The sequence below is a fragment of the Dermochelys coriacea genome, chromosome 1 (assembly GCF_009764565.3).
Source record: "Dermochelys coriacea isolate rDerCor1 chromosome 1, rDerCor1.pri.v4, whole genome shotgun sequence".
NCBI lineage: Eukaryota > Metazoa > Chordata > Testudines > Dermochelyidae > Dermochelys > Dermochelys coriacea.
The window spans coordinates 254049172-254171067 of NC_050068.2; the positions used below are offsets into that span (position 1 = coordinate 254049172).

Consider the following 121896-nt stretch of genomic DNA (forward strand, 5'->3'; position numbering starts at 1 on the left):
AAATGTTATGCCCATCACAATAAGGGGAATCCAGATGAGCTGAGGAGAACTCCTGGGTGAACCCAGAAAGGAAAGAAACAAAATAATCACTCGGTGCTGTAGATCCTCTGTGGAAAGAGGCTCCCGGAGCCTTGCTAAATAAAAAACAGCAAAGTTCAGTCCCGCAGGTCTGGAGTTATTAGATGGATGACCACCGATTCTGATTCTTGTAATTATAATGATTCCTTTTCCCACTGGGAGGGGTTAACAGGCCATTAGAGCTTTGCAACTGGTAGAAGATGATGACTTTACAGAAGAGGGATGAATCTAGCAAAATATTTTTCTGGTTCACCGCTCAAAGTGTACTCTAGAAATTCAAGAATATCCAAATAGCCTATCCAAGCCTGGCTCTTTGGTACGCCTCTACCCCTGTTTTGCTATAAATAATGGCAGCAATCATAAGGCCTGTGTCAAACAAATAATATCCCCAAGTAATTCACTCACACATTCAGCCCAGAAATTGCCTCTACTTTCTTCCCTATAGGCACCCTGAAATTTCAGCCTGGTCCACACTAACAAGTTAGCTTGATCCAGCTACTTCGCTCAGGAATGTGAAAAATCCACACCCCTGAGCAACATAGTTAAACTGACCGAAACAAAGCTAGGTTGATAGAAGAATTCTTGTGTCTCTCGGAGAGGTGGATTAGCTATGCTGATGGGAGAACCCCTCCAGTGGGGGAAAGTAGTATCTAGACTGAAGCGCTACAGCAGGGCAGCTGTGCTGCTGTTGTGTTACAAGCATACACAAGCCCATGCATAGATTAAACAGACTGTGACACTTATGCCACTGCCCTCATGGGGAATGAGGAGCATTGGGGAAGTTATGCCTCAAGCAGACACAATCTCTTTGGGGGCTCTGCTTGGTGCAGTGAGGTGAGCAGTTCCACTGCAGTGAGGTGAGTCATGAGGTGAACCTTCCTCCAGCCACTGCAGAAAGGGCGGGGGCTGTGCTATATCATCTCCTGTCCTCCCCATCCTTCCCTGCTCCTCTCGCCTCTCTCCCAGTGTCTTGCATCCCAGGGGGAGCAGAAGTGAGCAGTGCCTGTGCTCCCCAGTGTACAGAGGCGGCTGTTGTGCAGAGCTTCTTGCACATTCTGAGCACCCTCAGAAAGGCCACTTGGAATGTGACCTATAGGGTGCCAGATTTTGATCTCAGTCACACCTGTGTAAAACTAGAATAAGTCCATGGATGACAATAGAGTTACCCTAGAATCAGATTGGTCTTAAACTCAATGAATCTATTTCACCTGTGTGATACTGAGCCCAATCTGGCCCAAAGAAACCCCACTGTCAGATGCAGCTAACATTTCATTCTTATAAATTCCCAACTGCTCATAGATTCAGACAATTGAAAGCCAGAAAGGGACCTTAGATCATCTAGTCTGACCTCTTGTATATCACGGGCCATAGAATTTCACCCAGTTTCCCTTAAGCCCATCTTCCAGAAGGGCAACCAATCTTGATCTGAAGACATCAAGAGATGGAGAATCTATCCTTTCCCTCAGTAATTTGTTCCAATGGTTATTGTTCAAAATGTGTGCCACGTTTTCCATTTGAATTTGTCTGACTTTAATCTAGTGGAGAAAGGCATAATAAGAATCAATAGCTGGAAATTAAAGAGCCATTTAGTACCTGCTGTTTTCTTCCCGTGAAGTACTTACACACTGTAATCAAGTCACCTATTGCTATTCTTTTTGATAAGCTAAGCAGGTCGAGCATCTTCAGTCTCTCCCCATAAGGCATATTTTCCACTTTTAAATCATGTTTGTGGCTCTTTTATGCACTCTCTCCATTTTTTTCCAATATCCTTTTTAAAATGTGGACATCAGAACTGGACACAATGGTCCGGCATCCTGCTCTCAGGAAAGGTGACGACTGGAGAAGATGAAGTGTCATCTTGAGGGGCCAATAAGATCCATGGCTCCCTTGCTGAATTTGGTTGGATCTTGGCATAACAAGGATCCAAGAGCAGAATTTGGACCATAAAGAGTAACTATATACTCCTAGTGCAACTGCATAGTAATTACATGCTTCTGCCGAGTACGGGTACTTAGTAATTACACACAGCAGGCCCAAAAATATCATTTAACATGTATGCAGGTTTTTAAGTCAAAAATAATGACGAATTTACTTGGTGATTATATGGTACTTACCACATACATATTGTGCCAATGCATGATACTCACCATGTCATTAAATGGTCAATAGTTGTTCTGGAAGTAAAGAATACTTGTAAAATTGTTTCCTGTAAAATAAAGCATCAGTAAAAAATCATTAACATCTTCCCCATGACATTTTTCCTAGGGATAAATATGCAAGTCTTCTAGTTTGACTTTAGGCAGCCAACCTTCTGCTGGAGAAATGTTTTGTTTTTATTGTTCCAAGAGGAAGCATATCAAGATGTTGCTTTCAAACTCTCTATCTTAGCTTTCTGTGATACTTCATTCCATTCCTTCCCCTCTCAGCCTCTTATTCCCCACCACCACCCTAAAAATATAAAATAGAGACTGATTGTAAGTTTTAGCCAAACCTGGAAACAATGACCCTGCTTCAGTTGCACGCAATGGACATGGCAAAGATTCCATTGACTTCAGTGGGCAAATTCTGCCAAGTTAAACCTGTGTAAACATGGAGTAAGTCCACTGAAATTAATAGAGTGGCTGGATATGTGTGAGTGTAAATGGCAGCTGAATATGGTCATAGCGGCAGCAGGATCTGCTCCTATTTTTTAAGCCAAGGCATATACCAAAAAAGAGTGGGATTCATAATCTATGAGGTTTCTCTTTAGCTTTGCTGACAGGTTATGTGATCTGATTGGACTGCCGAGCTATTAAGAAATAAGGGGGTGGGGAGGTTACAAAGAGGGGATGCTAGGAACAATACAAATTCTTCATATGATGTGACTCTTCCAGTGCTTAGCCTTTGCCAGGGCTTGTCACCTTAGGCTTGGCTGTTCATAGCCCTGGCACCTCTAAGCTTGCTGCGTCAGTTATGAATGTAAAAGAATTGCTTGAACCCCAGCACCTCTTTCATGACAAATTAAGCACTGGACTCTTCTCGTGATTTCTCAGATGGCCAAATTCGGTTCTCACTTACATTGATGTCCGTCTGGATTAATTCCACTGAAGTCAGTGGACCATAAGAATTAAGGAAGAAGCTCCATCAGTTGCCATTGCTAGGAATGACTATCAAGGCTTGTGGTATGATATATAGATGTTTAAGTTGAAGTACAGGACATTTATGGCTCTAAATGTTTAGCTCTTCTTTTGTTTTGTTTTGTTTTGTTTTGTGGTTCGTTTGGCATTTTGGAAGTAGACTGACAAGTAACACTGAAAAAAGAGATTCATGCTCATGTGGCACAAATTAAGCTACAAGAGTGGAAATGACCCATCTTCAGAGGAGCTGCAGAAGGCCCATGCATCACTTAAGTCCTCAAAATAGGGCTTTGTACTGGTCTCCTGCACAGGGTTGTATTTCACCCTAATTCTTTTATATATCAAGGCCCCATCATGGGAATATCGAGGACAAAATATAACCAACATTAAACTATTAATGGTCTGATCCAACCTCCATTGTAGTCAGTGGAAAGACACTGACTTCAATGGGCGTTAGATCAGGTCCAAGAGTATAAATGAAACCTGTCAGTTTGAGATGGCTTCTTCTGTATCCTATTCTAAAGTCCAAGTAAGAAGATGAATGGCCTTTGAAAAGTGCAGAGTGCTCGATGAACAGTATGGGAGGAAAAAGAAGATGCAAACACAGCACCTTCAACCACAGGATTACTTGCTGATTGGCAGGTGCAACAAGTATTTTAATAGCTACAGGGCTGAACCACATGAAATATTTCAAGCAACAAATGCCAGACCTCAAAATATTTTGTGGATTGCATTCTTTCTTTAATAATAATAAGGCTTGCCTCCTTTGAAAGCCACACATTTTCATTAGCCATGGCTCTAAGGAAAACCACCCTTTTTCAGATGTTTCTCAGCTGACGGATTGCTTTGGGGCATGTCTTCTGAGGATCCAAGGGACATGGATTCATCTTCCTTGCATGTCTCATTAGGCTATGCATACCTGTGTCCGAAGATGAATTCAAGAAATCCATCATTTAAAGTAGCCGTGTCTGTAAAAATACATCTTGATTGTAAGACAATGAACGTAGTTCAGGGATTTGAATACAATCATTCTTCACAGGATTTTTTGTTCCAGTGGATGTAATACAATAAACTATCTTCCTTGGAACTCCTATTTTTGTATCTACATGACACATGCAGTTTTTCTGGAGCCAAATAAGGTTGCAGAATTACTGCTTACTTGTATTCTGTTATCCAGCTGAGGAAAACCTCGTCTTTCAGGCCTGCTGTACTTTTAATAGCACTAGTACCTAAAAATATTCTGCTGACTTGTTAGTTTAAGATGAATTCCCTATCATAACATCCCGGATCTTTCTGCTCTCCTGAAGAGATCAAAGGCTACCCATTTTAAAATTATAAACAGGCCAAAAAGGAACAACTGGAATCTAGGTGCAAGCAAGGGAGGCAGGTCTGCTCTAAAAACAGGAGCAGCAAGAGAGATGGATGGTGACTCCTCAAGGCTTGATTCTGCTCTCAGTTATACTGCGTAAATCAAGAGTAATTCCCTTGAGCTGGTAATGTTACCACCATTTTAAAATGGTGCTCCTTCTGGATCAGTTCAAGGCCTTGTCTGCACGGTGCATTAGTCATCAAAAGAAGTATGGAAATTCTAACATGCTCTAGAGTGTCGCACACTAACTGGCCTGTGTGGACCGTGCTGGTTTGTGCTAAAAGTTCCCTAATGCACATCAATGCAGTCCTGTATGAAATGGGACTGCATTCATGCACACTAGGGAACTTTTAGTGTGCACCACAAGCCAGTTGCCAAACAACACCCTAGTACACACTTGAATTTAAACCCCTCTAGTGTAGACTAATGCACAGTGTAGATTAGCCCTAGACTAACCAATGTGGGATCAATATGATTCAGTCATGACAATGGATTAGTTTTTCATCTGGTGTAAATCAGATTTAAAACAGGTGGGGATCTGGCCCAGTATATAGAAAGAGAATTGATAGAGAACAACAATACAAACAAGTTGGGATTTAGTTTGGGGATAAAGGGAGAGTAATGAATTATAGTTCTGTGGCACACAGTACATACTATATATTGGCTGCAAAAATTAAGAAACACTGAGCACTAGAGTTGGTTGACTACTTTTCTGTAAAAATGGGTGGTTGTTGTCAACAATTTTTTTGTGGAAAATCTTTAATGAAAATAAGTATTTTTTAGTTTGCAACAAAAATTTTCATTGGGGGGAAAAATTGTTTCCCAATCTTTTCCTCCTGAGTGCTCTCAGTTCCCAGTGCACAGGAACTGACTCACTAGAGTCTTTAGGGTCTTCCGGGACTGAGCCCTGGAAAGGAGAGAGATTGCTTGAAAATCACACAAGGAGCCTTGGCAACAGAACTCTCCTTAGTGGAAATCTTTAAAAGGGTCTAAACAATGTGCAAATTGTTGGGATCTTTGCTCTAGTTAAAACAGTATAAAGGCCATAGGAGATATTCTGCTGACTCTGTACTGTACTTTGTTCTGGCTAGACCCCCCACTTAGAATATTGGGCCACCTCATTGCAAAGCAGAGGTGTGATCGGACATCACTTATTGTCCACTGAGGAGTGGAAATGAAAACAGTTTAACATCTGCTACTCCTCACAGCAACAGACCAACTCAAGTGTGCAACTCAACTATCTAGCTTTTATGCAAACAAAATATCACACCAGCATTTGCAATATTATAAATCAAGGTTACAACCCCGAATCATGTTAGTCACACTATAAATAAAGATAGGTAAATCAGAAAAAAAATCTAAGCTAAAAAACCCCCATGTCTATTGAAAGTTATGTTGCTGCTAAAACAAAAGGGATGGGATTCAATGGGAACAGATGTTCCTTGCATGCTGTTGCCTCCACCCATGGATTTCAAACAATATTCAGATTAAACTGAGCATTTAGAATGATATTTTTTTACCTAATGCTTTTGTAAGGTCTGGCTCTTTCCCCCATGCCCCCATTCCCTGACATTTTTATCTCCCAACTGCTAATTTCATAGATGCTTCAGACTGTAGCATTCACAGGCGGTCTAAAGTCTTGACTCCCCTTTTGGATTCTGTAGACATTAAAGCTGATACGGCTGATGCCTAGCTGGTTGGTTGTACTCTGTCTTGAAAATTAGTTCTTTAAACAGGCCGAGCTGGACTGTGCCTTTTGAGAACAGAGTTAAGCAATAGCTGAGTCCAGAAGTTTCAATACTGCCCCCCTACACACACACACACACACACACACACACACACACACAGAGTGGCCCCGGAAGGCACTGTGGCTCAGACACACAATTCAGTGATTCTCAGGCATAATTCCCTCTCTGCTTCTGTCTTGCTCCTTGGTGTATGTGTGCAGTAATTTGCTGCCAGCAGAAAATTAGGACACACACCCGACAGCTGCATTGGCTAGTGCATTGGGGGGCCAGAGCCAATATTCCACCCACTCCCTGTGCTTTGGGGTTGGGAGGAGCATTCCCCCACTTACTCCTACATTCCTGGACCAGAGGCATGGGTAACTCATGCAGGGATGCAAGGGATGGTCCTACTACTGCTGACTCCACTGTTTGGCTGTGCAGTCCAAGACACAGTACAGCCCTTAGAGAATATCACAACAAGTAAGAAGGAGGACACACAGGGTTTCATAGGCCAAAAGCAGTATAAAGAGGCCTTGGGATAAAAGACAATCAGGCCTCATTTGCATAATAACTTTCATTACCACAGTTCTTTTATACACAGGTTCTTATACTATCCTCATCATTGTAATAGCTAAACACCTTCCAACAGGGTAGTCAGCAACATACTAACAAAGTGGGGATTTAAGGCAATAGGAACACCCTATTCTATACAGTTTCTTTTGCTGCACTAGTCACCATAGTGCAGAGGCCCCAAACTGTGGAGCATGCCCCCATAGGGCAGGCACAGAGGAACATTTGGGCAGCCCATTGGGGCCAGGGGGCAGGGAGGAAGCACCACCAAGCCCCGCTCTGCTCCCAGCTCTATGGTCACCCCTCCAGCTCCAAGCCCCATGCCCAGCCCTACCCCCAGCCTCAGCCCCCAACCAGGGACCAGCCATGGCTCCACACCCAGCTCCGCTCCCGGCACTGGCCCCACCCCCAGCCTCAGCACCTGGCCACAGCTCCATTCCCAGACCTGCCCACAGCCGTGGCCCCAGCCTCAATCCCATTAACCCTGTCTGCGGGGGGTGGGGTGCGCAGACCTAAAAAGTTTGGAGGCCACTACCATAGTATCTTAGCACCTTCCAGTAATTCATTAAGCAACATGACTAACATCTGCCACGAGTTTGTCCTAGGAAAAAATATTTTGACTTTTTAAAATGTGTTTTAAAATAAAAATACAGATGTTTTCTAAGGTGTAGACTCAAAAGGAAATATGTGAATACATCTGGTTAGATGGCATAGTTACCAAGGGACCACATTTTGTGTAGCATTTATATCCTGACAACCCCGTTACCTGCAACGCAGATGCACGTGTGAAACTGAGTGCAGAATTCGGGGGTGCATGGGTGTAACTGTGGGGAGAATTTGCCCGAGTGATTTCCTCTGAACTTCATTGTTCACTGCTTAACTGCACTTGCCACTGACTTCTCCTTCATTTTGAACTACCCCAAATAGCTACAGACATCAGCATGGGACTAGGCACCTGACAAATGTTGATATGTTTGGGGAATTTTTTTAAACTTCCTTTTTAAGAAGACAAAAGAATGTAGCAAGGGTTTGAATTGGGTTGGGTTTTTTAGATCTAATTACGCACCAAGGTCTGTAAAGTGCTCAGTATCTCCTGGGTTGTGCTGTGCAGCCTCCACTTCCATCCACTTCTGTGGGATTGAGGCCTCTCTCTGCTCCTTGTAGGATGTGCTCAGAACCTAGAGGCTAGGGGCCTATGGTTTTGATTCAGGAAACCATTTAAGCATATACTTAAACTGTAAGAATATCAAGTAATCCCATCCCTATTCAGCAAAGCTTTTAAATGCTTGCTTAACTTGAAGGATGTTCTTAAGTCCCATTGATTTCAATGAGACGTAAGCATATACTTAAGCCCTTTGTTTAATCAAAGCCTATATGGTTAAACAATCCTAAATGTAAAATATTTTTTCTTTATTTTACATTTCCAATACCCCGTTCTAGTAACACAATTTGCCAGACATTTGTTTGGACTTGTTATTTTCAAGGCACAATTCTGTGCACTTTTTCCTCTGTCATGTAAGCAACAAGCCAAGCAAATAAATAAACAGCAATAGTTCTAGTGTTCTATACAGATTCTATACAGTGGTGCAGCTGGAGTGAAATTCTTTTTTGTTGTTCACCGTGTCAGTGAATTGTTCTTCTCCAGGTGTTTTTTTCTCATAACTAGTGCTCCAAAAGATTCATTGTGGCATTTAAAGCTGGAGCAGGGAGAGGAGGCAGTTTTGTTGTGTGTAACAGAAGGAGTTTCGTGAACTAAGTTCGGTTTCAGTTTTCCCAGATAAACACTAATCTTACGATTTAACTGTGGTCCTCATCCTACAGTGCTGTATTCCTTTTTAACTTAAATAGCCCACTGAAGTCTGTGGGACTAATTGACTAAGAAAAGGTTGCACAGTTGGGCACTATATATGTAACCTGTATAAAAAGCTGTTTATGAAAATCCAAGCAAAAATCAAAACATGCTCTTGAAGAGTCCAATCCTGCACCCTTGAAGTCAATAGAAGATTTACCACATAAGAATAGTCATACTGGGTCAGACCAATGGTCCATCTAGCCAGTATCTTGTTTTCTTACACTGGCCAGTGCTAGACGTTCCAGAAGAAAAGAACAGAACAGGGCAATGGTGAGTGCTCCATCCCCTGTCGTGCAGTCCCAGCTTCTGACAGTGGGCGGTTTAGGGACACCTGGAGCATGGGGTTGCATCCCTGACCATCTTGACTAATAGCCATTCATGTACCTATCCTCCATAAATTTATCTAATTCTTTTTTTTTTAACCGTGTTACACTTTTTGCCATCACAACATCCCCTAGCAATAACTATCATGGGTTGACTGTGCATTGTGTGAAGTATTTCCTGTTGTTTGTTTTAAACCTGCTGGCTGTTAATTTCATCAGGTGACCCCTGGTTCTTGTGTTCTGTGAAGGGATAAATAACACTTCCCTCTTCCCTTTCTCCACACCCGTCATGATTTTATAGACCTCTCTCACAACCTTCCCCTAAGTTACCTTTTTTCAAAGCTGAACAGTCCCAGACTCTTCAATCTGTCCTCATACGGAAGCTTTCCATCCCCCTCATCATTTTCATTGCCTTTCTCTGTACCTTTTCCAATTCCAATATATCATTTTTGAGGTGGGGCAACCAGATTTGCACACATTATTCAAGGTGTGGACATACCATGGATTTTCAAAGTGGCATTCTGATATTTTCTGCTTTATTATCTATCCCATTCTATAAGCATTTTTGACTGCCATTGCACACTGAGGGGATGTTTTCAGAAAACTATTCACAATGACTCTCTCTTTCTTGAGTGATAACAGCTAATTTGGACCCCATCATTTTATACGTATAGTTAGGATTATTTTTCCATTGTGCATTACTATTTCATCTGCCACTTTGTTACCCTGTTTTGTCAGATCCCTTTGTAATTCTTCACAGTCATTTTTGGACTTAACTATGTAGAGTAATTTTGTATCATCGCAAATTTTGCCACCTTACTCTTCACACTCTTTTTCAGATTATTTATGAATGTGTTGAACAGCACAGGTCTCAGTACAGATCCTTGTGAGGGGAGCTATTTAAGTCTCCATTGTGAAAACTGACCATTTATTCCTACCCTTTGCTTCCTATCTTTTAACCAGTTACTGAGGAAGGAGAGGACTTTCCCTCTTATCCCATGACTATGTAGTTTGCTTAAGAGCCTTTGATGAAGGACCTTGTCAAAGGCTTTCTGAAAGTCCAAGTATACTATATTGACTGCTTGTTGACTTGCTCAAAGAATTCTAATAGATTGGTGAGGCTTGATTTCCCTTTACAAAAGCCATGTTGACTCTTCCTCAACAGACTGTGTTCATCTATGTATTTGATAAGTTTGTTGTTTACTATAGTTTCAACCTATTTGCCTGGTTCTGAAGTTAGGCTTGCTGGCCTGCAGTTGCCAGGATTGCCTCTAGGAACTTTTTAAAAAATAGGCATTATATCAGCTACCCTCCAGTCATCTGGTACTGAGGCTGATTGAAGCAGTAGGTTACATAGTTAGTAGTTCTGCAATAGGTTACACAGTTAGTAGTTCTGCAATTTCATATTTGAGTCCCTTCAGAACTCTTGGGTGAATCCCATCTGGTCCTGATGACTTATTACTGTTTAACTGATGAGTTAGTTCCAAAACCTCCTCTACTGACACCTCAATCTGGGACAGTTCCTCAGATTTGTCACCTAAAAATAATGGCTCAGGTGTGGGGCTCTCCACCATATCCTTGAAGACCAATACAAAGAAATAATTTCGCTCCCCCACAATTACCTTGTTTTCCTTGACTGCTGCTTTAGCACCTTGATTATACAATAGCTCCACTGACTGTTTGCCAGGCTTCCTACTTCTGACGTACTTAAAAAAAAATTTGCTTTTCATTTTTGTGTCCTTAGCTAGGTGTTCTTCAAATTTTTTCTTGGCCTGCCTTATTATATGTTTATCCTTGACTTGCCAGAGTTTATGCTCCTTTCTATTTTCCTCAGTAGGATTTGATTTCCAATTTTCAAATGATGCTTTTTTTAACCTCTAGCCACCTCTTTTACTAGGGCTTTTTATCCAGGATTACATTTTTTTGGTTATCTTGCTGGTTTTTTATTATTATTTGGGTTATACATTTAATTTGAACCTTTATTGTGGTGTTTTTAATTAGTTTCTGTGAAGTTCGTAGGCATTTCATCCCTGTGACCATTCCTTTTAATTTCTGTTTAACTCATTTCCTCATTTTTGTATAGTTCCCCTTTTTGAAGTTAAATGCTACTATGGTGGGTTTCTCTGGCATTTCCCTCCACACAAATATACATCCCACATGGATGCAAAATTTCATTGCATTATGGTCACTATTACCAAGCCATTCAGCTACATTCACCTGTTGGACCAGATCCTGTGCTCCACTTAGGACTAAATCAAGAATTGCCTCTCCCCTTGTGGGTTCCAGGACCAGCTGCTCCAAGGAGCAGTCATTAATGGTGTCTAGAAATTTTATCTCTGCATCCTGTCTTGAGGTGACATATACCCAGTCAAATATGAAGATGGTTGAAATCCCCCATTATTATTGTGTATCTTGCCTTTGTAGCCTCTCTAATCTTCCTAAACATTTCACAATCACTGTCACCATCCTGGTCAAGTGGTCAGTAAGTATATTCCTATTGCTATATTTTTATTGTTCAAGCATGGAATTTCTTTCCATAGCATCTGTCAAGGTTCCTTCCCCACTCTGAACTCTAGGATACAGATGTGGGGATCTGCATGAAAGACCCCTAAGCTTATTCTTACCAGCTTAGGTTAAACACTGCCACCAACAAAGTGTTACATAAAGAATAGGGGAAGTGCCCACTTGGAAATGTCTCCCCCCCAAAATATCCCCCCAAGCACTACATCCCCTTTCCTGGGGAAGGCTTGATAAAAATCCTCATCAATCTGCATAGGTGAACACAGACCCAAATCCTTGGATGTTAAGAACAATGAAAAAGCAATCAGGTTCTTAAAAGAGAATTTTAATTAAAGAAAAAGTAAAAGAATCACCTCTGTAAAATCAGGTGATTACAGGGTAATCAGATTCATAACATAGAGAATCCCTCTAGGCAAAACCTTAAGTTACAAAAAGACACAAAAACAGGAATATACATTCCATTCAGCACAACTTTAAACAAAACAGAATCTAACGTGTATCTAACTAGATTGCTTACTAACTCTTTACAGAAGTTCTGACCTGCATTCCTGCTCTGGTCCCGGCAAAAGCATCACACAGACAGAGAAAGTCTTTGTCCCCCGCCCCTGCCTCCAGCTTTGAATGTATCTTGTCTCCTCATTGGTCATTTTGGTCAGGTGCCAGTGAGGTTCTCTTAGCTTCTTAACCCTTTACAGGTGAAAGGGTTTTTCCTCTGGTGAGGAGGGATTTAAAAGTGTTTACCCTTCCCTTTATATTTATGACAGCATCCATCCATGGTACAGTTTGATTTAAGATTTTTATTTTATTTAACTATGTTTTCTTTCACTTATAGTGCCACTCCTCCACCAGCACAATCTAATCTATCATTCCTATATATTATGGGTACCCCGATATTATCATGACCCATTGATTATCCTCATTCCATCAAGTTTCAGCAATGCCTATTATATCAATGTCCTCAGACACTCTAGTTCACCCATCTTAGTATTTAGACTTCTAAAATTTGGATATAAGCACTTGTGTATATTGTCAATATTCCATTGTTTGCCTTCATGTGTTATATTTAAATGGGATTTTTTTACATTAGACTATTCCTCACTAGCTCCAAGCTGTACTTTACCAACTCCTTTCCTATTCTCTTTACTAGGACCTAGAGTTCTCCCTTTAATAAATTAATCCCTAAGGGATGTCTCCACTTGAACTGGGTGCTCCTCCACACCTGTTGGTTTCTCCCCAGCCCTAAGTTTAAAAACTCCTCTCCAACCTTTTTAATTATAAATGCCAGCAAGCTGGTTCCATTTTGGTTTAGGGGGAGCCCATCCTTCCTTTATAGGCTCTTCTTTTCCCAAAAGATTCCCCAGTTCCCAATAAGCCTATAGCCCTCCTCTCTACACAATTGTCTCATCCATGCCTTGATACCCAGCAGTTCTGCCTGTCTAACTGTCCCTGCATGTGGAACTGGAAGCATTTCAGAGAATGACTCTATGGAGGTCATGGCCTTTAATCTCTTACCCAACAGCCTAAATTTGGCCACCAGGACTTCTCTCATACTTTCCCTATGTCATTGGTACCTATATGTACCATAACCACTGGCTCTTCCCAGACCTCCAATCATCTGGCAGGCAATTTACCATGTAGTTCTCCCAGCCATCACAAACCCAATTGTCTATATTTCTGTTAATCAAATCCCCCATTACTATTATCTGGCTTTTCCTAGTAATTAGGGTTCTCTCCCCAGAAGGGTTATCCTCAATGCAAGGATATCATCTGGAAGGAAGATCCCAAGTATGGGATTCTTTCCCTCTGCTCCAGCTTGATGCTCTCCTTTCCTGAGACTTTCAGCCTCCTTAACAGCAGAGAGGCTGTCAGACTGGGAGTGGGACCTGCTCTATTGTGTCCCTGAAAGTCTCCTCTGTGTACCTCTCTGTCTCCCTTAGCTCCTCCAGTTCAGTCATTCTGGCCTCAACTCATGGCCTGAACCATGTCTCTGAGGGCCAAGAACTGCTTGCACTGCATGCACACATATGCCACTTGCCCACAAATCAGGTAATTGTACATGCTGCATTGAGTGTCATAAAGTGGATAGCCCCTACTCTGCTGCCGGGACTTTTGTCTGCATTATTTTTACTCTTGAAGGTTTGTTTGTTTGCTTGTTTTGTGGGGATGGGTTTATTGGCCTAAGTTTACAGTATGCTTATTAGGTGTATCTGCCTCTTATACTCCGTCTCTAAACTCCTTTGAAAAACTCCCCTATTCATAGAATCATAGAACCATAGACTTTAAGGTCAGAAGGGACCACTATGATCGTCTAGTCTGACCTCCTTCACAAAGCAGGCCACAGAATCTCACCCACCCACTCCTATAACAAACCCCTAACCTATGTCTGAGCTATTGAAGTCCTCAAATCATGGTTTAAAGACTTCAAGGTGCAGAGAATCGTTCAGCAAGTGACCCGTGCCCCATGCTGCAGAGGAAGGCGAAAACCCCCCAGGGCTTCTGCCAATCTGACCTGGAGGAAAATTCCTTCCCGACCCCAAATATGGTGATCAGCTGAACCCTGAGCATGTGGACAAGACTCAACAGCCAGACACCCAGGAAAGAATTCTTTGTAGTAACTCAGATCCCACCCCATCACAGGCCATTGGGCATATTGGGTAGATCCTCTGGTCACTTAGGAGCTAACTTTTTAAAGCCCTGAATTCCCTGAGTTAGCCCTGCCCCCTTGTCAATGTAAGCAAAATCAGGACCTAAATAAGACAGCAAAATGCTTGAGTGCTGTGCTGTCCACTGTGTGCAGCATATAACTTCAACAAACAGTAAGATTGCTTTGCTCAGAGCTTCTTTGTAGAGAAGAAATGAGCGAGGGCAAGCAATTTACAAAACTGGGTACTCTGGAATCCCATTAATAAAACCAGGCAGCTGTGCAGGAATCTTAATCTGATTGCCCTATTCGATGGAAAGCCCAAACATAAGAAACAGTATAATTAAAGCCAACTTCAGAGGTCTGATATTTAGACATTCCAGCATTCTTGTTGCTCTGTATCATCATTACAATCAGCCTCAGTTGGGAAAAGGTTACAGAGAGACTGAATGATATGTTGGCCCATTCTGACTCTGAGTATGTTTCAACCTCTGTAATTCCTGGCAAGTGGCAATACTGAATGAGGCAGGGCTTTATGCTTGGTTCCAATGCAACTCCAGCATTTTCTTCTACCAAAAAAAAAAGAAAAGGAAAGAAAAGAAAAGAAAAGAAAAATCATAAAATTTCAGTTGGCCTAAATAAAATGAAATGAAAGCTAGAGAAGGCTGTTATTGCCTAGCTTTGAAGAAATTAATACACTAGCACCCGAAAAACACAGGGAAGAACTTTAGGTTCAACTCATAAAACAAGTTTTGGGCGACAGAATTCTTGCACTGCGGAAAGCGTACAGATGTCCAGCTTATTCACCAGTTCTGTATGTAAGCATTTCATTAGCCCTGTCCTTATTAATCCTCTGTTGTCTGTGCCCCTTTAGTAGAAACAACCTTATATGCAGAGTTAGCCACGTAAAAAAGGCGGGAAATGCATCCTAATTTCTCATTCATAAAAATGAATGGCTCCATTTATAAGAATGTAGGATGATGTCGAAATTACAGGGAAACCAGGGTACCATGACAAGCTGAGTGAGTTCAGAACTTACGGTGCTTACTCCTTTGTCTCTTGTGAGCAGAGCAATGTCATGAATAATAGGCAGTTATTAAAGTCCTGGTACTGAGAGTTTTAAAGGGGGGGAGGGGTGCCTCATCAGAAGTGCAAGCTTAAGAGAAGATGAGAGCATTCTGAAGAATAAAGGCCAGAGAAGAGAGAAAGATGCACCAGGAACAAGAAACATTAAACCATGTTTGGACTACAGAAATTTCGTCCACCACAAGAATGAAAATGAAACGGATTTAGGCTTGGTGATCTTGAGGCAGTGGGATCTATTTGTACAGAAGAATACAGGAAAACACACGTAGCTTACCACCAGGTGCTTCTTCCAGGAGTACCTCTTGGGAGAGAGCACTCAGATACCTTAGAAATCAGCACATTATAAATGGATGGATGTGGATAGAGAGAGATCAGACAGAAGAGAAGAGTTTCCTTTTGGCTTGAGAGGATTTCTCTCTCTCTCTCTCTCTCTCTCTCTCTCTCTCCATGTAGTTGGTCAGCAACACAAAGCAACCTCTACAAGAGGAAGGATAGGCTTGTGGTTAGGCACTGGGTTTGGACTCAGGAGATCTGGATTCCATTCCTGGCTTGGCCACAGACTTCCTTGGATAAAACAATCTTTTTTTGTTCAAAACAATGTGCCTAAGATCCCTATCTATATAACAGGGATAGTTCTTTTTTCTCCACTCTTTCTCTGTCTTGTCTATTTTGACTGTGAACTCTCCAGGGTACAAGCACTGTCTCTCTCTTTCTCTGTGTGTTATATATATATGGATAGCACCTCCCAGATCTCAGGTAGGGGATCTCCAGCTGCGCCTGCTCCTGCAGTATAAATAACAATACTGTCTCTGAAGTCAATGAGAATTTTGCTCTTGGCTTGGGTGGGAGCAGGACCAGACACCAGTTATATTTATGATAATACAAGTCATATCATTTAGAGCAAAATTTTCAAAGGGCCTCTAGGATTTGCTTGCAGTATTTGAAAGCTTGTCTGTTGCCACAAAAACACTCACACTTGCCCACCCTGCACAACAGATTATTATGCAGGACAGGTATTATGTTGCAAACAAGTGCAGCTGCAAATATTGAGGACACTTTACCAGACACCTCAACCAACCTGTGTTTGTTTAGAGGCACTTTGAAAATGTGGAACTTGAAATACCTTTAGCGATGCCTCACTGTGTAATTCACATTCATTATTAGGAGTCAGGTTTCAGAGTAGCAGCCGTGTTAGTCTGTATTCGCAAAAAGAAAAGGAGTACTTGTGGCACCTTAGAGACTAACAAATTTATTAAAGCATAAGCTTTAGTCTCTAAGGTGCCACAAGTACTCCTTTTCTTTTTGCATTATTAGGAGTGTGCTACTATTTTTTGAACATATTAAAATCTGACATCATGTCCATGAGGAGTCCATGGAATTCATTTTAAACAATAGCAAAAAAAGAGCTGAAAACTTCAAATCATGAGTGAAAGTGGATGCCAGATTTTTTGCATGCCAAACATACAGAAAATGCCAATTCACTATTTTCATAGCCATGGGTTTTTCTGAGTGGAATTTCCATGCAAACAGTTATTCCAAATTATACTCCAGGCATTTTTTACAGAAAGATCCACTTTTCTTGCAGTCATCTCTTGTTAACACCAAACTCAACCACAAAGAAGACCATCCATCCCCACAGCCTAAACTAGCTGAGTTTAATATTTATTTAATAAGCTGAAATCTGCTAAGCCACTTCCCCCAGTCAACCTCACCTGCTACAGGTGTGCTTCATTCCTTTAACTGCTGATGTAACTACACAATGAGTTTTGTTGTGTGGGGGGGTTTGACTTTTAAAACAAGAACAAAAATGCAGCTTCTAAAATCAATCAGCATGTATATGGAAAGCTTAAGAATGAGATTTTAATATTTCCAGACAGTTAACACAGATATGTTAACCAGTTTTTCCTCTTACTAAAAACAAAGTTCCAGCATTTTTTTACTCACTACTTTGTGGGGGGTGGGGAGAGGAAATCCTTCAGTTCCATGTGTTTTCACAAATTATACATATTAACCCGTCCCTGCCTTCCAGGATGGGTGGGAGAGACTGGTGTGCGAACAGCTCACTTTTCAAGTGCACTGTAGTGTTGATACACTATTCAGCAGAGTTGTATAGTGATCTGATCCCAGACCTGGGAGCCAAGCACTCCTGCATATTAACCCCAGCTCTGCCACTTACTTCCTTTGTTGCCTTAATGAGTCACTTGCAGGGCCTAATTTTTCAGAAATGCTGAACACCCCAAATCCCATTGAAGTGTGTGGGAGCAGTTGGTGCTCCGCACCTCCAAAAGTTAAGCACCTTAACTTTTCTGTCATATCTGTAAAATGTGGCTGATGATACTTCCCTGCTTCACAGGATTGTTGTGACTGGATTACTTAGTGCTCATGAAGTGTGAGGTAAAGCCCTAAGTAGTAGTGTTACTATTAACAGAGGACAGTTTTTATGAGATACCAGTCCCAAGGCAAAGCACATTAATGTCTGCAAATAAGTCACTCCAACACGTGTGGGCCTGAAATATACTGATGGTTTACACAGGACTGTGCTGGCACTTGACAGAACTTCAGTGTGCATCGGAGACACAACTATAAATAAACCTCCATATCATACTACAGAACAGCTTTCATTCTCACCTCGGTCCTTCTGAGGACCCAGGAGTAACAAGCTTTTGGGATTGTACTTCTACATCCGAGTCACTTTCTACTGCAGTTGGCAGTTCCATTTCACCTCTGGTGAGCTGGGAACATCCTTAACTGTGCACCAAACCTTGCGGCGGTTGTTAGCACGTCTCCTGTTTTAATAATCCACATTCAATAGCCTGACATTCTGCACAGTTTACAGCATGTCTCAGAAGCAGCTGACTTCCTTAAGTACTGAAGCAGGGTACCTTACCCTACCCTTGGTGAAGGAAACACCAACATTTTCCCCTCACAGCCTTTTGTTTTCGGTGCTAATCTAGGAAACACACGTCCTTTCTATTTACTTAGAAATAATTAATAATAACCTCGTTGTGCCTGGATCCCACTGCACCTCGCTATTAAAATGGAAACTCTTGTGCTGCAGACATGGCTAGGCTGCTAGAGCACTTAAGCAACACACTGTGAGTTGCAACCATTTACTACGTGCAATTGTTTCTATGAGACCTAATAGTTCTACCATTGTTATTATAACACTGTGCACTAATATAAATGAGCCTGTAAATGGGGGGCCAGCTAAACAAAAACCATTATAATCACAGCCTTGGGTTGTAAATCACAGGCTAGTGTGTTCTGCTGTGGTTTGACTGAGAGCCAGGCAATAGTCAAATAATCAAACTGCAGATGTTGGGATAGCAAATTTAAACAGTGGCAAAGAGCCAAGCAAGGGGGTGCGGGGGGGGCTTTGCACAATGCAGGAATTTCCCCTTCCCCCTTTGTTGTTAACTAGGGTCTATGAATAACCAGACATGCTAATCGATAATAGCATTGTTCCTTGGAAGCATGTGTGCCAGCATAGGCTCTGGGCTCAGCCAACCCCATTCAGAGCAACACTAATATCTGCAATAGTACTAATAATTAGCATTGGTTCCTGGCTTCTGAAGTTCCCCTCTCCCTTCCTTCCGCAAATGGTGAGTTAGAGCTTCGGCCCTGAGTAAGAGGAATCCAGGTGTTTCAAAGATTTTGAAAATGCCGGCCAAATTCTGTGACCTTAATGTTGGTGTACATCAAAGGAACTTCACGGATTTCGGTGCAGTCACCCTCAAATTTATGCTTGTGTCACTGACACAGAATCAGGCCCTTGCATTGAACAAACACTCTCTTGTGTGTTCTAACCTTCTTGCTCTGATTCCCCTTTTGCCCCATTGCTTATTTCTGTCTCCGTGCTCTTATTAATGACCACAGCAACCCTGAGTAATCTAGAGTCTCTAACCACGTAGCCCGGAACACAGCTACAATTCAGTGCCTTAGGCTACCCACTAATAGCCTTGTGACAATTAATTAGTGCCTTATGCTGAGGCTGGTGCCAAGCTGCACGGTCCCACTCCCCTCCACTCTTTGCACCCTGCCCCCAACAAGCATCGGGGGCACTGTACCTCAGAAAGCCCTATGTTCTACCGGCTCTTTTTGGGGTGGCAATTAGCAGAGAGAAACCCCTGAGTCTGTGAGCGCTCAGAGGCTGCACTTGTATTTGGTTCCTGAGCAGTTGACACCAAGGAGGGAAGGTTCCTTGCACCCACATTCTCACAGCTGGCACATTTCTGTGCAGAAGCCAGCTATAATCTGGTCTGAATTGGGTTGTCCATTGAGAGAATAGTGATTGTTGTTGCATTGGTGTGGGGTTGGGCAGTTAGAACTCTGAGGGAAAGGAAGTGAAGGTCCAGGAGTGGCATTGTAGGAATTATGAGCTGCATGTTCAGACAGTAAATATGTTTAGCTGAGGACACCAGAGGGAAATTCACCCTGTGCAAAGAACCAGCACAAGGCCTATGCACAATTTAAGCCCAGCAGGCCTTGTGCTGGAACCTCTGTACAGTAAATATCACTTTATCTTTTTTTTCCCTTAACCTGGCAAACCCGAGAACTCACACACTACGTGAACCAGCCATTACCCTCAGTAACGGTCTCAGAAGGTAAACAGGGATGAGGATTCCAAAAAAACAAACAAACAGAAGCTGAGACGACCAGCAGCATGAATGAAATCCATAACAAGGAGGGACCAGACTGGTACTAAAGAAGGAAAAGTAGGCTAGAAAGACATGGCAGGGGAGCTATCTCCTTAGCTGGTGTCAATGGTCTAAGCACCACTAAAAGTTAATGCATTTGAGCTGAGAATTCTTGATATGATTGTGACTGTCGTAACAATGACAGGTCACTTCTGAATGCTTGGGCTGTGTTTACTGTTTCCACAGTTGTGAGAGAAGCAATGTGGTTGCTTTTCACTTCCAGTCAGGAGCCAGACTCTGTATCAGTAGTATATAAACAAAGGAAGTATGTTTTCATTTGGCGAATATACAAGTCCAAGCCACTGCCCCATGACATTTGAAGTGATATTATAAGCTTCTTTTAGGAAAGTACATTTCCATTTGTTTCTCTGACAACCCAAGGCAAACAAAATGGCTGGATTTCAGTTTTCTATTTTATACACATCAGCACGCTGTCATGCGAGGTGACAGGAGGGTGGTAAAATATGAGAGCCTCCTTCATGTGACTTAAAAATGACCATGGAGGAATTTTTTTAACTGTTTTGGTTTTTTTCAAATGTAACATTTAAAGGCTGTCAGCGAATGGTAAGAGCAGTCGCTCATCAGGCACCAGGGAAACGTTTTGCTAAAGCAAGTAGCGGGCACTATCGTATGGGGGATAAAAGAGTGGCCTGGCTGGAGATGGTTATGCCCTGAGTTTGCCAGCTGTAGACGAAGATTTGATAGATGACAAATTGGTTTATAATTATATTCTAGAACTCTCTCCTTCCCCAGCCCATGATGCTGACACAGCAGCAGTGAATAGTACTGTCATTTCCCTGAAATCCCGAGACAAGGAAGTTAAAAGATCATCCAGAAAAGAGAAGAGAGAATGGACAGAAAATAAAGCAAGGGAATCTGAGAAGATGTACAAGAGAGAGGAATTCCAAAAAGCTCTTTCAAGTATCTAAACAGCTGACATCACAATTCTCAAGCTGTTGTGGCATTATGAAGGCTCAGGATGGTACAGTTTTAACCACAGAGGAAGGACAGAAAGCCCCATTGGACAGAACATTTTCAGGTGGGGCTCAGCCAGACAGAACTCTAACACACACTGAGAGATGTGAAGTGTTGGCTGACTTTATCCCTAGAAGTAATAGCCTTTGTTGAAGTAGCTAAGACCATAAACCAACTGAAGAATGGAAAAGCAGCAGGCTATGATAAGATAGATGCTGAAATGGTAAAAGCTGGAGAGGAAGTGATGGTCAATTACATAGGCAGGTTGTACAGGTTGGCTGGTGGAAAGGAGAGCTGTCCTAAAGATTGGAGAAGTTGTATTATCTGCAAAATTCCAAAAAAGAGGAGCCAGCTTTTCTCTGATAGCTGGATAAGGGTGACACTTCTATCTGTACCTGGAATAGGGTTTTGCACTATCATTTTGATTAGGATGAAAACTGCTGTTGATAAAGGACTCAGGGAAGAACAGGCTGAATAGGTCACGTTCAGACAAGATTTTCACCCTGAGAAGACTTATTGTGAGAGGCTCAAAATACACACTGAAAATGGTTTCTAACTTGCTTGATTTTATTAAAGCATTTGATAGCATCCACAGAGAAGCCTCCTGGAAGCTCCTGGGACACTATGGAATTCCAGCAAAGACTGCTAGTTTGATAAAAATGTGTATGATGAGTCTGCATGCTGCATCAGGACAGAGAGTGGAGAGGCAGAGTGGTTTAAGATTTAAGATACCGGTGCAAGGCAATGTTGCTATCTACTATGTACTATCCCCACTTCTCTTCCACGTTGTCATAGGCTTCCTAATGAGAAGAGTGATGGTTGTCAACGACAATGGCTCTGTGTGGGCTGCAAGACTTAGATTTTTCAGATGATATAGTCGTATTGGCAACGAGCTTGGATGGAATGAAAAAACTCTTTATAAGCATAAAAGCAGAAGCTGCTAAAGTGGAACTTTGTATTAGTACATAGAAGACCAAGACCAGGGAGGTAGGAGAGAAGGCTGTCCACCCAGGTAGACGTGTGAGTGATGGAGAAAAGCACAAAAGAGTTGATGACTTCATCTATCTTGGAAGTACAATATCTGCTAGTGGTCAGCTCACTAATGAAGTGAAGGCAAGAATCAGTAAAGCCAGTGGATCATTTTCCCATTTGTCAAACATCTGGAAGAGTAAGAAGAGGCATCTACACACTAAAATGAGTGTGTTCAACACTATTGTCCACCCCACTCTACTGTATGACTCAGAAATGTTGCAGATAGTGACCGTATACAACAGGAAGTGGAAGGCATTCAACCGGTGCTCATTAAGAAGAATATTGGGAATTCATTGGACAGAATGTAGAACCAATGTGGAAGCACTGTATCGCATGTGTCAGCAGACTGGACTCAGTAATTAGACAGAGATGGCTACCGTGGTCTGGCCATGTCATCAGACTACCTTGTGGCAGAAGCACAAGGTACATCTTAATGTACTCACTGTGGGGTGAGTGCAGGTTGGGTTCACTTTCCAACGCCCCACACGCTGTGGCCTCCCCTCCATACCAGGCCTGGATAGAGAGAGCAACCCCGCACATACCCTGGGGAGTAGGGCCTGACACCCCCAAAGAGTGAGCTCTTCCCACACACACACAGGGGTGGGGACATACCCACACTCTGTGCACCTAGCACCCACAAAGATTATTTTCCCCAGCCGCCTCGGGTGAGGGATACTAGTAAGGTGTTGTTTTAAAAAACTCATTAGCAGATTGAAACCCCTTTCCCTATTGCTCTCACCATATGCGGAGGCTGAAAGCCTCCGCCGTTCTGCCCTTTCTCCTTCTTCCTTTCTTTAAAAAAACGTGTCATCTCTGAGACAGAGAGCTGCTTCCATCTGAAACTCCTACTAGAGCAAATACAATGTAAAAGCAGGAAACTGTGCCACTCAAAGCACTTCCTGTAATTGACGACTTTGATTTACACTGACTATAGATCCTCTCTCCTGGATTCCAAATTCCATGGGCCTTTCCTGCCTTTTCAGTCCAGCGTACCATTTTTAAAGCTGCCATTCTTTTGACCTCAGTCTTACAGTAAACCAGTGTCGCTCAGAGGAGACTTGTAGAGAAAATTCTACGTCCTCTGATGCATTCCTGCGTCACTTACTTGGTGAATAGAACTGTTCTGGTATGTGAGTAAGCCCAGCTTCCTCTGGTTGTCATCCAAAAGATAAAAACAACGCAGTCTTGCATCGCTGGTACATTGTGCTATGTGTGGTGTGAAAGACCTATTATTCTTTTGCTACCTATAGGTGCTTTACTGCGATGTACATAGATTAAACCAATTTTGAAGGTCACAAGGAACATTAAAAAATCATTGAAGAAATCGCAAGGTTGTAACAAGCAGCTTGGTGAGTAATCGGACTATCCCGCTCGGAATGCTGATGACTGGACATAAAGGAAATTTCACCGTTTGGCTTATAAATTTCATTGACTAAATTAAGCACAAAAATACTAGACAGTCTCGGCTTCACTTTCCACTGTGTCACTCCAGTTTACTCCCATGTAAACGCAATAGAGTTATGCCAGCAGAAAAGTGGGGTAGCGCACTGGTAAATCGGGTCCCTGTTGTTTTTCAAGGCTCAAGACTTGTTGCCATTGACTTCAGTGAGAACAAGGATAAGGTTGTATGTATACCCACCATTGCCATACTCTAGCTGTGCAAAATGTTGATATGGTAGGTCATGCACCTTGAAAAATTACACGCTTGCATTTCTGGTACACAAGTTGCACCCACTCAGATTGAGTGATTGTCCAGAGATGAACTGGAATAAAAGTCCAATATTGGTTTTGTGTGTGGCAGTGCAGTGATTTCAAGCCCATATATATAGGGAAACTCCTCTTATTAGTTCAATTATTCTGTGAAAAGAGTGACTTCATTGCAAGAGAGGTCCTCTGTACTTGCTGCTATTAAAGCTGAGCTCTGAAGCTTCTGCAATAAAAATATCATTGAAAAGACTGTTTAAGATCCCATGCTATTGACAGTACCATAGACATTAGAGAAGGAAATGACCTGTTAGGTTATCTGTCCCATCACCCTGTTGATGCAGGGTTCCTCTCTGTGGTGTATTGTTGTGGGTATTGTCTAGTCTACTGCTGAACAGGGTGTCTACCAATTTCCTTGGGAAATTATTCTGTGGTTTGATAGACCTCCCCAGGATTCTTTTCCTAACATCCAGCCTAAATTTTCCTTTACTCAGCTTCATCCTAAACCACTCCTCTCCCTCCTTGGTGTGAGTTGCATCCTTCAATACTGCTAGACAGTTATCATACCCCTCCCCCCCCAAACACACACACACTTCAATTGTCATTTAGCCAAGTTAAACATAATCAGCTCTTTCATCTTTTTTCATAAATCCAATTTGCTTTCTTGAAATCTAATCCCCTTCCATTTCAATTTGCTATCCATCCATTGCTAGGAAAGAAGAAGTCAAATACCTTGTGGTTAATTCCACCAGCTATCCCCACTACTGACATGAAGGTATCATTGTGAGGTTGGGAAGCAGATCTGGGATAGCTTCTATTCTGGTTGAATCCTCTGCTCTCTGGATCATGCCCATGGCCTCGATGACCATCAAATTTTGGAATCTTTTTGAAGGTTAAAGTTATTGGGAATTTCTGCAGCTGAAACCTTATGCATCACTTTGCAAACTAACCCATTAGGGTAACAAATTAGCCATTTTAATTCTTATTGTGTGAAATATAATAATAATATCTAGTTCTTAAATAGCACTTTTCATCCGCGGATGTCAAAGCACTTTACAAACGAGGTTGGTGTCATTATCTCCACTTTACAGATGGGGAAACTGAGGCACTGGGCGGGACAGTGACTTGCCCAAAGTCACCCAGCAGACCAGTGGCAGAGCCAGGAATGGAGTTCAGATCTCTTGAGTCCCAGTCCAGTGCTCTGTTTACTAGGACACATTGTCTCAAAGACAGCAGTGTAACCAACATAGGGTACACGTGAATGTTTTTTCACTTGCCTGCTGTGAAGGTATGCTAACATATAGGGTAAAAGTTGACTTTCAAATGGGACTAGGATCCAAAATGACTTAGGAGCTTATGAAAATGTTACCTACATTGTGATTGGATTTCAATGAGTGACACATGTACCAATGTGGGACAGAACTTGTTCACACGGCTGCAGGAACATTTGTTATGCTTTCCCAGCACCAAATTTCTTATGGCTTAAGGGCAGGCCTGTGTAAATAAGAAGAAAACATCCACTCCTGTGTGTTCTCAGCCACATGGGGTCGGGGTTTGTTAAACTAGATTTTTGCACCAAGCTCAGAGATCGTGTCAAGGAACATCCCTTTACTTATCCAATCATTGTTCAGAGAGTTAACATATGTCACCAGCTCATCAGATGGCGTAAACTGGGAGAGGAAGGATGGTCTGATGGTTAGGGCACTAGCCTAAGACTTGAGAGACCTGAGTGCAAGTATCTGATCTTCTACAAACTCCCTGTGTAACTTTGGGCAAGTCATTTAGCCTCTCAGAGACTCAGGTGGAGATAACACTCCCCTACCTCACAGGGATAATGTTTGGATAAATATACAAAGGCACAGTACACTGAGACACTTGGATATTGGGGCTAAAATAGGTAAGTACCTAAAATAGACAAATAAACTGGTGTAATGCTATTGACATCAGTCAATAGGAGCTGGCCCATGACCTTTATGTAGATCACTGGGGGATACTAGAACCGGAGGTGGTAGAGAAGTTATCCCAACCCTGCCACTGACTTATTGGTAAGATCTTGGGCAAGTCACTTAACTCCCTCTGTGCTTGGCTTTCCATGTGTAGGAAGGCACAGTGATGCTTTCCTGCCTCTGTAAAGCATTTTGGGATTCTCAGATGAGCGATGCGGTATAAATCCAACTATTTTAATCACTGAACCTGTTTGTAAATTTCTCCTCAAGCCACAACAACTTTAGGGTACCGATAATGCTTTCCACCTCAGACCTGTTCCATAGGAGCTTTATTGAACAGATAAGGGAACACATTTAGGCAGAGATTTTCAAAACTGCCTAAGGGATTTGGATGCTCAATCTTCAAGGTGTCTCTGACTGGCTCAGCTTTGTATATTAGTGATATACCATTGAAACAACTTACTAAACGATGTGGTGGAGTCGCCGTCCATTGGAAGCTTTAAATCCAGATCTGATGACTTTGTAAAAGAGTTGCTGGAGCTCAACCAAAAGTTATGGGCTTCATGCAGGAATCACTTGGTAAAATTCTATGGTTTGTGTTAGACAGGAAGGACAGATTAGAGGTTCTTCCTTTCTGCCCTTAGAAGTATTTTAATAACTCACAATAATGGGGTTTACAAACCCCTCACTAAGTCTGAGGCAGGGGACGTGCGGGAGCAGGACTGAGCCAGGAAAGTTCTGCCCTTCAGGCACTGCTGAGCATGTTCCTGGGGCAAGCAGCTATATTAAAAGAGCACCAACCACCCGGGCAGGGGGAGGAGAGAAGACATTTCCAGGAGGAGCACTGCCCTGAGACAGAAGGAGAAGAAGGAGCTCTTATCAAGGCTGTGAGTCTTTCCTCTGCTCCTTTGAGACATCACCCCAGAGGGAGGGAGAACCACATGTGAATCACCAGAAGGTCACCTGCATCAGTCCTGACATTCTGGGAGTTTGAAGCAAAGGACTATAATCAAACAGCAGCCACTCCCCAAACTGAGACATTGGGTGGGGTAGGAGGTGGGTCAAGCACAGGTCAGCTCATGCTGTCACATTGTCAGAGCCCTGAGCCTGGACTCCTACCCACCCCAGATTCCCCTCACCTAGCCCTGGAATGGGCAGGATGAGCGGGTTCCCAGCTGACCCAGCTGCACCCTGTTGAAGGGATCCATGACATACTGAACTGAAAGAGAGTCTAGAGCAGCAGCCCCTGACCAGTAAGCCTGCTGACTGAACAACCTTGCTGCCTGCACCCTCTTATATAATTGTATGTGGACAGTTTTCATATATTTTACATTGAGCATTGGCCTCATTCAAGTGCAACACCTAAGATAAAAAGGTCTAGAGAAGAACCAGGCTAGTGAGACTAGCTCTTGGGGAAAGCTGCAAATAGCGATGGAAAATTCCCAGTGCACGTGATCTGAGTCATGGGTGGAGGCATTCTCAAGTGTATGCCTTGTCCCATTTTTATTCCCTTGGGCAAGCATGTTTTGTTCATCTCGTCTTTATTGACATGTTGCTGAATCTCCATCTAACTGCCGTTGCAGAGCGAGTGATCAGGAGAGCTGGTTGAAGGCTTTTGAAATTTTAGACGACATTTTTTCATGAAATTTTTTTTTTAAAACTGTGAAAAACATTCTCCATTTTTCAACCAGCTCTGGTGATTGTATTGTTTTAATGGCATGTTTGACAAGGATGGGGCAAATGCCTCATGTTGATCCATTCTTTTCTTTTTCCAAATGCACTGATAGTGAAGGTATTCCAAGCTGCTAGTATTGGGTTCGTACACAAACGACATGGGAAGTCAGGTGATTCCATGGTGACCCATCATGTTCTATCTACCAAGTACTGTGGCTGGTCTGTGAGTATTCATAGTCAACTAGACAGGCATTCCTATTGTGAGGGCCTCCAGCAGGTTACTTGGCTTAGAACACAATGAGCTCATAAGAATATGTGTGTGCAGCTGTTTGGGGTAAGATCACAGTCCCGAGTTAATGGAAATACAATGGAGAGGGAACAGTCTCTCTATCTATCACAGTCCCAAATACCTCAAACAGCTGGGGGAAACAAAATTCTATCAGATTTCTTTCCTATGAGATTTGGCCTACACTGTGCCCTCTAGTCACCAAGAAAGGGAAGAGAAACCTACAAGTTCTCAGGAGAAGTCTGGAGTAGGGACTGGTGACTTCAGTCAGAGTTGTGCTTGGGGACTGCAGAGTTTGCCTCGTTATTATTTAAACAGTTTCATAAATGTGAATGATGTTTCACAACCAAGCACAATATCAGGTCACTACTCCAAGGAGTCTAAAATCTATATTATATTTTACATAGTCGGTGACAAGCAAACTCAGACAACGTGGTGTAGATTAAATGACTATAAGGGGGGTGCACAATTGGTTGTAAAAATGTACCTGAAGAGTAGTTATGAATGGTTCGCTGTCAAACTGGGAGGGCAGATCTAGTGGGGTCATGCAGGGGTCAGTTGTGAGACTGGTACTATTCAATATTTTCATTAATAACTAGGATTATGAAATGGAGAATATGCTTACAAAATTTTCAGATGACACCAAACTGGGAGGGGTTTCAAGTACTTTGGGGGACAGGATTAGAATTCAAAATAACTTTGACAAACAGGGGAACTAGGTCTGAATACAACAAGATGAAATTCAGTGCATTGTACTTCATTTAGGAAGGAAAAATCAAATGCACAAATACAAAATGGGGAATAGCTGGCTAGGTGGCAGTACTGCAGAAAAGGATCTGGGGGTTACAGTGGATTACAAATTGAATATGAATCAACCATGTGATTCAGTTCCAAAAAAAAAAAAAAGCTAATATCATTTTGGGGTGTATTAACAGGAGTGTCATATATAAGGCATACTAGGTAATTGTCCTGCTATACTTGGCACTTGTGAAGCCTCAACTGGAATATGGTGTCCAATGGATGCCACACTTTAGGATGTGGACACATTTGAGAGAGTCCAGAGGAGAGCAACGAAAATGATAAGTTTTAGAAAACCTGTCATATGAGGAAAGGTTAAAAAAAAGTGGGCATATTTAGTCTTGACAAAAGAAGACTGGGCAGGGCCTGATCAGTCTTCAGATATGTTAAGGGCTGTTATACAGAGGACGAGGATCAACTATTCTCAATGTCTACTGAAGATATGAAAGAAGTAATGGGCTTAATCTGCAGCAACAGAGATGTAGGCTAGATATTAGGAAAAACTTTCTAACTATAAGGGTAGTTAACCTCTGGAATAGCTTCCAAGGGAGGTTGTAGAATCCCCATCATTGGACGTTTTTAAAAACAGGTTGGACAAACTCCAGTCAGAGATGGTGCAGGTTTACTTGGTCCTGCCACAGCACAGGGGCCTGGATGTGATGACCGCTTGAGGTACCTTCCAGTCCTACGTTTCTATGATTCTATGACAAAAAACATGAGAAGCCACAGGGTCTGGGGAGGTGCAGCTCTCAACAGTGAATATCAAGTACGTCATATTATGGATTAATTTTGTTAGCTCATCTTTGCCTTTGGAAAAAAAATGTAGTGTCACATTACAAGGGTTTCAGAGTAGCAGTCGTGTTAGTCTGAAAAGGAGTACTTGTGGCACCTTAGAGACTAATACATTTATTTGAGCATAAGCTTTCTTGAGCTACAGCTCACTTGTGGATGGAGAGAAGGCCAGGCTGGAATGGAAGGTAGACTGAAAAAGTGAGTCTTCAGGAAGAATTTGACGGTGAGAGAAGCAACACAGATTCTAGGGAGTGGAGGAGGGGCTCGCTGGCTGTGGAGGCTACTGCTGGTCTGAGTTGGGTGACCAGATGTCCCGATTTTATAGAGACAGCCCCGATATTTGGGGCTTTGTCTTATATAGGTGCCAATTATGCCCCACCCCGTCCCAGTTTTTCACCCTTGCTATCTGGTCACCCTAGGTCTGAGTCTCCAAAAGTGGCCACCAAGTGGCTTATCTGTTGCTGCTCTGTGGCCTGGAGAAGGGAGATATGTCTCCTTGGAAATCCTCATTCCACAACCCAGCAACTTAGACTGCTACTGGATTCCAGTGTTTGGCCTACTGACTTCAAAGAAAGTTGCATGTTCTAGCCAAGGGCAGAATTTGCCCTATGTTGGGGGAGCCAAAATGTATAAACCAATGGATTTGATGACCAACTGAAGCCAGATTCTGACCCAATTATTGCCTGTGCATCCCTGTTAATTAAGTAGACTTCAGTGAGATTAAGCTGGAAGTAAGCGAGGAAAGAACTTGGTCCAAAAGTAAGAGCCATCAGTTAGACAATGAAAAGCAGTAGGCAAGCCCTTAATAACAAGAACAAAATTAAGGAACTAGTGTTACAAAGAATCCACAAAATGGATACCAGTAGCCAGGAAGTACAATTGGTGCAATCAAAAGCCTACTGAATTTTCCTAAGCAACACTCTCTCTGTAGGTGCTAGAGCGCCAACTGTGGACGCACTCCACCGACACAAGGAGCACTGTGTGAACATGCACATGCGATATAATTACAGTGGTTTATGAATGTCAATATCGCTTAAATTGACTTAACTCTAGTGTAGACATGGCCTAAGGTTCCTAAATACCTTTGAGGAACTGGCCCTTACTCTGCTCCCATCAAGGTCAATGGGAGCTTTACCACTGACTTCAGTGGAAGCAATTAGACCACTGCTGGGCACTTTTGAAAATCCCTCCTTTGGTTTATCTATTAATAGCACAATCATTGGTAGGACTGACCTCCTGAAGGCCATTTCTCCACTGAAAGAAATATTCAAAATAGAACATAGCAAGATAAAACTACGCTAGCTCTTGTTTGCCCTGGATGTTTGGGATATGCTGAAAGACAGATCTGTAGTATTCCTCGGTCACTTCTAAACAGTGTTTGCCAGACTCTTCATTTATGTTTTAAAAAAAGTGAAACTCTTCTCTCTCTCTCTTCCTAATTTTAATCTTTTATATATTTTATGAATATCATTTCTTTGTAAGCTAGAAAACATGGCCCAGATTCAGCAAGGTACTTAAACCTGTCCCTAACTTTAATCATGTGAAGAGTCCCACTGGCTTTGAAGAGGATCTACTTGTGTTAAAGTTAGGCACCCACTTAAGCACCTCTCTGAATAAGGGCCCACATGAGAGAGAGAAGATGGAGACTTCATAAGAAGCCTGACATAGTGAAAAGACCTATAGATGTTGAGTTTGGAACTTTAAATGTATTCGCATTTTTTCCTTTTTTTTAAAGGACACATCAGCTGTGGGTCAGCAACAGAACTCTACTTTACAAAGTTGTGGTTCTGCAGGGAGACAGACTAAACTTGGCAACTACCTTCCCAATGTTCTTATAATAGACCTATGTTATGATACATTATTTATTCTAGGCAAAACCGCACAAAATAGCAGTCTTTAATAGGGGGCAGCAAACTCTACCCTTAATTTTGTAGGTGCTGGAAAATAAAATATACCATGAAAGAAATCTATCATGGCCAAGATGTACAAAAGCGACTAGTGATTTGGGGTGCCTTGATTTTTGGATGTCCAACATAAGACAACTTAAAGGGATCCCGATTTTCAGAAAGTACTGAGTCACTCACTCTCTGAAAATCAAGCCCCTTATAGGTTTCTCAAATTGGGCATTCAAGAATTGTGGCATGTAAAATCAGTAGCCATTTTTGAAAGTCTTGGCCCATACCTATAAAGACTCTGTTTTACTAATGAATAGGTCTGTAGCAAAAACGTCTGTCCTGCTGAAAGACAGTATCTGTGATCACCTCTAAGCCCACATTTGGTTATTTTTTGTCATTCTTCCCCACCCCTCAAAGCAAACTGAGATGACCTTTTAACACCAGTTTATTTCTTCTCTGCTTGATCTGAACAAAGGCTTTCTATTTCACATGGATCTGAATGCAAAGTGGATATTTTTGTGATGAAAGGTCAAACCTTTCTTTTGAACTTTGGAGTGCATGAGCTAATTGTAGCATCATTGCAGATTTTGCTGTCATTTCAGAAATCAACCAATGAAAGGTTATACCAGGGGTGTGTACCAAGTAGAGCTGAGAGAATAATTTAGAGTGGGTAATTTACTGAATAAATGTAGCCTCTTTGTCTGCTCTCAGGATGTTGGGGATCCAAATGCAATTTTCTCCAGTTTATTTGCGTTTTAGAATTGCTTGACAGTTTTCCTGTGGATTTTTTATTCTATGAATTGATCATGAACAGTTCACTACTACCTATTCACTACGCGGAATTTGAGCTGCTTGGAAAAGTTGTGATTGGCCACATTAGTCACATGGTATTGTTTCAGTTCCCCAGTTGGTGAGCATAACTTTGGTGGCCTTGAAGCAGCTATTGACTGGGGCTTTGAACCTCTCTGGGAAAAGGAGCAGTTTAAGAAGTGGAGGCAAATAAAGAGGATTAGGGTGTGTTAAGACATTTTTTAACCCTTTTCCTTTGGATCCCCACAGGCCTTGTACAAGGTATGACTCCTAAGAAAATCAAACTCTTGTAAGATTTAATGGTTGGGTACAGATTTTTATTTAATGTTGTCTCATCCACATGCATTAAATATAATTAATTGTGTATGTGCAGTTCCACTTACACAGGGTGAGGTCGGACCTTTGGCTGCCTCTGTGCAAGGATACTGGTGAGGGGTGGTGGGTGTCGTGGCCCCCTGCTGGGTTAATAAGCAACATCCCATCCCATTTAAAATAGACTAAGTGCGTTATTGCATTTATTTATTTGGAATTTTATGTCAGCACCACAAAGATCAGCACAAAGTAATTGCATGTGCGTGCATGGTCCTAATTGTGAAGAGTGCAAGTCGCATCAGTGATGTACTGCCAATACTTTAACAAGGAGCTCCCACAAAAATGTTCCTTCTCCCCTCCCCCCTAGCTCAGCTTGTGCTTTACCCTGTGTACCAGGAATATTTCCTTTCCCAGGAAAATTGTTTTAGCATTTCTGCCATTTGAAGCAATTTGGTCCATTCCAGAGGCAAACGTGCTCTTCAAAAGTATTTTTAGACTACCACTGGCAGGGGTAATTTAGGAGAATTTCAAGGGGGCAGAGGGGAAGGCTGCCAAAGAGCAAAATTATCCAAACTCGCCCTTCATTTGAGTGGCAGAATGATGACTTTGGACTGCTAGCAATCTAGCCATCATTTGAACCGGAACTGCAGACGTGAAAGGCTCTGCATCCCATTACCAGTACCCTCAGCTACCCAGTCCTGCTACTTGAAGAATATTTATCATGATTTTTCATATGCAACTGAAAAATTACTTAAATATCCAAAATCTTGGTGGAGGGAACTTATATAAGCTACTGGAGCTTATATAGAGCTCCACTAGAGCTCCACTCTACTGTATAAATAATGTGAAGTGTCCTGCGAAGAAGTATTGCTGAGCAGAGATGAGGTCTGTGATGCTGGCAGACCGGATGCCAGCTCATGCCAAGGCCCTTGGCCTCCCTGAACACTGACAAATGCATAGCTGGAAACCAGTCTGGCTCACCTGTGGGTTAGTATAGTTAAAATAGATATTAGTGTTATAAGAATGTGTTTAGTTTGTAGACTTTATGGAATGCTTGTAGGATGCTGCACGTATTAATCCTACTTACATCTGTATCCCATGCCATAAGGTAATACTTAAGTGTTTCCTCTGTAACTGTAAAATGTTTGTTATGAAACTCTGTAATTCACAAAACAGGAAAAAAATACACTTAATGCAAAATTCTGGATTGCTACAGAAGGTGTTATCTCCTGTCCCTCAGGAAGGACTATTGAATCCAAATGGGCCTTTGTGGAACAAAGACTTTGAAGATTGCTCCCCCCACCCATCTATAATGAGGTTATGTGTGGAAGTGCTCATCCCATCAGCTTGGACTCTAGGGAGGGGAGTTAAAAAATCTCTGACCAGAAGGAAATAGGATCTTTTTATGCTGTTTGGGCTCTATGGGGCAAAGATTCCTAAATATAAGCAGGAGATCCCCAAGATTAACCTGAGTTTGCCCTCATGGACATATAGAGCTGACACATTTCAGCTGCTCTGTCACCATCTGAAACCTAAGACTGCAACTCGTTTGTGTGTATGTGTGTTTTAATCTTGTAAATAACTCTTATTTCTATTTCCTAGTTAATAAACCTTTAGTTAATTTATTACAGGATTGGCTACAAGTGTTGTCTTTGGGGTGAGATCTAAGGTGCAAATTGACATGGGGTAAGTGACAGGACCGCTGGGACTGGTAGTAACCTGAATATTTTGTGATCTGTGGTGTCAAGTGACCATCTATCGCAGAGTCAAGCTTGCCAAAAGCATGGCAAAATAGACTGGAATGCCCAAGGGGACTGTCTGTGACTCCATCTTAATCCTGTATAGTGTCTGAGGAGTTTACACGTGGTTGGTGAAATCTAATTATAGAACTCACAACCAGTTTGGGGTTTGTGCCCTGCTTCTTAAGAGTCTGCCCTGAGGCTGGTATTCATGTATCACTCGACAGTGTGACAGAGTCCACCTATCAAAGAAGGGGAAGAGTACCTTTGGATGCAGACTGGCTAACCTCGCAAGGCAGGCTTTAAACTAGGTTTAATGAGGGCAGGAGACAAAAGCCCACAGGTATGTCCAAAACATGGACACCTGGGTGAAGGGTCAGAATCTGGGGGGAACATGAGCAATTGCAGCAGGGACAAAGGAGAGACAAGAGGGAATATAGGGGAGAAATCTAATGAACATCTTAGATGTCTGTATAATAATGCAAGAAGTACAGGGAATAAACAGGAAGAACTAAAAAGTAGTGAATTATCACAATTATGGCATAACTGGCCTCACAGAAATTTGGTGGGATAATTTACATGACTGGAATATTGGTTTAGAAGGGTACATCTTGTTCAGGAAGGACAGGCAGGAAAAAAAAGGAGGAGGTCTTGCCTTGTATATCAAAGATGTATACACTTGCACGGAAGTTGAGATAGAAGTGGGAGGCAGACCTGTTGAAAGTCTCTGGATAAGGATAAGAGGATAATAAGGTGGAAGGCAGCTTGGGTGAAAATGGAATGACGAGTTCACAATTCTAAGGAATTTGGTAGGAGGGAAAACAGTAGAATAAAGACAATGGACTTCAGGAAGGCAGATTTCACCAAACTCAGAGACTCAGTAGGTAAGACCCCATGGGAAGCAAGTCTAAGGGAAAAGGAATTCAGGGGAGTTGCCTCTTAAAAACATGCCCTTATTAAGAACACAAGGGTAAACTATCCCAGTGCAGAGGCAAGATAGGAGGTATAGTAAGAGATCACCCTCGCTTAACCAGGAGATCTTCAACAATCTGAAACTCAAAAAAGTCATAAAAGTCAAAAAAGTCATGGAAACTAGGTCAGTTTATGAAGGAAGAATATTAAAAACAAAAACCACAAGCATCTAGGGACAAGATTAGAAAGGCCAACACAAAAAATGAGATTAAACTATCTAGGGACATAAAGGATAACAAGAAAACATATTACAAGTACATTTGAAGAAAGAGGAAGACCAAGGACAGAGTAGACACACTATTCAATGAGAAAGCAAAGCCAATAACAGATAATGCAGCAATGGCACAAGTGTTAAATGCCTTTTTAGTTTCAGTTTTCACCAAAAAAGGCAATAACTGGATGACTAACATAATGAACATCAGTATAAATAGGGTAGGATCCCAGGCTAAAATTGGAAAAGAACAACTTAAGAATTACTTAGACAAGTTAATGTCTTCAAGTCAGCAAGGCCTGATGAAATACATCCTGCAATACTTAAGGAATTGGCTGAAGAGATCTCTATGCCATTAGTGCATATCTTTGAGAACTCGTGGCGGACGGGAGAGATCCCAGAGGACTGGAAAATGGCAAATATAATAACTGTCTATAAAAAGGGAAAGAAGGACAATGTAGGGAATTATGGACTAGTCAGTTTAATGTTGGTACTGTACTTGGAAAGATAATGGAGCAAATAATTAATTTGTAAGCATCTAGAAGAAAATAAGATAAGTAAGTCAACATGGATTTGTCAAGAACAAACCTTGTCAAACCAACCTAACATCCTTCTCTGCCAGGGTAACCCAGTCTTGTGAATAGGGGGGGAGGCAGATGATGTGGTCTACCTTGACTTTAGTAAGGCTTTTGATACTGAAAAAACTAGAGAAATATAGCCTCCTAGATGATCCTTCTATAAGGTGGGTGTGCAACTGATTGGAAAAGTATACTGAGAGTAGTTATCAATGGGTCACAATCAAGCTGGAAGGGCATATTAAGTGGGATCCCTCAGGGATCTGTCCTGGGTCCAGTTCTATTCAATATCTTAATAATTGAATCAAGATTCAATTAATTTTGATAATGGCATAGAGGGTACACATATAAAGTTTGAGGACGATACCAAGCTGGGAGGGGTTGTGAGTGCTTTGGAGGACAGGATTAGAATTCAAAATGATCTGGACAAACTGGAGAAATAGTCTGAAGTAAAGAGGATGAAATTCATTAAGGACAAATGCAAAGTACTCCACTTAGGAAGGAACAATCAATTGCACAAATACAAAACGGGAAATAACTGCCTAGGAAGCAGTACTGCAGAAAAGGATCTGGGGGTCACAGTGGATCACAAGCTAAATATGAGTCAACAATGTAATACTTTTGCAAAAAAAAAGCAAACATCATTCTGGAATGTATTAGCAGGAGTGCTGTAAGCAAGACACAAGAAGTAATGCTTCCACTCTACTCAGCATTGATAAGGGTTCAATTGTAGTGTGTCCAGTTCTGGGCCACACACTCTGGGAAAGATGTGGCCAAATTGGCAGAGAAGAGCAACAAAAAAGATTAAAGGTCTAGAATGCATGGCCTAAGAGGAAAGATTGAGAAAATTGTGTTTGTTTAGTCTGGAGAAGAGAAGACTTGGGGGGGACATGATAACAGTCTTCAAGTAAGTAGAAGGCTGTTATAAAGAAGAGGGTGATAAACTGTTCTTCTTAACCACTGAGGACAGGACAAGAAGCAATGGGCTTAAATTTCAGCAAGAGAGGTTTAGGTTAGACATCAGGAAGAACTTCCTAACTGACAGGGTAGTTAAGCACTGGAACAAATTACCTAGGGAGGTTATGGAATCTCCATCACTGGAGGATTTTAAGAACAGTTAAAATATCACATCAGGGATCTTCTGGATAGTCTTACCTCAGTGCAGGGGACTGGACTAGATGACTTGTTGAGGTTGATGACCCATCCAGTCCTACATTTTTATGAGTTTGAAATTAAGGCCAACATTTCTCAAAGTGGTCACTGAGTTTGGGTACCTCAGTTTTTGGCTGTCCTGTCCAACACACCTGGAACATGATTTTCAGAGGTGCTGTGCCCTGCAGCTCTGACTGAAATCAAGAGGACCAGAAGGTGTTCAACATTCTGAAAATCAGGTCCAAGTTGTCTCAAACGGGACACCCAGAAACTGAGGTACCCAAAACAGGTAACAGTCTCTATGTGAAACAATAAATGGACACAAATCAGACATCAAGAATTATAACATTCAAAAACCAGTTGGAGAACACTTCAATCTCTTTGGTCACTCGATTACAGACCTAAAAGTGGCAATTCTTCAACAAACAAACTTCAAAAATAGACTCCAATGAGAGACTGCTGAATTGGAATTAATTTGCAAATTGGATACAATTAACTTAGGCTTGAATAAAGACTGGGAGTGGAAGTGTCATTACACAAAGTAAAACTATTTCCCATGTTTATTTCCCCCCCTACTGTTCCTCACACGTTCTTGTCAACTGCTGGAAATGGCCTACCTTGATTATCACTACAAAAGATCCCCCCCCGCTCTCCTGCTGGTAATAGCTCACCTTACCTGATCACTCTTGTTACAGTCTGTATGGTAACACCCATTGTTTCATGTTCTCTGTGTATATAAAATCACCCCACTGTATTTTCCACTATATGCATCTGATGAAGTGAGCTGTAGCTCACGAAAGCTTATGCTCAAATAAATGTGTTAGTCTCCAAGGTGCCACAAGTACTCCTTTTCTTTTTCCAAAACAAGTGATCACTTGTGAAAATTTGACCCCAACCAACTTTTAGGGCGTGCCTTGCTCCCATTCAATCCAAAAGACTTTTTACAATAGTATAATTATTATTTATATTTTAGGGCCAGATTTTCAGCTTGTGCAAATCAGCATAGCTCTATTGATGTCAATGGAATGATGCCAATTTACCTCAGCTGGGGCTCTCACACTCAATCACTATCCATTGCATCCACTGTGACATAAATCGCTCCTGGAAGCTTCATACTACTGTATGGTTGGAGTAAGCCTGAAAACCACATGCAGCACCGGGTTATATTGGAACTTTGCAACCCCGCCTCCTCCCAGTGAGGCAGCAGGTTCTGTTGAAGAAGACTTCTGATTTACCTAGCAAGATCTGGTGCATGCCACTAAAGAAAACAGGAAACATGAAAAAAAAATCCAGCCTATCCAGGCTTATTTCTTTGATAAATCCCAGGGCAAACAGAATGCTGACATATGGCTAGTTCCAGCAAGCTTTCCCAGCAGGCCTTTACATGTAGTTAAGGCATCTTGCAAACAAACAAACAAAAATTTCCTGGCATCTGGTTTGAATTTGTTCTCCTTTTGTTTCTATTTACAGTATGCCTTGTCTTATTATCTCTGAGGCTGAAAGTGGGAATGGGGGTGTGGGAGGTTAATAAACTGTATCATTGCAGTGCAATAGTATAAACTGTCTCCAGTCGCTCCTGCTTTCACTTACTAGCCAGTTCTCTTATAGCAGCTCCTTGCTCAACTTTCAGTATTTTCCAAATGCAACAGTTTTGTCCCTGTGTATTAAAATAACATAGTTTTTTCTAAGGAGACTCCTGCTGGGGATTGTAGAATCTCATCATAACTTCTGCAGAATTATATTGTTGGTCTGTCTATCCTAGCTGTCTAGCTTTTTAATTGCTCCTCCACATGGTCTCATTATTTGTAGAGAACAAGCCACTATTAGTGCAAGGTGTCTTCCAATTGTCCTCCCTAAGTTCAACATCCAGAAAGAAATATCATCTGATACTGGCCCCCAGAAATTGAGCCAAACCTGGCAGAGCAGAATTCTGCCATAGGCTAATGGTCTAAAGAGATGCCAATTACTGATTCAATACCACAGCCATGCTGAGTACCCAAAAAGAATGTAGTTAGTAAAAGCCAGCCCAACATATGACAGGGTGTCATTGAGTCCATGTTGGAAAACTAAAGGATATAACAAGCTAGGTTTAACTCAACAGGGAATGCCATTACTTGTGTAAATTATATAGCATAATACAGAAGGGGGAGAGCCAAAAGAGAAGGGCTGTTAATAACAAATTTTTCAAATAGCCTCTGCTATTGGATGCTTTAGTTTTGGATGTTCAATGTGAGACCTTGGGCATGAACTTCAGAGGGGCTGAGCACCTAGTGCTGCTATTGGATGCTCCATGGAAGGAGCAGGAGGTTCAGTCACGTTATCCATGTAACCAATCCCCAGAGGCACTCAGCTACTAGCAAAGAGATCCATATAAGTACCTATAGAGAGCTGGCGTTCGTGAAGACTCTATCCCGTATTGGATAAAATTGCACCTTTAAATGCCATTTCAAGGAGCTTTATATGCATATGCAAATAGGAATGAGTATAATGTTCTTTATGCCAAAGATATGCAGGATTGTGTATGCCCTGCTGATATGTATGTCAACTATTGTATGTTCTGAGGGAAAGTCCATAAAATGTTTCAAAAAGGAGAATAGATCTTGATGGCCAGAAATAGAGCTAGGGAGGAAATCCAGAAAAGCTCTGGCCCAACCCAAGTTCAACTCATTAGTTATTCATGACAAAGCTGTCTTGAGGCAGAAGCAGACAGCCCCTCATGGAGTACTAGAGCCAATACATAGCTAGATAGTGAATGTCATTGTTCAAGGGAAAAAGCCTCAGTAGTTCTTCTATGTAATACCCTGAAATGGGAACTGCTGAAGATGTCAGTGGAGCCTGGGATGACACTATCAAGCACAGTTGTTCAAGAATTGTCATCCATCTGTAGTAATGGACCTACACTTCTGCAACAGCACTGATAGAAACTATCTCTGCACATTAAAGAAGCACATTTGAAGCACCAAGATATATGTCTACTTAAACTGAGTAGCCTTGCTACATATGTAGCCCAGGCCTTATTTGCTCCTCCCATTTCCTGGGGTGTATTATATCCTCATTTCTGGGTCCATCATTTAGGCCCTGATCCTGAAAAAGCTTAGACACATGTTTACACTTTACTCATGTGAGTTGTCCTCTAGATGTTGGTAAGTAGTGACATTGAAATCATTGAGACTACACAAGAGCGGAGTTATGCATTTACTTTTCAGGCTCAGGGTGTTAGACTGTAAATTCCTCAGGTAAAACTTTGCCTGAGTGCTACATATCTTCCAGGGCAGTAATAACCTTCTCCCATCTTATCCACTCAACAGAATGCTAATAGTTATTCGGAAGCAATCTGATCCTGTACATGAGGACTGGGATGAAACAACCTGGGGTTTTATTCCTGGCTAAATCACAGATTTGTTGCATTACCTTCAGCAACTCGCTCATCTTTTGTGACTCAGTTTCCCCAATTTTAAAATGGGGCTAAAATACCCATCTTTGTGACGTGTATGTGCTTGGAGATCTATAAATACACTTGCAATTTGTACTAAATGCTCTTGGCTTCCTTGCCCCGCGGCCAAAGTGTTTAGATTTCATCTTCCAAAAATCAATATTTAAAAAAAAATGTTGCCTCAACTTCCCTTTTCGTAGCGTGTGTGGCGGGGGGGAAATGGGGAAGAGAGGGAATCCTGACAAGGCTTCCCAAGTGCTGTCACAGCATAGTCTGCCTTCCTCTCATCATAACCACCTCCCCCACCACTTTATCAGTAAGGAGGCTCCAAGACATGCCCTCTCCCTCACCACACAATTTAGTCCTTATCAGCATCAGGTACATTAATGTTATGGCTGCCTCTGAATATGCACTTAATACTTTCCTGTGTCAATTAGTGTAAAGCTAGCTTAATCACTCCCTTTGTAATGTAGTAATGTATGTTTGCTTTTGTGCTTTATTGGTTTGTGGTCACTGTTACCCTGCTCTGTTGGGTAGTGTTGTGTTATATAAGTCATGTACTGAAAGTCCTGAGTTCTAACAAGATCAGGGTAGAATTAATTAGAGAATGAATTCACATGGCACCCAAACCTCCTGTAAGTAAAAAACAAAAAAGGCACCTGGACTGACTAACTCAAGCAAGAGGTTTTATGCAGCCTCAGTCAGAGCCAATAGCAGGCCATTACCACGATTCCCTTTATTGAAATAGGTCCTTGACACCAATGGGAGACTCAGTCTCCGGCTTCTCTCACTGTGACCCCATATTGCCAAGACAAAACACCAAGATTTAATCTCTGAGCATCAAAAGGAAACACCCTTTTTGTCTTCCACCAGCTGACCGCTCGGCCTGCTGAAAGCCTTATGACTAAAACCACAGCACATCTGATAGCAACATATGGCTGATAGCCTTTTGTCCAAACAGGCCTTGGATTACATCAGCAGGAAGATTTAAAATAATAATACATTTCCTTCCCAGACCAGGGAGGGGAAGGGAATACTGTTGGGGGTGTTGCTTGGCATTAGGGTGACCAGATGTCCCGATTTTATAGGGACAGTCCTGATTTTTGGGTCTTTTTCTTATATAGGCTTCTATTATCCCCCACCCCCTGTCCCGATTTTTCACACTTGCTGTCTGGTCACCCTACTTGGCATAAATAAATTTTGCTGTTGTCTGGCTGTGAGACAGCCTGTTCTGCCCTCACCTGCAACACACCTGGCTCATGGATCTCAATCTCGAAGAAAGGAGAGCCCAGTTAGCTATTCTTCTCTGTGCTATTTTAATACAGATGAAAACCGTGGCTTGTTCACAGTGCCAAATCTCTCGCAGCATGTAAGTCTCAGTGGCCACCCATATTCTCTTCAAATACACAAATAAGCCAAAAGCTTTGAGTAAACAACTCAGTACAGTTTGTTGAAGATGCTGCTGTATTTTTGTATGAGAAGTTCATTGGTATTTGGCCACAGTTGATGTACATTTATTTAAAGAGAAAAAAAATCTTACATTCCATTCATTTTATTTTTATTTAACAAAAAACAGTATCAGATTAAAAATACAAACACTTTGGGTGATTATCCAGCGTTTTCCCTGTGTGCCTTCTAGAGCCAACCAATGAGTGGAAAACAAAACAAAACCATTTTGGCTGCAGCTGTAAAATAATGTTGCACCAATTAAATTACACCAAATATATTATTATACCTATTTGAAATGGCTTTCAGACCAATAAATAAAAAAAGACAAATTCAAATAAAAAAAAGTCAACTTTGTATTACAAAAAAATTAAATAAAAATCACAACACTAATAATAATGTGCAGTCAAGTTTTTTTTCTTTCTATTCTTCTAGGAATGATAACATGCCAGTAAATCCCTACATGACATTTCCAGTTTGGCAGCAAGCAGTCAATCATTCATTCACATTTGTACACAAGATGGCAGGCCTGGGCAAAAATCTAAGGCGATCTGAGCCTTTGGGGTGCTTCTCAGTTCCTCACAACAGCAAGCTGAGGTCCGTCTCCTTCATCTCAAAACCTGTATAAATCATTTACACATTTAGAGCCAGATTCAAAGCTGGTGTCAATCAGTTTAGGTCTACTGAAGTCAGGCTCCATTAGGTCAAGGGAAGTAGGCTGATTTACACCAGCTCAGGGTCTGGCACCTTACACTCCAGGGCATATAGTTAAAAGAACATCTTTTGCCCAAGGCTGCAAAGCTCACCTGAATTGCTGAAACCATGTGGTCTCTAGTTCACATTTCCCTTAAATGGAATATGGCACACCTGTTAACTTTGCACCCTTCAAAATAGTACATGGATTTTTGAAGAGGCAGAAACAATACATGTAAACCCTTGGGAGGACAGGATGCCTCATCATACCGAAACATATCCATAAATAAAAGAATGGACTGAAATCCCCCTTCTTCAGAGCACAAACAGTGAGCATTTAGCCTTGCTTTGTGTGAGCACAGCACCACAGATGCCTTTTACACCTGGGCTGAATTTTGGCCAAGTGTCTACTGGAGGAAAAAACCTCTCCATTGAGATAGAAGAGGCAATTCAGGAATTAAAACTCACCCAGCTTTGTGCCTGTTAATCCAGCTGATTTTAAGGAGGAGCTGACAGAGTAAAGTACTGTGACACACAAAATAAGGAGTTTGCAAGCTGGGAAGCAATGAGCAATAAAGCAGTTCTTTGTTCTGTCTTAAATTATTCACATTGCTATTCTGGATTCTCAGCTAATCCAAATGGAACTTGGTACTATTTCTCTATGGCTTTTAGGATTTTAGAGCATGCCCAGAGAGAGTGGGCCAAATTCAGCTCCCAGCTGAAGTCTTGGGGTAAAGATGAGAGCAGAATTTGGCCCTTTAACCTTCAGTTGTTTGTGTGTTTGGACTGTTAGAGCTGTAGCCAATTTGACCTCCAGGCCAAATTCTGCCCCCAGTCACACCAGTGCAGCCCGAATGAAGCCCAGGGCCATATGTTCATGTAAATGAGATCTGAAACTGGCCATATGACTCCAGTTTGCCCAGGCCTGTCAAACGCATAGTGCCTTGCTAACTGAGGCTTACATTCAGGTAATCCAGTAGACCCAAGTGGTACCTTTATGGGAGTTGAAGCCTTAAGTCTGGATATTTAGATATATCCAAGGAAACGTGTACATTTTTCTCCTTTTCAGACTGATACCACTGCTCATGCAGTACCCATTACAAATAGAAATAGATACCTGCATTTTTATAACAAATCCCTTGTCGAGCCTACTGTTCTCATTCCAGCACTCATAGTCAAATTCCTTCTGTTCCACTGCTACCTACTTCAAAACATTCTTATTTGGAAAAAGGCACATTCTCATTGATTCTCAGTCCTCTGTCCATTTACTACATGCTACAACCTTTTCTTAAGCTAACATTCTAGAAGCAAACTATTCTCCACTCTCAGATACATGCTAATAAGCAAGGCGGCACCATTTGCTGACAGTGAAAGTGACTGAAATCTGGATCTTGTGCTTAATTAACCCTTGAGAGAATGTGATAAACACACCCCTTCCTAGGCATTTGTTTGGCTGGCAATCTGGAAAATGTCACAAACCTAGTAAATATGTTGGAGGGTGTGGGGCAGAAATCAACTAGCCATTTGCAATGGTCATCCTTTTCTAGCTCATACTATGGTTTCAGTTCTTGTATTTTTTCACTATTAGTACTGATGGTCAGATACGAATCTGTGCCCCTTGCTAGTGAGGAGAATGACATGGTAGATGGAAGATGTGAATTTGTAGCCACATGCCTCAAATTTTCTAGGCACATGACACTAAGTGTGACTATTTAAAACTACCCTTCCTAAAGCAAATTCAGAGATTTTTAAAGCCAGAAGGGACCATTGTGAACATCTAGTCTGGCCTCCAGCATAACATAGGCCATAGATATTTCACCCCATAATCCCTGCATCAAGTCAAATAACTTCAGGATGAACTAGAGTATATCTTTTAGAAAGACATCCAATATTGAGAAAGATTTAAGTGATGAAGAATCCACCACCTCCCTTGGGAAAGTTGCTCTACTAGTAAACTATTCTCACTATTAAAAATACCTGCCTTATTTCCAATCTGAATTTGTCTACATTATGCCTTTGTCTGCCAGATTCTGGTATTATTATTTATTTATTTATACAATCGCAGCACTTAGAAATCCCAATCATGGACTGGGACCCCACTGTGTTAGGTGCTGTATGTTTGCATGACATATGAATGTTTTCTTTGGGCAACTAGGTAATACTTTAATAAAGCAAACTAAAAGAGAGTTTGCATAATGCTCAAGAGAAGTCTTTGGGGTTTTTACATATCTCAAGATTTTCAGATGAGTATGCGCATTCAACCCCATTTTGATGATCCTACCACTGTCAGCAAATTGGTAACCAGGCTAACTCCATCATAAAGGTACACATGACAATTCCCTTCCCTTCCCACCCTCTCCACTGTGCTAGTTGAGCTTGTTGCAGATCTCCAGAGCTTTCTTGTAGACCTGAGTCACATCATCCATGTCCGTGAGAAGGGAAAAACTGCTGTCCCCTAGCCGATTTCGATAACGTTTCAAATGCTGTGGGCGTGGGCGGTTCTGGAGTCCTTCAAAATCTTGGATCTGGAGGAAGTTTTCGGCAGAGACACAGCTCCGTATCCTTTGCCTGTTTGGCCTGCTCTCTCGCAAATCTAGCAAGTCAAAGGAGTCACTGGACAAAATACTGTCATCACTAATCACACTAGAAGGGCGACTGTAACTTCGAGATAATCTATCCCCAGGCAGGACTCCTTCTTCCATGGCTTCCACCATCGGTGTTTCAGGACTGACCAAAGCAGAGTCAATGCTGCTGGTGGAATACTTGCTGTTGTGTTTTAAGATGCCCTTACGTCTATAGGAATGGCTATGAGACCCAATTCTTGATGTTTCAGTGATGCCTGGGGACGTGTCACTGTTTTCTGTCTCATCCTTATTGTCCAACAATTCAGAAGATTCACTTCGTTCTGGAGAAGAGTAGTAGCCAGACTCTCTCTGCTGAGTCTTCTTTAAGATTCCTTTTTTTGGCATGAGGGAAGATGCTTTAGTGCCGTATTTACTTGCTATCTCTCCCTCCATGGCACTCTTAATGACTACACCAGTCCTACACAGTTCTTGCTCTATCTTAAAAGTGGAGGGTAACACAGGGTTGACCACTCCTTCAATGAATCCTGCACTGTGAGACCGATGCTCACTGTTGCTCCTTTTCTTCAAGATGCCCTTGGGCCTCTTGGAGGTTGGTTTGGATGCATTCTCAGCCCCTCCTTCCTGGATCGATTGCACAATGTCATTTTCCTTCTTTGATTTTTTCAGGGACCTCTGTCGCTCCAGCGTAACTTCAGAACCTTTGGGTTTAGAAAGGCACTTCATTTTGGTATCAGTCTCTGGCTGCAGACCTGTCGAACGGTGATGCCAATCAATAAACCTAGCCAGCAGTGGGGACTCTGAGTCTTTCAAGACATCACAGTCACAAACGCTGCTCTTGTAGCCCCAATTAACCCACCAGTGATTGGCTATGTCTTCGATGGTTGCTCGTCGCTCAGGGTTCACCATCAGCATCCACCTGATCAGACCACGAGCATCTATGATCAAAGAATGACATTTAAAATAGTCAAAATATAGACATGGAAATATGGGCAAGACATGGAAATATGGGTAAGACAGATGAACAGATGCTTCTCAAAAGAGGTGAAGTGAATGCGCTATGTGGGAAGACTTTGACCATCAATTCAACTTCAGGAAATGAAATTAAGTGCTATTTCATATCTGAAGCCACATGATACATCCAAACAAATGTACCATTGGCTTGTCAAGTAGATGAGTATTTTTCCATATTAGTGAAGAAATCTGGTGTAGACACTGAACTTTACATCAACCAGATGTAAGCATATAAGCCTTAGAGGAAAACAAAAGGGCACTCAGGTATTTCAAATGATGTACATTATTAATTTTGCACCTTTTTTTTTTTTAAAAGAAGGGGAGAGAAAGTAAAATGCAATTATAATATAGTCTTTTATGTATTTTTAAAGGTAAATTTCCACAAAGCAAATTAGGTAGGAATAACCAGGAGGGAGAATATGAAAAATGGTGGCAAACAAATGATGAAAAATAAATGTCTAGTGAAATTTATTGATAGATTCATAGATTTCATGGCCAGGGACCATTATGATCATGTAACTGGACTAGAATTCTTTGGTGCCTTTCTATCAGAGTTCTAATCACAGTGGCATCCCCTTGTGTAATAATAATTGTGAACATATTGGTATTGAATTCAGACTTCAGAATGGGTTCTTGGGCCAAGTGGTTGCTTCCCCATGACTATTCATCTTCTCTCTGCTTTTGATATATATCGCACAATGTAGTTAGACTAGAAGACTGATCTGTATCAGGACCTTGTATCAATTTACAGCTTGTCTGAACAATTTCACTTGCAATAGCTAACAGACTTTCCACTGTCATAGATCTAGTTAAAAGACCCTGTTAAAGCTTCCATAAGGCAATAAAATCTATCTGCTGTAAAACTTTCATGTCAAAGGGACTTTTGGTAAGGGCTCTATCCAGATAGGCACTGAGGGCAGATGATGTTTTGAGAGGGGATGGGAGATCCTTTTCCTTGTCATTCTAAAGTGACATACCAGAAAATGCTGGTAGAGGCCAGGTCAGCCAGCCATTCTGAACTCCTGTCATCTCAACACATTACACCAGTTCTTTTTTTATACCTGAGGGCTGTGTTGGCTCACGATATTCTCCGCTGCTGATCTGCCTGATCAGATTTTTGTGATCAAAGCCATCAAAGGGCATTGTTCCATAAACCAGAGTGTAAAGCAATACACCAAGGGCCCAGCTGTCAACCTAAAAATACATAGACAAGAAGCGTAAAGGCTAGAAAAGCTGATTCCTGCAGTCTTCCAGACCATTAGCACCACAAAAGCAATGGAACACCCAGCTGTACTTGGTTACCGGCATGCAGGTATTTAACAACTGACAAAGTGTAAGCAAAGCAAATGAAAGTAAGAGAAGGCAGCTTGAATACTTCCAACCTAGGAGAGGCCCAACATAGTCTATGTGTGAGATACTATCAGGACAGAACTAATGTTCATGATCATTATTACCAAATGCAGATTGTATACGTGCCACCAACACAAGATTAATTTTAATTTCACTTTCCTTCTCCCGTGTCCCCTTACCTCTGGGCCTCGATAGGGTCTTCCATTAACAATTTCTGGGGAAGCATACAGTGGGCTCCCACAAAAGGTCTGCAGAAACTTGTCTTTGTGATAGAGGTTGGAAAGACCAAAGTCTGCAATCTGTAAAGACAAAAGGGGTCTGTAGTACTGACATTTACCTTATGAAAAGATAGGGATGGAGTGAGATCTACTGGTTAAATCTTCAGCATTAGGCGCCAGGACTCTTGGTTTCTATTCACAGCTCAGTCTCTGGTTCCCTGGGCGGCCATCAGTAAGTCATTTAATCTTGGATACCTCACATATCTTTACAAGGCTAACTGGAAGAACCTGGACCTTACTGTCCTCTGGTTGCCCTGCACCATGTGTAGTCATTTACCCCAGTGCAAAGTGAGCATAAAGTGGTTGCACTGAACTAAAAGCCTATACAAGATGCAGGCAAACTGAGAGTCAGGCCCTTAGAACTCAACAGGAGAAGTGAGGCAGTGGTGTCCTGGGAACCCAGGGATAAGGTTCCAGAAGGAAGTGGCATCTGAAGTCATTTGGAGCCAATTATAGTAGGGAGAAAAAGAGAGTGATGCACTGTCTAACCTTTCCAGGTTCAATAGACTTTGATCAATTATGCCATTATGGATTTGAATGATCAACCAAATCCTGCATTCCTGCATTTCCCAGCACAGACAAAATGCCCCTGGAGATTGTTGGGACATTTATTTATTTCTTCTAGTCCAGCAGCTCTCAATCAGGGGTCCGAGGACCCTTGGGGGACCACAAGCAGATTTCAAGGGGTCCACCAAGCCGGGCCAGTGTTAGACTCACTGGAGCTCAGGGCAGAAAGCCAAAGCCCCGCTGTACAAAGCTGCAGCCCGGGGCCCTGAGCTCTGCCACCTGGGGCTGAAGTTGAAGCCTGAGCAACTTAACTTTGCACTGCTCACTGTGGCATAGGGCCCCAAGCAATTGCCCTGATTGCTACCCCCTAACACCAGCCCTGGCTTTTTTATATGCAGAAAACCAGTGGTGGCAGCACAGGTGAGCCCTGGAGTTTTTATAGCATATTGGGGGGGCCTCAGAAAGAAAAAGGTTGAGAACCCCTGGTCTAGTCTCTGCTCTTGTTCTTATCAAACAAAAGTTGAGGATTTGTGACACTGTGGCTTAAAAACTCACATCCCTTACATTTTCATTGTTTCCCCAGAACAAGGCAACATAGCTCACAATTTTATCTGTTTTTTGACCCAAATGTCTGTGTCACAGAGATTCACTTTTTTATTAATGTACACTATTGACACAAAAACGGACACAAAAATGCTGGCTCACAAAACTTAGAATTGGTGATATGCACAGTAGCTTTCTGTGCAGTTACCCAGAAGTCCCCTGAGCCACACTGCAGCTGTGAGCACAGTCAAGCTATCCCTTCACAAGACAAATTCTGCTCACCTTACTATCATGGCTTCAATGGGACTATCATGTGAGTCAGGGGTGTGGCTTCCTTTGAAATCCTGGGGGGGGTAGTTTGCCAACCCGTATGAGATTCTGTGGAGGGGGTGGATTACCATCTAGGATTATGTTGCTAGCAATTACATTGCTGGGGCTTTGCTGCGTGTAAATGTCTTGACATTTTTTCTTACTTAGTTGTTATTTAAATTACATTATAAAAATTAATCCAACATAGTAGCAGGGTAGCAGAAGCTGCTTCCTCTTCTCCTTCTGCAAATCTTTTGGAAATGGAGGCACAGAAGCTAAGCCTCCCACAATAGTAGAAAAACAGCGTAGCAAAAAATGGGACAAAGAGTTGGGACCATATAATGCAAAAACCCGTTCAGCCAGTAGGAGATGGTTTAGGGGTGCAGTGGAGTGGAGCTGACAAACACACACAACAATAGCTGCCAGTGATGCAAGAAGGGTAGAAAGCATGCAGAGAAGACATGAGGCTAGTCTGAAACTTGTATCATGGTTCCTGCCCTGATAATAGATGGCTTAAACAATATAATAAACAAACAATAGATTGGGTTTGCTCGTTTTTGCTTCTTTATGATGTATACAGGAAGCTTCAAAAGTATTTTTCAGACCAAAAATAAAAATACTAAAAAGGTTTCTGTTGAGTTTTTTTCCCCCCACCTTATAAATGCAGGCCTTTTCTACCATGAAAAACTAGTAATATTATGACACCATAAAAGACAAAAAAGTAAAAGCAGAGTACCGTAATCAGAAGGCGAAGAGGATTTTTTTTTCAGAGTGTTTAAAATGTTTTGTTGTTGTTTGCTATTGCTAATACCTACATAACGGCAATGTCTAATCAGCAATTAGGAAAAAGGATGTCCTTGTTAAACATTTTTGACACCCCTCACTCTTTTGCCTTTCTCCGAGACACTCCCTCCCTCCCCCAAATGTTCTGCAGCAAAACTAGGGAATGCCAGACTAAAAACCAAAAATAAGCAGCAGGGTGAGGGAAAACGTCCAGGTTTTCTTGATATATCATAAAGGAAAAAAATGGGGGGTCATGTCCATTTTTTGCTTAAATCCTTGGTCACTTTTAAAATTATATCTATCCCATTTCAAGCTCCCATCTCTAATATTTTGCTGGGGGGTGTGTGTGTGAGAGAGAGAGCGAGGGTCCTGCAGATATTTGCAGCTCCTAAGGTAGTGCTGAAGGAGTAGCTGATTTCTGTTCATTAATAGTACTTTATCCCATTCCAGTATAATGATCATTTGAATTTACTCAATATCCCACCTAGTGCATTATTCATCTGTTGTAGCAAATTCAACCCATAAATAAGTGTGTTTTGTAAAATCTTCATTGGGTGGCTGGAATACCATTGAATGGGGTGTACTACTGCAATCTGCAGACATAGTCTCATGGCTCAAATTGCATTTAATTGCCCTAAATTCCACTTTCTTATCAAGTCACCCTGACTGGCTTGCAGGAAGTTGGTTTTAAGTCTTAAGAAGTGTGTCCTGTCAATCAGAAGAAGAGTGGAACCAATTCAGTATTAAAACTTTCCTGCTAGTCCCTGAGCTTTGGTTTAGTTCAGGATACAGTTAAGACAGGGGCAGACACTGCACAGTAAGCTTCCTTAAGAAAATACATTCCCTTAAGGTCATGGAATGTATAAAATGTGTGTATATGTGCATTGACATATATAGGGATACACATACCACTCTTCACACCAAGGAACTCCTAGACTTGGGCATTCATGTTTTCATTTTGGCCATTCAGGAAAAGGGTATTTATATTACAATCCACTCCCATACTCACAGACTGATATTTATCAGCTTTTCCCGTAAAAGCTGTCGTGCCCCCCAAAACAAGATTAATAGAAGCCAAGATTACTTCATGTTCTTGGCACTTAAATGGAGCTAAAGCATTAAGTCAAAAAACCTTCAAAATTGGGAGGTGCTGGCAGCAGGCTTTTCTTCCCTTAGCTTCAGGAGGTGTATGTTACATGTTTACTGTTAACTACAATAACCTAGATGTAATTTATTGGTTGGTTATAAGTATGGATTGTAATTCCATGAAGTGTGCATTCATTTAAAGAACTTGGAACAGGTCTTCAGCAGGTATAAATTAGCATGGCTCCACTGACTTCAATGGAGCTATTCTGATTAACATCACATGAGGATCTGGCTCTTTGTATTTCAGTGCAGACTAAAATATATTTGGTCCATTGAAGCAGATGAATGACTGAAGAATTTACATGCTGGGGTGAAATTTTCAAGAATTACATGTATCTACTGTGAACAAACCGCCTGTCCTGCATACATGTAATCCCCATGGGTTAGCAGCACTTATTCTGGCTTGTTGCCATTTTAAAGCCCAATAGAAGGTGCAGTTAGCAGCTTCTTGTCTCTACTACACTTACATTTTTCTCTCCTGCTGTCACTCTGTGTCATTTTAAGTTTATCATATCAACAGGAGTTTTGGTCTTTTGGTGCTGCCTTAGCCCTACTGTCTTTCTAGCCATTTATTGCACAGGCACATATGGGGGATGATTGTGAAGGAAGGTGACCCCCTCCCTATTGGTACAAAAGGCATTGGTGGGAGACTGCAATTCAGTTGAGCTAAGGGGAACAGCAGAAGGGGTAGCTGATTGGGAAGATCTATGTATACAGTGTTATTGCAGCCATGTTGGTCCCAGGATTTTATAGAAGCAAAGTTGGTGAGGATCAATCGTTTATTGGACCGTCTGTTGGTGAGAGAGACAAATTTTGAGCTAGACAGAGCTGAAGAAGAGCTCTATGTAGCTCAAAAGTTTATCTGACTCATCAACAGAAGTTGATCCAATAAAAGATAGATCCTCGTAAGGTGGGTGAGGTCATATGACATACAGAGGCTCTCAGGTCCCAACATTCCACACCATGTTTCAAATTAATGAGAGCTGGAGGAGCAGCTGTGAGAGGGAGGGAGCTCTGTTATTTGGACCAAGGTCTGAAGCCCAAAGTAGTAATAAAGTCATTTTAAAGTAAATTGTATTGCTAGCAGCTGGGAAGCGAGTCAGAATAGGGAGAGGCTAATATTTGTTGCACGAACCCACGCTTCATTATCACGTGACTTAATGTGACTACTGCTTTATGTATATCACATGGTATACAATGCAATAAAGATTGTAAAATAATTTCAACATAGCAGACTGTGCTGACTTGGGAAGTCCTGGGAGGGATCAACTCATGGGATTCCACCCCATTTTTCTGCTCCAGGATACAGCTAGTCAATATCCTGGGAGAACCCTTTTTGAGCATGGACCTGTGACTCTGTTCCAGAGGCAGAGAAGTGCAGTGGTCAATTTGCTGGTAACACTTTGGTGAAATCTGACAGGTTTCATCATTATCAGTTTCCTTGCTTAGTTTAAAATATATATATATATATATATATATATATATATATATATATATATATATATATATATATTTATTTATTTCCTGACATAACAGACTGTCCATATTTGTTATGATTGTTTATTGGTACTGTGGTAGTGTCTAAGAGCCTCATTCATGGATCTGGACTGCCACTGTGCTAGGTGACATCAGCACCATTACTGACATGCAGAATAGTAACACTCTGGGTCCAAATAACACTGTGGTTCAGTTCAGAGGTCTTAGCATCATCATACTTCACAGAGTTATGTGATTTCTCCATGAGATTCTGTGCTAAGGCACAATTTGCCAAGAAACTGATTATGCAGCCATTTGCTCCGAAAATGCAACATAATACTGACTGCTAAGGACATTAAGTACTAAGCTATAGGACTGCAATGGTCAGTTCTAAGCCAAAACTAGTAAGGCTGTTTTTCTTTACTTCCAAAGGATCTGAGCACACAATCCTTCTCATGAGTGACTGAAACAAGACATTATTTATGATTTAATATATATCAGCTCTCCCCATTTCAGGGAGTGTTCAAGAAATGGTTTTCAGGGAACACCACCACCTCAGAAAGTCCTTTGGTAATCTAACCACATAATTTAGACCAGAGGCCCCTACATACTCTGGTCTGTGGAAGAGTGGGGATTTTCCCAACAGTTTGCATTCCAATGATGCTACATTTGTCAATCTTCAAATGTTGATGCTTCCTGTTTGTTGTACTTCAGTCCATGACTCTTTCAAGTTTCCAGAGACTTTACTAGCTAATTAAACTCAAAAACCCAATTATCTCTATGCACACTGTTCATCTGCCTCATGACTTAAATTTAATCAGATCAAATTTAAGGATGGCTCCAAAGTTGGCAGTGTGTCAAACAAAAAGGATAAAATAAAATAGCTAAGTGACTCCTTGAGCCTAGAGAGTAATTTCTAATAGATAAAATGTTCTTCACTTTCTGTCCTAAAAGCACTGTAGGGTGCTTCTGTACATTATTCTGGTTTCTTATGATGACATTTTATTAGATATAAGCTGTTAACATAACGGATGAATAGGACAATTGTGTAATCTGCACTATATGTGTCACTAGTTATTTGAAAAGCTTATACTTTGCAACCCAGTAAACAAAGTGGTTCCTTTTTATATACATTTCTTACAACCAATTAGTAAAATTTGTGAAGTGCTTTGGGATCTACTGGTGAAATAAAAAATATAAATATTAATTCATGAGGAAGGGCGTCTTAGAAAGATAGAAAACAGTAATGACAGGTTTCAGAGTAGCAGCCGTGTTAGTCTGTATTCGCAAAAAGAAAAGGAGTACTTGTGGCACCTTAGAGACTAACAAATTTATTAGAGCATAAGCTTTCGTGAGCTACAGCTCACTTCATCGGATGCATTTGAGCAATGTCTCTGTTAGCAATCCACAAATGGGAACCTGCTGCCTGGAGTCGGGTGACTTAGGGTGAGTCGGGTGAAACTCCTTTTCTTTTTGAGAAAACAGTAAGTCTCATCCCATTTTAGTAGATATGTTTCCACTGAGTATCCAAAACCAGCTGCCCCTTCCTAAAGCCCCAAACTGCACATTTCTCTCTTTCTGCATAAATCATGTATAAATATTTTCAGAATCAGGGCCTGTTAGAGTTACTCAACTGAAAATAAATAATTTACAGCTCCAGATGTGTTTCCTTGCCAACAAACATTGTTTATGAAACAGAAAAAAGGGGGAAATAAAACCTTGTGTCACTAACATAGAAACCACAATAACAAATTCTAACCCCAAAGTATCAAAGCAAATAGCAACTGTCTGTTTTACATCAAGTACTGGAAGTAGTTCTCAATGTGGTAGGTAAGGTACAAAAAACCCTCCCTCAGAGGAATCCAAATTCAAACACCATTGATAGTGGGATTGTGAAATATAAACCGTTTCCAAATCCCAATCCTTTAACCTCAAGAGCTTCTTTGTTTAAATATAGGCACCATGAGAAAGCAAGACAGCTTATAGCCACCTGTGTGTATAATCATGCCCATGCATATTTGCACATATAGAGATGTGCATTACTTTTAGCAAAGGAATGAGTGAGGAAGAACTGAAAATATGCAAAAGGCACACAGATGGTAGGCTAAACAGAATCTAATCCAACAAAGGGGGTCCTTGAGAAAACAGTCTATGAATACCCCAAGTTGTTCTTTACTGGGAGCTGTAGGAAATTATTAAAAGATTCATCAGCTACTAACATTTCTTCAGGTATTCTATGAAAACAAGATTTATGTTAAAGTACTACTGTGATATTTGACATGTCTGGAGCCCCAGGGTGAAATCCTGGCCACAAGTTTTTCCACTGACACTAGTGGGGCTAGGATTTCACCCCCATCCTGCAACCCTTGCTCACAAAAGCAGTCCTGGCTCATACCCATCAAAGTCAACAGGATGCTTCATGTCAGTGAGGACTTGCAGGATCAGGCCCCTATTTGCTTTCTGACTAGCATCTATTCATCTTCCAAAAATAGCATCAACCACTGTAGTATCTGAGGAAAAAAATCTGTGATTTTGAAGTGCTTTGATCACACTGAGTTTGGGTATTATTCACCTTTCACTGGGGTGTAAATCAGGATTAAGTCTCTTGAAATCAGAAGAGTTGAAGTGGTATAAAACAGACATAAAGCGAGAATCAGGCTTTTGTCTTGATGCAATTTCCTACAGACTTGAGAAAATGACTGTTTTGCATGTGATGAACCCAGCCCATCCCATTTAACAAATTCCCCAAATTCTTCTTCTCTCTCAAAAAATCTGTGATGAGCTGGGAAGATAGTTTGGTACGTAATGCTGAAAAAGAGGCCATCCTGCATGCAGAAGCCTGGACCACATGCAATGTCCTAGAAAGGCTATTTTTTGTTTTCAGTGCTATTAAAAGGGGCGGTGGGGCTGCCAGCACTGGTGACACTGTTGGCGCATAATGGGAGAGATTGACTCTAGCACGACAACCCTGACGTTAACAATAAACATTCAAGTGTTGCATAGGACGTGTCCTCTGTAAAATACTATTTTTAGAAACTGCATATTTATGTGTCTTTAATCCACCCGTTGATCCAAGGTAGCTTCTGTCATCAGTTTTACACAGATGGTAACTACCATATGTTATTGTCTATTTCCATTTCCATTGTGCATACATTTAAACTGAATAGGATCTCTTCAATATGATGCACAAAAGGCAGAGCAGGGAGCACGGTGACGATCAGTAGAGAGACAGGACAGAGAACTGACAAAGACAAAACTTGAGCTGTTGGGATAGTAGGCTGTGTAGATGGTTTCCTGATTGCTTAGTTTTGTTAATTAAGCCATAAGGCACAACAGCCAGTGGGCAATATCTATCATCTGCCTCTCTGTCTGTCCATAGATCTATACACCTAACCAATCTATGCTGCATCAGGAGAGGACGGTGACTGTATGCCTCATGAGTGTGAACTGACACCAAGCTGAAGTTGAAACAGGTTCACCATCTAGGAACTTCACTAATCTCCCAGAACTGCATTACTTATCTTATTTTATGGCTATTATTAAAAAGAAGAAGAAACGAAAGAAGGTCATTCCCATGCTTTCACTGGGGATTATTGACATGGATATGACATCACTGGTCGCCAGTCAGAAAGCTACATTTGTGTCTGGAATTCTAAGGCCATTTCCTAATGAAGCACATGTGCTTTACTAGGTTTATTTTGAAACTCTTATTTGCTTATTTTCCAGACGTGATCAAAAGGACATTCGGAGTGTTCTGTAGGAGGCACTTGAACCCTCTAGGCTAAGAAAGTTTTTTCGAGCCTTAACAGCAGCCAGCAATAATACCATTTGTAATGTAAACTGTACCGCTTTAAACACTCTGCTGTCTTCCACTGGCAAATTAATATTGTTTTGGGAACTGAGCCCCTTAAGTGGCAAGAAGGGTTTCCCCGCAAAATTATCCAAAACTCCATTTAGCACTTCAGGCTAACCATACACAGTACTCTCTCTCCTCAACCTTCCATCTGCTCAGTTACTTGCCAGTTGCTGTTGCTATAATACTGGACTCTATCACACCTTGGATAAAAATTGCTATGGAACTTGCAAATCCATTCAGAGAAGAGGACAGAAAGAACCTTACCTTAATGTTAAAACTGTCATCAAGAAGGATGTTTTCCAGTTTTAAATCCCTATGGACAACACCGTTCTGAAATGAAAAAACAAAAAGGGGGGGGGGGCGGAAATATTGGACAGGTTAAAGAACTGAATCATCAGGGTGGTCTTTGTATCTACATTTCAGAGCTGAGTTTGCTGTCATAACACTCACGGCCCAGTGACTAGTGACAGGAGATGTATTAGTCACTTGCTGTGTGGTTAAGAGAAGAATGACTGGAATCTGTCCTCCCACAAAGCCTGTAAAACAGCAGGGGGATTCTTTTCGGAACTTAATTCCAACTCCTATCCTACCCCCACTGTGTGAAAGAAATATATTCTTCCCAGGCACCAGAAAACAGAATCTGTCAATGACATTAGTCCTTAGAAAAGCTCTAATTCCTCCAGTGTGCAGCCATTTGGGCAAGGGGTGTTATAACCCTCTGAATGCATCCGATGAAGTGAGCTGTAGCTCACAAAAGCTTATGCTCAAATAAATTTGTTAGTCTCTAAGGTGCCACAAGTACTCCTTTTCTTTTTGCAAACCCTCAAAGACTGCTACTGCCTGCAAATGTTAGAGATGGAAATTAACAAAAAGGATTTAAGTCACAGCATCTTATTCCTAAAGTTCTAAAAACTAACCATGCACAAAAGGCTGCAATGGATTTTCTCTGCTGTGCAATGTGGATTTTGCAAACCTCCCTTACTTAGCAGAATTCGAAGGGAGATTAAAATGTTTTAAAATTCTAACAAAAAGGTTGCACTAGCTGCTTGTTGGCTTTAGTCTGGTGCATATTTTGGCTCTACACCTCCAAGACCCACAGGAGGAAGGATGGTCCCATGGTTGGGGCATTGGCCTAGGAGACCCAAGTTCAAATCCTTGTTCTGCTACGGACCTCCTGTGTGACCTTGGGCAAGTCATTTAACCTCTCTGTGCCTCAGTTCCCCATCTGTAAAAATGGGGGTGATAGTACTTCCCTGCCTCAATAGGTTCTGGAGAGGAGATGGGCACTGCTGAGATAAAAGCAACACCCGTTGAAATGTCATGAACATAACATCCTTACACCTGTATCAGTCACAGGGTATGTGGACAACCAGGGCCTGTAAGGGAGGATGAAGGGCCCATGAAGTTAATCAGCCTGATGCTTGTTTTTCATGGCTTAAATTATCCTTTGGAGGCATGCCATGAAGGATAAAGACAAGAACAAGGGGAATCCTTCTGATGCTCCTATTATATCTGGAACAGATACTTCTGGGTAACTTAAATGACTCCATGACAGGTATTCTCATTTTCTTCCCCTCTCCAAAGAGTTCCCTTGTTCTGAAGTTGCACATTTACACCTCTGCTCTGCGTTTTTTTTAATTGTATATATTGTACCTTATTCTTCTGTCAAAAATTGTTCTGAATTCAATTTACAGGAAAACTATTAATCCTTTTCTACGAGCTGTGTCACTAAGTGGTCTTTCTTCTACAGAAAGCTAGTGGAGTATTCTGTTACCTAAGGAGAAAATCTTCAAAAGCGCCAATGGGAGTTAGGCTTGGTGTAAGGGAGTTAGCTGGTGGAAATGGACCCAGGTGCGGATATGGCCTTTAGTCTCTAAACATGTGTGGTGAACTAGTGAAATATTTACAATTGTGATATCTTGCTGTACACATAAAATACCTGCTGCTGGACTCTCCCACTTCAGCAGCTGAACATTTTTATCTCACTGGTCCTTTTAAGCATGAGAGTCACCGTTAAAGCCTCAAATAGTTACGTTAATACCAAATGCTCTGCTCACCTTGTGACAGTAATGTACAGCGGAGACAATCTGCCGGAAAAAGTGTCTTGTCTCCCTCTCACTCAGCCGCCGCCTCTCACTGATGTAATCATACAGCTCCCCTTTGCTTGCATACTCCATGATTATCACAATCTTATCTTTATTTTCAAACACTGCAGAGGCAATAAAAAAGATAATAAACTGTTCATTTGATAGAATTAAAATTGACACTTAAAAGGGGGAAGAGAATACAAATAATTTGGGGTATCTGATGCACCATCACTGGAGCATGGAGAGGTTTCCAATATACTGCCACCAACAGGCTTGGCAAAGGTATGGACTAGTCAAGTGCATTGGTTCTCAACTTGGAGGTCACAATCCTGAGGGGATCATGAACAGGTCAAGGGAAGGAGGGTTGTAACTACCCTCACTGTCTCTATAGCTAGATGGGAGGGGGATCCTGACACTGTAATATGGGGTATGAACAAGACCACTAGGCTCTACCAGTCTCAGCAAAGTACTAGAGCCAGGAACTTCTGAGTTCTAATCCCAGGTTTGACAATGACATTCTGTATCCTTGTGAAACACACTTAACCAATCTGCAAGATTGGTATTGCACATCTTTTGAAGAACCTAAATTATGTGGCATGCTAGAGAAACAAGGCAGAACTGAAACGCAAGTGATGAGCCCACGGAACTACCTTCATGCCCGGACATCTTCCGTGAGCCAACACTGCACCAGATTCAACCCTTGTCTAAACTATCTTTTCAAATGCTTATCCAAACAAATCATGTAACTCCCTCCAGGAGCTGCCTAGGGAGAGAGGCTGGTTCACAGGGCTAGGAGTCGGGAATTCCTGGCATTAGAGTCCCAGCTCTAACCATAAGTCTCACTGTGGCCTTGAGCATTTGCTTAGGGACAAATAATTCTCAACTCGCTGGCACTGATGTAAATCCCAGAATAACTCCACTAAAGACAGAAGCAATACCCACCTCAGAGGGGTGTCATAAAGATTAGTTACTGCTTGTAGAGATACAGTGTAAAGCACTCATCATTACCATGATTATTCAAAAATACAGATAATTTAAGACACAAAAAATTAAGTATTAGTTAAACAATAATAAAGATTAGGTCTGAGCTGTTTGCTGCAGGTATAATTAAAGGACCTGTGATAAAGGCAAAGGCACTTAATGTTCTACACTTGTTCATATTATAAATCATTACTGCTACTAGGTATCATTTTGTTCAGTTAAAGCAAGCTTTTTCCCTATTATTATTATTGTGTACTAACATTGCCATTGAATAGCACATTAAGATAAATGGGCCTGATTCTGTTTCCCTGCACCATGTGTCATCAATTACAGCAATGCAAAATGAGTGTAAAGCCATTCCAGTTTGGCAGTGAAGAATCAGGCCCAAAGAGTTCTAGGAGTCATATCTTTAACCAAAGAGTTCTGCAAACAGGTTTCTATTTATTTCCAGTAGTAATACAGTCCAGACCCCTCCGTCACACTATCAATCTGTTGCTTTCCTGGTCTGAAAGAAGTCTTTTGTAACCATGACTCATAATATGCTTAGAGACTATTGGATATGTGATTTTATAAATCAAACAATACATAAATAACCAGTTAGGTCTTAAATGTGTCAAATTCATGAAAAATTATTTTACTGCCTCTATTTACCATAAATATTTCATATGTTTGATGTTTTTCATTAGAATTGAAAACAGCCATGCTAGCACACATTTAAAGGCCACTTCAAAGAGGTTTTGAAGTTATACTGTTAACTTTTATTCGATACATTACAGTAGTGAGCCAGGGCTGCATTGCACTAGGTGCTGTACAAACACAGACAGACAAAGACCTGGCTCTTGTCCTAAAGAGCTCACAGTCACAAAGAAACACACCCTCCTCCACTTGTTTAAATCGGTGAAATAAATGGACCAATGCCAGTTTCCATCAGCTGAAGCTTTGGCCTTAAGGGTTTATGTATAATGTAGAAATATTTTCGTTTAACAATTGTATTACATATTTAGCATACAAGGGGAGTCTGGGATGTCTACAGGAGGGGTTCATTTCCTTACTGTTGCCTGTCCTTCTCCCAGGAAGAGGCTATGCCTGTGACTGACTTTACTATCACAATTCTAGGTATTGTTGTTAATTATTACTTAATTGCATGTGCGCACTATTCTGAACTTCAGTGGAAGGGCTGGCTGCTCAGCACCTAGAGCTCTCACACAAACAGCATGCATGCGTATGTGTGTGTGTGTTGGGGGGGAGGTTGGCCATCAGATATTTGTGACTGCCTTGAAACTCAACATTCTGTAAAGGCAAATGCACGGCCACTGATAAGAACTCCAGAAAGCTTATCTTCACGGACATAAAAGTTTACAAAGGACTAGATTGTGCCTTTAGTGATCAGCTCTATACTGGGTGTGATTTAGGAGCTGCCACACAGCCCTGGGAGGGATTCTGGCTGACTCAGCTAGGACACCTCCTGGGGCCTTGGGGAAGGTGAAATAGGAGTTCTGCCACCCTTTGAAAGCTCTGCCATCCTGTGTGCGCTTCTCTCTAGGCCCATCCAGCTCCTTTGGCTGGTATAGAACAGGCACATGACTATGGTTCTGCTTTCACTCATTCTTCCCTGCCTCCTCTGGTTGAATGCCACCGACACTAGCCTCAAGCAATGCCTGTGCTCACCATCCTGCAAGTCAGGGTTTGTGCCACCTTTGTCTCTTGTGCACCTGTGCAGGGCCAACTGCAGTCTGGCCCACAGTGTATACTATCACACCTGTATGTTCACTGTAGTATGTGACATGACTGCTCCTTCAGAGCTCAATCCTGTAAGGTCCTGTGCTGTGTGCCATCGACTGCCACTGACTCCACTGGGAGTTCATGAAAACTAAACATTTAAACTAACAAAACAGTCCGTGTGCAATTTCAAATTGCCACACTACTTTGGCTGATACATAAAATTTCCTCTGACTCTGACAATCTACTGTACATGCAGGAAACACTGTACCTGATAACCACAGTTCACTTTAGAAGGTATTGAATTTCCTTTTATATCATACTATGGGGCAAGACCATGCTGGCAGTGAAACTTCCTCCAAAGTAACGAGGTTTCAGGGGGTCTTCCAAACCAGTGCTATTCTGGACCCGCACAATTCAAATGTTGTCTTCCAACATGGCCATTAGTATTTTAAGGAACAGACTTCAGCTTTTGCAGCTCAGTGTGAAGCTGCAGCTCCCAACACACAGATAGTTTTTATTCTTGGGCTTTGTCTCTTGTCCCCTCACACCTTGTCATTAAATTCTACAAGCCAAAACTTCTCTGCAGTTCTTTCTAAATCCCCCTAGACTTCAGCCAAATGGCTCTGATAAAAGGGAAAGGGAACTGCCAGATAAAATTGGCCACTGACTTGTCTGCTGGCCTTACAGTACCCTGAAGCACAGACTCCTGCCAGTGATTACATCCTACATGCATCCTCATTAACAATAACCTTCGGAAACTAGAAGAGCTGTCTCTGGATGGATTACACTACAATATCCTCTCCAAGAATGATAGACTGATAGTCTCTGGAAAGGACCCAGCATAATATGTGTTCTATACAAAAGCATTCTGACGTGTTATTGATACAGCATTAATGAGCATACCCATATCTCTAAGCACAGAGACAGTTGCTAACTAATCACTATTCAGCCCAGGAAGGGAGAAAAGAATCATTCTTTATGCTTAGATAATACACTAAAAATACATGAATTCAACATTTTGAATCAGAAGTAAAGTCAGTTCACAAACGGCTATTGAACAATGTACCAGACTTTATTGTGTACTACATGTACAATTAGACTGGCCAAATTCACCACTAATATAAGTGGGCCAAGATCCACTGATCTCCATGGAGTTTCACTCACAACAAGCGTGAACTCTGCCCATGTATGTGCAAGGATACAATGAGGCTTGATTAATCCCAATGGGTTTGCAACTTTTTTCTGACTAATAACATTGAATCTAACAGATTGTTGTGCATACATGCTGCTGAGGGCTAGCAGCTCTGAGTAGGGGGTGGTTTGCAGCTGCACTGCCTCCAGGAAGCATTGTGGGCACCCCTTTGTGAGCAGCCAGCTAGCATGTGTCTGAGGGGCGTGCACAGGGCTATGACCCCTCTTCCACCCTGCTGTTCTTGGGGCGGGGCTTGCACTCCAAGGGGAATTAGCAGACAGAACACTGAGCCCACGAGAATGTTAACCATGGCACAGGGGCACAAGTGGAAAGACTCCTTTTGCCTTGGGACACCCTCCACTCTGTGACTCAGGATGTCACAAAAGCTGTTTGATGCCACTAAACATGGTAACTTCCTGATGTCTCATGGCTGATGATAGCATTCTTTTGATACATGGATTTATTGAAGTTGTGCCTTAGCAACTTGACCATTTAAGTTTTGTCAAATTTTCCTTTATATTCAGGTTTCAGATATTTCTAATTCCATGACCAAATTTCCCCTCAACTAAAATTTGACATCCAGTTCGAGTCTTGGTCCAAGAAAATTTCCCTACAATTACATAGAAGCATATATAGATGGTCTTTGGTTTGAGAAAGGCACGTTATTATTTATATAACATTTTAAATGCTTTTTATTCTTCTCTAGCAAGCAGAGCTTATATTTTAAAAGCTAAATTTGGGAAATACTAAATCTCTACTATGAATTTCTGCCTTGGGGGGAAAAATATTGGATTCAATCAATATATGAGGATGTCAATACCTAGCATCCTGGATTCACTGCACTGTCTTCTGAAGGATGCATTGATGCATATTATTTATCTCCATGAAGGAGACTTTTCATAGGTACATAACCCTTTGACTTACATTGACACTGTAGAAGCTCTCTCAACAAAACCAAAACAGAAAGAGCACAGAATAGGCAGCAGTACCTCACTGCACTGTGGCATCAGTAATCAAGGACTCCCCACTGCAACACAGAGGAAAACCCGTCAAGCACAGATTCCTTGGCATACAGACCTTTCCATCCCATCGGGGACATCCCTGCATGCATCCTTGGCCCCCCATGCATCCTTGGCCTCCACATCTTTACTCACACCTTGGCCCTCACATCCTTACTCTCCCCCTGCATTCAGATTTCAGTGCTCTAATTTCTACATAAAAAATTATTACCAATTTAGAACAATCACCAACACATATCACCCATTTGCATAAGTTCTCCTGAACGTTACAGAAAAGCATAGCACCTCCTTGGCCCTATGCTCCATTTGCAGTCTGCCACTGTACTTTATTGCTTACATACGCCAATACACAGTCCTATACAGTGTAATGAAAGCCACACCTACCCTACATTAATCACCAAAACACCTGAGCACATACCCAATAAACAGGGGTGTACAATGGTTACTCTGGATGAGGGTGGAGATGGTGGTAGAAAGGACATAGCTAGATTGAGAAGGGGAAGTAATGAGCAGAATGGAAATGCATGGCTTTGTTGCTTATTTCCTTACTTTCTAGGGTTCAGATGAGTAGGATAAACAATCTGAACTCAGAGATAAAGAGTCCAACATTAAACATTCACTGAAAGTAGTGTTTGTATGGGAATATCTATCTATATATTTACATGTATCTTCAAACATGATACAATATTGGGTGTGTGGGTGTGCGCGCGCGTGCACACACATGCACCAAATGTAGTTTTAGAAATATATGCCCCAAGAAAATAATGTGATTGTGAGTTGGGGGAATGGAGGAGGGCATTAACTAAATGCTGGATTTATTTACTGCAAATAATAATGAGGTAATAAATATGCTACCCTGTTAACACCTGGGCTGTGACTTGCAAGCTGATGGACTGATTGCCTCTGCATAGCTCCTGTGAATGTTTGGTGCACATTGTGTTTTCACTGTGTTTGATTTATTATCTGCCATCCTCTGCCGTTCTGAAGCTCACTCCACTTCTGACATGCTTCTGCACTTCTGCTGCAGCTGGCAATTTCAGGGAAGCGGGTTTAGCCAGGACAGATTGCTCCAGGAATGCTCCATGGATCACTAATGAGGAGGAGGCCCGTTCATGAAAGGCTGCCCTGGACTGCTCCTCAACTGCTGATGAGGGTCATGGAGCATGAAAGGTTATTTATTCATAACAGCAGTGGGACAGCTACGCATAAGTCCTTTGAGGGAAACAATGCAAGCAGTGCAAGTGAATCAAGAGCAAGAAACGGAGAGTTGTCAATATCAACAGATGGACTGGGGAGATAGGTTGTCAATAAAAAATCAAGAGACATGATTTGTGTAGAGAGAAGCGAGGGGCCCAGTTGTTATAGGACAGAAGGAAGAAATACTTGTTAGAACTTGTTTGTCATTTTTATTTTTGAGTCATTGACTTTGCATTTATTTAGTTCCAACACCTTGTAGGCTGGGTGATGTTGGGAGAGATGTAGCAAGGCCTCAGGAAATGGTGAAGGGAGCGCCACAGTAGGTGGGGGAAAGGGCCACAGTAATGTATCGGTAGGTGGAGGGAGCACTGCAGTAACATATAAGGAGGGCAGGGGGAAGTGCTACAGTAATGTATCAGAAGGGGGTTGGGAACACTGCAGTAATGTATCAGGAGGGGGCAGGAGCACTGGAGTAACATGTCAGGAGGGACAAGCTATGTATCGGGAAGTAGAGGGAGCGCTGCAGTAATGTATCAGGAGGTAAGGAGAATTATTTTTCACTGAGCTATAAATTTGTTTCAGTCTTCCCACTCCAAAGAGCCTTTCCTAAAAGTAACAGCAGAATTGTGCACAACGAGCAAAAGGTGCTTACGTTCAAATATTCAAATATGTGTTGTAGCTTCTCGTTCTCTCTTCTTTAATTTTCCTGTTAATTTTAAGGAAAAGGTTTGTTTGCTAAAAAGAAAGCTCCATGTTTCTGGGCAGGTAATTGAAACCAAATCCTTTGGCTTGGGAGCTCATTGAAGAATACAAACGTAAAACTGGACATATACTTAACTTCTCGCTACCAAGGATATATTTGAGCTGAAATACATTTTGTAACATCAACAATCGTTCTGCATCACACTCTGTACTACTATAGCAATAATTCCTGGATGTAATCTCTCTACTTAACTATATTTTGAGGGCTTGAAATGATGAACTCAGCTTCTATTCAGAGCTTTACAACTCTCAGATAGGACTGGCAGTGCAGAGACCTCTCTCTGCTCAGAGCACTGGGAGTCTATTACACCCAAAGTGATCAATATTCCCCTCTAGGAACACAAGAGTTACACTTCTACAGAAATCCTATGGGCCAAATTCTGCTGTTGGATGAACACAATTCACTATCCATTTAAAGAAATGGGAGTTACACAAAATTCTACCTGAGTGTAGAATTTAGTCCTAGATATGTGAAACACATAAGAATATGCCTTTGCAAAGACTGGTCAAAAGGATTCAGTGATGTTGTGGACATCTTTTTATCAGAATAGTTTACCTTGGACTTGTTTGACACCTAATTTCAAAAAATACCCTGATCCTTTTGTTCCTGTGTTTACTGAATGATAATTCAGACTGGGCAGGAGTTTGTTTGTTTGGTTGGTTGGTTTAAATGGACTACCTCCTCATGGGCTGATTCCTTTTGTTTTATATGCAACCCTGGGGTAAGAATTTTAGTTTGTTGGTTTAAGAGGGGCAGCCAATCTCCCTTCCACTGGAACCATTTGAATTCTCCTCATGCCTTTGCTCTCTATCAGAGCAATCTCCTAAATTAGTTCCAGTATGTTGACATTCCTTCCATCTGGTGTCTTTCCATTCCGTGGTATTTTTATTACTCTCCTAACAGCCGCAGACAGAAGTACCTTTCCTCTGCTACAAAGTGCTCTTTTATTAAAGGTCAGCCAAATCAAAAGAACAAGCAAGTTTATCTTTAATTTTAGGCACATGGGCTGGAATAACCTTTCATTCAATAAAATCATTTAAAGTCCAATTAGTGCACTCATGTTATAAAGGACAAATTATTCCTCAGAAAGACACTTGAATAATGGGAAATAACTTCTTTCTAAGAATTATAGCTTAACATATCTCATCAGTTCATGACTATTTGGAAAAACAATGTGTAGCTCTTTATTCTAAAGCCCCAAATCAGTATCTTCAAGATGTTATTTATTAGTTTATTGTTATATAATTTTTAAAAATAAAGTACATGGTGGGCTTGGGTAGCCTTCCTCTTTCAGGGTCCAATTCAGCAAAGTATTTATGCACATGTTTAACTTTAAACATAAGCTTAATTACCATTGAAGTCAATGGGATTTAAAGCATATGCTTTAAACTTAAGCATGTTCTAAACTGCTTTCCTAAGTCACAGCTGTATACAGTGGAAATGCAATGCATTTCTTTTTAAATTAAAGGAATGTAGTTAAGATCCTGTGATAATCATTTTAAATCAGCCTGTGGGTTAAAAATTAATCCCCACTGAGTGGATTAAATCAAAATGAGAACCATACGCCTTGCTGATATCAATTTTATGTATACATGGATGAGGAAACATAGAATTTGATGTTTCACCATTTAAAAAGAAGCTGAGAAAAATGTGAGAATCACTAAATCAGCCATAACGTTTAAGCTCTCTGTTACTCTATTTTATCCCAATTTTGCCTGAGTGAAGAACAGACTTGCTAATTACATTTTTAAATTATGATTGCTTTGTAACCTCAGACAAGCAAGCACATGTTATGAGGTGGCAGTTAGAAATTTGTTTTTATTTTTTAAACATAATGTAGCTTGAGACCATGTTAGAATGTGATTTGAAATTGCCAGTGTTCTCAGGAATCTGAGGGTTCATCTCACAAGTGGTGGTGTTTAGTGTTAAACCATACTCAAGGAATCTTTGCAAGGAAATTCATGTGGGTGGAGTATGATAACCTAGGAGTTAAGTTTGTTTATACTTGTTTCATTACTAATCACTAGACTATAGAAAAATCACTTTATATTCTTGGATGTTATCAAAAGAAAACAATGGAAATAATATACTTGAAGGTCAAAAAGCTATATAAATAGAGGAAGCCAATTAGCAATGTGGTTAAATGGTGTCACCATTGAAATACTTTCCCTTGGTTAAATTTTAAAAAGAAAAATCTCAGCTTTTTAGTTTTTATCATTCATCTTAAGTGTTCAGTCCCGCGTGTGCTTCACACTACAGGACACCTATTAACTTCACTGAGTTCTCCACACAGAGGCTCACATGATCATGCACTCAGTTCCATTTTGATTCTGTCTGTAAAAATGCAAGGTGGAATGGACTGGCAATGACTGAAAACTAATCGATCATTTTCTGTTACTGTTGCAGAGGCATGATATGAAATGTTAGATTTAACATGTATTTGTAAATAAAACAACTATTATAACTAGGCAACATACACCGTCTTTGTAAATATATGTTAGATTTGAAAGGTTTTACATTGAAGTTAAAAGGTTTAAAAGAACTAAACTTATTTCCTGATTAGCAAAGGTAGGAAACCTAATTCAAACATTAATTTGTTAGTCTCTAAGGTGCCACAAGTACTCCTTTTCTTTTTGAGAATACAGACTAACACAGCTGCTACTCTGAAACCAAAAATTCAAGTCAATTTACATTTGTAATTTACACTTTGTGGAGATGTGTGAAGAATCTTTTTATTCTCTTTTTTATTAATCAATAAAATGCAATTGCAAAGAACTAAGGAAGTGTGTTTTTTAAGGGAAATGCAATTTTAGTACTGTGATGTTTTAAAGGAGCTTGACTCTTCAAGGTGCTGAGTGCCTTGGCCCCAACCCAACAAAGCACTTAATACATGCTTTACTTTATGTACAGGAGTAACAATGCTATTGACTTCAATGGGCTTTGCATTGGGTTCATAATCTTATATTTCAGTAGGGAAAATCTTTGTTAAATAATTTCCCCGGTGTTTGCAAACAATGTGTTTACTTTTTTTTAAAGTAACCTGTCCTTTTCCTAAATGGAGGAACTTCTCTGTTTGTATTTACTGAAACCCGGGACAACACCTGGGACACGCAATGGAAACTCTTACACAAACACTGTCCGTCACCATGTAGAGACCCATGGGCCTGATCCTGTGCATAACGTTATCCCCATGAACAGTTTTACACATGTGTAAGTGTTTACAGGATTGGGCCCTATACACTCCCCATGTTTTAACTTTTATAAAATAAAGTATTGCCAGATGGGATTTTTTTTTCAGTCAGGCTACCCATGGAATAATATGTTTGCTCTCAAAGGCTTTAGATACCAAGTCCTGGAGTTTGCAAGGGGGACAAAAGGGGGTGGAGGGCGCTTTGCTTTCTGAGTTAAAATTTATGCCCTGAAATCAGAACACTTCTGGCAAAGTTAGCTTCATCTATTCAGTCCTTTTCAAGGAATTTAAAGTCACTCAAAAGAACACTTCCCTTCCAGCTGCACTCTAAAGATTGCCAATTACAGTCCTGCTTGAAAGGATGGAATTTCTTCTGACTCAGAACTGGAGGTCTACCTCTTGCAAATAGCACATGAGATAAATTCATTTTGATTTGGGTACAAAATGTATCATTAAACCAGAAAGCCTGTTTACATGCATTTGGATTTGCTTAGCATTAAAAACCAATGACTTATGTTTATATTGAGTTGACAAATTCAGAGGTTAATCACCTTTAGCCAACAAGGTCAAAAGGATACCAAAACATGGATCCCATTTCAGGAAAACATGTGTTTTTGTAAGTACAATTCAAAGATTTTTTTAAAGATCTTCCAGACAGAGAGAACAGTACTCATTCTAGCCAGACTCCGTGCAGCCCTGTATCTCTGTTTATGGATTTTAGGGAGTTTGATGGCAGTTCAAATTTCTTCTTGAATACACACAGCAAAAGAGAAATTATAAATAGACAACAGAGAACTAAAACTAACCTTTATATATAACAATATAACTATAATCATTTTTATGGCTCATTCATGAAGATGGCTTTGTAATCTAGGCCCTGATGCAGCAAGCTACAGTACCTGCCTAATCTCAAACATGGAAGTAGTCCCATTAACTTCACTGGAACCACCTCTTATTCTTAAAGTGAGGCACACGAAGAGGTACCTTTCTGAACTGGGATTCTAATTATTCTGCAGTATGTAACTATTCCCCTGGTGAATACGGTTATGTCTCAGCTGGTCTGCCCTGCACTTCAGTACCCATGGTATAATGTCGGCTGTTGGAGAATATTTCTTTTGGCCTCCTGGAGTTCGTGAGGCTACAGCTGCCATGCCTCTGTTCCCAGTGCCACATGATTGATTTTATAATGGATAGGATCACACTGTCCATCTGAATTCCCATTGCCCATCTCCACAGGCCATGACTGAAATACAGAGGGTCATGCCAGACTGCTTTAGTTTCTAGATAATTATTTTGTTTCAATAACACAGTAGCTATTTCATCAGGGATAGAAGCAAATGGTAATGGAATGAACACCTTGAAAACCTATAAAGACGAGAGGAAAGCTGCCTCCAGCTTCCATGTAGAAAAGAGTCACTCATGCTTAAGGAATCACAACAGAATAAACAGCATGGGATCTCACTGACGGTAACAATGTCATGTGCCATATGCACTTTCACTGGGAAGGAAGGGGTGAAAAACCCTGAACTAAAAACCTGTCTTGGTTCTGCTGGGGGAAGAGATTATCTTCAGCTAGAGTCAAGGAATTGAGGGTTGTGGGGGAAGATTTTGCTTCAAGGCAACTTTAAATTATTTTCTACTTTTTAAAATCTTTCTAACTCTTTAAAATATTTTAACTCAATAAAATTATTTAAAGCAGAGCAGGGGACATAAGAAGGCTACTTGGTCAAAGCACTGTAGCATACTTAATTTTTTTAGTTCCAGTGCACACTGGAAATAACTTTTGCTCCATTTGCAACCCACATGCTGACACAGCATCCCTCCCCTTTTCTGTTCCCAGATCCTGTTACGAGTTTATTCCATAAAAAGACAGATGAATTCATCTCCTTTCAAGTAAAAGAACATGCTTTTGAATAACTCAATATGTGATATTGTAACATTATTCCAAGCCAGACCTTGTTTTAATCAGTCAGATCAACTCTCAGAATGGAGTTGCCATATACCTATCATCACCTAGCGTGTACAGCGGGTGTGTAGAGTTAATACTTAGGGCCAAATTCAGGTGCCTCTTCCCAATATAAGCATGTGAGAAAAGAAGAGTGACTAAGTGGGGCAAAGCTCCCTCAACACATTTGGAGTTTGCACTCTACAGGTCCTCTGTGCTCCATTCCTACTCAGGACCAGAGAGCATGTACACTTCCTAACCTGTTTAGCTCTGGCCAGGACGTCACAGCCTAAGGAAGAAAGAAAGAGGAGCTTCCACTAGAGGCCACTATTCTATTTTTAAAGAAGGCTGCCTTTTACTTCCATCTCCTCCCCAGAGTCAGTAGCAGCCCTGGAGCCAGGAACTATCAGCTGGAGAAAGCTATCAGCCCCACTGCCATATGCTGCAGGGAAGGGAGCTAGGGAGCAGGAATGCAGAGCCAAGGAAAGGAGTTAGGACTGGACTGGGAAACAGGAGTGATGAGCTAGTCACTGGGTTGGGAGCAAGGGTTGAGAAGTCAGTGGGAAGATGAACCTTGGATTCAGGGAGGAACGGGGCCTGGGAAGACAGCCAGTAAGAGGGGCTGGCAGCAATGAAGGAAACAGGGTGTGAGGAGACTAAGACTAACCAGGTGGGTTCCAAGGAAGTTAAAGCAATGAACTATGTGGGGAATGATTGGGAGTTTCAAAGAGTTTAAGACCAGAAGGGATGATCAGATCATCTAGTTTGACTTTCTATGTGGTTGAGAGGCATGAACTGAAATTGATTTTATATTGGTGGGGGGAGGAAATGAATTGGAGTGGGAGGGGGGAAATGAAATTGATTTTCTGGTTTGGGACAGGGAAGATTGGATGGTTTGTGTGATAGCTCTCCTCACACTCAGACAGAAGCATTTCAGCCACACATTAACAACTTCCCCCATGCAAGGAATTCCTGTGGTTGCTAGAGAGATGGTGTACATTTGCAAAGTGGAATACGATTTGAAGGGGAATTGGTGCACAAAACTAAGAGATGGCATAAGACTTAACCTAAAAGCATATGAAAACTAGGTCTGAGACAACAAACAGTACAGATGGTGAAAAGAATCACAGTCACTAACCTTCAAATATAGTGATGATATGAGGATGGCTGAGGGATGACATGATTTCAATCTCCCGTCTGATGTGAACCATATCTTGTTCATCCTTAATTTTGTCCTTACGAATGGATTTTATTGCAACCTATAAATTCAGGAAATCAAGCATTACTCTTGGAACTGAACAGATGCAAATAATCTATTAGGAGAGTTCAGAAAATAAATACAGATGTCAGATGCTGGCAGAATGTGGAATGCCCAAAACAAAGTTTTAAAATACATACCCCATGCCCCCTCCACTTCATTACAATGCGTACACTCTCATTACTGCAGTGAATCACATTAAGTTTTGAGACTTATTTGTACAGCTTTATCCTTCAAAAAAGAGTGGGGTTTTCAAAAGGACTCAGCGTTGGCCTAAATCTGAAGTCAATGGTAAAGCCCCCTATTGATTTCAGTGAGAACAGCATTTGGCCAGAGTTGATTGTTTTTGACAATCTCACACAAAAGCTTTAGCCCATTCCCATTAGTTTTCCTATTAGTTTTTCAGAGAAACTTTAGGATAACGATATTTTAGGGTACTGATAACAAAATATATTGGGCCAAGCTCACACAATGAGCACGATATTAATACAAGTTATTACATGATGAGCTACAATACAAGTCCTAAGTCCTGAGCAGGCCTAAGTAAAAAATAAAGAAATCCTTAATATTTGCAGCCACTGCCTTGAAAATCGCTCTTGTATAAATCCTGTACTTTCATGTCCTATACAGCACTTATGCAATCAGTCCAAAACCATATCCTTCCTGCATCCTTCCTCAACCAGCCACCTTTCACAAGCACATCGTGTGACTGGGTATCTTTCCAAAAAGCTGGGTGGGAACAGAGGAAGTGATAGGCGAACTTGCAGCACAAATTCAGATTCAAAAAGCCCTATCAAGTGTGTGAGTTGCCTGTGAAAGAGAGGACTTATATGAGCAAGCTCATAAATAATTGCTGAGGTCAGATCATGCTACAGAAAAAAAGCATAAATCAACAATAGGAAGACCCTGATAGGAGGAATATGCATTTTGAATAACAGCAAATGGCAACACTGACTTTATGATCACAGATACTTACCCCAAATGTTTTTTTTAAAGCCAGATCACAAGGAATACATTACCAGCTAGTTTAAAATCAAACATTAGCCTTTTGTCTAATATCATTATCCTCCAATGCTCCTCCAATGACCTTGTTCCTACTATGGAGACCACCCTTTTGTGGGTGAATAACACTTTTGTTATTCCACAAGCTTATTATAACATGGAACTTTCCTGAGAAAACATTTTGCCTTGTGAAAAAGTATTTAGGTTTACAATGCTCCAGTCTATTGTGAAACACTGTTTGCATGCATCAATAATTGTGAATGGCATTATTAGTGCCTTTTTAATTATTATCTGTAGCATAAAGGACATTGGAGGGAAAGGGAAAAGTATTAAAGAATATTAACATGAACTGTGCTTAAATGGGAACTACAGAGTCCTCAAATTGGGAAGGCATCCCTATTTGGCAAAAACTTAAGCACATTCTTAACTTTACGCATGATCCTAAATCCCTCTGAAGTCAATAGGACTTAAACTCATGCTCAACTTTAAGCATGTGCTTAAATGCTATCCTGATTCAGGGCCTGAGTGAATGACAGAACATAGCAGGCAGTAAAGGATGAGGGGAGTCGTATCTAAAAGCTAAACAATTCTTTTCTGCTGCTTGACCCAAACATTTGAGATAGAAGTTTAAAAAGTAACAGTGCAAAGCAATGTTTTCATCTAGGATTCACACCTTGCTAGTAAAGGTAACAAGAAAAAGTCCTTATCAGAGATATTCCAAGCAGAGGGCTAAAGCAGCTAACACTAGCAGACATTGCATGGTTTTTATCTCTTTCCATTTTTCTGCACTTGGACAGGTTGTAAGTGCATACCTTGTTTACAAGGAGAATGTGGGTGGCTCTTGAAGCAGCACATGCATTCCTGAAAGTAAATTTAGACACTGGTAAAAACATGCCTTTTATCAGTGGTTCTCAAACTAGGGCCGCCACTTGTTCAGGGAGAGCCCCTGGTGGGCCGGGCTCCCACTGGCTGCGGTTCACCTCTCCAGGCCAATGGGGGCTGCAGGAAGGGCAGCCAGCACATCCCTTGGCCCGCGCCGCTTCCCGCAGCCCCCATTGGCCTGGAGAGGCAAACCGCAGCCAGTGGCAGCCACGATCAGCTGAACCTGCAGACGCGGCAGGTAAACAAACTGGCCTGGCCCACCAGGGGCTTTCCCTAAATAAGCGGCAGCTCTAGTTTGAGAACCATTGCCTTTTATTATAAGACAGTCTTGCACTTGGCTCTCAGGAAGAATTTAAGAAGGATTTTATTGTCAAGCATACAACAGGTAGCAAATTCTTCATCATCCTGGGTCAGGAAAGGAATAATGGCATCCAGGAGAGCACGACAGTCTGCCAGCATCCTAACTCTATACTTGACAAACAGGAAAATTAGCTCTCATAATTAGTTTCTTTTTTAAACATGGAAGTATATGCTTTTTATACGAAAAATATACAATAGTGATTCAAATTATAAAATCATCGGACTGGAAGGGACTGCGAGAGGTCATCTAGTCCAGTCACCTGCATTCATGGCAGGACTAAGTATTATGATTGCATATAGACATTAAAATGTATCTTTGAACTTGCCTTGGAATACAGTGAGATGTGTTTCCTGTGGCTAAATTTTTCAAAAGCACTTAAGTGACTTAGAAGCCTAAATCCAATTTCCAAAAGAGTCTTAGGCACTTAGGAGCCTGTCTCACTATCACTTTCTTTCCTAAGTGCTTGTCGCTTTTGAAAATGGGAATTGGGGTCCTAAGGCTTAAGCTTAGGCTCTCTTCAAAATTTTACCCTGTATCTTTAAGTTATAGACCCATTGAAGTCAATGGGAGTTTTGCCACTGACTTCTTAGGTCCAGGAGTTCACCCCATATGAGGGAAGAAACATCTCTCATGCAAATCAGTAACACAGACTTCGACTTCTTCACCTGTCCCTCAGGCTCTTTTGGTCTCAGTGACTGATACTCAGGAATACAGGGACAGCTCTTCAGCTGGTATAAATTGTTATTGCTCCATTGAAGTCAGCTGATGATCTTTTCTCAGAGTATTTATGCACATTTTGGGTCATATTCTGCAATTCTTAAAGTGAGCATTAGCTTATTGGATACTACCTGTGGAGAGAGGTGCTGCCCCTTAATAGGACTCTATGCATATTCCGGTACTACTCAATGTGAGTGAGGGTGGCAGAATCTAGACTCTTATGCTAAGTAGGAATAATATTGATTAGAATTTACATATCACTTTACATGTTCAAAGTGCTGTACAGATATTACCTAGTTAAGCCTCACAACACTCCTGAGAGATAAGAGGGTAAGCTTTATTTTCCCCAGTTTAACATATAATGAAACTGAGACTGAAAGCTGGCATGACTCTCCCAAGGACAGGTACTCCACAATGTGGATCATGACACTCATTCTGTCTCAGACATGGAAGGCTACTTTCCCGCCCAAACGGCTGCGTTAAGAAGAATGGATTGCTCAGGGGGGGGATTATTAGATTCTGACTCCCTCACCCACTGTGAGTTTCACTTTCCTCCATGAGGAGCTCCACTGAGATGAATAGGGCTACTCTACATGAGTAAAGGCGTCAAAACCTGGCTCTAATAGAATAAGGAACATTTCACTTGTAGGTCATTGGATCAAATACAGCCTAGGTTGATAATGCTTGAACACTGTTACCATCTGATGTCTGTTTGGTGTCCTATACAAGTATGGTTGTCTGCCCAATTCCAAGTGGATAGACTCAATATCACAAAGACTAGCAATCTTGTCAGCAATCTCATCTTAAAGACCAAGTATTGACTGGGCCTGGACACTGATCTTTCCCCCACAGAGGCGGTATCCCAAGTCAAGACTGCACACTTCAGACTTACAGTGTTCAGAAGGTTATATTGACATCCATGGTGTTACTTTTTTGTGGATAGAGGAAACTTCAGTCTCCAAAACTGTCACTTTCACCAGCACCAAATTCACACAGATAGGGTCAGATCGTCAGCTCGTATGAACTGGCACAGTTCTACTGACTTGAAAGAATCAACATAGATGAGGATCTGGCCCAACATCTTTCAGTTCTATTGTTTTTTAAGTATTTCATTGCAACATGTTCAATGGTTTCTCTTAAGTGCAATGATGGCATTTTAGGAAATTATAGTATATGTCACTGTTTTGGTCTCAGTGAACAAAACAAGATCTCTATCTGCTTGTTACAGGATCAAAATGTAAAACAAGTCTTTTCTAAGCAATCTAAATGCTGCTAACAGATTTCTGTTTATGAAATTTATTTTACACAAAAATATGTTCAGGAAAAAAGCAGCCTTTCTAAAATGTGTTTACTCTTTTAGCACTAGAGGTATTGTAGGCTGCATTTGTCAGAATCTTAATTATGGGACTGATGCCAGAGACTGTACATGAGAAACCTGAAAAACTTAGGCCTAAGAAGTTATTATCTTAATTGAAAAATACACTTTAAAAAGCACTTATTTGTTCATCCTGAAGATGCCTTTCTTTGAAAGCAACAGATCTGTTCTGTTCATCATCACAACATGTTAAGTGTCAAAGTACGTGAAATTTGGTAGGATAAAATACATTATGCATTTTATGCCAACCTTATCAACAGCTCATGACAACCCCAGTTCTAGATCTGACTGCAGAAGTGTGATTAGCCCCTATGGTAATCCCAGAAAACAGTACATGATTCTTACCACACTTTTTCTTTGTGTTTTGCTGATTTTAAAACATTTCTAGCTTTATATCTTAGGATATGTAATTATGGTATTTTTGGTAACTTTACTATCAGAGCAGTTTAGTTTTTCCCAGCCTCCTGAACTGATGAGATGTGTTGGGTAACTAAGAACCCTAGTTGCAGACACAATAACATAACTGGTTTGTAATAGAGAGATATAAAGTCTTTCATTCCTATGTCACAGGTTCAAGATCAATAAAGACAAAGGCCCTGATCTTGCAAACACTTAAGCACATGGTCAGGGCCGTCCCTAGGGGAGTACGGGGCCCGGGGAGGAAGTGACGAATCTGTCACTTCTGGGGCTGACCCATCACTTCTGGGACTGACTGCGCCAGCCAATCGCACCAGCCCATGGGGCCCCCAAAGCACAGGGCCGGAGAGGTCACCCCAATTCGCCATACACAAGGGACAGCTCTGTATATGTTAACTTTATACATGTAAGTGGTCCCACTGACTTCAGCATGTGCATTTTCAGAACTGGGTCCAAAAGCAGTTGCCACAAGATGGGTTCTTTGGGGACCACAATAGGATGATTTGGTCTCAGTTCATTTCCTAGAGGACAGGTGTCCATTGCACATATGCACACAAAAGGATCACAAGTAGCACTAACTAGAATCTTTGTTAGTCACACACTGAGGCCAAGGATTATATGAGCATAGAATCTGAATTTCCCTTTCAGTCCTACAATTGGTCAGGATTGAGTTCATTTGTGGGGAGGAGCTGGGAAAATCTCCCGCTCCCCCGCCCCCCCAGTCTGAGGATAGCCAGAAGTAAACAGAATAAATCCTGCATGCTTCAGAAACACAAAGTAACAACAGAGACAAAAACATCTAACCAACAGTGAACCTTTTTTCAGGGAATAGCTAACTCCAATCTTAAACGTTAATAATTTGCCCACTCTTTGCTGATCTACTGACAGGAAAAGAAAATGTATCTAAAAGTATAACTTTAAAGTAGAAACTTCTGCACTGTGGAGGTCTACAAGATAACCCCACCCACTCTGACTCAGTTCAGTAATGTGCAATGTTAAGAGTTAAACTCATTAAGTGGATGAGGTGCATTTGGAAATGAAGCTTTCAATTTAAAAAAAAAAACACAACACCACACTTTACTGTTTAAACATTTTGGGTTAGATTGTCACTAACCCTCACATGGCCCTGCAAGGAAATACAGTCCCCTCAACAGTCTGGTGCAATTGTGCCACCAGTGATCACATCATGACACTGTGTCCTGTCACCCATTGTTCCCTCTCCAAAAAACAAGAAGGCAAAGATGGGGCAGAGCCATGGTGGCACTCCTCCATGCAATGGCTAGCAAAGTTGGATGGGCATGAAGTGCGGAGAAGTAAGTTACTCCCTTTGCAGGGCTACAATAAATTACCTGTCTGAGTTTGCTGGAAAGAGGATTTATACTCACTCTCTGGGCCTGCCTGGAGGGATGATGGAGAATTTCCCAAGTATGTTTCATACTTATTTGGCTTTTGTTTGTTGCAAATACTTTGTATCGAGTTATATTTCATAGATGGTTCATGACAGTTACAAAGGTTTCTGTACGTTCAGTGCTATCTTCATGAGAAATGTTTCACTTTTTCCAGACTTCTGGGCAAAGCAAAATGGATGGAATTTTCCATAAAGATACAGTAAAAGCATTGTGCACCGCAAAATATGACATATTATAAACACTTGGTAAAGAGTACAAGTAGGTAGTAGGTGTCCACTTCCTGGGCACAAATTCAGTTCCCACGAGGTATGTATGTTTGTGGGACCAATCTGGCCATCAGGTTATTGGCAGGTGAGGGTGGACTTTAAGCCGTAGAGACTTAATCTTGAACAATAAAGCTATATTTTCCTGAAAGAATAAAACAGTTCCTTTTGGCTGTTTCTAACTGATTTTTAAAGACAATGTGCTAAATTCCGATTCATTCCCCAGTGGGATTGCACAAATGTAAACAGAGGCAGAATTTGCCCTATGGCATAGATTTATAGATTTTTAAGGCCAGAAGGAGCCATTATGATTGTCTAGCCTGTCCTCCTGCATAACAGGCCATAGAATCTCTTCCCCCGCCCCCAGTAATTTCTGTATATAATATGTTAGTTTTCTTATCAGCCAAACTTATCTTCTATTCTGTAGAATATTTTTGTGTTTGAAAAATAAACAAAGAAAGATCCATCTGTGTGCTCACAAGCTGTTCCATTTCATTGTGGAGGCTGGGAATTTTAAGCTGATTCAACCTCTTAGGCGTACCAGTTAGGCTGTGGAGCAAATTCCAATTTATTACTGCAACAGCATTCTAAGAGTGCAGGGGAAATGACATCAGGGAGAGAATGCAGTCCCCTGAGGGAGGAAGACCAACTACTGTCACTAGAAAATATGTTAAAAATGCAGCTTAAAAAGGTTATTTAAAGCAGAATAGGGTTTGCTTCTTTTTTGGGGTCTGTGGGTGGGTGGGTGGGGGGTGTTTTAAAGTATACACTTCCTCAAATCTGTGACCAGAGGGGATCATCACTGTGTGATGGGAAGTAGTCAAGTCCAGCCAGTTCTGTGGCTCTGTTTTCCCTCTTCTGGACTTCATGGAAGATGGTAGGTCAAGAGCCAGTGCTGACTGCCAGATGCTGGGACTGGATGTCAGGGGATGGATCACTTGATGATTGCCCTGTTCTGTTCATTCCCTTGGAAGCCCCTGGCATTGGCCACTGTCAGATGACAGGATACTGGGCTAGTTTACTTCTGGGGGAATTCTGTGCTACTGCGCGTGTGCATAATTAATGAGCTATGCATATTTTTAAGTTTTTGCGCACAAAAAAGCTTCTGTCGAAATGTTGCTGCAGTTCTGCCTTTTTCCCACCAGAGGGAAATAGACCACAGCAGCAGCTCCCAGCCAGCTAGGGAAGAGAAAAGGCCTGCCTTCTACTCAGCTTCTGTCAGGCCAGGTCAGGAGACAGGGACTATTGGGTGACAGATAGTGTGGAGCTGCTGGGGGATTGGACAGGGGCTCATAAGGGCTAGTGGGGGAGGACAGACTGGGACAGGAGCTGAAAGGGAATGGAGGCACAGGGCCACAGTGGGGAGGGAGGTGCAGGGCCGAATGGTGATTGGGGAGAGGGTGCAGAGCTACATAGGGACAGAAGGTGTCTGAGTGGGGGAACAGAAACAAATGGGGACAGGGAGAAGGGGGACAGGGACACATAGGACAGGGGAGTGGCTGGGTGGGAGTACTACATTGGACCATTGGTCTGACCCAGTATGGCCGTTCTTATGTTCTATGTGTGGAGTTATAGATTGGGTGGACCAAATGCAAGGAGGTGGACCAGAAGTAGAGCCAGTGTGTGTGGGAGTGGGAGGGAGAAGAAGACATGTTCCTCCCCCCGCCCTCTGAAGCTTAGTCAAAAAAAATAATAAAGGTTGGGACTGTATTATATTTTTCATGGAGCCTCCCCTCCCCCCCACGCCTCATTCCCCGGGCAGTCCCTTGGGAAGCTGCAGTCGATTGGGGTGGAAGGGGCCCTTGCGTGTGTGATTCCATTGGAGTTGCTCTGCCAGGGTCCAGGGAGGCACCAGGAATCAGAGCTAGGTAAAGGGCTTTTTTGGATCTGCTAGGTTTGGGGTCAGATCCCTTGGGTTATTCTATGGGGAAGGTGAACAATCAGAAAAGAACTCAACAAGGGCATTCTTGTGGAGATCTCCTCTCCTAGAGCCCCCTCCTGTGTGTCTTCCCATACTCCTGGGCCGTACTCCTGCTCTTAGCCAGAGATGCAGAAGTACAGCTCTCTTGGCAATCTGACTTCAAGCCATATTCAATATAAATGGAAAACTGTTTTACAAGAGGCTTCTGCAGAGACATAGAAAACATTTCATGCGCTGAGTGGGAAAGTCAGATAAAAAGGCATTATATGAGTTGCTGTAAAATTAGTGCCTGGCCTTGTACGTTGGACAGATACATCTCCGAGTGTTCTCCTTTTGCGGGGCAGAGAGAGTAAGGCCATCACAGTACCATCATCTTGGAGCCTGTTACTTTTCAGATCCTGCAAGCTAAATCATCTCCGTGGAGATTTCTGCCTGGGAGACAATCATGCAGCAAAATCCTAATTAATTATTTATAAGCTACCCAACTCTATTGTTTAGCAGATTGGCAAACTGTGTCATAATCAGGGAAGTTGCTTAAATTCTTTCCTCTAAGCAAGCAATGGTGCAATCTGTACCTAATGGAACCCTGCTGATTTAAACCTCAGGGCTTTTGCTTTTTTTTTTTTTTTTAAATTTGTGTGTTTGTTCATGTCATTACATGTATGTTTCCAAAGACGAATGCTGTTATTTGAGAGCCAGCAGCTGCATCAACAAGCACCTAAGGGCAAGCATGCACGTGCCAATCAAAGCTTATGTAGGCACCTTTGATTTCTCTCTCTTAAAAGGTGAGGTAATTTTTACAGAAACCTCATTCAGTATGGTAAAAACAGAACATCTGTAACCATCTGCTTCAATCTTCTACATCCCAATGTGTCATCTAAAAAGATTCTATTTTCCAAATCTGAAGCTGATTTATAGCTACCATATCTCTGCCTGTCGAGAAACTCTCTCCTGCTCAGGCACTGGAAGTCCTGGGTCTAGATAATAAATGTCAAATCAAAATTTTATTTGCATAAGATGAGACATTGTGTGCCTGTGCCTTTAGAGAGAACCAGGATATTTTTATCTGTGTTTTACTTCTACGTTTCCAATTTTGTTGGCTGTAAATGCCATTATCATATCATGAGTGGTGACTCAGCAATAGAAGAGGAATTAGTGACACAGAAATATTAGGTTAATTTTCATTGCCTTTATCATGCCTCTTTTATTCACAGACTCAAAAAACTGCCTGTATAAGTAACCAGGTATAATGAGCATTAGAAGCAATCACCAAGAGATTTATGCTATACATTAACAAAGTGGGTGACAGGAGGCATATTGTGCAACACCCTTCCTCCCCTTCTGCCCTCATCCTTGTCCATGGTACATGTTAACAGGATTTATGTGCGTATTTCCTGAGTAATGCCCTGCTGGAAAATTTACATCCCTTCATTGTTTGGTACCTGTTGTCCTCAGTTGGCTGTGTAAATGCTGCTTGGCATATTTTTACTGTGCATCCTCAAATAAAATTCCCTGGACAGACCCATTCTTTTGGCATTCAGAAGGAGCCCTTCCTTGTCTTTTCATTATTTCCAACTGGAAATGACTGCTCTGCATCAACCATTTCAAGATTGATTTACTCTCAGAAATAAAAGGCAATTCATCTGGTCTGGCATAAATCTTCTTCCCAATAGGATTTAAAATATGGGTTAGCAGTTTAGTTACTTGTGTTCCATCCCTGTGCAGTGGATCTTGGAAAGGGGTGTCTGGAGGGCTCAGTCAACGAGCAATAAAACCTTCTATTTCTAGATTATTGCTGGTTCAAATCCAGCCTAAATCAGTTACCATCTGATAGCTCTTAAATTTGGTAGTCTCAATCCAGTTGCCACAGACGACTTCACATCCCATAACCAACACATAAATTGATGGACCTTACAACTCTAAAGAAAGCCACCTTCCCCCAAAAAGTATTATTTTAAATATGGCGATAATACACTTCTATATTGCAGTAGTTATGTTCAAAAGGAAGAACAAACATATCAAAAACATTCTTAGAACTTAAGTGTTATCCAATTTTTCAGATGCTGGATAAACATTAATCCATCCTCTCAATATCCACCCATGTTATATCAGTTATAATATACCACCGCAGTTCCAGAAACACTCTACTCTGGCACAATCAACAGTGAAGCAAGTTTGCCATGGTACCTACAGAAGACACAGTTCCTGCCATTTTCCTTTTTTTCCCTTGAACTCTAATATCCATCCCACCTCATTCACCAAGACTCCGTCTCCCCAGGAGGGAGTGGTGGAGAGCAATGACAGTTCAGGAACTGGGGAAGTTACTTTCTCTAAGTGGAATTGCATGGGGAGCTACAGAAGAGTAGAGATCCACCATTACCTGTGCCGTCTTTAGTGAGGAAGGTCTGAGCTGACAGGGGCGATAACTCAAGGTAGGTGCCCTGGAGCTGATGACTGTAAGGTGAATTCTGAAGCCTAGCTTCCTAATAAAAAGGGCTAGATTTTTTTTTAAATGAATTCTTACATTAGCTGGAATGAAACCTGTACCTGTTGCCAAGACCTGTCAGAACATCCAAAAATGCTACTTCTAATACCTAAAACCTTGTGCACTCCAGCCTGAAAAAAAAGTCATATGCTATACTTCCTAAGGAGATTAGTTTAAAAAAAATGAGTTTGAAGTTTTACATCCAGTTATTTTTAGGTTGAGAATGGACAAAATAACAGAACAATTTCTAAAAAGTGAATAACCACCTTGTTTCCGTAGTCTCATAACTCAAAAACATCCTGTTCAACTACCTTCAAACTTTCAAAGAAAGTTCACCTCTGGACACGTGAAAGCCTTGTAAAAAAGATGTGGGGGAGAGGGTTTTTTTTTTCTGGTAAGCACCATAGGTCCATAATTGGAATTAAAATAAAAACTGTCTTACAACCTTAATGACACAGTCACTACTCCTTAAGAAATGTTAACCAATACTGAAAGCCATTTTCATTGAAAGGATAAAAACTGCATTTATATTAACTTCTGGTGAAGTTGCCAAGCAAATGTTTATTTTTGGCTTCCACATTTACTAAAGCCAAATGCAACAATGAATTGGGATTCCACAATGTCTAACTGCTTTCCTTCCAGGTTACAATTTTGTTGGAACAAAAAAAAGCTGACTTTACTTATAAGTAGGAAAAAAACCTAGTAGCATCTGTTTCAATGTCTGTTTGTATCATAGTTTGAATAAGGTTACAATTGTGAAATCTTTGTTATTGATCAGCTTCCAAACACAGCACAGCACCATCCAGAACATGTGCAAGGAAGGAAAACTTACTTCAAGTGTCTCATGTGCCAGTCCTTTAAGGTCTGCGAGTCCACGTGCAGAATGTTTATTACTAATTTAAGATACTGGCAAATCAGGGAAAAGGGGAGTGAAATAATTCACAAGTCCCATGATTACTGTGCTCAATTTTGCATGGTTACTAAAGATTCCTCCTCCAAATACTGGAAGACAGTTTTCAAAATTAATTCTGAGGCTTGATTTCTCAGCTACCATAGCCAATGATACAATGAAAAATGCCAAACTGAAGCAGTAGAAAGGATCTTTAGTGATTCAGTACGCAACATCTTCATTGTGAATCGGTCTTGAAGCATAGTGTTAGAGGGCACTCTCTCTTTGGAGGTGCTGATTTGGGATGAAATGTAAAAGCAAGATGCTGGTCACTTGTGGTCATTAAAAAAATCCCTTACACTTTTCTCAAGCACAAGGGTCCTAGCCTTGGTATATTGGCAAAACTCCAGTTTGAATATATTCTCCTTGTCTACTACTCACCCCTCCCCGCCCCCACCCCATAATTTAAACTGGTAAATATTATTCACATCCTCTTAGAAACTTGTATCCTGTTGTTGTGTGTGTTAAACAGTTGCAGCAATGCACTCCATCAGTTAGCAATGTCTGTAACATATGTTGGCTTATGTTTAGGTGAAAGACGCTGGATAAATGACACATAAAATAAGAAGAGTTGGGATGATTTTAAACTCTTTCTTACAATTAACTTGACTCTTCTAAGGACCTACCCACAGATACATTTTCCTTTCAACCATAAGGTCCAGCTGATGCTGATCTGGATCGACAAGTTTAACACCGCCTACATTAAGGAACTCTTCACCTTATTTTTTCTCTCTACTGTATACTGCCACTAAGATCATTAAACCTATCTTAATAATAAGGCCCATTGCATGGGCATGATGATAAAAATACTTGGCTTTCTCTGACAGAATGATAACAAAGGAGTAATCTACAAATCATTCTCTCAGAATAAAGACAGTAGGGGAGAAGCACTGCATGCTCCTCTATAAACAATCAAAATCTAGCTCCCATTGAAGTCAGTAGGAGTTTTGCCCTTGATTTCAATGGGAGCAGGACCAGCCCACTGTGAGAGGGAAAACGTACTCCCTGAAGACACTACTAAGGGAAGAGGTCTACTATCCTCCCCTCAGTATGTCACAGAGAGGGAAACATGTCTATTGGCCACACCCCTAATGCACTAAAGAGGGCCTGCAGCAACCTAAGGTTTACCATAAGGTCCCACAGCAGGCAGAATGGTGTGAGAAGATAATGGACCAAAGGCCCTTTTTGGGGCCTGTCATGGGGTGTATAGACCCCATGCTGGCCTGGCAATGAATGAGTTAATGCAGGAACTACCAGCCAATGCTGATTGGCAGCCTCACAGCAGCTGGGAGAATAAAAGAGCTGAGAAGCACAGGGGTGGGGTGGCTGCCAGAGGAGGAAGCAGACCAGAGAAAGTAGGTCCTGCCAGCAAGCTGGTGAGACACTGTCCCAGAGGGACAACACCCTAGAGAACAGATGACCACAGGCTGCAGAAACTGATAGCACCAAGGTAGGATGGAGCTCAGGGTACAGCAGAAGAATTGTTGAGGGTTGATTCTGCCTGCCAGGGTTGAGGGCCCTGAGCTGGAACCCAATTGAGTGGGTGGGCTTGGGTTACCCAACCTATCCCTCAACAGAAACTTAAGAACCAAAGGGGGTTCCAGGCCTCTGAGGACAAGGACCAGCTGCCAAACATAAGGGGAAGCCCATACACTCCAGTGAGACAGAATTTAATGTCTTTGCCTGCAGAGTAGGACTACAGAGATTCAGACAAGAAGGGTGGACTGATTGCCCTGCTGAACTAAACAGACTGTGCAACACTCCAACTGACCAAAGGGAAGTGCTGATGCAATAGGGCACCAGTTCTTCAGAGAAGCTTCAGGACTGCTGTACGCTCATCAAACCACAGACTTTTGTGGGTTCTCTTCTCCATCATTAATGAGAGGTAATTTTACAGTATAAATGCCGGGGGGGGGGGGTTATGTGTTCATGCGTATGCTTTTACAATGCTCATCCTGGGTTTTATATGAATTTTGTTTTATTCCCCTGGCACTGTTGGTCTTAGCAGGATGAGAATTAATTAGGAGGGAAAAGAGATTAATATTTCAGTCTGAGCACCACAGCATGGAGAAGTTTTCTTTGAAAAATTTATTTTTAAAGAATCCATATTCCTGGGATATGATTGTGTTAATCAAGGCCCAGACCTATATTTCTTGAGCATCTAAAATTTCCAGTTAGGTCAATGGGAGTTTTGGGTGTGCAGGAAATTCAGGCTTTAAGATTGCCAATTGTGGGTAGCAATTATGACACAAGGGATGGTGTACAAGGAGTGGTGTATTGTACAGAGAATATAATATAAGGTACACAAAGGTATGTAATGGAGAGGGAGGGGTAGGGGCTTCAGTTTATCACACAGGAGTATCAACTCTGAGGCCCTGATAGCTAAATTATTATAATTTTCTAAAATCTAAAATGGACCAGGCTACAGATACAATCCTCTGTTGGGGGCCTAGTAACCCACAGTCCCCCATCCTGTTTAGAGAACTGACCCTGGAAAATATTTTCAAATGTTGGCAACTTTGTCAGTTAAACCTCACCCAGTTTCCTTTTGTTTTAGGTCTGCAGATCATTCTGTAATATTAAACTCCCCTCTTGTTTTTGTAGTAATTCTACTTTGGTTTCATCTTGTTCAGCCTAAATGGTATTAATTTAATTGCCCTTTTTGGTTATGGACCATCCTGGAAATTATTACAGAGTTCCATGGAATTATTACAGAGGGAGGAAGGGAACTGCTAACATTTTTTTCCATCCTTCTCTGATTTCTAAGAAATATCTGTATCCCTGAAAGCAGAGGGACCTGCTGCTGCTCCTTTCTATTTATCAAAAGTAAATAAGAGGGGCCACCTAATGGCACAGTGGGAAGGGTAATACCGGAACAACCAAACTAAGGTTTTCCTGGAACAGTAGAACTGGAGTGGACAAATGTGACAGGGAGGGTGAAGAATGAATTGTCCTTTCACAAGATCTAGAGACTGGTTACCAAGCAATTTTACAGCCACAGGGAAGGGTACATATTCTCCCTGTTCAGAAATCAAGGTGGTTGTTCTGAACAGTTGGGGGAGAATTAAATTTGAAAAAGAGGCAACCCCGAACAAAGGAATGGGTAAAAAAGCCTTTGGCAATGAACTCACTCGGATTGTGTAATCTCACTCGGACTGTAGCCCCCACCCCCATCACACGCACACCCCCTTTTCTTGGCAGCTGCCTTAGCCAGAGTCAATTGAACAAGGGAGAGTCCGTACTCAGATTTCTGGAATCCTTTTGCCAAAAAGTTAGGTAGAGCACCAGCAGCAACGCAGGCTTCCCACTTCACCCTGCCAGTGACCTTAACACAGACTTGGATGTACCACCGTCCCCAGAGTGGAGAACAATTCCCTCTCGTTCTACTTGGTCCAGAATTTCATCCCAGCAAATACCACAAATCATGTCATACTGTGTAGAACTATTTAAGTGGTGCTGTGCAATGTGAATTGCTGTCCATGAGGGACTGAGCTAGCCACTGCCTAACCAATTTTATTTAACTTTTTACTTAAACTACCCTGAAGGAGGAGGTTGCATTTTGCTACTCTGGAGCTCAGAACTGCTTTCATCTCATTTGAGCCAGGCATGCCTTTGTAAGTAGCAGAAATAATTTAATTTTTAAAACAGATCGTAAAGAAAAACATTTGTGACCTTTTCTACATAAATTATTGGCTCCATGTCCGAGAAATAGCTAAATCAGGATTAGTATAAAATAAAACCAAATACATTACATTCAGTGGCATTACACCAGCAATTAAGTCCATTTTTTTAGCCCCGGGATAAAACCATGCATTGTATTAAATTATGTGTTTTCCTGGTTTTGCATTTTTACATTCCTAAAAACAAGAATGCACATGGCTACCACTCTAATACTGTTAACTTCCAGCTCAATCCTATATTAACTTGTGCAAGCACAGCATTAACCTCTCAATTGCATCAGATAATGCATGACAAGGATTAACAGAGCTGCCTTGTTGAAAATTAAGCAATTTTAGCCCACCTTTTACTGTGACTGCTTTCTGAAGTATGCTTTAATGTGCATGCCATAGTTCAGAATGAGCCAACATTTAAATTAGCTTATATAATAGGCTGTTAAAGTGTCATAGAGGGCTTTGTTGGGCAGATAATGAGAAGAATTTGGGTGTACAGTGAAACAAAGACACAGCTGCCTGTGCCAAACATTCAGTTTATGGCAATACTTCATACAAATTATCCCTATAACAACTGAACTGTCATATCCTACAACCACATCCCAGGCAACCTCCCAACTGCGCTTGCTAAAGCTGCAGTCTGATGTGCTGTACACACAAACACCAGTAATACCCAGATGTTCTCTATGTAAAACATTTGGTTTGAAACACATAGCACTTCTTTCCAAAAAGCCATTACATTTGTTTAATGGACTCATACAGCTCAACTAAAATATCCTGGAGCAGACATTTGACTGCAATTCTACTCTGAGCCCCATCTGCAAAAAAGAGAAAAAGCAAATGAGAATGCTTTACATGATTTATGCTGCCTTTATGATCAGCCAGTTCATAAAACACAAGCTCTGCTTTACAGACAATAACACAGATTGCTTTCAAGTGTGTCATTTAGCCCTTGCCTGCATTAAACAAATATATCAACTGAAACAAAGGGCCAGAATTCTTCAGCTTACAACGGTGCGAGTGTAACCAAGAACAGAATTTGGCCCAAAGCTGTCTCGAGGAATGTGATTTTTCTGTTTTACGTTCATGGAGAGTGAATAATGATAACCGGTAACATTCATAGCTACACAGTTTTCTTCGAATCGGAGTAAGGCTGGAAGGAGGGAGGTTAAAGTACATAATGAAATTCTTTTCTCTAATGAATTCCTCTATGGTAATATTCACTCCACAATGAAGCATTTCATGGTCCTGTTAGAACACATTTTTATAATGAAATGCTAGACAGGATGAACTGAGATGATACTTATGCCACTGAAATAAAGAGATGCATAGAAAACTCTTGGATTATACTCCGAATAAGACTGTTGCTGAAAAAGAGGGCCAGCCAATCACTTTGCTGCCAATATGTTGCACAATTTTTTTTTGCTGAAGGCCCCTTGTTCATTACAAGTCTTAACGACTTAAGCTGATAATGGGGTAGGGTGTGGGCATGAAGAAGAGGAGACAGTCTGTGGGTGGAAGAAAAGATAATATCTACAGTGCTCAGGGGATACAACTACAGCCTCAAAGGAAGATACTCACTTTTCCTTGTCACAGAGGAAGTGCAGCCTTTTCCTAGGATGTATGAAGCTGCCATATATAGTCAAGCAGAAGAAGGCTAGGCTTATGATTAAGGCACTGGAGTGGCACTTGGCAGTTTGGGCTTCTGTCTCTTGCTCCACCACAAATTTCGTGTGTGACCTTGGGCAAGTCACTTAATCTCTCATTGCCTGATGCCTTGTCTTCACTAGGAAGGGTTTGTCAGTATACCTAAACCAGTATCGCTATGCCGTCAAACTCTCCTATGGAGACGCAGCTTATGCCAGCAAAAAAACCTCTTGACAGTATGGCTCAGTCCAATTCCCCCAAATGAAATAAGCTATACCAGCAAACAGACATTTTTGCCAGTATAACTGTGTTTGCCGTAGGGCTTTTGCTGGCATAGCTGCGTGAGTTAAGGGTATGATTTTATTTTTTCATACTGCTAACTGATATAGCTATGCTGGCAAAACTTTTCAGTACAAACCAGACCTCATTTCCCCTTCTGTAACACGGGGGGGAAATAATTCTTCCTATCTCAAAGGGATGTAGCAAGGCTATGTTAATGGTTGTGGGTGCTCCGACATTATGGTGGTGATAAGCACCACAGAAAAAGCCTATATATAAAAACGAAGGAGGAAAAGTTGGGTTATATAAAGAAAAGGCCACTCAGGAAAAAGCAATGGAGACAAGGTTCAAATATTCTTTGCTTGTGGGAGGGAGGTGAGTACCCCCCTCATGTAAACCCTTATCTGGGTTAATTAAGGCCAACTAAAGCTCATTCTCAGATGACTGGGACCAATGAACCATAAAAATAGACCGAACGTCAAACAAACGTTTAGCTAACCATTGCTATCACAATAGAATTATCAAATGTTTTTACCCATTGGTGTAGGTCCAACTGTACTGCTTTCTAATGTATTTTAAATACTCTTGTGGTAAGGTGGTAGTACTGTATTTTAGCTGGTATTTTTACAGGCTATAATATTTCATATCGGTATGCAACTACTTCAAGCCTCAGGGAGTGTAGTGTTAGTCAACCTACCCTCCTGCTGAGCATTCAGCTACCAAGGAGGTTTCACTCTTCAGTATTCTCCCAATGGTCACTTTTTCCTATGCCAAAATGTTCCACTTGGAACAACAAACCGCAGAACACTGCTGAGGTGATTATGAGGTATGTCTTCATTTCAAATTTAACTACAGATGCAAGTTCTAAATTCCAGGACTACACTATTTTAAGCATGTCATTCCTTGTGACAAACATAATTAAAAACCCCAATATGGAACCAAAACATATTATGACTTTATTTCTGCAAAGCCCAACAAAAATGAAACAAAAATTCCAAATGTGTATGATAGTGGGTTGTTTTTTTTAAACAAATGATGCATGGTCATTTTTCTTCATTAATCTTTTGCTTAAATAGGGATAATAGTTTGTATCAATAATAAACAAAACAGTTATTTTCAATTATCGTTAGCAAACACTAATCCTAAAGTTCATGCTGCCTTGCAGAGATGTTTTTATCTAAACTCATTGCTAGATTATGAAGCAGGTTCTACAAGGAAAATATTCAGACTCATTTTTAAATTAAACAAATCTCTTCCAAATACAGTGAATATTATGGAGGTGTCTCTAGAATGTCCATCATTAGGATTATGTCAAGATTGGTAGTTATATTAGAGATTTGATCCCTTTTCTGTGTATGGGAAATATATTCTGGAGGTGTCAGTAGCAACTCCATTGTCAAAACTGCACTGTGATTTCCACCTAAAGCAGGACCAAAATCTCTCTGCTCTCAATCTTAATGATTGAATTTAGTCTCCAACTTCGGCACAATAATCCTTCGTAGGACAAACAAATGTTCGTTTTTTTTTTTTTCAGTCAAGTATGTACAAATCATTGTGTCTGTGCCAAGGCATTGGTGCTTAAAGACACCCTGCCCTCTCCACTCCCACAAACACCGCTGACTCAGCTCTCCAACACACTGAAGCACTCACACCACGGGGAGTCTTTCAAGCACCAGTGCCTCAGCTCAGGCACTTGGCTCCTCCAGTACTACTGCCTGAGTTCTCCAGTGTGCCAGCAGCAGTGCCAAGGTCACTACGGGCCTCTATGCCGAAATACCAGCACATCAAGGGCTTACCCAGTGCTGCTGACTTGGTCTACCAGGTAACAGGCCTGAGGGAGCCCTTGAAGCACTGATGCCTTGTCACAGAGACAGTGGGATCCCTAGTGACTCTCCTGCCTCCCATCGAATCTTCAATCACCATCAAGCTCCCCCACATCCCACCTCTTGTCCTCCTTGGTTCCCCAGTGCACTATACTACTGCCTCACTGGGAGTGAGGAAGTGGTGAATGGCCCATTTAAGGAGACCATTAGAGGCTGAGCAGGGATGTGGGAGAGAACATGGAAGGTGAACAAAATGTGGGGTGTGCAGTGGGCGACGGGGTTGTGGAGGGAAGAGTGCTGTGGTGTGGATGTTGCTGAAGTAATGTGGACAAGGAACAACTGTTATAGGTTGCGAGGGATGTCTGGGGAATTACCTTGGGATTAATTGTTGTATTAATGGAAGATTAACTCTTTATTTAAAAAAAGCTTTTGGTCTGGGATAGAAGGATGATGGTCATGTGATCATTTTCACCAAGGAATGGACTGTGGCCATGAAATAAGCTACAAACCATGGAATGAACTGCATTTAATTTGCAATTTTGAGTTTACCTACAGTTGGCTCACAAATCTAATTCCACCAGGACTGCTCCAACATTCCAATCCTGTCAAGCACTTTTCCCACAGCAGCCATTTTTTTAAAATAAAAGGAACTAACCATAAAAATATTTTATTCCTTTCCTCCATGTGTCAGAACAGGACTTGAAAAATCACACTCAAGCAAGATCCAGGACTTGTATTCAATCCTGGACCAGTGGCAGTTACAAGGTCTGATATCTTGGGAATAATCAAAACTAGTAGCAGTGCTATCTGTCCTTGGAGAGCAGGGATATTACAAATATCAATAATCCATATTAGTTTAATGGCATGACTTGGGGATTGTTTAATTTGTACACATGGTGATTGATATAAAAATCATCTTTAGCTGCAATCAGAAATTAGACAGCACCACAGCAAGGGACGACTGCATTCAGGCATTTTTTTCCCATTTGAACATGTAGTTAAAGGTGATGGGAGGGCCTCTACATGAATTAAACATCTGGTATTTTTGGTGTGAGTCCAGGATGTTTGATCAGTATAGCCAGACGCTATACTCTCATGGAATACCTCACCCAGCCCCCTAGTGTTCAAAGGTCTAGGATCTTCTAATTTATACAATGTACAATGTTGTCTGTGCAGACATGGTGATAAATATAATCTGTTTAAAAAGCAGATCCTTCTCAAATCATAACTCACAGATGCTTAAAGGCTTTCATGTGGGTAAGACAAATGAGAGCCACAGTGCCTGATTCTATAGCCAGGGAGTACAGGAAGCAACAGCAGGAGAACACTATCGAAAGCCTGGATACACTTATGGCTTTAGTGAATTGGTCATAAAACATAACAACACACAGATGCAGTTTTTACCTTGCTCTGTAGTTTTTTCACTGTTGGCCATATATCTAGCAAATTGAGGAAACAGTTTTGGTTTTGTTTGTTAAATAGACACACATGGTATCCCTGTCTGTTAAAAGATAGCTAAAAGATGCATCAACCAATTAATTTGCATATCTAGTATTACACTTCTGATTGGTTAGTATATGGGTTATACTTGGAGTTGCAAAGAAGTGTGTCTCAAACAAAGAAGTAGAATAAGAATAATTTTTTTAAAGAGTCAGGTGCATGCCCTGGCAATGTAGGGCCAAATTCTGCCATTTGGGGGAAAAGAACAAGAGAAAAATGTCAACAGTTCTGTGTGTGCTATAAGGGCACTATCATGTTTCCCACATTCTCTCTCCTTTGATTTTCATGGATCTGTGCATGTGGATCTGGCTGTGGCCAAAGTTTACCAAATATTGTCAGTGTTTTTTAACCCATGTATGACTCTCCTCTGGTATTTTGTGGCTACCACCTGCTGCTTATTGGTTCTCCAATCTAGCAAAGACTTTCTAGTTATTTACCAAAAAACAAAACAAAAAAAAACAGACTCAGAGTAACTGTGATTAGAATTCTATAATGAATAAACAATCTTTAGCATGAACGGCAAGTTCCAACATCTTTATCCAACACAGATGAGCTCAAACTAGAATATGTATGAAAATGCTCTCCACATGTCATATCATAATTGTAATTCTTAGGCAAAAATAAAATCATACACAGCCCAACAACACAATACATTTGATCAATATGTACCAAAAGAGATTTGTACAGTTTTCATTCTGTTGTGTTTTCTCACACATGGTGTTTTGAAACCATTTGTAACACTTAGCACTTATAGCATTTTTTAACCGAGAGTTGCTTTATAAACACTAGGCAAAATTCTATCATGAATTTCACTTCAGTGAGATTGCATGGGTGTAAATCAGGGCTGAATTTGGTCCATTAATTAACAAAACTTCTCTGTGTGGCAAAGTAGCAGTATCCCTATTTTATAATGGGCAAGCTGAGGCACAGAGAAGTTAACTGAACTGCCCCAAATCACACAGCAAGTCGGTGGAAGAGCTAGAAATAGGATCCCAGACCCTAGAAATCCATTCACTTGCTTATAGATCCAAAATCCTCCAGTAAATGCCACCCACCAGACGTCCATCCAGGGATCAGAGTAAGCATCTGCCTCTGACTGAGTTAAAAGAGCTAAAAGATTTGTGAAAACTAACATATTTAGACAACTCTGAGTCTTTACTGGCAACTCATTGAGGCAGACTTTTACAGAATGTTTATTTCACCAAACTAACTTGCTTCTACATTTTTCAGCCATTTGTTTGTTATTTTTAGCTAGGAGCACACCTTTTGATCTAATCTCTCTAGTTTGAAGATCTGGAGAGCTGTGCTTTAGGAAGGATGGCAAAATACAATCAATCAATTTCAATCAATTTCTGCTTTCTGTTCCTGAAACTCAACCCCTTCCTGCACATTTCAGATACTCAAGTATGTATGTGAGGGTTAGATGTAGCCATTTGACACTTACCTCATGATACTTCCCACTGTAATAAATTTGTGGTACTTTCTAAGAAGGACTTTAAGCAAAAATAAACTATACACCATTGGATTTAATTGGGAAATATTTATACCACTGTTTTAGAACAAAGTTATGTAATAAGTAGGAATGGAACAAAAATCAGTCCCTAAATCCAATTTGCTTAGGCTTATTAGGGCAGTGCAGGTAGCAATTCCCAGAGTTAATGCCTGACACTTTCTGTTAAAAGGCTCTGTTTTCAGTTGCTTATATCTTTGCCAAATTTTAATTGCCAATTTTCCATGCTGGGTATCTGCCTCAGGATGAATATTGCTGGAAAGTTTAAGCAGTTCAGCCATTTCCAAGAAGGAGGTTATGAAAAATGATGTTTTGCCCATGTTAAAAAAAAAATCTTAACTTTTTCACTAAGCTCTAACACCTCCATGCTTTGGAGCAGGAACCTGAAATTTAGCAGGGGGCCTCCCTGGTGTCAGGAATGTACCTTCTCTCATCTCCATAGAACCCTGCCCAAATTTATCAAAGTCATAAGCCTCTGAAAAATCTCAGTTTGCATATGCTCAATAGAGTGGTGTTAGAGTTTGGAGCTAAATTTGCCAAAGATTCCATCTGCACAGAGCATGCTGCAACCCCTCGCAGCTCTTGTATGATAACTGGGGAGTGTATGCACTGTCTCCACAGAAAGACTGAGCAAACTCCATCCTGGGACTGCAGGAGCTCAGACCTTCCCTGCAATTGCTTCACTCAACTGCTAGGTCCCATTGTGGCACCAGACACAAGACTGGAGAGCAGGAAGACTCTCTCTCTCTCTTGCACTCTCAATGCTCCCCCAGCTTGTTCCCCATCAGTATAGAAGAGAAGATAGGGGGTTTTCACAACAAAATTTTTGGTGGTCTCTAAATGTGGCCACCAACTCTTGCTGGTGGCTGCTCTGACAAATTTTCCTAAAATACTTAATTAACTTTAGCCAAAACAAATAAATATGCACATATACTTGTCCAAATCATTGTAATTTATTTATGTAAGGTGCTTTTTTTTTTTGCAGATTTAATAAGGTATAGTTGTATTTTGATGCCCCTGGCTCCTGCTGCCTCCCCCTGCCTTCCATGGATGTCCCTTGCCCCTGCTGCTTCCCCCCCCCCATTTCCCCAAGCTCCCTTCTGTGGCCTCACACCCCAGGCTCACCCCACTCCATGCCTCTTTACGATGGTGCCTTGTAAGATCATCCTTGCTAAAGCCCAGAGCCAGAGCCCCACAGCTGGAGCCAAGGATGCGGGAGGCTGAAGCCTGGAGCCCTGCTGCCACCCCAGGAGGCTGAAGCCCAGAGCCTCACAGCTGAAGCGGGGGGGAGGGGCTGAATCACAATGCTCACCGTCAGAGCCTCGAGGCTGAAGAAGGAAGGGAGGGGGAGTAAGCTCACCCCCAGAGTCCTGAGGCTGAAGGGTGGGGAGGGGCTGAAGTCCCCTGGAATCCCTGGACCCTGCAGGGAGGGGCCACTGCTTTGCCCTCTCCCCCAGGAGGCTGTCATGGCCACAGGAAACCTCCCTGGGGGCTGCATGCGGCCACAGTGGACACTTTTGAGAAATATGTAAGGAACAGGGAGAGGAGAAGGAAGAAGTGTGAGGCGCAGAAGCCAAGTGGGAGAGAGACTGCTCTAGGAATGAATCAGGGTTGAGTCGTAAAGGGGCTTGTCTGTTGGATCCCTGCCTCATTTGTTGCAGAAGTTGTAAGGTATGTATTGAAAGAGGCAGGGAACTGCAAGAAAAGAAAGGCTGATTGCATGGCTAAGGCACTTGAATGCTGCCTTGGGGACCTGGATTCTATCCCTGCCTCTGCCACAGAGTTCCTATGTGATGCTGGGCAAGTCAATGAAGCCAAAACATTTACAGGTGGCCACTGTGTGTTCCTCATTTTCTAGGTGCTTGACTTGAGATATTAGGGGCTTGAGATATCAGAAGTGCTGAGCACTCAGAACAGTAACAGAAGTCTACAGGAGATCTACTCTGAACATACAAAGTGCTATAAAATGCTAAATACTCTGAAAAAGTCAGGTCCCAGCATTTCAAAGTGGGCACCCAAAGTATGTTGACACTTTTGACAATTTTGGATTTAACCTCTGCTCCTCACTTCCCCATGCGTAAAATGGGAATAATAATCATACCACTTCACATCACAGCAGTGTTCCAAAGACACATTAATGAATGTTTGTCATGAACTAAGTTACTACAATGAGAGCATTATAGAAAAGTTATAAGGAAATTTATAATTCTGTTTATAATTTGGTTTGAATAATGTGTAATAAATAATGCATAGGGCCTCACAGGAACAATGAGAATAAAAATAAATATTGAACTGCCCATTCACTGTATGAGGGAGGAGTCTTGTGGATAAAATAGTACGTGATCACATAATTAAAATAATGCATACAAGAGAGCTGAATTAAGGTTCCACAGACAACTTTACCACTGACATTTCCTAACTTTTGAGTGCTTGACTTTTCAACATTAACTTGCTTTTAATGTAAGTTTTTTTCCTCTGGCTGTAACAGATTGCTGATCTACCCCTAAAGGGCTCAATTATGGGTTGTTTGACAGACACGTTATGTAATTTGCTGATGTCCATAAACTGGACCTGCCATAAAGTGGTTCCCCACTTGCCACAGAGCTCTACTGGAACTGCTAAGCACCAGACCCTTCTTAGTTCCCTGTGTATGGGGCATGCCAGAAGACAGAACGAAGAGTGGGTGCTGCTAGTCTCAGCCTACAGCCACTGCAACCAGAGCACAGTGTACATTAGAGCAGCCCTATAGCCCTAAGGACTGGGCAGAATGTTGACTGAGCCAAGAATACTGGAAGGCTTTGAAGTGGTGCACAACCCCTTTACTCCCACCCTTCCATTCCTTCAGTGAGATCAACTCAGCAGAATGGAGAATCGGGGCACTACTCCTTGTGATCTGCACAACCGCTCTTATCTTGTTAATTGGGACACACTCCACTTAAAAAATCTTGTTGTAAACAAACAAATGTATCTGTGTTACAAATAAGACCCTAATTATTAAAATGACCAAACTTTAAAAAAAAATCCAATTTACTTGTCACTATTTATGTTTTTCATTTCTCTCTGTCAGAGCAATGACAATCAATGAAGCCAGTTTCCCTTTGTTTACACCATTTCACTTTCAGGTTCTCAAAAGCAATGTTTGAGTTTCCAGCACCACAGGGGAATGCTGATTTGTTTTGAAACAAGGTTTTTTCATTGGAATTTTTTCAACTGTGCAAATGTTTCTATTGATTGCTTTTATATGATGTAAATTTGGGGCCAAATTTAATTTGGCAGTGTCCCTATGACTGAGAGCTGCATGGTGCACTTTTATACATAAGTGTAAATAAGATATAAACACATGTACCAATATGCATGAAATGCCTGTGTTTTATGTTGTGCTGCAACCTGTCATCAGTTCTCAGACTAATAAACCTGTCTTAGGGGTAGGAAGAGAAGAACTATGTGGTTTGCCCTCTGTTGGCCAGGAGGAAGATAAAAGCCCTGACTCTCAGGAGGGGACCAGAGAAAAAAAATTACCTGCTGCTGCTCCCACTCCCCTAGCCTACCCCTGGCCCCTGCAGAAAGAAAAATCTGTCCAGTGAGTGAATGTTGAAGGGGTCAGACACTGGGTGCTTGGGGGTATGGAGCGGGGATTGAATGATGACACAATGTCCCAATTATTAACAACACTGTATATTGTATGTAACAATTTCTCACACACCCACTCTCCAAGCACCCAGTGTCTGACCCCTTCAACATTCACTCACTGGACAGAATGAGTGGACCTGCAGGGGGCTCTGGATGTGCCTCCTTTTAAAAAAATCAAGTTCTGCTCTGCTTTGAGTGCATCGTGCAATGTAACAGGCTTTCATCTGGATTCTTGCCATGTTTCATAATACTAGACCTTCTTTTGCCGATATTAACCAAAACATACACCGTATCAGCAGAATACCATTTACTGTCCTATATGTAATCCCAGAAAAAAACTACTTAAAGATGGAGTTAAGGTTGAAAGGCCCTATCAGCAATTTAGGGTAATTATCCACAAACCAAGCATTTTCTAGCATGAGCATCTTGCAGCATTTCCTTTCATTATGCACCATGTACTATACAGGCACATATATGACCATTAACTAGCATGCCTTGCACTTATATGATTGTAACTATGGATTCCTTGGCTAACCCGTACTGATTATAGTACATGAGCAAAGTTTTGTTCTGCTGCTTTCATGTGCAAGAGGACAAGCGGAGAAAATACCTACAGGAATTTCAATGTACATGCTACTTCACAGACTTTCTATATCCTCCTATATCACCCTTATACTTATAGGAACTTTCACTTAAGATATCATAAGGTGTGAATTTTATACCCGACCAGTACTAAATAAGGAAATCTTGTTTGGAAAACAGCATGCCCCAAAACATCATATTGGGATATTAATTTCTCTGTTTCATGGAACACACAACGTTGTATGTAGTAACTGTAGTAACTAGTACACATTCAAATAAGTTGTTTTTAGCAACAGACTAAATATATCATACAATCCACCTAGCAGTTTTATTTTCAGAACACTTTGTGAACATGTTTCAGTGCAAAATGGTAAAAAATAAAAAAAAAAAATGATAGACTGTTAAATCAAAGCCAAATACCATTCCCACTGAAGTCAATACAGACTTGCTGTTGACTTTAGTTGAGGCAGGATTGAGCCATTTATAGGACTCAATTCTCCTCTCATGCTGGTTTTGTACTGTTGTTACTCCACTGACTTCTGTGGTGTTGCTGTAAATGAGAAGTAATGTGAGATCAGAATCAGACTCTTAGCCTGTCAAACCTGTCGACTGACTTTGTTCGTTTATTACAGTTAGAAACAATTGAATGCAAAATTCAAAGCTTACATTTTATATTAAAGTCTGGCTACTCATGTAATAATCTTTAGCAAAATGTTGTATAGGTAAATTGCTTGTTGGCTAATAAAAATTTTTAAAGGCCAAATATGTTAGCGCAGCTCACTTGGACAGGACTAATAACTGGGAATGTAATGTTGTTTCCACGGTTCAGATTTGCAATCTGTTGCCATTCAGCTTGAACTATTTACATACTGCTGAGTGAAAAAAGATGACTGGAAGCAAACAGCCAGGTTAGAGAGTGACCTTGGGACTCTTGAAACCTAGCTTCTGGTTATTGGACAATTTGTGCTTAAGACATAATGGAATGGTGCCTGCCACACTGCTCTCCGTGCATCCCCTGCTGGTCACAGTATGAATCTATTCAAGCCTTTTCAATGATGCCATAAATGCTGATGACTAATGAGAATAGAAGGGAAGAAAGAAATGAGAATGAAAAAAAGTTGAATGAAAACCCTGTGTCTCTCCTGACCCAGCCCCCTTTTGCTGCATTCTCCTCTTGTGGCTGAAGTGGTCTGTGAGATAAATTAGTGCTCGAAGTATGAGCGTCGGGGGTGGAAACTGAAAAAAAAAAAAAAAAAGTAATTTCTATTAACTTCATGTCTGGTTGGGTTCAGGGCCACTAGCTCTAATTCTTTAGAGCAGACAAAATGCAGATATTGCACATGTGCTCAAACAGGAGAGTTCAAGCAAAAACATTACATTGTAATTGAATGTAGCTTAATTAATAAAAATAAATGCCATGTGGCAAGGATTATGTTTTACAATATAAAATTAAGCGAAAATGTACTCCAGTAAGTATTCTAAATACCAGTAGACAGATTGCATGCAACATTTTTATTACATTTAAGAATACAGCTATATTTTGAATTTTCACCCTTTCTCCCTATTTCCCCAAGCTTTGCTACCCTAGCCACAAAGATTCAGATCAGACTGAAATTTGAAATACTTCATCACTTTTCAGAAGAGGACTTTCCCCTAAACAAATCTGATTAAAGCCCATTCAACATCTTTCTTTAAGTTATTCAAGTTTAAAAAAATAAATGTTTGTTACTTTTTTGCAACTAAAAAACATCAAACTTTAAAAATAATCAGTCTCCATAATAGAGATCATTAGCTTCTGTTAGTCTGAAATTTTAGACCAGCCAAGACAGCAAACATTAAAAATCTTGTACTTGAAGTGAGCATGTGCAGAGATGTTCATCTCTTGTTTCTGTTTAGCCAGCCTCCAAATGAGCTACTAAAATGACAGAACACATAATGTAATTGTACAGCTTGGTTGAAACTCTCATTTTAACTGTTGACACATAGATCTAGTTGTAAAGTAAATGTCCCTTATTCAAGCCACCTCACTGGCAGTTTCTGTTTCTTCCTCTGGGTATGTGCTAGCTTTGCAGCCAACCAAAACAAAAACCACAATGAAACAAAACTTGTATGTCACTAGGGCAATGTCTTGCTTTTGTGCAGTCTCCTGAAAATCAGTCAACCTCAAATGAAATTTATGTTAAGGTGTCTTCAGAAAAGCATCTATGTCTCTGAGCAGTCAATTGCTAATGCACTCCCTGCATCTTGTACCACCACCCTACTACTGGAGATGTATTTCAATTGAAAAACAAGTGGCAATGTGTGTGTGTTACTTCAGATGCATTACAAGGCCCCTTCTGTATAAGGCTGAAGGAGATGTGGGAGGACTTGCTGGATTCCAGTTATTACAGGGTGGCCTCTGGGCTGTGTTAGGTCTTGAGCCATGCCACAAAACTGAGCCATGAACTGGACTGTATTGGACTGGATTGCAGTCCCAGCATTTTTTAGGTGTCAGCCAAGTTCAGATCACAAAAGTTAACTGCAACAAATCACTGCACTGTATCACTTAAAAATAACAATTAATATTCTGACACCATTCTGAAGGTCACTTCAATTCGCTAGGGAACATAGCAAGTTGCACTGCACTGTACATTTCCACCCTTAGCAAGAAAGGTAAGGTTACTGGTGAGGACGGCCACATCTGTGAAGGCCAACAAAAATACACATTTTATTCCAATCATAAATATCATTTGGCACCAGGTAACTATGCCCAAGTATATAACCGCCTCATCCTAAGTATTTGGCTGGAGTCAAAACACTGGCTCCAAAGGCACTTGGAGGCTATTGCGATCGAGTTCCAAAGTCCACAACTAGCTGTATAATGGGTACTAGTACCCCAAAGAGCTGGGTTCATAGTCTCCCATTCTTTGGGGAGATTTCAGCTCGAAGCTTTGTGGCTTGGGCACCTCTTGAATGCCACAGCTTCCTTTCTACCTCCCCCGGGATAACGCTCAGGGGACTGGTCTCTACCGAGCTCCTGGGAGGATGTGTTCCCTCTGGGAAGCTAGAAGAAAAACGGCTCAGGCTGCCTTACCACTCTGCCCGAAAACCTCTCGATGGCCCTCTTGACTTTGCCATAGGTGCCCTTGCCCAGGGTCTCCTGCAGCTCGTAGCGGTGCTTCAGGTTGTGCTTGTGATGATGCCTCTTCACCCCTTGCTGCTTCCTCAGCTCCGGCGCCGCCGTCACCTCGGAGGATGGAGCCTCTTCCGCCGGCTCCTGCATGGCCGCGGCTCCCTTGCCGGCGGCGCCCGGCTGGGAGCCGCACGAGAGGCAGCGCTGGGGAGAGGGGCGGCGGCCAGCATCCAGCTCGGCGCCCTCCATCTCCGGCGGCGGCACGGCGCGGGGGGCGCTCGCGGGAGCGCAGCCGCCGCCTCTCCGCTCTGCCCACATCTGCTGTGCACCAGCCCTCGCGCCGCCGGGGTGGGGATCCGCAGCGCCGCCGACCCCCGCCCGCCCTCCCCCGCCTCACCCCCGCCTCCGGCTGCTCAGGCACATTTGGCACGCGGGGAACAGGCGCCGCTTGGCAAGTCCCCCCCCTCCGCCGCCCGGGACCAAGCGACCCGAAGCTACCCCGCTCCGCCCCGGCCGGGGGCAGGCAAGGCTCGGGGCCCGCGGGCACCCGCTGGCGGGGAGCCCCTGGCTGGAGCTGCGCCGGGCAGCGCCTTCCTGGAAGCGGCTCTGGCTGGGGGTGGCGGGGAGGCGAGTCCCGTCTTTGTGCGGCCGCCGAGGAGACTGGCCCCGCCTGGCCCCTCGCTCAGCCGGGCTGCCCGGCCTGGGGGGAGGGGGGGGTCGGTATTTACAGCCCGCGGGCCCCGAGCTGGCTGCCCCCGCCGCCGGCGCCGCCGCACATGTGCGGCTGGAAGGTGCCCTTCCGCTCCGGGCTATATTTGGTGGCGGAGGCTGCCCGGGCTGGGGCTGGGGCTGGGGCTGGAGCCAGCGGCGGGGCTAGGCGGCCGAGCCGCGCTCTCTGTGCCGAGCAGGCGCCGGAGCCTCCTCCTCATGTTCCCTTCAGCCCGGCCCCGGCTGTGGCGAGCAGCCGCTTGGCCGCGGCCGTGAGCGGAAGCCACAGTCCCTCCTCCGCCCCAGCTCCGCACATGCCCCGGGCGGCTCGCCTCCCTGCGGGCTCGGGAAGGGGCCGGCCAGCGCCTCGCGGATTTGCAGCCGGGAGCCGCCGCTCTCCAGTGCAGGCGCTGAACGGGGGCGGGGGCGGGAAGCAGGCGGCCAGGGCTGGGGGGCGGGGGCTAGAAGGCAGGTCACAAAGCGGGACTCACGCTGCCTGCAGGGTGCGGTTGGCAATGCCCGGCCAGCCACTCAGCTCGCAGCCCAGCAGCCGGCATGAAGCCAGGCAAGGACAAGAGCATGGCACAAAAGGGAGTCAGCTGCAACCTGCTGCTGAGGAAACGGCGATGAGGGGGCAGATGGACGGATACCAGGACAGACAGCTAGGACAATGGAGGAACAGACAGAGAGTGGGACAATAGAAGGACAGATCCCGTGGACCGACAGATACCCTAAAGGCAGGTAGACAGGGTGCTATTAATTTTACTTTCAGATAAGGCTCTCTCGGCATTTACAAATTGGGTTCTAGTAAGAGAACTCGCTAGATTAGGCAGAGTACTGTGGCCCACAATTTCAACCACAAGGCATTTGAAGAGTGCCTGTGCTATACAGGTGCAACGTACAATTTAAATGGACTTACACCAAAGCATGCATAAGTGTTCAAATTTGACACTGCAAAAAATCATAGGTATTGGATTATTTAAAATGTGCACACCAATGTCAGAATTTTTATAGCACACCTTAGTGTTTGCACCCGCAAAGTACAGGCATAAATGTGTGCGTGCACAATTTTGTGTACACAAATGCACACACACAGGCTTGAGAGAGGCCCAGAAGAAAATGTACCCATTTATGTCTAGCAGGCTTTTCCAAACAACTATTATATTCCCCAGTATCCTAACAGCTCTATATGATTTCTATGTAATTGGAACTTTTAGAAAAACACTGGGCACACCCATCAGCTTTCTGCATTGGCGTTGTGCAGCACACATAATCCCTCTTATGATCCAGGCTAGTGTTTTTCACCTTTAAGAAAAATCTTTGGTTTCTGTACCCAAATTTTCCATGCAACCCAGAACCAATCTTTGGGCCTGCAGAGCCCTCACCCCTGGTTTGGAGCACTTAGAAATATAAAGGAGAAAATCAACTTTTCTTTTCTTTTCAAGTAAATTTCTAGTCCTTTCCCTTGCAAAGATAGCCTAGAAAACTTAAACCAAAACAGATATGTCAACTGATTGCCAGGGTTGAAATTTTATCACTTATCTTTCCTAAAAATTGCATGTCCCCTGAAGCCTGGAGAGGGTGGGGGGCACCTCCTGCTTTTAGCAGAGGGTGGGGGAGCTGTGTTGGCCCCTTACTTTATCCTCTGTTCAGCATGACTAGTTTGCTGGGCAGATACAAAGACCCAGGCCTCTCTGAGGTTACTGGCTCAGCATTTTCATCTTGCTGGCTGACAATAAGGTACAGGCCTTTTTGAGGTTACCAGCTAAGTACCTCTGCTTTGCTAGAATAATCACAAGGCACAGGCCTTTTGAATTTGCTGTTTCAGTAGCATTGTCTTGCTAAACTGGTGTCAATGTCTGTAACTTTGTGAGGTCACTAACTCAACTCTTCTTGCTTGCTGGGATGATGTTAAAGCACAGCTCTCTGTGCATGTACTGGCTCCACTTGTGTAATTGGCTGGGCTAATGCAAAAGCTCAGGACACTAGCTCAGCAGTGTTAGAATGCTGGGATGATGTCAAGGCACAGGGCTCTGTGAGGTTTTGTGATCAGCACCTCCAGCTTGCTGGGCTTATGTGAGAACTTAGCTTTCTGTGAAGTCTGCCGATGCACCTCTAGCTTGCCGGGATAATGACAAGGAACGGGTCTTGGTGATGTTAATGACTCTGCACCCATAGTTTAATGGACTGATGTGAAAGCACAGCTCTCTATGAGGTTACTGGCTCTGCAGCTTCATCTTAGGAGCAAAGGAATTGCCAAACTGGATCAGACCTGAGGTCCACCTAATTCAGTATCCTGTCTCTGACAACAGCCTGTACCAGATGCTTCAGAGGAAAGTATAAAAACCCCACAGCAGGCCGATATGGAATAATGTCCCCCCTCTCATTGTGTCTCAGCCTCATCACTAATGGTTAGAGACTGGTTTAAGCCCTGACACATGAGGTTTAATATCCCTTCCACAAAATTTATCATTAACGACAATAATCGTATGTTCTTGATATCCATATAAATGCCCGGTCCCTTTTGGAATCTTAAATTCTTGGCCTCATCAACTTCGGGTGGTAATCACACATTACACAAAATATATTTCCTTTTATCATTTTTTAAATTTCCCACCTTTTATTTAATTGAACAGCCCGTTGTTCCTGTGCTATGAGACAGTGAGAACAGAAGCCCCGATCTACCTTCTGTAGATGAGTTATTTTATGGATTTTATCATGACCCCTCTTATTTCTCTCCTTTCTAAGGTGAACAATTCCAATCTTTTCAATCTCTCTTCATAAAAGAGTTTTTCTATACCCTAGATCATTCTTGTCAACATTCTTTTAACCCTATCTAGTGCAGAAGGCTGATGGTAAAGAACAGGCCTTTTTGAGGTTACTAGCTCAACACTTCACATTGCTTGGCTAATATCAAGTAAAAGGACTTGTGAGCTCACTGGCTCAGGACCTCTAGCTTTCTTGGCTGATGATAAGGCTGAGCCCTCTGTGAGGTCACTAGCTCACTGTCTTTAACAAACCGGGCAGATGTGAAAGCACAAATCTCTGTGAGATCACTAGCTCAACACCAATGATTAAAGATCAGTATAGCAGAGGAAGCTCACAGTTGTGGTGATGGTATGTTTTGAGTATTGACATCATGTGGAATAGTGACATTACATCATCTAGTGTGATGGGACACCATGAAGAGAACGGGGACAAAATAAATAAAAGTATCTGACTGGAGTCCATATCTCCAAGCAGGCCCTTAGCCAACCAAACAAATGTGTATATGCACATGCCAAATGTGGCTCTGTGCAAGGGAACCCTTGTGCTCCAATCCATCCTCGATACCCTGTCTGGATGCCCTACTATGGAGTGCCAGGAGAGGAGAGGAAACTGACAGGACCATTACCTAGATTCTTTCTATGGGAATGGGGAGGCAAGTGACACGGTCTCCCTTTTCCTCTGGAGGCAGGAGGAGGAGGCAGTAGACTCTCTATTTTTCCTGCTCTGCCCCCTGGCCAACAGGGGCAGAGATCTGCCTGTAGAAATAAGGAAACAGGTAGGGGACTGACTCTCAGCAGGAAACAATTCATCCCATCATTTGTCATGTTGGTGCTATACCACACATAGGCAGTAAAAGTTCCACAAATTCCCTCACCAGCCACCAGCTCCTCCTGCTTCTCCAACTTCAAATTCTCCAACATGCTGAGTCCTCATTTCATTTGCCAGTGAAGAATCAAGAGGAGAGGGGATGGCTGAGCTCCCACAAGATCAGGAGAGGAAAAGAAAGGGAATGGGAACTCACCCGCTTCTTTGAGCAGAGAAGGAGGAGCTGTGTTCCTAACTGAAATCCCTAGGAGGATGAATATTCAATGGCCTGTGTTATTTGGATCAGACCATAATGGTCTCTTCTGGCTTTAAAATCTATCAATGTACAGGTTCCTCTCACACAAACTTTTAAGTAAAATAAGTTAGCTAAGTTGGAGAAGAACTTCCAGCAAATCCTATTTCTGGGGCTATGCATAGTGGCCTGGATATGAGCTGATTATGTTTGAGAAGGTGTGGGAAGAAGTAAAAAATTGTTTTGCATGCCTGCCCCAAAATTCTTGGCCAACTTGGTGCAACCTCATTTGAAACGGAATGGACCAAGATATGTATTTCTGGCATAGTTTGGAGGAAAATAAGTTAATAACAAAGTTTAGAAAAATTGGGTCAGGTTCTCTCCTGCATCAAACTTTGCTGAGTGCAGGAGAGAGGGCAGGCTATTAGGGAGCAATTACAACTCTCTGACTGTTCTTCCCTGTGCAGCGCCAGCCCTGGCTCTGCTAAAAGTTACCGCAGTCTAGAGCTTGTCTGCCAGCTGAAAATTGCTGAAGGCAGGCAAGAAGCACTCCAGGCATACCTCCTCCCACCACTGGCATGCTTCTTAGGGCCAGGAGGGCAGGCTGGCATAGAAACTAGCTATGCCAGTCTCAGACTGACTGGGTGAATTCTTAGCTAACCAGATTCAGGGCTGTATCCAGAGCCTTTACACATCTTGAGCAGCACAGAGAGGCCAATTCCAGGGGAGAGAATCTACCCATTGCGTTTTGCTCCTGGAGGGTTATTAATCTTCACAAGAAAATGTTCTCTTTGACCTTCCCATAAGCATACACAATAATCACACTTATATGACTTCATATGTCATCAATAATTGTTATTTATTCTGAATGGGCAGATATAAAATGTAATAATGCTCCAAACTAAAACTCCAAATTAAAAAATGTCTTTTCTTAATGGCATAATTAGATTCAGTATATACAATCATAAATACTATTCTCTACTTTAAATTTCCACCCTATTGAACAAAAAGCTAGAGGGGCATTGAACAAATCAGATACATAAATTACAGCTAAGACGTGATATACTGAATCTATCCACATGTAATAGCAATGACGATAGAGAATATGCCTTTCTATTATGGAATAACTATATAGCATGAGAGACACGAAGGTACCCATAAAAGATGAAGAATATCACAATATGGCAATATTCCCTTTCTGTTGTGGAAGTATTGTCAGCTTTATGGTCAATTTTACATTTATGTCATTGTCAAAATTGAAAGTAACGAAGCAACAGCAAATCACTCTTCAGCATCAGCAGCTGGTGTGAGGATACTGCCAGAGCCAGGTCACAGGCAGCCTGTGGGCATGCAGTGAGCTGCTTAGTATCTGGGCTGCATAGACAAAGATCAGTCAGTGGCAGCTCATCCCAAAACCACAGAGTCAGAGTCCATTACCAAACTGAGAGTGAGAGGCGAGAATCCGGGTCAGGCCGGACCAGGATCTTGCAACATGGTCAGCAATGGTCCTACACCAAAGATGTTATACCAAGGTCAGGGTCAGGAGCCAGGCCAAAGTTGGGAGTCTGGGATTCAGGTGAGTTACAACAAGTGGGATCTGAGGCATTGCTAGACAAACCCCAGAAAGGGATTTCTGATTTATATGGACTGTGCCAGCCAGTAAGGGAATCACAGAGAGCTGTCACTCATCCTCTTTAGGGCATGACTTCCTGCAGGGCTTAGCCTCTCAGCATTTCTCAGAGGCAAACCTACCTGGGTCCTTGGTAGTAATGAGGAAGCGGTTGCCGCAGACCCTACTTCTAGGCCTTTGGGTTGTTACAGATACTGAGAAAGGAAAGCAATAAAATGGGTGTAGAAGATAATCTGAAATTAATGCCTGTTTTAGACACTTTAGACATTCCTGATTATTCAAATAATTATGATTCTGAGTCAAATATGATTCTGCATGATTTTCGTCCTCTGTGTCTAGAAAAACCAAGAGGGAGTTTTTCCACATTTGATATTATGTTATGAACCATCTCCTTATTCTCAAATGGCCCAGTCCTCACCTTCACACCAAAGGAGATCTTGCCATTAACTTCAAAGGGAGTAGGATCAGGGCCCGAATTTGCAAGAAAACAATAGACAACACCCATAAAAGCTTCTATACAAAACGAATATTCTTTAGTGCCTTATAAAATTAAAGAGATTAGCATTTAAGACCTATAATGGGAAAAGAGGAAATGTAATGAGAGAAATTCCTTTATACCGTCAGCCATGTGGGACAAGAACAGTCTAGCCTAGTGGTCAGAGCAGGCATCAGCGCTAGTTGTTGGAGCAGGCATCAGGCACCAAGGACTAGGTTTGGCCTCAGTATTCAGATTTTGGAGCCAAAGGTCAAACTAGAAGGCAGGAACTGGCTACCAGAGTCAAGCCAGAGATCAGGAACTGGAGCAAGTAGAGGCAGCAAGAACAAGGTAACACAGGAGCAGTCACAGTGGTGAACATGAGCATTGAGCAGCCAGTAAGCTGCTGCTGGCTTAAGAGCTGGCGTGCTGGTCCCTCCAGCCAATCAGGTGATGTGGCCAATCAGGCAGCCTGCACCATTCTTATGGTGGGAAGGCCTTTTCAAAGAGGAAGGTTTTGCAGCATTTCCTAAAGATGGTCAGACTCTGGATTTGGCTGATCTCCTCTGGGATTTTCTTCTGTAGCCAGATCCCCTGGATCAAACATGCTTTGTGCCCAGATCTCACACATCTCATCCTGGGCTTTGTGATCAGCATTGTCCTAGAGGAGCACAGTTCCTAGAGGATCGTAGTGCCACAATGGTTCATGAATTGAAATTCAGTCTTTGATGCAGCTGGGGTGGGGTCCATCACTTGCTTTGAACGTTATGACCAAAACATTACACTAGCATTGAAAGCTGACTGAGAATGGCCAATGGACACTAATGATACAAAGACATATCAGTGGTAGTTGTGGATGCTCAATACCTCTGAAAATCATCCCACTTACTTTAGTACCTAACTTTAAACACTCAAGTTTGAAAATGTTGGCCTAATGGCTTTCAACCTAATGTTTAAATCCTCTCATAAAAATGCAGCATGTGAGTGGAATTATACATCAGAGGCATAGATTTTGATGTTTAATTCCTCTCATGTATTTCTGTGGGAGGAAATAAACATCAGAACTCAAAGCAATTTCCTACAAATTCTTCTTTTCAACACCAAGTGTTTTCCAATTATGTACATTATGTACTGTGCAGACCTGTTAAGTAAGTAGCTGTAATTTATACATAATCACTTGTCTGGCCACAATCACAGTTAATGTTTATGAAGCGGTAGGTATTATTATTATGGGAACTCATGGATACAACACAATGTTAGACAAGGATGTGTGTATGCCAGAACTGATGGGCTGGTCTTCTACCATTCAATCCTGCAAGATGCTGAGCACTGTGGTCCTGATCCACAAAAACACTTAACCATGTGATTAAAATTAATGAGACCATTCATAGGCTTAAAGTTAAGCACATGCTCATGAATCATAGAGTTTAAGGCCAGAAGGGACCACTACATCATCCAATCTGCCTGCCTGTACATAACAGGCTGCTAAACCCCACTCACTTACTTCTACATATAGACAAATAACCTGGATTAGACTAAAATACTACTATATTATTTTTGCTGGTTCAGGCTAGAACTCACCACCAAGCGGGATCAAGCCCCTAAAGAGTTATATATATGCCAACGTGAATATTCTTAATAGGGAAAACCTAGCAACACACCTTCATCCTCCATTTAAATGCATTCTAATAAATGGATTTTGGGTAGGATGAAATGAAAACAGGGAAATCTGTTTCACTAAGTAACAGAGAATATCTCTTGGAAGCAGAAGTAGTTGGCATCTGTCACTTGCTGCAAATTACTGTGTATTATCTGCCCTGACAGGTCATATCCTATCCTGCACTTAAGTTCTTTATATAAATACTTCATAAAAATGATGAGATTCAAGATGAAGGATGTAATGTTGATATTCTTAATAACAATGTGTGTCTGTATATATATATATATATAGTGTAAGGATCTATGGGCTTAGAACCCAGCTCTCTAGCACCTGGGACACTACCAATTCCCACACCACTATCTGCAGGCTAAGTCATGTTTTTAGCCTAGGAGCCCTGTAGAGCTGAGACACCACAGGCTACATACCAAAGGAACCAGAGCACTAGCACCCCGTGACCTTCTGATTGGGCCACTATTTAACCCTGGAGGGTGGCCATGGAAGTTGGCTGATAACCATGCAGATACCTGATTTTCTATGATGCCACACCTCACCTTGCTGTCTGATTGCCAGTCTCTGACCCCAACCTGACTCTTGCCTCCTGATTCCAGCCTGGTAACTATCTCTGGTCTCTGACCCTGACTCTTGCCTATTGATCCCAGCTCTAGCAATTATTCTGATCCCTGTTGCTGACTGTAGCATTCTGGCTCTCTGTGACTTTTGGACACCAGCCCAGCTGTGACTGCTTGGCAAGACAGCCTACACCTGGGTCCCTTACACAGTGCTGCTTTCAGCTATGTCTCAACTAGAATGTTTTGTATTTGTACTGTGTATCTTATTTCACCAATTAAGTAATATTTCAGTGAAATAATAAATGCCTGATCACAGAGATTTATGGGCCATGAAAGACCACTGATGCTGAGGAGGAGTGGTTATGGGAAGAGGTTGCTGGGAGGCAGGAAGGTCTCTTGGCTATTTAGGCCGTGACTTCCATAGGTGTGTAATGGTGCCCACAGAAGATGGAGCCTAACTCCATGAGACCTCTTTGAAAGGCCTAGTCTCAGTCTGCTCCATCAGGTTGAAATGGGGGATTAAAATACGAATACATTATCATTGATTCTGACGAGTAATTGTTTGTTACTATTTTTGTTATTGTGGTCACAGGTTCTGCATCAGCTGGATTTGGAAGGATCCCATGCCTCAGTGTGTACTTATTTATAGTTGTATCAGTGTAGTATCTGAGCACCTCACAACCATTCATGAAGTTAGCCTCACAACAGCCCTGTGAAGAAAAGGATTATTATCCCCATTTTATAGATGGGAAATCTAAAGTATAGAAAGGTTAAGGCCCCCCCCCCAGTTTTCAAAAGCATTCCCTAATTGTGGGTGCATCTGTTTTTAGGTGCCCTATGAAGACACACAGAACCTAATTTTCAGAAGTGCTCAGCACACCCAACTCCAGCTGAAGTCAATGGGACTACCACCTTCTCCCACTCCTCTCAGTTTAAGTGTTCTTTCAATGCCCATAAATCTCTATGATGACACAAGGGATTATTACTTTATTTAAATATTATTTTTACAGTGGAAATAAGATATACAGTACAAAGCATAAAACAATCCAAAGGAGCATTAATCCTCAGTGTTAAAGTCATATATATCAGCAGGTTGTAACAGAAAACCAACATTTCATCTTTCATCATCATTAGCCTTGAGTTCAGGTTGCTAGACTGCAACATCCCATCAATACACAAATGTACAAAGCAAGGAAATAAGCAGTTAAGTCACTCAGCACCCCATTCACACTCCACTCATCACTTCCCTTTCTCATCCTCTATTACCTCCCTTCCATCACCTCCACAGTTCTACCCTTAACCGGAACAACAGGCTGCTTTACCTTCAACCACCAATATAGTACACCAACACACTCAGTTTGTCATATTTCTACATTCTGCCTAGTGCATGTGCACAGACTTCAAACCTTTACATTCTGCTTAGATTTGCATAACAAATTTAGAACAATCACTAACAACAGAAATCACCTGTGCACAAAATTGTTCCTAAACATTACGGATACATTTATTTTACAGTCACCATTTAAAATCTGATGTTGTACCTTGCCTACTGACAATACAATGCTATATATGGTGAGACTAATGGAAACCATACCAATCCTGTAACTCATGATCATATAACCAGTAAAACCAGGCAGAGTTAAAAGGTGCTTGTGGGTTGTTCCCCATAAGGGTGAAGATAATGTGGCCTGTGGATTGTGGAAAGCAGATAGCTGAGCTCAGAAAGGGAAGTGGAGTGCAGCTGAGGTGTCCAATGCCGTAATTGCTTATTTCCTTGCTCTTTTCTGCTTTGTTTTGGTGGGGTGTGTAGTCTAATAACCTTAACACAAAGTTAGCAAACTACTTTTGTATGGAAATATAATGAGGAAGAGTGAATTTTTGTCATTTTAACCCATGCATCCTGGTGACTCATAAATGAGATGAAGCAGACAATCTGTGATTTCCTGGTCAGCCTGATGTAATCATGATGTCACATCCACTGGGTGGATCCCTGAAAAATCTATGGTCCAGATTCATTTGTGACTCAAACATTGCACACAGTCCATTCCCTGGAATGCTCACGGGGTAGTCTAGCAAAGTGCCACCTTTTATTATGGGCTATGTCCTAGGGCAACAGTCCAGCCCTATGAAATCCTCCCTCAATCTTTGCCCATCCCAAATTTTTACTAAAGATACTTTGCACTGATGCCTCTGATGGAGAAACTAAAATGTAAATTTTACTCAAACTTTGTTTTGGAAAGGTTGATTTGCCCATGGACTCTTGTCAGGTTGTATAATTCTTCCACGACAGGATTCCAGTAATGATATGTATAACCAATTTTCTTTTAAAATTCAATTGTAGGTCTAGAAAAAGGAGCTACTTTGGTGAAGAAAAGGCATGTTTGCAGCCTTTTGCATCTTTTTTAATTATGTATTTTTTTAGAGGTGAGCACAGAATCTAGCCCTAAAATTCTCTTCACATATGGCACAGCCATATGTGATGGTAATAGATTTTGGACATAATGGGCAGGGCCATCCTTACTGGTGGGTGACATGGGCAACTGCCCAGGGCATCACGGTTGGGGGGACACCTGTGGTCAAGAGGCTGCAGAAAAGCCATGCGCACCTGGTAAGTGGGGGGAGAAGATAAAGGGGGCTACAGGGCGGGAATCTGGCACTCACACACGTCCCCTCTCTGCCCTCCCCTGCAGTGGCTCCACCCGTTGCTGCTCTGCCTGCTGAGTGGCTGCCCTCGGCTCAGGGAGCAGTAGGTAAAGGGCGCCAAAGAAAGTTCACCCAGGCAGCCGTGTAGGTGAAGGTCCCGCTCCCCGCCTAGCTACGCCACCAGGTTGCCAGTTTCCCTAAGGCTGGCCCTGATACCTGGCCTAGCTTGTACTTCCTAATGGAACCAGTTGTCTATCCACTGAGCCATTCAGCAGATTTTGGTCTATTTGAGACAATCAGCATGTTTTGCATGGATACTGAAAAAGCAGCCATGTAAAACATGGAATGTAATGTCCACTGTGACAATCTATGGAGAAATTCCAGCATTCCCTATAATTATGTGGTCATATAAGCAACTCCCCGCCCCGCCCCCCCACCTCAATGTGAGCCACCTGGACACTGGACTCTTATGAGTAAGGGACATTGCACACCTACTTACTCCCTTTATGGAGTATGCGGGTGAGAAAGAAGTGGAGCCTTGGCCCGTACTCCCTCTTCCTCTCCACACACACGTAGCAGGTTGGCCAACTGCAAATGAATTCCCCCCCAGTGAGCAGGGAGGGACTTGTGGCATCCCAAAGCACAATCCATTCCCTGGGACGCTCATGGGGTAGTCTAGCAAAGTGCCACCTTTTATTATGGGCTATGTCCTAGGGCAACAGTCCAGCCCTATGAAATCCTCCCTCAACCTTTGCCCACCCCAAATTCTTACTAAAGATACTTGGAATGTGGGAGCCTTAGAATTTAACACAATGTGCATCATGGCTTCTTTGCAAAGCTGTAATTTTGTCTGCATAATTTCACCTTTGAAAATTAGTTTGTCAAGGTCAAAACAAAGCTAAATTAGAAAATACTTTCATGATCAGTCAGAGCAGAGGCTGCCTGCTTTATTTAGCTTAATTCCATTTACTTTTCATCTGTCTGTAGCCATTTCCTGCTTTAAAAGCTGTGGCTACCTACAACTTATAAATTAGATAAAGTCATAAAATCTGTTAATAGCAACATAATCATTTTATGGGACATGATTACAGCGAGGCAAATAGGATATTATGGCTTTGGGGTATGTACCAATGAGATAGGGTAAAAGAGACAGAGAAATCCCAAAGAGAGAGTGCACACATTTCTTAAAAATCTCAGGCAGTGAGCTGGAAAAAAATTAAATGGTAAATTAATCTGTTTATGTGTTGATGCACAAGAATCAAATGCAATCTTCCATTCAGATTTTACTCAAATGCCATCCTTTATGCATTTTGCTTAGCTGAGTTAACTCTTCAATCAATGGCAATTTGAATAAATGACAAAAAGGATCAAAGAGTCATTATGCATAACAATTGCATTTCATTGACTGGGTAAATGCAATGAGATAGATTCTCTTACCCTTTCTGTGTGCTGCTAATGTGGTATAAAGGGAGTGGACACCGGATGAATACCCATTGCTGGGGATACCCCCAGTGTGGGGGTGTACCCAGCAGGCACAGAGCCAATATCACTGGCTCAGACACCACCTTCTCTGGAGTGCCCATGCAAGGAGAGTATCAGGAATGGGGTGATGTATGTCAGGGACAGGAAGAAGTGAAGGGGGCATGCTGTGTTCCAGCTATGCTTAGCTGATGGGCAATTTCTAGAGAATTGTTGCCAATTGGAGTATATAAGTGTCTCTAACCTAATCTAGGTGTCTCTAACCTGCACTGGCAGAGAATTATGGAGCCATGCATGCCTATGTAAATCTGGTGAAGCAGAGAAACTGAGCCAGGATCTAAAACTGCATTTAAATTTGGCTTTCCTTATCACTCTTACAGAACTGGAATAGTCTATCCTGCCTCACAAGAATTAAACAAAAATAAAGCCTTGTCAGACCTGCAGAATGCTTAGCTGACACTAGTTGTGTTACAGTAATTAAATAATTTACTGTTTAGACACTAGTGTCTAAAGAGAACGTGTTTGAAGGTCTGTTTAAAAAAAAGTATTCAATGCTAATAAGAAGAGCAATGTGATCTATAGGTTGTTTTTCTTTTTGCCTGGTTTCAGGAAGAATAAGGCAAAATCCTGCTCATTTTAATCCTGCATATACTGATTTCAGCTGGACATCTGTGAGAAGGAAGTCTGCAGGATTGGTCCCTTTGTCAACTTAAAGTGACTGTATGCCTACACACACGTGACACCAGTTAGCCTTTTCAGAATAGGCTAGACTGTGCCACAAGGCCACTGCAAATTACTAACCTCCCCCACCCATCCATGCTGCCTCCAGTCCACTGGTTGGTCTGCTCATTCCCTCTTCACCCACCTGTTCCAGGAAGAAGTAAGGTATACAGCACTCATTTCTACCTTCACACCTAGATCCAAGACTTAAGTGCTTGCTGAATCAGGACCTTAACCACCTCTGTACCAAGGCTTAGATGTGAAGGAGGAGCTTTGGAACCTACCTGCACCCCCCCCCACACTCCCTCCCCAGCCTGTCAAGTGCCATCCTATCCCAAATAAAATGTGGCTGGGATTTTGCATAGTTAGGTGCCCAACTCCCACTTCCAGTGTGAATACCTGAGTGTGCAAGCTGAGAATTCATTTTCCGCTAGCATTAGTGCAAGAAAAAAGGGGTGGCTTGAATGTCTGTGGAAAGCAAACACAAAAGGGGGCATGAAACAAATACATTTTTAAATTCAAGTAAATGCTTGTGGGACACTTTCCAGTATTCTCCCACATCTATTACAAATGCATAAATTGAATAGCAAGTCACTTACTTTCCCTTTTTCTCAGTTTCCCCATTTGTAAAATGATACAATGATACTGCCCTCTGCTGTAAAGCACTTTGAGATCTATGGATGAAAAACACTATATAAGAGTTAGGTATTATTTGTTATATGGGAAAGGATTTAGCAGAGGTTATAACTTTAAGTACATTTGCAACCAAAAAAGTTCAGATGGATTTCTGAGTCTTTAACCCTCCCATAGAGAAGGCTGTATAAGGTTTAGAAATGAGACTGGGGTAACCTTGTTCACTGCCACAGCTTTACCCAGATTGGTTTGGTATCTGCATATTCACACTGGAAAAAGAAATGTACCTTGCAGTAGCACCACCAACTGGTGGAGTATCTGTGTATGAAAGTATAGAATTCAAAGCACACACATACAGGATCTTTTTACAGCAACCCTTCTTAACCCTTCTCAGCATTTTAAAGCATCAAGCCTGATCCTTATGTCACTGACACGGGTGTAAATTATGAGTAACTCCACTAAAGCCAACTGAGTTATAACACTGTAGGTGAGAGAAGACTCAAGCATGTTGAGTTCAAAGAAAACACCTATTAGAGTCAAGAAAGGAGATAATAAAACCCGAATTATTATTGTGGTGGCCCCTAGGAGCCCCACTCATGGAGCAGGATCCCACTATGCTCAGTAGCAAAACTCTGCCTTGAATATTCAGAGTCATTGGAAGAAGCTGTGCTTTCAGATAGCCTTGAAGAATCAAAATCACTGTTCTGGTCATCACTGAGGGACATCCTGAGTCACTTCACTTGGTGCAGAACCTGGAAAGAAATAATTTTACATGATCAACATTTTCTAACATGATGTAGAGCAGCCTTTGTCCCCCTTGCTCTTGTGCTAAGAGCATCTTAGTCAAACCAAAAAATCTGCCCCCAAAAGAGCATAACATTTATTACTATGGATCAGACCATGGAATTTCACCAGTAGAAAACTAGTGTAAGTGAGCTCAGAACCAGGGCCAAAGTCCTCAAGCTTTTAACAACATTTAACCACAGGTTTCAGAGTAGCAGCCGTGTTAGTCTGTATTCGCAAAAAGAAAAGGAGTACTTGTGGCACCTTAGAGACTAACAAATTTATTACAGCATAAGCTTTCGTGAGCTTTCGTGATGCATCCGATGAAGTGAGCTGTAGCTCACGAAAGCTTATGCTCTAATAAATTTGTTAGTCTCTAAGGTGCCACAAGTACTCCTTTTCTTTTTGCGAACAACATTTAAATCTTCAAAAATCCATTCAAGCTTATTATGTAAAACACAGGTGCTGACTTTTGCCAGTGGGTGCTCCTCTTTGCCCCCTCCACCCCGTGTGAGTGGTGGGCGGGGCCTCAGGGGGAAGAGGCCGAGTGAGGACGGGGCCTTGGGGGGGAGCAGCAGGCAGGGCCTTGCAGGGCGAAGAAGCTGAGCGGGGCTGAGGCCTTGGGGGGCAGGGGCCAAGCAGGGACGGAGCTTTGGGGCAAAGCATGGGTGGGGCGGGGCCATGGTCCAGGCACTGGGGTCCACAAAAGATTAATCCAGCCCTATGGGTGCTGAGTACCCTCTATTTTTTTAGTTTGTGCTTAAACCCCGCTGCACCCACAGAGTCAGCACCTCTGATGTACCATGTCACTCAGCTACTACATGTCGCCTGAAATCTCTACATTAGCCAATTGTGAATATCATTACGGCTCAGTTGATGGCAATTTGGCTCTTAGTCAGAAGATCAGAGGTTTAAATTGGCCACCAGAACTTGCATTCATCATGGCCAATGTTGACAGTTACCCCTTGCCACTGCATTGTTAAACATGCTCTATTTCCAGCGACATGTAAATTAAAGGACCTTCTGCCCATCACAGTTGGCTGACCAGGTTGAAGAATCCCTGGAAAGTATAAAGGACAGCTCCCTGTGTCCTGACTACTATTCCTCTGCTTAAGAAAGAAGGTGCTGATTGGCTGCTCTGTTTGCCCACATACAGAAGTGCATCTGAAATGAAGTGTAAGAAGCCTGAAGTGACTTGCCATTTTGAAATGCAGCAGGAGACCTAGAAGCCGCTATGACAGCAACATGTGTTTGAAAAGACGTTTTCAGCATAAAAGGCAAGGTTCAAAGAGGCCCTTTGAAGCAAAGGTGAAGCTTTGGGAATTACTGTTTCCAAAACCGCAGCTGCAGATGCTGTGGTTGCTGGACTGCGATATGCTGCAATGTGTTCTTATGGTGCGGAGTCCCGCGGACAACTACACATACAAAGTGACAGCATCTGAGGTGGGATTTCTTTACAGAAAAATAATCGATCGGTGCTCTATTTTATTTAAAAAAAAAATGCCAGCAGCCCATCACCCCTCAGGAGCAAACATACAACAGCCAAACATGATGGAGCTGATTTTCAGAGGGGCTCAGTACCCACAGCTCCAGCTGCCAACAATGACAGCCACCATTCCAGCTGAGAAGCACTGAATGGGGACTCCCTTCAATAGACCATTAAAGCCACTTGTTAATTGTCCAAAAGTGGAGGATGGGATGGAGGGGAGGGGAGGGGGGTTCACTCTCCGCAAGGGCACTGACTTCACACTCAGGGGCTGGCTGTGCAATCTAATGTTCTCTGCCAAACCAGACTGCACAGCCCAGGTCAATATAAGTAGGTGGAAAATAATAGTCCAGACGAAAAGGCAGTATTGTGGCTTGATAGAGCAAGTCAAAAAGATGTAACGCTCTATGGGCCTGAGCATAGAGCGGCGTGAAGATAATCTTATCTCTATGTACAATACCGCTGGCAAATGTAAACACACATTCATCTTTGCCTCCTTTATTATTGTTCTTCCCCTTCTAGATTTTAACATGCAACACATTCCTCTGAAAGCCTTTTTTCTCTCTGGGTTCATGTTTGGCTTTTTATGTGCTCTTAAAACAAAATCACAGCGGGATAGGCTACCTGAGTGTCCCGCTGGAGGGCGTGGTGTAAAAGGTTAAAATAAGAACTGCTTTTCTCAGATGACTGTCCTCTCGCCAACTGATGTCATTTCCCCTTCATAGCCATAGTTTCAGCATTCTAACAGGTTGAAAGATGAGTCCCCGAGGAGCCTAAATTAAAGACACCCCATAGAAAAGGGCAGTGCCTGACCTTCTGCAGCTGTGCCTGGGCTAATACTGACTCATTGTGTTGCTGCGTGTTATATTCTGAGGACAGGGCAGAGGAACGATATAGAGGCAGAAACTGGTTGCTCGTTAGCTCATTCATAGACACCTGGTGCTCCGCCTCCTCTCCATGCTTCAGTGCCTCCCAGTCCTATTGTATATAAATCCATGCCTTTAGAGCTCTTAGCTGGTTTGGTTAAACAAAGAACAAAACGAACCTCGCAGCTGTCCAGAAAAGGCTTTCTCTGCCAGGGGGTTATTATCATGGAATTCCGATAAGGGATCTAAGTAAGGAACTCTGGCTGCTGTTTGTTGCTCCCAGTTACAGGTTTAGAAGGCTGTCATTGCACCGCATATATATTTTTGCCATTTGTAAATGCCTAATTTGAGCCAGATCTTCAGCTGCTGTGAGTCAGTGTAGACCCATTGGCCCAGTACAATTACGGAAGTCTTATTAGAGGTATCTAGCACATAGCATATGCCTTCTGTTATCTATCTACACTTTCCTCTAACTTGCGCTGTTTACAATCTGAAGGAAACACTAGGGTCACTCAGAAGTTGGGCCAGATGCAGTCTTACTATAGCTCCTTTGGCTTCAGTGGTGTTACATCAGGGATGAATTTGAGCCAGTAAGGGACAAATTCTGTTCTTAGCTATACCAGTGTAAACCTGGGATAACTTCACTAGCTTCAAAAGAGTTATTCTGCATTTGCACAGGTGTAAGCGAGAGCAGAATCTGGTACTGCATCTAAAGGAGAAGAATGATTTATATATATATAAAAGAAACAGTGGCAAGCAGCACATACAAGTCGCGCAGGCCTGGGCTTTGAAGTAAAAAATACATAAAACTAATATTAAATCCCCTCTGAGACTATTAAATGTGTTTTATTCCCAAACCCTCTGTAGAGGCAATCAACTCCTTACCTTATAAAATATATGCAGCAGGTGCTAGGTTTGGGATTTGTGCTTCATGGCCTTTCCTAGTGCCAGGTTATAAAACAATATTTTTTAATTGAGACACAGACTTAAGGACATTAATGAGAACCTTGTGGTCAGTGAAACTATGAGCAGCAATTCTGCTCTACACCAATGAAAATCAGGAGGTATACCACTGACCTAAACCAAGTTACTCCAGACATAAACTGGCATGGCTAAGGCAGAATTTGGCACAGGGATTCGAAATCTGTATCTCAAAAGCTTTGCATTCATCACATTACCACTGTCTAAATCTTGTCAAGTTCGTATTCTCAACTATTCTATTGATGGCTCTCCCTTCTACTCTCTGACACTAGCTCAGTTTTCCCAAGGCTGTGACTAAGGACTGACGGGAGTGGGGGTGGGGGGCCTTATCAGACTTCCTCCTTTTTTTCTATTTCTTTCTCTTTCTTGTCTGATGTGTTTCCTGAAAAGCTCGTCTCCCTCTTCCGTCACATCTATCAACATGAAGCTATTCGGGGCAGCCAAGGGCAAGTGGCCTCCTATGAGAGTGGTGCCAACCCAGCTGCACAAATCACATCTAGCAGAAGGTTCAATGTGCTTACAGAAGTATATGGAGACCTATGCTGGGACTTTCAAAGGAGCCTAAGGGAGTTTGGTACCCGTTTCCCCACTGAACTGCAAAAAAGTTTGAACACCTACCTCCCCTTAGGCTCCTTTGAAAATTCCCAGCCCAAAGCTGAATTCTGTCACTTGCATGAGCTAGGATGCACTGCTGCTCCCACACCACTGAGTTACTGCTGTGTAGAAAAGATGAATTAGAGGCTATAAGAGGATCTCCATGCACAAACTGAATTACATGTAAATCACCAATGCCTGCACAGCCTATGTGTTCCCTGTAGGTCTCTCCCCCAGCTACCATATCTGTTCAGCTTTAAAGATATGACAAGATTTTGGGACAAAGTGGTACCTTCATCCTTTTGGCAGCCCTCTCAAGGGCTGCTGCTCTGTCTTAACATTTATTTTTGTCTTTGCAAAAGAGCAAGCTGAGCCCAATTCCCAAAACAAGTACTTCTAATGCAAGTAATAGGATGATGCATGCTCAGGATAAGAGTAGCCATCTCCTGCAGTTAATTATTGATGGTTAGATTCATAGATACTAAGGTCAGAAGGGACCATTCTGATCATCTAGTCCGACCTCCTGCACAGCGCAGGCCACAGAATCTCACCCACCCACTCCTAAAGTAAGTGCCAAGTAAGGTCAGCAGTATTTCACTGACAGCATGGAAAACATGGTGTGCCTCAAGATACCACAATTAGTTAATAAAATAGCTAATAATAAACTGCTTGGATTTCTGATGAGTTTTGCAAGAGAACTGTTGTAACACCAGACATTTCTCTTTGACCAGCTACAGAGGAGAATCAAAAATACCGTCACTAGGATATTTTCATCATCAGAAGGATGCATGTAATTACTAAGATCAACATTTAAAATGAGAACTTCAACCATTTTCTAAATGTCACAGGTTAATCAACAATCTAAAGTCCTCAACCATACCTTGGACCACTCCCATGGGAGAATTTTCCTTAAGTGTAGAAGACTTGCTAGACATTTAATTTAGTGGAAACAATTTGGAGAAAGGGGAGGTCTCCCTTAGTAAAAACATAAGAGGGCATATTGGTGAGGAATGGTTACTACCTTAGATATGGCAAAACACATAGCTGACAGCATGGAACAGGGCAGGCTGTAATAAGGACACATTTAAAAAAAAAAAAAAGCTAATTACAAACATGTGTAAAGAGGCAGCAAAATGAAAGTAAAGAATTGCAAGATTTTATGGGAAAATGACCAATAGTGGGCTGATATGCCCAAAGCCATAGGTTGAGGCCTGAATCATTTATTGCTCAGTGGAAGTCATTTTTCAACTCAAGGAACAATGTTCTTCCTCTGCAGACTAAAAATCCCAGTCTGTATAGCATTTATTGTCGCCTTTTCAATGATAATTTTGTCCTAAGGATATGTTGATTACCCTCCACTGAGGCTCCTCTGTTCTCATTCAAAAGGGTCAAGTTCCGTCTGTTACATTCAGCACCTTACATCTAGCCTATCCCGGTGGTATCAGCAAAGTACCTAAGCACAAGCTTAACTTTCAATTTAAATGTACCCATGGCTAAAGCATGTGCTTAAATGGTTTACAGAATTGGGGCCATAGTTTTGGGCTGGTGTGGAGGGGGAATGGCCAGCGCTTTGGCTCCGCCTACTCTCTGTGCTTTGTAACTAACTCATCCCCTCCACCGTTGCATCAGCCTGTTCCCTGTGGAGCTGCTCCAAACCCCCTTGAAACCAATGGAAGAGGGCTCATT

General features: G+C 42.0%; 1 protein-coding gene and 1 long non-coding RNA gene across 3 annotated transcripts; one reads left to right on the plus strand and one right to left on the minus strand.

The window, feature by feature from the left end:
* Positions 1 to 41831: 41831 nt before the first annotated feature.
* Positions 41832 to 101521, minus strand: NUAK1 (NUAK family kinase 1). The gene is made up of 7 exons (XM_038386827.2): positions 101119 to 101521; positions 71503 to 71623; positions 58326 to 58477; positions 56533 to 56598; positions 47550 to 47669; positions 47082 to 47214; positions 41832 to 45944 (listed from the first exon to the last, which is right to left on the minus strand). Exons 1-7 carry the CDS (start codon positions 101473 to 101475, stop codon positions 44791 to 44793), a joined length of 2103 nt encoding a protein of 700 aa, XP_038242755.1. The 5' UTR covers positions 101476 to 101521; the 3' UTR covers positions 41832 to 44790.
* LOC119849708 lies at positions 84558 to 96854 on the plus strand. Of its 2 annotated transcripts, XR_005290538.2 has the most exons (4): positions 84558 to 84853; positions 85093 to 85288; positions 86949 to 87017; positions 96322 to 96854. It is a non-coding gene; the product is annotated as an uncharacterized LOC119849708 (long non-coding RNA). The 2 variants fall into 2 exon arrangements; XR_005290539.2 differs by lacking the exon at positions 86949 to 87017.
* Positions 101522 to 121896: the final 20375 nt, after the last annotated feature.

Bases quoted from the DNA above. Each gene is read 5' to 3' on its own strand.
- NUAK1 (XM_038386827.2), bottom strand. From the start codon at position 101,475: ATGTGGGCAGAGCGGAGAGGCGGCGGCTGCGCTCCCGCGAGCGCCCCC. The intron at 71,624-101,118 runs GTAAGGCAGCCT...CTGAATTTATAG, and splicing joins AGAGGTTTTCGGGCAGAGTG to GTTGCAATAAAATCCATTCG. The intron at 45,945-47,081 runs GTATAAAAAAAG...CTTTGATCATAG, and splicing joins TGAGCCAACACAGCCCTCAG to ATGCTCGTGGTCTGATCAGG.